The 144,179-nt window shown below is 41.1% G+C and overlaps 2 protein-coding genes and 1 long non-coding RNA gene across 7 annotated transcripts; all 3 read left to right on the top strand.

The window, feature by feature from the left end:
* The first annotated feature begins 51,231 nt into the window (after positions 1 to 51,231).
* Positions 51,232 to 65,174, top strand: TSEN54 (tRNA splicing endonuclease subunit 54). Of its 3 annotated transcripts, none has more exons than XM_063293108.1 (11): positions 51,232 to 51,344; positions 52,542 to 52,706; positions 54,420 to 54,483; positions 55,245 to 55,328; positions 56,879 to 56,977; positions 58,818 to 58,870; positions 59,157 to 59,255; positions 60,560 to 61,182; positions 61,359 to 61,419; positions 63,570 to 63,686; positions 64,090 to 65,174. In XM_063293108.1, the coding sequence occupies exons 1-11, from the start codon at positions 51,301 to 51,303 to the stop codon at positions 64,238 to 64,240; spliced, it is 1,560 nt and encodes a 519-aa protein (XP_063149178.1). In that variant the 5' UTR covers positions 51,232 to 51,300; the 3' UTR covers positions 64,241 to 65,174. The 3 variants fall into 3 exon arrangements, with proteins under 3 accessions (XP_063149178.1, XP_063149179.1, XP_063149180.1); XM_063293109.1 differs by lacking the exon at positions 51,232 to 51,344 and adding an exon at positions 51,415 to 51,681; XM_063293110.1 differs by lacking the exon at positions 51,232 to 51,344 and adding an exon at positions 51,563 to 51,703.
* Positions 65,175 to 70,077: 4,903 nt separating this feature from the next.
* LLGL2 (LLGL scribble cell polarity complex component 2) lies at positions 70,078 to 133,207 on the top strand. 3 transcript variants are annotated; one of them, XM_063293105.1, is made up of 26 exons: positions 70,078 to 70,143; positions 84,586 to 84,689; positions 91,611 to 91,708; positions 93,105 to 93,186; positions 96,617 to 96,735; positions 97,479 to 97,637; positions 99,565 to 99,727; positions 101,328 to 101,460; positions 102,271 to 102,325; positions 103,797 to 103,951; positions 111,259 to 111,476; positions 112,829 to 112,896; positions 114,527 to 114,680; positions 114,808 to 114,912; positions 116,955 to 117,247; positions 118,487 to 118,625; positions 119,112 to 119,256; positions 120,986 to 121,102; positions 123,992 to 124,158; positions 125,115 to 125,376; positions 126,003 to 126,156; positions 127,690 to 127,736; positions 130,099 to 130,146; positions 130,702 to 130,744; positions 131,399 to 131,460; positions 132,524 to 133,207. In XM_063293105.1, exons 2-26 carry the CDS (start codon positions 84,615 to 84,617, stop codon positions 132,526 to 132,528), a joined length of 3,066 nt encoding a protein of 1,021 aa, XP_063149175.1. In that variant the 5' UTR covers positions 70,078 to 70,143; positions 84,586 to 84,614; the 3' UTR covers positions 132,529 to 133,207. The 3 variants fall into 3 exon arrangements, with proteins under 3 accessions (XP_063149175.1, XP_063149174.1, XP_063149176.1); XM_063293104.1 differs by lacking the exon at positions 70,078 to 70,143 and adding an exon at positions 70,303 to 70,356; XM_063293106.1 differs by lacking the exon at positions 70,078 to 70,143 and adding an exon at positions 76,501 to 76,520.
* On the top strand, positions 123,514 to 123,888 carry LOC134490208 (uncharacterized). Its single transcript, XR_010067190.1, has 2 exons — positions 123,514 to 123,729; positions 123,767 to 123,888. It is a non-coding gene; the product is annotated as an uncharacterized LOC134490208 (long non-coding RNA).
* Positions 133,208 to 144,179: the final 10,972 nt, after the last annotated feature.

The following is a 144,179-nucleotide window of genomic DNA, read 5'->3' as shown; positions in this document are numbered from 1 at the left end:
TGTAACTTTTACTGATGACTTTGCCTGGCGAAACGATCGTCTGTATATCCCTGAGGCTTTACGAAAGGCGATCCTCCAGCGCTGCCATGACGATAAGTTGGCCGGACATTTTGGGTACCTTAAAACCCTTCACATTATCAAACGTCAATTCTGGTGGCCAACTCTGCTAAAAGACCTTAAAGCTTATGTGACTGCTTGCCCTGTGTACGCAACCACCAAGCGCAAAACTGGCAAGCCTCAAGGCTTTCTGCAACCTGTGGCAACCCCGTCCTACCCATGGCAGGACATATCCATGGATTTTATTGTTGACCTCCCGCCCAGTCAACGTAAAACAGTCATTTGGGTGGTAAAAGACTTTTTCTCAAAACAAGCGCATTTTATCCCGTGCGCTTCCATCCCCACCGCACAACAGCTGGCACGCCTCTTCCTTGTACACGTGTACCGCCTTCACGGAATCCCCGCCCGTTTGGTGAGTGACAGGGGCTCACAATTTACGTCACAATTTTGGAGGGCATTTTTAAAACTGATTGGCACCAAACAAGCCCTCTCCACCGCGTGGCATCCGGAGACGGATGGATCTACTGAGGCTGTTAATTCCACACTCGAACAATACTTGCGGGCATTCGTCAATTATCAACAGGACAACTGGGTAGACCTACTCCCATTTGCTGAAGTTGCCTATAACAACGCCGTCCATCAAAGCACTGGACAAGTTCCCTTTAAGGCTGTCTTTGGCCGTGAGTTCGTCCCGATACCCGAACTACTGCATCCGCAATCACTGCCAGCCTCTCTCACGGACTGGGCTGAAACTCTAAAAGACTCATGGCAAAACATTCAACGAGCCCTTTGCCATGCCCAAACCACCTATAAAAGACATGCCGATGCCAAACGCTCCCCCCAACCTACGTTTGCTGTGGGGGATAAAGTCTATCTATCCACAAAATTCATCAAATCACCACAACCCTCCAAAAAACTTGGTCCTAAGTTTGTTGGTCCTTTCCCTATTGTTGCACAAATTAACCCTGTTACTTTTAAACTTGATCTCCCCCATAATCTTAAATGTTTGCATCCTGTTTTCCATTGCAGCTTACTCAAACCATACCTGCAGTCGGACCGCTGGCATCCCCAACTGACCCCACCACCTCCCATCATGATCGATAATCAACAACACTTCGAAGTTAAGGAAATCCTTGACTCACGCCGCCAGCGCTCCACTTTGCAGTATCTCATCCGTTGGAAACATTTTCCTCATCCTGAATGGGTTTCTGCTCACAATGTTCGCTCTCCCGACCTTGTTGCTCGTTTTCACTCTGCTTATCCGGACAAGCCGGCTTAGCATTTTTTTTTAGGGGGGGCGATATGTCATGTTTGTCATGTTCATCGTTCCAATGGTTTGAATACATCGTAACGTTTCACATGTCACTCTCCTGTTCCGTGTCTGTCATTTGCGGGGAGGGGAATTTCAGCCGTGCCAGGCTGTAATCTCCTTGCTGTTCTGCAGGAATGTATGTTTGGGTTATGACATGTCTTCAAGGTTACTTTCCCAGGCCGATGTGTGACGGTTGCCAACACCTGGGAGGGGGTGGTTGCTATGGTGGGGCGAGGGGCGGGATTGGGTTTGAAGCGAGGGTATTTAGTTTGTATTTGGCGCGCTTTTGCTCATTCTCAGCTTTCTCTGTATTTGCATACTATTCCTTTAATAAATCAGTTATCTTTAAGCCCGAGCTTGTGAGACTGAGTATTTGGGATTAGGCAACCATTACATGTTCACCATTTCAATGTTCTGTTAACATCGTAACGTTTCACATGTCAAACCGTTAATCCGTGTCTTACATGCTTGAACGTTTGCTGGTATTTTCCATTATTGCTGTGTTCTTTATTTGGCTACTTTGGAATGTATGTTTGGGTTTGCAACTCTGTTCAAGGTTACTTTCCCAGGCAGATGTAACGGTTGCTAGCACCTGGGAGGGGGTGGTTGCTAACGAGCGCTCGGGGCGGGACTGGGTTGGAAGCAAGGCTTTTAAGTTTGTATTTGGCGCGCTTTTGCTCATTCTCAGCTTTCTCTGTATTTGCATACTATTCCTTTAATAAATCAGTTATCTTTAAGTCCGAGCTTGTGAGACTGAGTATTTGGGATTAGGCAACCATTACAGGTATTAAGTAGCAAGCTGTCCTCTTTCACTCTCCATCAGACGAACTGGCAGCTGGCCTTGGTCTAGCTGGTGATCTGTTGATCTTCTTTTCTTCTGTCATCTTCAGCTCCACCAAGAGACCTCTGTGATGAATAGGTAAGGTCCTGCGCTGGTCTTCTTTCTCTTCAGCACGCTTTCCCCAGATCATGTCCGGATCAATGCTTCATTTTGGACCCATGAACTAACAAACCTTCAGCAGTGCAAACTCTACCAAATCCATAGGACTGAAATGTAGCTACTGTAGATTGAAACCAAGAGTCCATCTTCAACAGCCCCCATAACCATTTTAGCTACTGGCCATCATCTCTGCTTGCAAACTTCCCAAGTTCTTCTGGGTGTTCCTAAGACCTGCCTTTTTGCCACTCCATATCTGTTACCGTTCCCTCTCTTATGAGAACTGTTTTCCACTGGAGCATCAACAACACTGGCTGTCCGCTCAAACTATTGTGTTTGTTTGTACAGATAAGTGAAGAGTCTGTGGCTGAGAGCAAGATCATCACCAATTGACAGATAACACCTTTTAAAAGTGCTTATTTGCTGGAATGAATATTCCCTGCTATTCTCCAGTTGGAAGGCATTGTTCCCAAGAAAGGATATTACTCATCTTTTGGTGGGCTGGTTAATGAGAAGCAACGTGTAGCTACCGTTACTTACTTCTCCTCCTTGCTGTTTTCAGATGGCAGGTGAACATCCTGCTGTGGTCTCCATCAAAGGTTGCATCTTAATGCTCCAATCAAGATAATCAGGCTGGTGCCCTCACATTCTGCAAAGTTTTGCCTAACAAACCCAACTTAGCCTGCATTCTGTCATTTTAGCTTAGCTAATAAGATGCTATTTCCTTGACCAAAGGCGAAGCAAAGATCTGGATTATACAAACATTCACTGAGCCAGACTAAATGTTAGCAATAATAAACACTGAATGGAAACAAAATATGTTCCCTAATTTAATCAAGTAAATGGATCTACCAAGAGAGATGGCACATGGCAGAAAGGTGTGCTGCACAGAATGTCATGTGCGAACTGATCACACACTCATGCACATCTATGCTAATGTGTGCCTATAGCATATACATGAGCCCTGCCAATTTTAGAATATCTTGTTCGGGGGGATTTGGGGAATTTTTTAAAAAGAATTTCATTAAATTTCAGAAAAAGATAAAAGATACAGAAAAACAAAAAATACTACAAAAAAGAAAAGAACTCAAAAAGTGTGAAAACACAAGAGAATTTTTTAAAGAATAGATTACAAAAAGAAGTGACTTCTGACTTTAAACCTCAAGAATATAGAGCAATTTTCCATAATCAATCCCTTACTCTATATTAAACCAAACTCACATTATTTCTATAAGTCAACCCCTTAGCACATTATAAAGATCATTAAATATCATTTCTCCCTCCCCTTATATTAAATGAAAAAAAAGTATAAATCACCTAATCAACTTCGTCCCCCCAAAATAACTATTACTTAATTATTCCCTTCATACTACTATTCTATACATTCCTGTCTACTGTAGTAAAGATCCAAAATAAAAAAGCATGTAAATTGTCTGCCATTATAATTAATAATACAAGAAACATGAATTAATATTTTTTTAAAAAACCTTAATAATCTTAACCCCAATCACTAACGATAAGTAAAATCATCCAAAGCCAAAAGACCATCCAGATAAATATTTTTAGCTATTTATTTATTTATCTAATTTGTCACAGCCCATCTCCTCCCACCAGAGGGACTCTGGGCCGTTAACCCACTTCAAAATAGACCAAAGCATTTACATATCCCCGTAATAAACACAGAGCTATTTTCTTAAAGAAATCAAACAGCCCAACTGCTCCCTCACAAACACAGACTTCTCTTCAAAAAACCTCCCATACATAATAACCCCTTCTTTTCCATACCTTCCATCAGAAAGTCAAATTAACTCATGTCTTGCAACTCAATTTCTCCCTTAACTTCTTCAATTCAGCATTGTCAATTTCATCCAGCATTTTAACAGAAGCCCCAATCTCATTCTTAGAAGTGACATTTCCATCCTTGTTAAATTCTTCAGTTTCATCCACAATATCCCCAACCAGTTAGCACATATTTTCCACAATATCCTGAACGTCTTGCATAATAACTTGGCAGGAATCAGAATATATCTGCTTAATATCAGTTTTAATATCTCGATGGAAGTCAGAGAGAGCCTGGTTAAAATCCTCCATGTCTCATGCAGTAAATTATGGCGCCCCCTGGATACTTAACCAGCAAAAGTAAGAGGTAATGGAAAATTTCCGAACTGAGTTAAGATAACAGACAGTTCTTAGAGAAAGTAGCCGCAGGAAAGTAAAAGTTCAGAACAGCAGATTCAACATGTAGGAAAAATGTGAAAATCTTCAAAATTAGGACAAAAATAATAACAAGGAGATGATAATATACTCTCAACCCTCCTTAGTATTGGGTGGAAAGAAAAATCCAAAGCTTAAAAAGAATTTTTTAAAAATCACAAAAATAACAATGAACACCAAGAGAGATTGTTTCTCTTTAATGTAGAAAGCCTCTCTTAGGGTACAAATACTTAAAAAAAAAACTCAGTGCTTTAGAAATGGGGTGGCTGGACTTAATGTCCCTTTAAGGGTGCAGCGCAGCTTGGAAATGGTGATGTCCCAGCCTCCCAGCAAACTCTTACCCGTCAATCGCGAATGCTGTTTACAATCTCCTGGCTGCAATTCACCGCCTGGAGGACAAATGGGTTGATGCCGAGCATTTTTCTTGATCTGGAAAAATGCCCATGGGCTTCAGGAGAAACTAACCTGAGCCCAAAAAACCTGCCACAATGGCAGTTCTGTCCGCGGCGCTCGCGGACACAGCTGTTCAGTCCACCATGTCCCCACCAAAAGTCTAGAGTTAGCATTGTTAACAGTGGCCATTTTTAAAAAAGGATACAATAGATGGAAAGGTATAAGACAAATTAAGCAAAATGATCTGAAGGCTGAGGCCACTGTATGAGGAAAGGCTACAATGGCTGGTGCTTTTTAATTCAGGAAAACGGGGGCTGAGGGAAGCAATACACTTTCAATAGGTGCTGTGGAAAGATTCCTAGAAGAGGAGGAAAAGGTCTCCTTATTGTAGTAGTGAAAAGCGTCACCACCACCTGCCCTGTTCCACAGGAGCAGCCTTGCTGGTGGGAGAAGGGCAAGGGTCATATGGAGAGCCACGAAGGTGACCTTGGTGAAACTATGCAGAGATGGTTTCAAAAACATGCTTGAAGCCCAGGAAACAAAGAGAACATTAGGAAGAAGCCCAGAGGTGCAGCTCCGTGGCTCTCCACAGGTCAGTCCTGAAGATGGATGAAGAGGCTTGGCATGACAGAAACCAAAGTTCTTCCATTTGTCCAAACACTTCCCAGCCAAGAAGCATAAACACCCCAGCCCTGGGGAACTGGCATATTAATTTTCCTTTCATTTCTCCCTCACCCTCCCACCATAGTCAGTGTGGAGTCTGGGAAATGTGGTTTCCTCCATTATGTTTCCTTCCTACTTTCCTCTCCTTATCGTTCTCTGTAAAAAGGACATGGTAGCTTTTATGGTGGAACTCACCATATTGCGGAAAAATGGAGAGACACTTTTCTTCCTCTGTTCAATACCAGAACTTGCTCATTGGTCTAATGCAGGTCCAGAAATAATTTTCCATGTCAGCTTCTTTTTTTTCTCCTATCCCATTTACTTTTTAGTTTGTACAACATATATTTCCAAATCCACTGAGGATGTTTCTGTGCTCTCACACAATAGCATACCAGCCTTCTCACCCACTATTTAGTCCCACCTATAATCAACCGTCTCTGCAATTTTTATTCAGATTGAATGCCTATGAACTTCATGCATAAGACCAAAAAAAAAAAAATCAGATCTCCTCGTGCAATTATTTCCGGGGAACCAGTCTGGAAGCTTTCAGCCGAGCTGACATCCCTCTTACTCCCCCACCTACATGTGCAACTCACATGATAATGAAAAACTCCCTTGGAGTTAACAATCTCTTAAAGGAAAACACAGCACCTATATTTCTATCGCTCTGTTTACAAAATTGTGAATATACTGCAAATAACTGAGTCACATAATTTGCTGTGTATACTTGCTGTCTTCATCTGACATTAGAATGAATCTGAGATATGTCTGTTAAACTGTTGACTTAGAATAATAATAATTACTAACACTACTATACTGGATTGTGTTGTAGGCAGTTTGGAAAGGAATATATAACCTATTTACAGATTATAATCTATAGCCATAACCAATTTACAGGTTCTGATCATGATTGTGATAGAGTGATTCTCAATGATCCTGTAACCTATAATCTCTTTGTGGGCTGCAGGCTGTTCATCTTTGAATCCCTATTCAAGGTGCTTCTTTATGTGAGGATGGTAAGGTATCTGTAGACAGGGATCAAGTGTAGTCTTGTAGTTCCTACCAACCTAATGTATTGGTCCTGTTGTAACAAACTGGGGGCTCTGTCAGGACAATATAGGTTATTAAATTGACTTATGTGTTCAGGGAGCTGCAAAATGAAAATTTTATTAATGATCAATCAATGTAGTTGTTGATTCATTTAGTTTCTTCTGACCCTTCATGATCCAGTGGACATCATTTTCGCAGTACTGTCTGTCAGTAACTGCTTCTCTGGGTTTTGTAAGCTCGTTTATTAAATAATATTGGCTGCTAATGGCATACAAGCCAATCAAATAATAGCTTGGTATTCAACAGTTATAATTAAAAGTTTTCAGGCTACTGTTGAAATCTTCAGCAGCTACAGTCTAATAACTAGCACAGATTTTCAGCAGTTAACAATCTGTGGGGAATTTAACTCATTGATTTGAAAGATGAAGAGTGAGTTTAAAATGGGCAAGGGGAATTTAGCATCAAGGCTTCTTGCCATAGCAAAGAAGGAAGATGTAGTATTCACACATGCTAAAGGGGAAGGAGCACAGAGCACAGCTTAACTTGAGTATTGAGAATAAATAGAACTTGCACTTTGAAGAAAGCAGAAAAAAGATTTCTAGACTGAAGAAGGAGAGCAAGCTGAGAAAGAGAGAGAGAGAATCAGGCAGTGCTGGACTACGTTGTCCTGAACTGCTGGCTAAAGAGTTAAATAGGAATTATTCTCCTCTCTTGGTGTACTGGGAGCTGCTTAGCTTCCTTTGGAGTAAAAAGAAAAAGGGTAAAAAAAAAGAAATGGAGAAAAGTAGCTCAGTTGAACAGAAATCCCTGTTTGTCTTTCAATAAAAAACAAAAGCAGGAGAGAAAAGAGTTGTTGGTTGCTCTTTTCTCCTCTTACTAGATGGTTTGGGCCCTGGTCTAGTCTAACTCCTTTCACTCAGATTGGCTTTCTCTTGACCAGAAGGGGTGTAAGAGGGCTGTCTATCTAGTTTAGCCCTGCTTGAGCAAGTTTTAGTGTAAGTCTGAACCTTTGACTGGCTCTTCAATTTTGTCTTCTAATTTTCTTTCAGTTCTGACTTCTTCTTTGATTCTGGCTTTGTCACTTGGCTTTGACCTCTGTTCTAAGATTATTTCAAACCATTGGCTGTGGTTCAGCTGATATGGTAACTAAATGAGTAAGTCGGTTGGAGATATGCTAGGTTTCCTGATTCCAAAGGGACTTGGCTGGAACAATGTCTGGTTGGTTTAGATCCTCAGGGGCTCTCTGAAAACGTGCACACTCCTTTCTAAACATATTGCACTCTGCAATGTGTTTACCTTTGATGTGGCGGTTTTGTCTATTTCTTATTTTGGGAGCTTATCCTGAGAAGTGCAATGAGGCCACCTGAGTAGTAAACCTGAGAGAGCAGCTTGGAGTTTTGAATGTGACTTGCAAGGAAGTCAGACAGCTGGGCCAGCAGCAGAATCAAAGAGAAAGAGCATCATAACAAACCTAGTTGGCCATCTCACTGGGTCACGAACATCTCTCTGGATGCTCAAAAGGCACAGGCATTCCAGAGGTGTAGTGTTCAGGACTTGAGAGTGTGAATAGCTTTTCTTCTTATTAATTCTTTTAAACAAAGTCAGCTGGCTCAACCTAGATTAATTGCTGTAGTTGATCTGCTTGAGCAGAAGCTTGGGTTTCAGGTTGCCAAGTTTTTATATAAATGAAGGTTTGAAAGCACATGTTTGGAGTCAATGCCAGAAGGATCAGGTTGAAGGTAAAGTCTCACATATGGAATTCTGAGATCAATAAAAATAATTGTGTTCCTGGGGACAGACTACTGGTTTCTCTGAAGAACTGAAAAGCTCTATTTCTGATATCAATACTGTAGTTAGAAAATAAGTTACAGGCTAAGTCCACCTTGAATCTTAAAAATGAAAGACCAGAACTGTCTAGTTGAATCAGCGTGATTAAGAATTTACCTCCAAATATTTACTGAGGAAAAAAATCATGGGACATGCACTAACCTAAGTTTCTCAACAATGAGGCAACATTATTTAAAGGTACAAAGTCACTGTTGAGCTTCATCAGAATTTAGGGGTTGCCACGATTTCTCATTTCGAGTCTAAATATGGCAAGACCCTAGCAACAAACAGCAAAATTGTGGAAGCTCAAGGACAAGAACTGCAAATAAATGGATGACATAGTTAAACCAACAAATGTTTGAGTCTTAAATAAATGTTACCTCTGCAAGCTACTCGGGGTTTTCTTTTTCATGTAATGCTTGTGACATATCCTCAGGTGTAAGCTGGACAGTACAGTCTTAGGTGAAATGTGAGTTAAATGTCACTTAGGATTATCACTATCCCTACCTCATAAGCTCATCAGGGTGCTGAAGCTCAGAAAGATTAGGCAATTTAAGTGTATACCTGTTTAAAAATTAAAATGGGGCTATGGCTGAAAGCAGAACCAGTCTAAACTTTTTGATTACTCAGATCAAAACTAACTATTATCTCTATTCACTCACCAAACCTTTATAACTAATGAAGTCCAGACTGTTACTTGAAGAAGCCAACCTGCCTTATGATTAGGTCATCTCTGAGGAGCTTCTAGCTTAGTGTTTCTCAACCTTGGCAACTTTAAGATGTGTGGACTTCAGCTCCCAGAATTCCTCCTGCTGGCTGAGGAATTCTGGGAGTTGAAGTCCACACATCTTAAAGTTGCCAAGGTTGAGAAACACTGAGCTAGAAACTCCTCATATCAATATTTCCTTCAAATATCACACAGATATGTGCTTGATTGGGACAGGATGTTTAGGGTGATCCTAAATAATTTTGGCTAGGATCACAATATCACACTGAGCCATAATATGGTTTGCTTAGCATGATATGGGCACCCAGCCATTGTGGTTTTTAAACCATAGTTTTAGGGTTATGTTACATAAACCCGGCTAATATGTATTGAATGAACCACAGTTAAGCAAACCACAGTTTAGTACAGTGTGCAAGCCTAACTTTTTTTCTTAAAATACTAAAGAGTATTTACAAGAAGCCAAGCCATAAATACATTTTAATGTACACATCTCCCCTGTTTGTAGCTGCAACAGGTATGAAGCAACAGATCAGAAGTTGAGAGAAGCCAAGCAAGCAACAGTTAGGGCGTTTGGAGAAGGAAAGAAGCTTCCAAGAAAGCAGATGCTTCTCTGTAGCCCGGCCATGTCAAAATTCTTTGGGCAGGAGTCAGATGAGAAGTGGTCATCAATAGTCGAAAGGTTTGAGGCGCATGGTTCTGCAGCCACGGAAAGTGGCTCATGGTGCATTAGGCAAGGTCTCCAGTTGAAGGTAACAATGGATGTGGACGGCAAGCTTGCCTTGGTCTCCCAAGGTGAGCACTTAATTACTCGTCTGGGGCAGTCCTGCTCCTGCCAGCTCTTAGCCTCACAGCTTCTCAGTTCTTGCTACTGAAGTCTCCACTGTTTAGGACCTGGAAGTATGGAATGGATGTGGGCATTAACAGCTCCTTCTCTACCTGCAGGGAGTTTCCGTGGCTGAGGGTGGGCTAGAACTTCGGTTTCTTGGATCCTTGCCCAACACTTTAACAATTATACCACACTAGCTCTCACATTTATTCATATCCCATCTGTCTAAAACATAAACCAGTTTAAATCTGGTGCCCTAAATGCTTCATGTATCAATTTGTAATCAGGTACAATATATCTCACAGCCACTGAACGTATTTCAGCTATTAGGAAGATGCACTAAAACTTATTAATACATAACACCTACATATATCTCATCAATCTGCTGAATTTTAGTAGGGCTAATTTATGCCCTCCCTGGAAAAGCTGGGGCAAAATAATCTACTGCCATTATTTTATTATCTACAGTTGCAAATATGTTTCCCTACTTAGATTTCTGCTATCCAGGTGAAATTTGGGAAAGAAATTTTAGTTCATAACTATCCTTTCTTGAGCTATTGACATATACTTTCTTCTTCTTTGTAGCACTGATCTTATATTATTCTGCATTAGTATTGATTTTAAAGCCCTGCATTTGTTGAAAAAAAATGGAGTGGAGTGGATAGGATCAGACAGAGTACTGTGTATTTTACACAAGGTTCTGGTTGATGAGCAATAAACAATTCCATTTTAGTAACAAATGAAATTAATTCCTAAAGCTTAAAGTCTGCCCAGCTCTGATATAATCTGACAGTAAACTGGAAAGACTGGGAAGATCCAGGCTCAAATCTTTGCTCCTAGATGCTTGGGCAAGCAAACCTATTTCACCGACTATTAGGAGGATGTTGAAGGACTCTGTCCACTGCCCTGAGTTCCTTGGATCTAATAAGAGGAAATCTTCTGGAAGGGAACAGTTATGAACAACTACAGTACCAGAAAAACAGCATTGTTGGATTTTGCTTTTTTGCTAGATGTCCTTAACTCTGTTCTATTGAAATCTTACACCTACCACCTTATCTTTCCTTGCCCTTCACTCCTGGCAAATAAAATAGGTTGCTCTTTAAGAAGAAGATAAGAGTATAACTAGGCATGCCGCTGAATAGTTTCTATGGTGTTGTGTGCAACAAATAGGAGACAGGATATGAATGTTTCTTTACAGAAATCCGTCTTCAATCAAAAGATCCATGTTTAACAAACTGCTTGCAACCACCTGAATGTGCCTTTTGAGATTCTTGTGGTTCAGTCTTCCAATGTAATGCAATGACATGAGTCCCAGCTCTACTGTCATTTCTATTGTTTCTTTATTAAATTAAGCTGTTTCCTCAGCTCTGAGCTGGATAATACCTTGGGAACATTTTATCTGATTCTGGATCTTCAGAGTGATCCTTTCAGGCACAACAAATCAGTTTCTCTTCCCTTTATGACTTCCCATCCCAGCTATCCCCCTGGTAGAGTTGGTTCAGAAGTTAATGCCTTAGCAGAAGTTGTCATGTATAATTTAGAATTTTGGTACAGATAATGAAGCATCCCTGCAACAGTGAAAGGAAACAGAGCACAAAAACCTCAGGCAGCCAAGAAAAAGGAGTTTGGGAAGACACCAAAAATAAATATGTATCACCTTACAAACATTTTTTAGCATGTATCCCCAAAGGAACAGGAGGCAGACTGAGGGAAGGATGAAAAATTAAGAAAATCTGTAATTTGAAAAAACAGAAGAATTAGTCAATGGATTAGAATTGGTGAATGTTCAAAGACCAGATCATTAAGTAGGAAGGTGAGTTGTACAAAGCACCTGCCTGGAAAATATAAGAACTAATTAGAAAACTTGCTTCTTCTTGTTTTTTTTTTACAATGATTAAATTGTCATCTTCTCGCTCTAATTCTTACAACTCATAAGCTTAGTTCTAGCTCATATGAAAACATCTGTGGAGAGGAGGGCTGCATTACTTGGGAAGAACAGGTGGGCCAGATCTGAAAACTGCTAAGTTTGCTCACTCCATCTTTTTTTTTAAAATAAGTTGGAATCACTCTGTTTCCACATTTCTTCCTTCCAGCCTTTCACACTCCCACCCCCACAGAAACTCCAGAGCAGACCAAGCAGACTGTTCTTGCCACAGGTCTGCATTGCTTGCTTGCAGGGTGCTTTGGAAATTAGCCTGAAGGCTGCATGACAGTTGTGCTGAAAGTAGCAGTGCTAAAAATTGCTATCTTTGAAAACATTGGGACCTGAATACAACCAAGGTCTTACCTGTTGCAGTACATTTTTCTCTTCCCCTTCATCTTTTTGTTTTCTTCTTTACACAGATTCAATCAGCTGCTTCACACATCTCCCCCACCCCCCAGGACAAATAAAATATCAGTGCTAAGGCAAAGCTTTTCAAGTAACCTTTGAAGTGCTTAGCTAAAACTTAATGTATTGATTTGCAATTTGACCATTTTCAGTCAGGTTGTGGAAAGTTCAGTGGTACAATCTGAGAATGAAGGTGGATGAGGGAGAAGACTCTGTGGGTATGTTCACATAATACACTAAACTCTAATGAGCAAAATTCATGTATTCATGTAAGATGCTATGCCCAAACAAATGAGCCATCTTATAGCTAATGTGATGACAGCCAAGTTGACACAATGAGCTTAAGCGCATCATGCTAAGCTGCAGATTCCCTGATCCCATTTTATCCTAGTCATATGATATTCTGAGCTTAGATTCGCATACTTCGGGCACATCGTCAGGAAAGACTGATCGTTTGAAAAGGACATCATGTTTGGTAAAGTCGAGGGCCAGTGGAAAAGAGGAAGACCTTCCATGTGATGGATTGATACAGTTACAGCAACAATGGATGCAAACATTGAAACAGTCAGGCATATGGCGCAAGACCGAACAGCATTTCGTTCTCTTATACATAGAGTCACCATGAGTCGTAAACGACTCGACAGCAACTAACAACAACAACATATGATATTCATGTCATATGAGCATAGTCCTTGCTTAACTACCACAATTGGGACCAGAATTTCAGTTGCTAAGTGAAGTGGTCATTAAACGAATTCGATCTGATTTTACGACCTTTTTTGTGGTGGTCATTAAGTGAATTGTTGTGGTCATTAAGTGAACCACATGGTCATTAAGAAAATCACACAGTTCCCCATTGATTTTGCTTGCTGGAAGCTGACTGTGAAGGTTGAAAATGGGGATTATGTGACCGTAGGACACTGCAATGGTCGTAAATGCAAATAGGTTGCCAAGCACCCAAATTGTGATCATGTGACTGTGGGAACACTGTGACAGTCATAAGTGCAAGGACTGGTCGCAAGTCAGTTTTTTACCACCATTGTAAGTCTGAACTCTTACTAAACAAATGGTCATTAAGAGAGGACTGCCTGTATCTGAGTGTGTGCCAGCCCAGAATACTACGTATCATTCTTCCCAGCAAAAAGATTGCTCATCCTTGCTTAAATCAAGAGAACTGCTCTGTTCACTAAAAACAACAAAAAATACTTTGTAGAAATTGCAGAACAATGTTATCCCTGGAATATATTATATGCCTTCTGCTATATGTGTGGTGTATAGCACATATGAGTTAGTTGCACTACAGAGGATTGTAAAATAAATCAGTGGGGTTAGGATCTTAGTGCTAGGATTTATTGACTTGTGGGTTTTTTGTATTCTGACACACTGTGAAAAGACCCCTGTTGGTTTATAATATCAAAGACAAAATATCCCACAATAAATACCTAAGACTGATAATAGCTAATAAAAACATCAATCCACCCTGGGGTTTGCAACAGTTAGAAAAGCTCTGTGGAACAGCTCCATCTTAACCACCTTCCTAAACACCAGCAGACTGGGAGCCATCTCAGTCTACAGGGGAAAGCTGGTTCCTGGATGGACCAATGACTTAAAAGTATCATCTCCTTGCCCCCTCTGAACCTCACATCTTGGGGAGGGGGCAAGGAGATGATGTTTTTAAGTCATTAACCTCAATATCCCTACTGAGATGAGCAGACCAGACAGATTGGTCCTGTATGAATGGGACAGTTCTGGTCCTGGAAATACTTGGCAATCAAATCATAAAGGTCTTTATAGGTTTAAACCAGCACTTTGAATTGTATTTGGAAAGTGATTGGGACCCAGCGTAGCACCTCGATGTTTGGTGTTACTTGGCTGTCAGGTCTCTCACCTGCTAGCAGGTGAGCAGCTGCATTTTACGCTTAGTGGACTTTCTGGAAAGTCTTCAAAGGCAGCCTCCTGGAGAGTAGAAGACAATCTTTATAGAGGTCAATGAGCAGCCCATCATGGCCAGTATATCATCTATCCTTGAGGTGAAGATTGTGTGAATTCTGATTTTATAACTGATAATTATTTTTACTCAGATGTATAAGTATTTTCTGAGCAAATCATGCTTGATAACTCACTCATACCCACCCAAGCACAAGTTGACAATTACAAACTGAATATAGCACTCCTGTCATTTCTCAGTCCTGATCTGAATGTTCTGATGACCTTTTGAAAATCAACCATGCTTTCAGTGCATTCAGTTTACAAACCATTTTTACACAGGATCAGTCTAGGGAACTGATAATCTGGTGTTGTTTTGGTTTTCAGTTCTCATCAGAACGGTCATAGACAAGGAATTACAGGAGTTGTTGCCTCAAACATCTGGAGGGAACTAGGTTTCCTTGCCCTGCTTAACATTTCTCTCTCTCATTCTCTCTTGCACAGACACACACACACAGACACACACACACAGACACACACACAGAGAGAACCAATTGGCAATTTGGAGCAGCACACAGAACTCGCTAAAATTATGGATAAAATTCATTCAGCTCAATTTGGAATTGGTTCAGTGTTTACAAACATCCTTGCTAAACAATCAGAAAAAGCTCATCCACCTTCCAAAAGTACTTTGGGAACTGGGATAACACTGGCACCTCAGAAAACATATGACCATACTGGTTCCTGGGCACTGTGTTTTGGTTTTAGCTGCCCTGAATCCCAACTAGATACTAGAGAGCTGCCAGAATTTGTTAAGGCTCCATTATAAAGCCATTCCAGAATAAGTTTTTTTTAATTTTGGCAGAAAGAAACACATAATATGTTTGCATAAAGCAGTCAACATAATCGGGCCAGTTTTTAAAAAAAATCAAAATATTGTTTTATCAGCAGGACTGGTTCAACAATTCACGGTAATCAGAACAGTGCTTCTCAAACTTGGCAATTTTAAGAGGTGTGGACTTCAACTCCCAGAATTCTCCAGCCAGCATGGCTGGCTGAAGAATTTTGGGAATTGGTCCACACATCTTAAAGTTGCCAAGTTTGAGAAGCACTGAGTTAGAGGATCACTGGGTAAGGGCATATGAGGACCCTGGGTGAGTTTTAAAGTAGTTTTGGACATCTGTGGTTTCATGATGGCCATGCTTAAGAGATGAACTGATCTATTGCTGACTCAGCTATGGTGTATTTGGAACCACAGTAAAACAGCACTTTTTGTCCAAGTGCTGTTTGGAGCTTATGGATGGTCCAGTTCCCCATTTGTGGGTACTTTTGATTCACCATAACTCAACTCTGGGGCTTCAATTGCTCTAGCAGGTCTTTCAAAGGAAAGGTGATCTGATGCTTTGCAGCTTTCCTACATAGGAGCTGCTGTTGATTTATTTGGCATACAAGACAAGCGGGTACAACATAAAGGACTGGATGGGGATGGGAGATGCAAGCCATTTGTTTTTCATTTTCATGGCATAGGGGAGAAAGGAATTTTTTCTTCTTGGACCTGCAGCAGTAGTGATTAAATTATGCATTCTGAAGTTGACAGAAAGATGATATGGAGCATCACATCTCAGAGATGGGGAACCACTGGTTATGACCAAATGGGGTCAAAAATGTCTTTGGATCAGGCCTGCATTCTTTCTTCCTTGGCCTTGCTGACTCTCGAGCAGCAATTACGCATCAGAAAGAAAACTTCAATTAAAAAAATCTAATTACCACATCTGGGAATTGTGTGGTTGACAGCCAAAGTGCAATTTCCCCAGGGAAATAAGGCAAACTTTGAAAAACATATGAATATTGAAAGCTGGGCAATTGTGCTTGTACAATCAGATAATTAAGGATTTAGGGATGAATTTAGCTAAAAGCCGAATAGGCAGGCAGATTTTCTACAGAAATCTCCTGCTTGATAAAGCGAGAGAGAAAAAAGAACAGAATTCCACTGGTGGTTTTTTTTAATTTGCTTGTGATAAATATGAGGAATGCTGCAGAACCAAGCTATTTATTTTGTGAAGGTCATAAGTGTTCAGAATCATAGCAATATGCACAAGAAGATAACTAAATAAGCCACTTTCTTCTTCAGCAAAAGCAAAAAAATCAGAATAGTAGATGGCATTAATGCATACCTTAGCCAGAGAATAATTATTGTATTTCTCTCTGCAGGTGGAAATTCAACGATGGATACTCACAACAGTAGCCTTGCAGTTTAGGTGTTCGTCTTTCTTCTCAGTTATTAGGTAAGATGTTGAGTAAATTACATAGAAAGTGGGAAGACTGCAGCTTCCAATCACACTTTACATCAAGGACTGGCATAATGTAACAATTACGCTCTGGCAAATTCTCACATGAGAGGAAGTGTTTGAAGTATGTGAAGGAGAAATGTAGAACTGCTCGACACGTTAGGTAGATTATTTGCCAGCTTTTCCAATCCTTGGAATGAACTCCAGTACCTATCACTCATTACTGAATAATGTGGATGAAGGATGATGGAAAATGTGGGCCAAAACCATCTGGAGTGACCCAGATTAGAGAAGGTTGGGCTAGTCCAGCATTGTACCGCATCTAAACTCATTCCATTTCACTCAATGAATCTATTTGCTCATGAAATGAATCAGCTGATGATGCAGTGGCTGTGTAGCCAAGCAAGCCCCCTTCAGTCATTGCAACAATGAGTTCTTTCCTTTTCTTGCAATCCGGCGTCCATGTTTCCTTCCAAGACCAGCAGCTGTAGAAGATAAATGGAACTGAGACTCTTATTTAACCTTCAGATGAATAACCTTTGGTAGACCATCTCCTCGGGGAATTTGCCTGGCCCCCGTTGCAAGCCATCAGCCTGGTGGCCCTTGAAATGCCTGGGTTGCCTCAGTATAACTGCAGTTGCTGCTGTCACATAACTCAGAGCAAAGCTAACAACAAGTTGTATGGAGTCAGTCATTTTTGCTCCTACATTGGGCCATATGGATTATCTCTTTAAAAGGCCCTTACAGATTTATTTAAAGAATGAATAGGATCTGCACTTTTGCTGAAGTGGAAAGGAGCACCTTTCCTTGAACTGGCACAGACTGAAGTAGCCTATGCAAATCATGTGTATGCTAATCAAAGCTTTCAGCTGCCCTAATTGAAGATGTGAAATGGAAATTGTGCCCACGCACAAAGAATGCATTGTGCTACGGTAGTACAGCTGTGAAAAATAAATATGATTGGATAACTGGAGCTATTATATTCATATCCTCCACTTTCTTAGGATACATAGTCTTGCACTGACCTTTAAAACAATAGAAATGAAGCCAATAATCAACACCTTGACTTAAACTTTTCAACCATTTGCCAGGCTTCAATTGAGATAATCACCCTGGTTTTAGAACGTCTCCTCAGCAGCTCCTGTGCAAACAACAGGGGGACAATCTAACCAATATTCAGCCTTTTCTCAGTGAGGAAGCTGAGCAAATGCTCAGATTCCATCTGGTGAAATACTATAGAGCAGTGTTTCTCAACCTTGGAAACTTTAAGGTGTGTGGACTTGAAGTCCACATACCTTAAATTTGCCAAGGTTGAGAAACGCTGCTATAAAGAGTTCTTTAAAGATACTTAATGTCAGCTGGATAACTGTCAGAGGGTGGGTCAGGATAGGAGCTGATACAGACATGGACAGAGCCAGTAATTGCACAAATGAGGGATTTTATTCTAGTCACTATGATACTTACGCTAATGAAGTAGGGTGACCTAATACTATATACATATGAAAGTATTATTTACAAAACCAGTCTGTGACTCTTTGTATGTACAGAATAGTCTAAGAAATATAAAAAATCAAGTTTAACCTGCTTCATTTTCCTCCCTCTGAAGTCCCTTTCCCTCAGTTTCCCCTTGTAACTTATAACAACGGCATCATCTCCCCCTCCTTTTCTCAATTACTGATACTGGAATGTCTGTGAGTTTTCTCCTGACTGTCTTGCTGCCCAACAACGCTTTTAACTCACAAAGTTCCACTGTCCGGTATCTGAATCTTGGTAGACACCACCCGCTCCATCCTCCTGGTCTTTCCACACCCTCACAAATCGCTCCAGCTTTTCCTCCTGATCTTCTTCCACAGCCCAGGGCTGGAATCTCTGGACGTGGCAGGTTGGGTCATTCCTCCACTCCATCCTAACCAGGTGACACCCTCTCCAGGAGCATGTCCTGCAGATCTGAAATACAGCCCCTCCCCCACTTTCCTTTCTCTTTTTATATTCTATTTCTGAGCCGTCTGCGTGCCACTTCACTGGCACATTCTAGCATTTCCCCCTTTTCTGCCTACATGCTCTCGGTCTTATGTTGAGTCATCGGCAACCTTAAAAAAATCCATGGCCTTGGCACAGATCCAGCCACTTTCCTCCAGCCAGGCACTGCACTTTGCCACAATAATAGCCAATATTCTTTCACTGGGAGTTCACTAAACCAAGTTTAGACTTGGTTTAGGCATGTGCTAAAACATAATGGTGTTTGTCTGGTTATGGCCCAGCACAGGGGTTCCTAAACTTTTTGCCATCATACCTCCCAATGTGTAATCTTAATGTACACACCTCCCAACACAAATGAACAATGCAAACAATACACTTAAACTTTGGGAAAGGTAGATTTATTGCAACTATGTATGAAAATGTTCTTCACACCTCCCCTGGATTCAGTTTGCACCTCTCCAAGGGAGGTACACTTCACAGATTGGGAAACCCTGGCTTAAAGTGTTGTATGAACTCAGCCAGTTGTTAAAAAAAAAATCTTCCCTAGGAAGAATTCTGAGTGACCCTTCTGAGATCACCATGCAAGCTTCATGGCTGAGGGGAGATTTGGACCAGCCTCTTTTATTCAACCCAATAATAAACTTGATCCAGGATATTTCCCCACAGGGGTAACTGCTGGGGGCAGATCAAAAAGTCAAGATAGTGGGCACAACTGTGCAAGTAAAGCCCTTACTCTTTTAACATGTGTCCCATGCATGAAGAACGGGGGCAGGACTTCAATCACATGGTCACAACCACCATCTTGATTTTTTTTACCTTGTGCACACTCCTATTTCCCAACAAGGAGACTTTCCAAAAGTCTGGACTTCAGTTCCCTGAAGCATGATCTCATTTCTTGTTGGTTTCTGCCTGGGCAACTGACATCCTAGGCAATAAACACTGAAATCTCACTTTCTTTATAGAGTGAACCACTGATCTGTGAAATCAACATTCAGAGCTGGAAAAGGAAGAGATCAAGGAATTCATCATCTCCTATTCATAATGAAAAGTTCTTATTCAGTCTTGTGGAATTACTTCATTTTCCTCACTCTCTTCCTCTCTGTTAAATCAGAATGCCCATTTGCAATTTGCTCAAACCAATCCTTTGCTTTGTAGTTTTGCTTTAGAAGTTAAAATTATGTTGAGGAATGGCACAAATGTTCTTCCTTATATATGAAAAATTAGGACTGTGAAAATATATACAGCAGTGGGGGAAGGAAACCTGAGAGTACTGGAATCAATAATCCAGTTGAGAGGGGAGCCAGAAGCAACAGTCTAGGATAAAAGCTACACATTGAGTTATGCTGCATTCCCTCAACAGAAGAAAGTTTTGACAGCAAGAAGAGAATGTAATTTATTTATTTATTTAATTTTTATCCTGCCTTTATTTTTATAAATAAGGCAGTGAACATAGCTAATACTCCTTCCTCCTCCTTCTACAACAACCCTGTGAGGTGAGTTGGGCTGAGAGAGAGGGACTGGCCCAAGGTCACCCAGCTGGCTTTTCATGCCTAAAGCGGGACTAGAACTCACAGTCTCCTGGTTTCTAGCCCAGGACCTTAACCAATAGACCAAACTGGTCTAGTAAAACTAAACTGTAATTTGTAATTTGCAAACCAAACTGTAATTGTTCTTACAGTAATATTACTCCAGCATTACTTTATGGCTTGTGAATTGATCATTACTCTTTCTTAAGAATAGCATGCTTGCTTAGCATCAGTCTACTCTCCCAGCACTCATTAATTTATCAACAATTTCATGATTCTTGGTAGCTTTCAAGATGTCAGACTCTAGATGTCTGCTGTTGGCAGTCTTTGACCAATGGGCATTTGTGTCAGCTTAATATGATCATCTAAGAGAGCCGGTGTGGTGTAGTGGTGAAGGCACCAGGCTAGAAACCAGGAGAGAGTTCTAGTCCTGCCTTAGGCACAAAGCCAGCTGGGTAACATTGGACCAGTCCAATTGTCTCAGCCCTAGGAAGGAGGCCAGGGCAAACCACTTCCAAAAAACCTGCCAAGAAAACTGCAGGGACTGGTCCAGGTAGTCCCTGAGAATCAGACATGATTGAATGGAGTAAAAAAAAAATCTGAATCTTGGTAGACACTAACGGCTTCCACCTCCTCAGAACTGTGTGTATTGAAATGCATTGTCCAACAAATTGCAACTGAAAACAGAATCAGGAACATAGGAAGAACCCTCTGTATCTGCTGCACATAGAGAGAATGCAACAACCGAAGGCTCTCTACTGAACTCTGACTCCAAAGAACCCCAGCATTCTTTTGCTGCTAAACTTTCTTGTCATGGCAGTCACACTGCACAATCCCTGGCATGAGAGCCAGCTGGGTGACCTTGGGCCAGTCCCTCTCTCTCAGCCCTACCCACCTCTCAGGGTTGCTGTTGTGGGGAGAATAGGAGGAGGAAGGAGTATTCGGCATGTTCGCTGCTTGAGTTATTTATAAAAAATAATTAAGGCAGGATAGAAAATAAATAAATATGTTAGGACTTCCCACCAACACAGGATCTCTTTGCTCGACTCTTTCTGGACTTCCAAACAAGCCTGGGGAAAAGCTGCTGCTGCTGCTGCTTTAAGGAGTCTCCTCCTTGAGGTAAACATGATACTTAAAGTTTCAGCATCCTTTCCAAGCTCTCAGAGAATTCTGAACAAAACCATGGTGGCTTTAAACAATAGCACAGAGATGCTGCCCTCACCTGAGGACTTAAGCCCTTTTTCCGGCCATTAGGCATGTCACAGGTTCTTTTTTAAACCATGTCCAATTAGATCGACCCAGGCTCAAGATAGACACAAAAGCACTGGATGGGTGGTTTCTTTATACCTCTGTATAAGGGTTGGGGAGATGTTTTATTCTGTAAAAGCAAACATATAAAAGTTATAAGTGAGTGCTTCCTATATCCTTGTCTATTGCTCCCTCTATACCATTGCTACGATAATTATGACAATTGTTATTACTAAGACAACTACTATATTCTACTATTACTATTCAATATACTATACTCTGTTACTATTGCCTAAGGTAGCCCCTCACTTAATGACCATTCATTTAGCAATGGTTTGGACTTACAATGGTGCTGAAACAAACAATTTTCAACCTGTCCTCACACTTACGACCATTGCAGCATCCATGTGATCACGATTTGGGCACTTGGCAACTGGTTCACTTTTATGACTGTCACAGCATCATGTGGTCATGTGCTCACCATGTTCAACCTTCCTGGCCAGCTTCTGGCAAGCAAAAGCAATGGGGAACCACATGATTCGCTTAATGACCACATGGTTCGCTTAACACCCATGATGATTCACTTAACAACTGCCACGAAAAAGGTTGTAAAATCTGGTCAGATTCACTTAATGACCGCTTTGCTTAATAACCAAAATTCTGGTCCCAATTGTGGTAGTTAAGCAAGGACTACCTGTATTACTCTACAGTATTACAATTACCTATATACTATGCTCTATTCTATTACTAGTATGCATCAACGTTTCTTTCTTTAGCCTGTTCTCTCTTAAGTCCCCTCTCTCTGAGATTTCTTCTTTTTCTGTTAATGGCCAGCACGTAGAGCTCTTGCACCTTTTTTTACGTTGTGCTTTGTCTTGCTGAGCCTCTATCCTTCTTCTCCTCTCTTTTGGACCAACCACTCCTTCTGAAGGAAAAACACCTTCTTTTGTTTGGCTGCTGAACTCAGTTTGCTGGTGGGTGCAGAGCTCCAAAACACGGGTCTCCTGTGTCAAGGCTGCTGCTTTATTGGCAACTCTGCCATGCTGGCGCTGGGGGAAAGGCTCAGATGGGAAGGGAGGAAGGCAGCACAGGTGCCTGCAATTTTTCCAGGCAGCCTGCTCTTCCACAATGCACACCAATATGTACACAGACATGCACACATATACATACCTTGGGCTCCTACGAGAATCTCCACCCCGCAGAGTTCGACCACCAGTGTCCCCACCCCGAGGAGGGAGAACTACTGTAACCTGGGGCCCAACCATTCAAGCAGCTGCTGATTCAGCTCCAACAGGAGTGGGGGTGAGAGACTTTTCTGTCAAGTTTGATGGGGATCCAACTAAGTTGTCTTTCTTTCTCGCTAGTGCTAAAAGTTACATGACGCAGTTTGGACCATACTTCCCTTCCGAAAAGGCTAAAATAACTGCCATTGCCACCAAGTTGAAGGGACGAGCAGCTGACTGGTATGTTCAGTTAAGTGAGGTTGACTCCCCTGAGCTTGAGTATTTTGAGGACTTCATGTGGGCGTTAAAGCTGCATTTTGAGGATCCTCTGGCCAAGGCAAGAGCTAAAAAGGCACTGAAGGATCTTACCCAGGGCCAACTGTCTGTAGCTGATTATGCCCTGGAGTTTAAGGCTTTAGCTGGGAAAATCCCCAACTGGTCTCAGTCAACCTTAATAGAACAGTTTAAAGAGGGACTCAACCGGGACGTCCTGTAGTGGGCGTTGTGTAGAGACGACCCAGAGACATTGTACGAATGGATCTGGCTGGCTGGCACAGCTGAGCTCACCCAGCATACCTTCATGCAAACCAAACGACCTGAAAAACAACCAGCCATCATGAGGGGACCCCGAAGTGCTGCAACTGCTGCCCGGCCAGGCTATAGAGCCTGGGAAGAGGAGAGAGATCAGCGCTATGTGAGGGGTCAGTGTCTACGATGAGGAAAGAAAGGGCATCGAGCAGCTGATTGCCCAAAAGCCAAGGCTGGAGATCGAGCGGGCAAGCTGCCGGCCAAACCGCCACCCCCCTCGTGGCGGATTACAGCAGCCAAGGGGGCAGCCAATGCTGAGGAAGTGTTCTACTTCTCGGGAGAGGCTGAAGATGACTCTAAGGAGCCGGCGGGAAATGCCAGCCACCTGCCATGAAGAGCGCCTGCGGGCAGGTGGGGGAGGATGGGTGCAAGGATGCTATGGTGAGTGCTGACTGTCCCACTTTAGCAGTAAAAGTGAAATTGAGCTCCCGCACAAAGACTACAGAGGTCTGGGCTTTAGTTGACTCTGGGTGTTCCAGGTGTCTGATTCACCCTGATCTGGTTGCTGCTTTGGACCTGCCTAGCTTTCCCCTCCAGCAGCCTTTGATCTTCACACAGTTGGATGGTTCAACGGGGGGGGGGGGCAACCCATTTCACTGGAACTGTCGCAATGCAAATGGGCAGCGACTGTGAGACTTTAAAATTTGTAGTGGCACCTGTTGGCAACCCCAACAGGTTGGTAATTCTGGGGATTCCCTGGTTGACCTATCGAAGCCCACATATAAATTGGGAACACAGAACTCTGACTTTTAAGGATGGGTTTTACCAAGCCCCTACCGCAGAGAGAGCTTCAAGTGCGGGGGTTGGAAGGGCTGCAATTGCCATGCCGTGCCCTAGTTTGGCACATTTAGAAGGCTTGCCCGATCAATACCAAGACTTTGCAGACGTCTTTGGGGAAATGGAAGCAGATCAGCTACCCCCCCCCTGCCCCCGCTCAGAAAACTGACTGTGCAATAGAGTTGTTTCCCAACACTCAATTGCCCAAGCCGAAAATTTATCCAATGACTCAGAAGGAGCTTGAGGCATTACAGGACTTTATTGACAAAAATCTGTCAAGGGGGTTTATTGAATCTGCAAATTCCCCAGTTGGGGCCCCTGTGCTCTTCCGGGAAAAGAAAGATGGCACGCTTTGACTCTGTATGGACTATAGGGGGTTAAATTCCATCTCAATTTCCAACAAGTACCCTCTGCCACTCATGTTAGCTCACTTGTCTAAGGGCAAGATTTTCTCCAAGCTCGATCTTCGTGAAGCCTATTTCCGCATCCGCATACGAGCCGGAGATGAGTGGAAAACCACTTTTAATTGTCCACTGGGGTCATTTCAGTACAAAGTCCTCCCTTTTGGGTTGGCAGGGGCACCCAGAGTCTTCATGCAGTTGATTAATGAAGTATTACATGATCATTTGTTTAAAGGAGTCCTGGTTTATTTAGATGATGTTCTCATTTACACTGAAACCGAGGAGGAACATGAACGCCTCCTCAAACAGGTGTTAAGCAAGCTTAGAGATGCCCAGCCTTATGCCAAGCTTTCCAAATGTGAGTTTCACAAGACCCAACTTGTCTATCTAGGCTATAGGGTGTCTGATAAGGGCATTGAAATGGACCCTGTAAAAATTCAGGCGATTTTAAGTTGGGAACGTCCCCGCACCCGGAGGCAATTGCAAAGTTTCCTCGGGTTCAGTAATTACTATCGCCAATTTCTCCAGGGGTTTGCTGAGATTGCTTTGCCCCTCACTGATTTACTCCGTACCAAGGGCTTGGGGGAGACATGCAAAGTAAAAAATCCTGGGGCAGTGCTGAATTGGACGCCTGAATGCCAGGCAGCATTTGAGAAGTTAAAAACCCTCTTTACTGCTGAGCCTATTCTGCAGCACCCGGATCCTGAACGCCCCTTTGTGGTCCAAGTTGATGCTTCTGATTCCTCACTTGGGGCTATATTGTTACGAAGAGATTCTGAAAATCACTTAAAACTCTGCACTTATTTGTCCAGAAAATTTTCTGAAACTGAACGCTGGTGGCATGTTTGGGAAAAGGAGGCTTTTGCTGTAAAAGCCACTTTGGAAACCTGGCGTCACCTCCTGGAAAGCGCTAAATGCCCTTTCGAGGTTTGGACCAATCACAGGAATTTGGAAGCCCTCCACACCCCCTGGTGTCTCAGTCCTAAATAAATTCGCTGGGCTCAATTTTTCAGTCACTTTAACTTCCAGTTAAAATTTATTCCGAGAAAGAAAAACTTTCTGGCCGATGCTTTGTCACGTTTACCTCAGGACCTTGACCAAGTAGCAGATGTGGTTGGGACTGTTCTCACTGAACCACAACTGGGCTTAGTTGCTGTCACCCAGAGCCAGACCCGTGCGCAGGCAACCCCGCCTCCAGCTCCGTCTGGGAAGCGGAAAATGCAAGTTACTTGTCAGTTACAAAAGGACTTTCTCCAGGCACTGAAATCTGACACTTGGTTGCTAGCTAATAGAGACAATGTTTCTTTTGAAAACGGTCTGGTGTGGGTGGAACACCGCCTTTATGTGCCTGAAACTTTAAGAGCTGATGTTTTGTGGCGTTCCCATGATGATAAACTTGCTGGACACTTTGGTTTTGTCAAAACCTTGCATTTGGTTCGCCGTCAATTTTGGTGGCCAACCTTAAGGCGTGATGTAAAAGACTATGTTGCTTCCTGTCCTGTTTGTGCCATGTCAAAGCAAAAAGGAGGAAAACCACAGGGGCTTCTACAGCCAGTGGCCAGCCCATCCCATCCCTGGGATGAGATTTCTATGGATTTTATTGTGGACCTACCTCCCAATCAGAAGAAAACTGTCATTTGGGTTGTAAAAGATTTTTTCTCCAAACAAGCCCATTTCATTCCATGTGCGTCCATCCCATCAGCCCCGCAATTGGCCCGCCTATTTCTCATCCACATCTACCATCTCCATGGTAGCCCCTCCCGTTTGGTCAGCGACCGCGGGACACAGTTTACTTCCCAATTTTGGAAATCATTTTTAAAATTGATTGGCACCAAACAGGCGCTGTCCACGTTGTCCCATTCTGAGACTGACGGATCTACTGAGATTTTGAAATCCACCCTTGAACAATTCCTTAGAGCATACATTAACTACCATCAGGACAATTGGGTGGACTTGCTGCCTTTTGCTGAAGTGGCTTACAACAATGCTCTCCATCAGAGTACCGGGCAAACCCCTTTTCGTGTAGTTTCTGGTCATGACTTTGTTCCCATCCCTGAGCTGCCACAACCCCCTCCCCAATCCTGTTCTGCCTCTGACTGGGCTGTTAAGCTTGCTGATTCCTGGCCGGTGATTCAACAGGCTTTGGCTGATGCCCAGGCTGCTTACAAGTTTCAAGCCGATAAACGTCGTTCTTTGCAACATGATTTCAAAATTGGGGATCAAGTATTTTTATCTACCAAATTCATCAAGTCCCCACAACCCTCTAAAAAACTTGCTCCCAAGTTCATTGGTCCTTTCCCTATTGTTGGTCTTATCAATCCAGTTACTGTTAAGTTGGACCTGCCTCACAATTTGAAATGCTTGCACCCTGTTTTCCATTGCAGCCTGCTCAAGCCTGTCCACGACTCTTCCTGCTGGCATCCCCAACCTCCTCCTCCTGCTCCGATCATGATTGACGGCCAACAGCACTTTGAAGTCAAGGAGGTCCTTGATTCTCGCAAGCTTTGAGGCACTCTCCAGTATCTGATCCGCTGGAAACACTTTCCTCATCCTGAATGGGTGCCTGCTCGCCATGTTAATGCTCCTGATTTAGTTAACCGTTTCCACTTAGCTTACCCTTTAAAGCCTGCCACTTGGTGTTTTCTTTCTTTTGGGGGGCAGTATGTCACGTTCACTGTTTCGATGTGCACTGTACATCGTAATGTTTCACATGCCATGGTGCTGACGCACGTTTCTGTTTGGGAGGGAGCTGCTGTGAAACCTTGTGCCAAGCTCTGTATCTATGTTCATTTCAATGGAATGTGTTTAGGTTATGTGCTCTGCTCGAGGACTTTTCCCGCGGACCATCAGAAGCCGTTAGGAGCACCTGGGATTGTGAGCTTGGGAAGATTCTACGGGGGGAGGGATCTCATTCGTACTGAGGGTATTTAGTTTGCATTTGATGCGCTTTTTTCATTCTCAGCTTTCTTTGTGATCCTGCATACTATTCTTTAATAAGTCAGATACCTTTGTGATCCTGCTCATGAGTCTGATGGTGTTTTAGAATAGGCAATCTTTACAACATCTTGCTGGCTTGCTGGCTGGCAGGATAACTTTTGCAAGGGAAATCACGGCTGGATGCTGGATTTCAGCTGGTGTAATCTCTCCGGAACAAAGGAGAGATCATTGAGATCATCCATGTGACTCTGGACAGCCACTACTCATGAGTAGACTGCAGTAACTGCTGCTTTACAGTCGGCTTATGAGTGGAGTGGCTGGGAGTCGGGATTACATCAAGCTCACACTCACAAAGCAGCCTTAGGGACGTTAAGCTTGACTGAGCCTTATATCTTAATCACTTTTTTGGATTAATTTTTTTATCTCTTGTATATTGGAGAGATTAAGACCCTTCAGACCAGCAAGGTTTTATTGTATTCATTGGGTGAGTGTCTGCCTCCTTAAAATATGACAGTGAAATTTGATTATAAACATTTTGAAAATATATTTTTTTTTTTGGACTATGCAGCAAAGTGCTTAGCATATGGATTTTGGAAAGTTAACAGATTAAGAGGCCAGAGGGATTTGGAATTAAAGTTTTGAATTAATTGGAAGATATCTTCTCACTGGAAAATGGTGATTGCTTTGGTTTTTTTTATGAAAAGAGACCTTGAAGGTTGGACATTACAGGGAGTCAGAGGATAAAGAAAATGGAGCAGAAATCCTTAGTGCAAACTTTTGAATACCTCTCAGCTAAGTTACTGGAGAGAATGGATCACTTGAGAAACTGGTCAGAGCATGCTCTAATGAAGTTGTAAAACAAGAATAAGTTGCAGTGGATGGCTCTGAAATTAATTTGAAGGGGATTTAAATGTAATACAAATGAATCTGATGGATGACTTATTCCCTAAAGGAGATGAACAGGTACTAAACCAGGAAACTGATGAGGATAATTTTTTTCTTCTGGATATACAAAAGAGCTCTGCTATGGTTTGGAAAGACTTTTTTAGAAGTGACAAAAGAATAAACTACCTAATGAACATACCAAAGAATTATGTTTAAGTTCTGAAGGATTTTTTCCTGGATACACAGATGACAAGCAAACTACCTCTGGGACTTTTTTTGAAGGGGTTAAAGAATAATTACAAGATTTCTGCTGACAAAAAATGATTGACACATTTGGAATTTGTTTTTTTATCTAAGAGATGAGTTATGGGGAATAGAGAGATTATGTTTTATTTAGAGATGGTGATAAGCTACTAAAACTGTTTTTACCTCCTGGGATGAAGGGGGAAGTTACTTCTTTTTCTCTTTCTCTTTCTCTTTCTCTTTTTCTCTTTCTCTTTCTCTTTCTCTTTCTCTTTTTCTTTCTTTTTTTCTTTTCTACACTCCCTCTCCCCCCCCTTTTTTTGTTTGTTTGTTTGTATGTTTTGTACTTTGAATTGACTTTTATTCTTTTCATTTATAATTCTTTTTTTATAGTAAATTTTATTAGGTTTCAAGAGAAGAATAAAAACTACAAAGAAAGAAAAAAAAACTAAAGAAGTGCAGAAACACAAGAGAAAATTTTTTCAAATTTACAAAAAGATGTGGCTTCTGACTTTTAACAGCAAGGATATACAAAAATTTCCATAATCAATCTCTTACTCTATATTAAACCAAAACACAATATTATTTCTATAAGTCATTCCACTTTAACACATAATAAAAATCACTAAGTACACTTACTCCTCCCCCTTATATTAAAATAAAGAAAAAAAAAAAGTTCGTATAAACCTCCTAAACATCTTTCTCCCCTCCAAAAGATAAAACATATTTAATTATCCCCTTCCTACCACTATTCTATACATTTCTGTCTATTGTAATAAGAATCAAATTGAAAAGCACGTAAGTTGTCTGCTGTTATACTTCCAGTAATAGTACAAAAATTTTAATAATCCCAATCTTAATAAACCGAAAAAACAAAGACAATTCAAAACAGTAATTCCATATCTTTAAAAGGGAATAACATCAATCAAATCCTTAAAACAAACCAGACATTCTTTAACCCTAATACAACAGTTTTAATAATTTTAATTTGATGAACCAAAAAAACAAAGCCAATTTAAAACAGTAAATCCAAATCTTTAAAGGCAAATAGCATCAATCAAATCCTTAAAGCAAACCAGATGAACATTCTTCAACCCTTATCCCACTTCAGAATAAACCAAAGCAGTTACATATCCCCACAATGTGCACAGAGCTTTCCTCTTGGAAGAATCAAACAGCCCAACTGCCACCCTCAAAGATTCCAGGTTCTTTTCATGGCATTCCACCAGGGGATTGATTTTACTTATGGCTTACAGATCACTCTCTTCCTTAGATTTCTCCAACTCCATTACCCAATCTTCATCCAGCATCTCGATAAAAATCCCAATCTCAGTCTTAAAAAGACCCTTTCTATTGCTCTTAAATTCCTCAGCTTCATCCACCACATTGTTGGAATTATCAGGGGTCAACTCAGCATTGTCTCATAAGCATAAGGGGGACTCTCTAGCAAACACATCTCTGTTGTGCTTGTGAGATGTCACATGGGTCACCTGATGTCCACTTCCTCCTTCTTCTTGGGCTTGGGGATTAACAATCTCCATTACCCTTCTGGCAGACACGAAAGTAGCCCTCCCCCCGCCATCTCGCCTGCATGCAGACTTTCTATTCCACATAGAAAGTGTCCAGAAAGAACCAGTGATGATTAAGTGCTTTCTACTATGTATCTATCTGTATCTAGATCTACTGAATGAAAATAAGCTATCTCTATTTTTCTTCATCTAACTACAGTATGAAGACTGAATTTATTTCTGAACATAATTAAGCTTAATGTGCAAGTTCCTTTTTTGGTTCAGGCTCCTACTCTGCAAGAGTGCTGTTTGCTGCTTGGAGTTATTTTATTAACCTTTAAAAACTCCATCACACATCCCCACCCTGATGGCACATTTTAGATCTCATATTTTCCACAATGTCCTGGAGATCTTGCATAAGAGCTTGATAGAAGTCAGAAGAAATCTTTTTAAAATCCTGGTGAAAGTCTGAAATTGAGTGGATTGGGAAAGTTAATCTCCTTGTGGGTGTTTGGGGATAAAATTAGCCAGCTCTAATCTTGCAGATGATTGGATTGTGACGTTATGGTTAAACTACCCATGAGCTTTTTAGAGTGTTATGTGATTGATTGACACTGTGTCAATCACAGTGTCAACTCTTACTGACCACATAGATGGATTTTTCTCCATGATGATCTCTCCCTAACAGTACTCCCATCACTGCTGTAACTGAGTCCATCCACCTTGCTGCTGGTCATCTTCAAAGGCTTCAATACTCTTCCTAACCTGCTTCTTCAAAGTACAACTTTTGCTTCCATAGACTGTCACGGGGAATAACATGGCTTGCACAATTCTGATCTTTGTATTTATAGACACATCACAGCATCTAAATATCTTTTCGGAGCCCTTCATGGCTGCTCTGCTAAGTGCTAATCTGTGGTGTATTTCTTGATTGCTTGTTCCTTTACTGTTCATGCTTGATGTACAAACCGCCCCCTCCCAATCAAGAATAAGTGGCCTGCTTTAATGTTTTATCCCATTCTAAATGTCCTGCTGTTTGATCCCTGTCTGTTTGCCTCCAGAGCAGATGCACTGTGCTGGAAAAAATGGATGCAGATAACAAATCCATGAACAAAACGTCACATTTGCTCTTTTTAAAAAATACAAAATACCTTCCCTGTCACATGAAAGTCTATTATGTACTGTAAGAGCCCTGTAAACATTTGGTCACACATGGTAATCTTCCTCTATCTAGCCTGGGAGAAGGTATACAGCAAATATTTTTATCCCATTTCAGTTAGAAATGGAAGCAGAATCTTTCCTTGCCATTGATTTCTTTGCTGTAAACCACTCAGTAAAGTGGTTTGATACGTGATTACACATAAAACAGCAGAGTACTGAGTGAATCATTCATAGTGAAGAGACACAGCAGTAGGAAAGAACATTTTTCATATTTTGATTTGATCCTTCTGCGGTGCTTGTTTTTGTTCCATTATCTTCATATTTATGCAGCCACATGACTTACAAATGCCTTCTAACACAAACAGAAAGGCTGCAGGTCTCAACACACTTCTTTGGAAGTAAATCCTGTTGTTTTCCACAGGACTAATTTTTAAAGTAAAGACACATAGGATCAGCCTGCATGGGTAAAATACAACAACTTCAGTTCCTGTCACCTTAATTTTATGTATGTGTACTTGGAATTACCGCATGCCCATGGAATATAATAGAATGTTCTTTCAAGTACGCATGCTTAAGACATAATTCAGTAAGACTGTATTTTTTTGTTGGATTTCTAAAAGCTGCAAACTGTTCCCCTGCTTACCTCTGTTGGCCTCATTAGCATGTGAATTAGCATGTAAATTGAGTTGTTCCACAATGCAACTCTGAGGAAGCTATTTGTTGCCACTCCCATTTCTTCTCTACTCTCTTCCTTCTTCTTCCACCGATCAAGCAGGCAGCATGGATGCTGCTGTCTTCATCAGGGCGATGTGCTTGGGCCTTGATGAAGAATTCTGCCCCTTTCTTCCATGCAGCCCTTGGCAGCAAAATAGGGCTGAGGGTTTAGGGCAAACTAAGTATTTAGAAAGAAAAGAAGAACAAAGGAACTTCATCTTTTCCACCAAGATGGATGTAACAGAACAACAAAGAATAAAGTCAGTAAGAATTGTTTTACTTATCTTAACCTAATCTGAGCATTGCTAATAACAAGGCAGCAGGAGACGACGGCATCCCAGCTGAACTGTTCAAAATCTTGCAAGATGATGCTGTCAAGGTAAAGCATGCTATATGCCAGCAAATTTGGAAAACACAAGAATGGCCATCAGGCTGGAAAAAATCAACTTATATCCCCATACCAAAAAAGGGAAACACTAAAGAATGTTCAAACTATCAAACAGTGGCACTCATTTCACATGCCAGTAAGGTAATGCTCAAGATCCTGCAAGGTAGACTTCAGGAGTTCATGGAGCGAGAATTGCCAGATGTACAAGGTGGGTTTAGAAAAGGCAGAGGAACTAGGGACCAAATTACCAATATCCGCTGGATAATGGAAAAAGCCAGGGAGTTTCAGAAAAACATCTACTTCTGTTTTCTTGACTATTCTAAAGCCTTTGTGTGGACCATAACAAATTGTGGCAAGTTCTTAGCGGTATGGGGATACCAAGTCATCTTGTCTGCCTCCTGAAGAATCTGTATAACGACCAAGTAGCAACAGTAAGAACAGACCACGGAACAACGGACTGGTTTAAGATTGGGAAAGGAGTACGGCAAGGCTGTATACTCTCACCCTACCTATTCAACTTGTACGCAGAACACATCATGCGACATGCTGGGCTTGAGGAATCCAAGGCTGGAGTTAAAATTGCTGGAAGAAACATTAACAATCTCAGATATGCAGATGATACCACTTTGATGGCTGAAAGCGAAGAGGAACTGAGGAGCCTTATGATGAAGGTGAAAGAAGAAAGTGCAAAAGCTGGCTTGCAGCTAAACTGAAAAAAACCAAGATTATGGCAACCAGCTTGATTGATAACTGGCAAATAGAGGGAGAAAATGTAGAAGCAGTGAAAGACTTTGTATTTCTGGGTGCGAAGATTACTGCAGATGCTGACTGCAGTCAGGAAATCAGAAGACGCTTAATCCTTGGGAGAAGAGCAATGACAAATCTCGATAAAATAGTTAAGAGCAGAGACATCACACTGACAACAAAGGTCCGCATAGTTAAAGCAATGGTGTTCCCCGTAGTAACATATGGCTGCGAGAGCTGGACCATAAGGAAGGCTGAGAGAAGGAAGATCGATGCTTTGGAACTGTGGTGTTGGAGGAAAATTCTGAGAGTGCCTTGGACTGCAAGAAGATCAAACCAGTCCATCCTCCAGGAAATCAAGCCAGACTGCTCACTTGAGGGAATGATATTAAAGGCAAAACTGAAATACTGTGGCCACATAATGAGAAGACAGGACACCCTGGAGAAGATGCTGATGCTAGGGAGAGTGGAAAGCAAAAGGAAGAGGGGCCGACCAAGGGCAAGGTGGATGGATGATATTCTAGAGGTGACGGACTCGTCCCTGGGGGAGCTGGAGGTGTTGACAGGAAGTTCTGGCGTGGGCTGTTCCATGAAGTCACGAAGAGTCGGAAGCGACTAAACGAATAAACAACAAAAGCCTAATCTGTCTAAGCGTGTGATTCTTTATGCTTGGGAGGGCTGAATGTATAAGATCAATGACCTGTGTTTCTCTGGTATGCTTATTGAAGCTATCTAAGATAATTTTCTTTTTCTGTGCCAGCTTCTCAGCTGTGTTATAAGCTCTGCTCCATTTCAGTGGTTCTAGCAGGCCACTAAATTGGCTTCAACCTCAACCAGTAATACTCAAATGGAAGGGAATAGGAGGAGGCAGAATGCTCTGCTGTCTGGCATGTACACGCCATTATTCTGTTTAACTTGTAGTATTCAGTAACACCACTGGAAACATTCAACTCTTCAAGAACATGAGGCATTACAATGGTTGTGTTCACACACACTTATCCATGATTAACATAACTGTGGTTAACTCCATTAACCCAATATGCTGGGTTCAAACATTACACTGAAATATGAACTAACTGCTTGAGATGGATTTATATGACACAGTAATCTCAAATATGGTTAGCTAGTTTGTGATTCACTGTGTTGTGTGAACTCTGCCAAACCATTTCATTTTCATCAACTCCAAATTTACCTGGAAGAAAATTCCTCAGTGTTCAATATAGAGTATTCCCAGGAAAATGTGCACAGGAACACAACTTTGGTGTGTGAGGTGACAATCCAATTGTTTTACCCCATAATAAAAACAACTCTAATGTACATTTAGAAAAGGTATATCACCTTTTAATTGTGGCCCAAAGCTGCTCAATCAGGCAACTGCCTCTTAAAATCTCTTAATGGAACTAATCCTTCTTCATCTTGTTATGTCTCATAACTTGATTCCTTTGTTTTTCTTGGTATTCTTTATTATAATTTAAAATGCCACTATGGGCATAGAAGAAAGAGCCAAAAACAGTACTTTTCTGCCCCAGTTCCCTCCCTCAAGGTGGGATTTGAGGCAGAAAGTCCAAGGCAAGAACATTAAATCAAGACTGTAAGGTGCAACTAGCTCAGGAGACAAATGTCAGGTTGATGTGTATTACAGCCCGTCATCATAAAGCTAGCCCATCGTAATCCTTTATTTGTTTTTAATAGCAGTTTCTTTGCTGTTCCAGATATTCTTCACTGTTGAACTAATTGGTGCATAATTACTGTAATAATTTGACAAGATGAACTAGTAATAAGGTAGTTTGATGTGGAATTAATTGGATGCACTATTATGTGTAGACAAGGTGATTGGCCTCAGAAAGATGAACAGTGAAACTAAAGGAGCCCTTGTCCAGAAACAGAGGATCATAGAAGCCCGAAAAGAACAAGATGAAAGCTAAGAAGAGATCAAAGCATCCTGTTCCTCCTGAGAAGTGGAGTAGAAGCTCCCCTCATAGTTAAACAGAGGGCAGCATTTTCTTCAGAATGTTCTTTGTACTGAAGCCCACATGTAAATTTGAGAGATTAGTGGATTTGCAGGTGTCCCAGCCCTGAAACAGCAACCTGCATGTGTGCAGTTAAAAGAAACTCATCCATCATTGACGCCTCTGCAGGATGCTTGTGTGGTAAAACAGCAGAGACATTATTTTGACCTAAACGTGGGCCTTTATGTTCATTTTCAAACAAGTTCCTTTTGTTGGTTTTAGCCAATCTTGACTCTTCCTTCTGTAGGATTTGCTACTCCTGCTAGAAGGTGAGAAGAATATGGACTCATCCATTGGTGAACAAGCCCATGGGACACTCCTCCTGGAACCATAATGCTGAGGCCTTAAATTCTCCCTCTGTACTTCTTTTATAGATAGAAATAGTTTTTTTTTAAATGATCTCTGATTCTCTCTCCTCATTCTTGTCCCCAAGACAGCTCCTAGATCAGTGTTTCTCAACCTCAGCAACTTTAAGATGTATGGACTTCAGTTCCCAGAGTTCTCTAGTCCCATGCTAGGAAGTTGAAGTCCACACATCTTAAAGTTGCTGAGATTGAGAAACACTGATCTAGGAGCTCTCTTGGGGACAAGACTGGGGAGAGAGAGAATGGGACTAGAGAACTCTGGGAATTGAAACATATCTTATTGAGGTTGAAAAACACTGTCCTAGATCACAAGCAATCTTCGTCATTTGGAGTAGAACTATATTTATGACCATGTAATAACAGTTTAATTGAAGGTAGAGGAGAAAGAGATTGGCTAAACAGAAGAGATTTGAATTTAGGGGCTCACTTGCACCAACAAACAAAGTGCCACTGTGCTACAAGTCTCTGCAATAAATGTTCTGTAAAGGATAAACAGGAAAATAATAATTTGTCATTAGTCACTGTGAAACCACCCAGATTTATAGCTCCCCTTATTATGTCAGTTGAGAATGAGCTAAACAAAGATTACTCAGAAACAGAAGAGAGTTGAATTTATAACACTCAGTTGAACTGGCAGTCAAAGAGTTTGGTGTTCAGGATACCTCTCTGCCTTCCCATCCATCCAAAGCAACATGGAAGCAGTTTCCATGTGCCATCCCAAATGGTTGTGGTATCCAAAAGAAGACATTAAAATAGCCAAAAAAGGTACCATTCAAGTTCAAGGTGGAAAGAACTCGTACGTTTAAGGGATCTACAAGATTTGCAGAAGAAGAAGAGAACATGTAGGGAATAAAAACCTAAGTGATGATGGAGACAAAGTCCCAAACAAGTGCTCATGGAAATTCACTGATCATTGGAAGAGGAAACAAGACCTAGGTTGGAGATGGCAAAATGTAGTACCAGTATTCTAAAAAAGGGCACAATCACTCAGTTACAAGATGCTCTATTGCAGACCAGTTGGATGGGTCTTTTCTACCAGCTAGCTGCCAAAACAATAAACCATTGTCAAGGTCAGTCTCTCTTTGCAATAAGACACAGACTCACTTAATGGGTATTAAGGATTTCTGGTTTATTGGAATGGTGGCTGACAGAACGAAAAACAGGAACGGGGTGTGTGGTGTGGAGGTGCCCATTTTATACCCTCTTTTAGGGCCCCAGGCTCCTCCACCCTCTATTGTCCCAATCTCTCTTGATGGGATCCTTGATGGCTGCATGGGCGTTTTCCCAGTGTCTCCTCTTGTCCTCTCGATTCTGGTGTGTCCTCCAGGGCACCAGGTGCGGCTTATCTCTGCTCATCCGATGTCCTTCTTTTCAGCTGTATATGGGTCCATGGGTGTGGGTGCTTTGGGTGCTTGTTTTAATCCCTGGTTTAATTATCTTCTTCCTCTGTTCCTTGATGATCATGATCTACGTTGTGAGGCTCTTTGTGCCTTGCAATGAGGTCATGACAACCATATTGTAACGATAGAAAGAATATCGGAAAGTATGGCCTGTCTGAAATATGAACCTATTTTAAATATTGATATCTGAGGAACCTGTTAATCGTTTCCCTGCTCCTGCTGTTGCTACATTCCCAGAACACCACTTCTCAGGCTGTATTATTTTTCCCTACAAATGTTTGCAGCCCCAACTATACAGCTGATGAGTGAGCCAGCTCTTGCTCCCTTGGGTACCTCTAGGATGCTTTATAAGAAATACATTATTTGCTGAAAAGTAATGGTGACCTTTTCAAGAGCTCTACTCTTGATGTTGAATTTAGGCAATTTTTATTCTGGCTGCAAAGTGGTGTAGCTCCCCAGAAGAGAAAATAGCAGGTTTTTTCTTTTTAAAAATACTCTTGAATTTCTTCTGCCCTCACTCTGGACAATTTGTTCTTTTTCCCAGAGTCATTTTGGACTCCCATTTTTCTTTACAGCACTTATTTTGCTTTATAGGGAGCTGTGCACAAGCATTAACGAGAAATGTTATGGTAGAATACCCTCTAGTCAGTTACATATATGACACTAAGACATGACATATTTAACCTATGGTTTATTGAATAACAATAGGTTTACAGTATCTGCTAGGATATAACTTGTAGTTTCCAAATTGCAACGGCTGTGTTCATAAACCTGGTTAGCCAACCCCCAGACCAAATTAACTGGGCTATGATTTAGTGTAATGTGTGGGCATTCTTGTGGGCACTGGAGAGTAACAAAGCAGGCATTTTTTTAAGGCAGGATCATTGACACATTCATTGATTTGAATGCTGGCAAAACTAGTTCTACTTCATCCAAGCATGAAGGCCAGTAGCAGTTAAGGAAGAAGGAGATTATCCCCAAGAAGGGCCATTTTCACAGAATGATCCTATATTTCTATTGAGAAATAAGTTCCACTCAGTTCAGAGAGTCCTGCTCCCGTTTTATGCCAGTGGGATGCTTGAATCTTTAAAAAATGGACCAAACTATCTTTCCATTAAAATGTGCATGGCACACTGATTGGAGCAAAAGGAGTGGCATGTCTTCCTCTGAGATTTGTTTTCTTTACTGCACTAGCTTTTGAATCCTTAAGTGGCATTTCCATCAGTGCACTATGTAAACAAGAAATGTGCATTCTCTGATTGGTTTTGCTAAGTCATAATGTAGTCTGGTTGTTTGCAAATTAGTATATTCTATGAATTCAACTGTGATTTTTTTTTTCAGTTATCCGTGGTTAAGCAAGACTGAGTTTATGCATGTTATGTGAACATAGCCAATACCTTCTACCCATTTCAACTTGTGGGTCAAAGCCTGATAGGAAAAGGTCTGAAATCATTATCTTCCTTTCTGTTGCTACAGTGAGAGCCACCTAGTGGACCAGAAATGCATTGCAGTTGCATCCCATTTATAAAATGGGATGTTACCAGGCTCCAGATTTTTTGCCACCATAGACTAACACAGCTCTCTTCCTACAATGGGGAAAATATGTAGGAAACCAACTAGGTCAAAAATTCATTGTTCATTGCTGTGTAGTGATGGCAGGAAGGACTTCAGGGTGGGTTGAGGATATGTTCTTACCAAATTGATCAGTTTTGATTCTCTTTAAAGGACAGGCTTTCATTTGCAGAAAACCCAAGCAAAAGATAATTCTGTCCATCTGGATGAAAAAGAAAATGACAGTGATCCAATTCACACGTCATGCTAAGCCCTGGTTTATCTGACTATGATCCAGTGAATAAATCACACGAGCTTGGGCCTGCACAACACACTATGCCACAGCCTAGCAAACTGTCTATGTTTTAGAACGATGTATGAGCCAAGCCATCACATCCCCCACTTGAGATCCACTCATTCACAAGCGCTTTCTTACGCCTTGTGCTCTTTGCTCTGATGAGAATTATTTTGCTAGTTAACAATGGCACTTCTCCTCCCCTTCCACCACTTTCTTCTTAGTGTGGAATGTGCTTTCCTCATCTTAAAAAAATGCTTCACCCAAAGGCAGAATGTACTTTGCAGAAAAGGTGGAAGCATCGGCATTCATCTCTCCTGTCATTCCTGTTTCCTAATTTCCTGTTGATGAAAAGCAAGAGCATTGGCTGGTCCCTTGAGGGAAAAACATTGCTATCTGCACTGTTTTTATTGCTGCTAAAAGCTATTGCTAGCCAGGTATTAAAATATTTGATTAAGGAAAAAAACCATTCATTCTTCAAGCAAAACTACATGTCAGTGAAGCAGAATGTTGTAAGACAAGCCTCTAGAAAGATGTGGGATGCTGATTTTTCAGGCATGGTACACAGAACTATCCTATATCATAAAACAGTTTAAATTAAGGAAGCTGACTCATCTTAGCTGTAATAAACATAACATGAACAATAAAAAACGGTTTCTATGAAAGGCCTGGGAGGACAAAGATAATTATCAGTTATTGTTGCTGTTGTTGTTTTTAAAGAAAGCTTCCTGGGAAGAACATGAGTCTGGTAATACCTTTTCCACCTAACAAATTTAATTAAAAGGCATAAGCTTTCGTGAGCTGTAGCTGGCTTCATCAGATTGAACTCCAGCTCACGAAAGCTTATGCCTTTTAATAACATGTATTAGTCAGAAAAAGTGTTACCAGGCTCCTGATCTTTTGCCACCATAGACTAACACAGCTCTCTTCCTACAATGGGGAAAATAGGAATGTAGGAAAAAAACTGGGTCAAAAATTCATTGTTCATTGCTGTGTAGTGAGGGCAGGAAGGACTTCAGGGCAGGGCAGGTTGAGGGTATGTTCTTACCAAAATCCTCTCCCATATGGATGGCTACTTGGGAGCAGTAGTTTGCTTTCCATTTTTATTTTTGCAAAAGGAAAACATATAGACGATATATGTGTGTGCGTGCATATGTGTATGTAAATACACACACCTGTGGGCATGCATCCACACCCACACACTTGTTTCAGATTTCAGCTGAATCATTTTCTTTCTCTCATTTTTATAGGCCAGTGAATTACTTTTACTTTTCCTGTATTTTGCAATAGCAAACCTGGCAGCTAACAATAGGAATTGAGTCAGTTTCTCACGTTGCATTGATCAATACGCATGTGATGGTTGCCTTATCCTAAATAAAACTCTCAGACTCAAAATGTCAGTTCAGGTTCTGGATTTATTTAGAAAAGAGTGCAAACAGGTAAAAAGCTGAGGATGAGAAAAGCGCGCCTAAACTCAAACTAAATAGCGTCTTTGCAAACAACACCCCACCCCCTCCCTCACATACAGTTCGCCCCACATTCCCAGGTGCTCCTAACGAGCTCTGCTGATCAACGGGCAAAAAGACCTTGACATTTCAGAGATAGCCTAAACACATTCCACCAGGCACAGATCAGTACCTCTTCTGTACAAGGTTCCCAGCAGCACCCTCCCAGCCCGGACACGTATCAGCACCTTGGCAAGCGAACCGTTACGATGTAGAGAAACACCGGAACGGTGAACATGACAACGCATTTGGGAAAATGAATCACAACAGCAGGATACAATTGATTGGTGATTTTCTCACTTCCTTTAAAATCTTTCACCCAATGATGAAATATGGTAATATATGCAAAATTATTTACAACTGCACCAACATAATCTAGAGTAATTAAAATTAATTTGCTGCAATTTTAGCAGAGTATAATACCACAGCATCTACGGGTTACCTTTATGGTCCATTCCTGGTGCTTTACTAAAAAAGATTTAAAAGGCTGACCATACGTCCCATTTTGAACGGGGTCAGTCCCGTTTTTTTAACATTTCCCAACCGTCCCATCATTTTAATATAAATGTTAATTTTGTCCTGTTTTTTAAAAACATTGGAGCTGTTATTGGGAAAAGCGGGAAAAAATTGAAATTGAAAAGGAGGCTGACTTGGCAGTAGTTCTCAATCCAGCGGGAAACCTAGAGCGGAACAGCAGGAACAGCTGATCGTCGGTGAGCCAGTGAAAGAGTCGCTGCTGCCAATCAGTGCAGTGGAAGATGGTTGGAAAAGCGAGCCCAGCAGAAAAGAAGCCGATTGGCTTTCAGGCCAAAACAGAGGGAAGAAAATAAAACGTGCGTGCCAGAGAGGAACAGGTTGTTGGGGACAACCGTTCACTAGACTCCTCTGTTCCTGTTCTTCTGCCCCAGCTTGCTGCCGCCCTCAGCCCTCCTGCGCTTCTCCAGCCTCCTGCTGCCTCGTTCCTGTCCTCCCATTCCAGCTCGCCTCAGCCCACTGCCGCCCTCAGCCCCCCTGCAACCTCTCTACCCAACGCCACCCCTGCACCAGCCTCTCCGGACCCAACCACTGCCGCACCTCCCCCTCCTGCACCTTCCCAGCTTACTGTCGATCACTTTTGTTATCGTCTTTTTTGAGAATACAGAATATTACGTAAGTTTAACCCTGTCCCGTTTTGCCATCCCAATGTCCCGTTTTTGTCTCAAGGAAATAGGGTCAGCCTATTTAAAAGGAATTTTGTGTCACAAAGAATTGCAATGAGATTAATCAAGTTCAAATCCCAGATCATCCTCCCAAATCTTTTAAAGACTGTCAAGAGAACCTATTGTGCTTAATAAAATGATGTAATACTGAGAAAAATCCCTTGTGTTAAATGAAGTAGATAACACTGTTCTTCAAATGTTCTTAATAGTCCTAGCTGAAAGGCCAGCAGTTTTCTACAATGCAGTTGCTTTTCGCTAAGTAAAGAACAGCCTGTTTACACTGTATCTGCTGAATTTTGAATATGAGCATAAGCATGGAAATAAATTTGTCCATTTTTTGGAAAGGGCAGGGGCAAATTACAGTCAAGCAATTGACTTCCCATAGCAGGAAGAAATACAAGTCAGGTTTCAGTCATTTTAGTGAGGTATGGAGAACTGGAGGACACAGCACCTGAATGAGACCAACATCATCCCAACCAAATGGAATGTGCTTTGCCAAACTGGGGCTGACAGGAGCCTGATGGCACCAGCTAGCTTGGCAGTCCAGAATGGAGGTTGAGCCTGGAAGAACATGTGGCTATCCATGAAGTTTACACCATGATCATAAATGCAAATTGTGGAAAGTTATGTGGAAGTTATGAGCCTCGTGTGGCACAGAAGCAGCAGTATTGCAGCCGAAACTCTCCCAAGACTCAAGTTCGATCCCAGCGGAAGCTGGATTCTCTCTCAGGTAGCCATCTCAGGTCGACTCGGCCTTCCATCCTTCTGGTAAAATGAGCACCCAGCTTGCTGGGGAAGGTGACGACTGGGGAAGGCAATGGCAAACCACCGTGCTCTATAGTCTGCCAAGAAAACGTTGCGAAAGCAGCATCCCCCCAAAGGGTCAGATGTGACTCGGTGCTTGCACAGGGGACCTTTCACTTTTTTTTCATGTTCTTCGTAACTGCAGCTTTGTGGTTGCAGGTTCCAGTGGCTACTGCGTTTGCTCTTTCTTTAAAAAAAAACTTTTCTGACTGAAAATTTATATAGGTTCAGGTCATGTATTTTGTTCTTACAAATTTGATGGGTATTTTTAAAGAAATCAATAATTGCCTCTCCATTAATACTTTGAAGGAAACAGAGATCAAGGGTCCTCCCTCCCTCAACTCAATTTGATCAGAAAACTGAAAGTAGTTAATTGAATTCAAAATTCAAATTCAGAATCAAATATCTTTATTATGGTCTTTGACCAGCCTTTACAATAGAAGTTAATTCAATAGATTCTTCTAATCAGCCTCACAAAGCTGAAAGAAAACTCCCTGGCTTGATTCTTTTTTTTTACTGTGCAAATCATGTGTGGCAGAACTGCGTTTATTTGATCACAAGTGGCATACTTCTACATTTATTTTAGAGACAAATAAATGTAATTTCAAATCTCACTCCAAAATGATAAACTTTAGAGTTCTTATACAGATGTTGTCTCCTTTTTTATTAACTCTTTTCTGGGTAACAAAATACCTTAGGTGTTTGGGTGGAATATCATATTCTGTCTCTTATTTATAACTGGTGGCACTGCGGGTTAAACCACTGAGCTGCTGAGCTTGCCAATCGGAAGGTCGGCAGTTCGAATCCGTGTGACGGGGTGAGCTCCCGTTGCTAGTCCCAGCTCCTGCCAACCTAGCAGTTCGAAAACATGCAAACGTGAGTAGATTAATAGGTACCGCTTTGGCGGGCAGGTAACGGCGTTCCGTTTGGTCATGCCGGCCACATGACCGTGGAAGTGTCTACGGACAAACGCCGGCTCTTCGGCTTTGAAACGGAGATGAGCACCACCCCCTAGAGTCGGACACGACTGGACTTAATGTCAAGGGAAACCTTTACCTTTACTATTAAAAATATAACTTTAATAATACCACTATATGAATGTCCATATATGAATATATGTGTATTATATGAATAAATGTCAGTAACAACATTATATGAAGAATTAGGGTAAGATACAGGCTGTTTCTCTATCTTATTTACAGTTGACATTTCACAAGGGCCACTCTTCTATATGTCTAATGCTATGTGGGAATGACCTTGGGAGACAGGAGGGAGAGCTGCAGACTGGACAACCGTAAGAGGTAAGAGGTGTCCACAGAAAGGGGGATGGCATGGGTAACGTTTCAGAAGGGACCCTCCCTAGTTTTCCAGAGAGTAAATGGAAAGGAGGGGAGAAATACTATCAGTCTTGCAAGGTTTGGTTAATGTAGCCTAACAATAAAGATAGAGCTGGTACTGCTGGTGGTGCTTCTTGTCTGGACTACCTCGCAGGGCTAACCATATGCTAGTAATTCCTTTCCTTTCCCTCTTTTTACTCCAACCATTAACTGCCTTCCTTTCCCCCTGCGTTTCTCTCCAAGTTTCTTTGCTTTCTGCCTGCCTTTTGGAGAAGGAAGTGTCCAATTAGGCCTTAAGTAAAGAACCCTTCAATAGAGTGATCTCCCATTTGATCATAATGTGCTCTTACCCTACCAAATAAAATGGAGAGAATTGCAACTTTAAAAAGCAGGGGGTGGGGGGGAGGGGGCATCGCTCGAGAAGACCTCAATAAAGAGCAGACACTGGGAGGGATGGGAACAGGCACCACTGTCCTGTGACCAGGGCCACAACTAGGGGGGGCAAGTGGGGCATGTGCCCCAGGTGCCACACTGGGGGGCACCAAAATGGCAAGATAGTATTTGTATACTGAATGGGGGGGGGGGCGTGGAATCCATGTTTGCCCCGGGTGACACGGACCGTAGTTGTGGGCCTGCCTGTGACTGAGCCAGGCTTCCTCAGAGACCCTCTCAGAGCATGAGAATGAAACAAGTGAGGAATAACACATTCCAGCTGAGTAGAACTTGCTCGACAAAATCATTTAGCTTGAATTTTAAGATTAATAACTAGAGCACTGATCCTAATATTTCTGAGAAAATAAGGGATCTGTCTGTCTTTGTTTTTAAAGACATCCTGTTACTGACTGTAGAAGCCCCATTTAGCTATCAGCTAAATAGCCAGCCTTCAGTCACTCTAGGCACAGGGTCTGCTATTGCAGTATATGTATGTGAAGGGGGAGGTCAGTAACAAAGGGGATCATACAAGGGCAGCCATTATGTTGGACGTCATGAATGCAAACAGGTTTCCATGACACCCAGCATATTGGGAAAGGGAAAATGCGCTATTGCTCCTGGCAGGCTGCCAATCAGCCAACCAGTGGGTTGCCAGAAAGCAGCAAACCTGCTGCGGGACCCCCAGGAAGGGGTTGCCCACTTAGGCTGTAAGCCCATCTATTCCCTGTCAGGATGTCATGGGAAGGGAAAGGCACCTGGTTCGTGGGCAGTTCTGCCTTTGTACACTTTGTGCCTTAGCGCAAAAGCGAAGGAATCAATCGCAGTTTGGGTGAAGGAGTCACACTCTGTTCTGGTGTGCCGTGGGCCTTTAGGAGGGCTGAGTGTGTTTTTCAGCCACCCTGAATCCCAGCCCCTCCCACTTGAAACAGATGGCCTCCTGGTAATCATAAGACGCTGACTTGGATGACTCTGGGATCCGCCTGAGACGAGGCAGACGAACTATGCTCAGTGCAGGATCTCTGCCTAGGCATGTGGCTCAGGAGCATCTGGGGGTGGGTGGTTAAAAAAGGCAAGGTGGTGGTGCAACAGTGCAAATGAAACCTGGCTCCATTTTATATGCATTATGATATGCATCAAAAGAAGTGGGGCTTCAGTCACATATTGCGACTTAGCCACAAGGCTAACAGGTATTCTTTTTTAACAACAGCCCTCCCCTGCAGATGCCCCTGATGTCTCTCCCTGCATTATGCTTCACACTAAGGCTGCTACGCATCTCAGTACAGAGGGTTTTCATAACTGAAGTTATGAAGCCTAAAGCAACGTAATAATCAAACAGAATAGACAATTTTTTTTAAGTGCAAGTAAAAGCTTTTATTTTGTATCAGTTCCTCTTACACTGTAAAAGCTCCCTGAGATTTTCTTCCCCAATTAAAGCTAGGCCTGACTCTGATCTCTCTGAGCAAATTTTGTTTATAAAGGAGTTACCTTAAAAACTCATCTTTGAAATTAATACAGTATATTACCCCTACAGTATCTGAGACTGTACAAAATGTTTTGCAACACCCATCTTCCCCTCCTAAAATTTAGAGGGCTGTTCTGCTGATTTAAGCACCCTCCCAAGTTGCACAGCGAATACACAGATATAATCTTTTGATCTCTTTCAGCTGACACATTATTAAAAAACTGGATTAGCATAAAAAAGCATATGTTAATTTATGTAAAAGTAATTTAATACAAGATGGGCAGTAAAGAAATATGACAAATAAATAAATCGTTTTCAATAGCTCTGTGTATATTTCTTATCGCCAAGGTGACTCATCTGCCAGCCCATTGCTCTTTCCAGATTAAAGGTTAGATTCCTGGATGCTTTTCTGATGTCTTCTGATCTTGAAATTAGACGTAGGCAGAAAGAGCTTGAAACTAAGGACTGTCTTCTATAATATAGAACAGATGCCATCTTTCGATATCTTGGTGTGCATTCTTAACCATGACAATGTCAAAATGACAAAACCTGCATTGGGACATTATTAAAAGCTCCACCCTTTTGTACTTGTGTCATAGTGTATCACCCAAGGATATAAGTGGCAGAGTATGCATTGTGACATTGTGATACACGCTTTTGTTACTTCTTGGTCCCCATACTGCAGATATGTAATCTTGGATACAGGTAGGGATGCTAAATGCACAAAAACTGAGACCATAGGGTCTCCCTTCCATCTATTCCTTATCTCCAGATATCAATTATGAATCCGATCATAGGTTATAATAAAGGGGTTTCACTATATATTACAATCCCTGTCTCCCAATTCCATATTTAGTTGATATGTGCTATGTACAAATAGATATGCATATAGGCTTCTGCAATACAAGCAACTGACCAGGTTTCTTCCTCACATGGAGGATACAATCCCTTTGCATAGCCATCCCATGCATAACCAGCAGAAGTGTGACCCATGCTCATATTACAGGTGGGATAGAGCCCTACAGTAAGCTGTCAGCCTTGCAAGGTAGTCCAGACAGGAAGCATGCCCAGATAAACTAATTCCACTTTATTGTAAGGTTATGTTAACAAAATCTTGAAACTCTGAAAGTTCAAGTCTCTGTTGCCTTTACAGCCCCAGAAACTAGGAAGGGACCCTTCTGAGACATGTGACATGCCCACATTTCTTCTGCGAGCTAAGCTGCCTCTTGTCCCTGGCTGTGGCTCTTCCCCTATCTCCCAAGGTCATTCCCACATAGCATTATATAGGGTGAGAAAGTGTAGCAGATTGTATTAATCAGCTGTTTTGCTATTCTAGGTTTCTGTGAAGAAAAAGGGCAATTGTAGTGCACAAAAGGCAACCCAAACAAGGCCTTTAGCTGACAGAGGTGAATAAAACTGTGTATAGTATGACAAGAAGGATATAATGTGATCCATTGTGTTCAGAGGATTAAAAAATTATCCATAACATGAAGAAAGTCAATAAGGAGATGGCTTTTTTCTCACACACATGACTATCAAAGCCCCCATAGTTAGGTAATAAACCTAAATATGTGAATTGAGGGCCAATTAAAAGAAGTATCTCCTAATTTACCAAGTTGCCCAGCCCCCAAGTTCTTTGAGCTCTTTGCATCATGAAGCAGCTATATTAACAGAAATGCAACGGAACCAGAATGTTTCATTTCAAGCCCTCTGATGATTTGAAATGAGAAAATGGGCAGAAAACATCAGAATCCATCTATAGCAAGATTATACTTAACGGGATGAGGCTTGTAGGGGTGTTAGGCAAACCATCAAATACCATCAGGTAAGGAAAATGCTGCTTCATCCTATTTTCTTCATTTGCCAGACTTAAAGAAAAGCATATATTTGGTTTTTAGTCTTTTTAGAATCCATAATGCATGTCTCCCTGTGTCCAGATAGTAGTAATGTACTTTTTCATACTTGTAGAGGAGTCAAAGAAAGCCAATTTGGTGTAGTGGTGAAGGCATCAGGCTAGAAACCAGGAGACTGTGAGTTCTAGTCCTGCCATAGGCACAAAGCCAGCTGGGGGACCTTGGGCCAGTCACCCTCTCTCAGCCCTAAGGAGGAGGCAAGGGCAAAGTCTTTGCCAAGAAAACTGCAGGGGCTTGTCCAGGCAGTCACCAGAGTCAAACACTGACTCAAAGGCAAAAAAGAAAAGAGAAAGGGAATCAAACAATGTTTCCCCATTTCCAAAGTGTCCTAATTTGGGCACCATAAATGTCAGGCCTCTTCTACCTTTTCACACTTATTCAGTGAGTTGAGTTTATTGCCCAAATACCCTGGATCCTGAAAGAATGCTATCAGCTTTTCAAGGCTGCAATTAATAGAAATAGTAACAAAAGGAGGGCAAAGGGGAACAAATTCATTGCTGTTCCAGCTAATCATTTCTGAGGTTATGCTTTGAAAATCAGCCAAAAGCACCTGAAAGGAAGAATGGAAGCATTCATGTAACTGCACTACTTTCTGGGCTCCCTCACTGAAAGCTTTCGCGATCCTTTTCCTGCAAGTGAACAGCTGAGTCTTACAGCAATCGCTCATGGGCGTTATTGATCATCTCAGGTTTGCCGCCCTCAAAACGCACAAAGCAAATGAATGATTTACTGTAATATACTCCCAAATGGGCTGCTCCTGCCTGCACTTTGAAGATTCACCTTTCTGCACCGCTGTCTCTCCTCTCAGTTTGCTTTCTGTTCATCAGCCATAGGCAGAGAGAGAACCCAGCAGTGCCGTCTGGACTGTGCTCTTCTTTTTATTCTAAGATGTGGCTGAACCCTCTCCCTCTCCACCCACGCTTATATCGGAGACACAGTGAATGAAAATAAACACCCACCACCTTCCCACCTAGCTTAGCTTTCAGTTTCAGCATGTCAGGCTCTGTTAGAGGCAAATTCAACTACTGACCCAAATTTGTACAAAAGGGAAGTCTTCTTGAGTAGAAGAAGCAGCACGCAGGGCTGTGTATGTATGACAGCGTCCACTTTGCAGACATTCAGGCCAAAGTGCGAATGATGGAAATCAAGGAGCCTGTGGGGAGATGAAACACGGGGCCAGAGCTTATATTCAAACAGCTGATGAACTTAATTCCTGAAGATCTCTTACTTAAAAAAGAGCTGAAATAAATAAAACCTTTTCCAACTGAGCATTATTGCAGGGTTCAGTCCTTTAATGAATCTGAGAGAATTGTTATTTATGTGGTTCATCAGTAACTGATGCCCACTAAGTTTTTCCACCCTGTTTACATTTCTTGCTGCTTAATTTTACAGGGAGAATCTTCTTCTTGACCTATTCTTCTTATGAGCTGATAGAAACAACTATCTGCCTGAGATAAATTAAGGTAAACTGATAGGATAATCTTTACCTGCTTATTTTGGGGTATGAAGATACTGTTATAGGTACAGGACTGTTATAGCTCCTGTTACAGATATAGCAAGTGGAAAACAAGGTGAAAAGCCTCCGAATGAACAGCATGTTAAATAAACCTGTATGAACTTGGGTAACTGACAAGAATATAGCTACCGTTAACAGGTATAAAAATATTTAATTTGCATAGTAGGTGACTAAACATCTGCTTTCAAATGTATTATATTCATCTTATGGGTAGGGTTAAGAGATTACTTCGAAATAATAATTTGGTTTTGAGGCAATCTCCAGCTATTCTCAAATCTTGTCTTTTTAGGCTCACAAAAGACTTGACAAGGAGTTACATTCTTCAAGCACACACAGACAGAGTTTTTATTTAGCTTGAGCCACAGGCATCCCCATGGGGGTCAAAAAAGTTGATGGCCACAACTGTGCGATCAAAGCCCTGCTCTGTTTTTGCATGTGATGCATTTTAAAAAGGGGTGTGTTCGCCATTGTGCCATCTTGACTTTATGACCTCTACCTGCAGAGAGCCCTGATTTGAACATTTATATGGGATGGATTTGACTTCTTCCATCTTCAGATAAATTTTTCCAGAGTTATTCCACAGGATAATTGGGCTAGAGTTAGACGAAAAATAGTTACTGTTGTAACTTGGTTCACACATTGAACTAAACCATGATCTTTAACTATGGCTTGTTGAATAACCACAGTTGATTGGACATAAAACACTAAGATGTAAACCATGGCTCACAATATCCACTCCCAACATGCCATCTAGGTTTACAACATTCCAACAAACCAAGTCATGGCTTAAAGCAGGAAGTCACACTATATTTAGAAATTGGCAGGCTTTCAAGGCTGTTATTATACCCTACAACAATTTCCTAATAAAGTTTATTAATCTAAGCTCAGCAAAAATTCTTTGGTTGTTCTTCTCCAGTCCTGATTGTTGTTAGGGCAATCTGACAACAGATATGTGTCAAAGATGCTTTAATCTGGATTCCTGCATGGAGTGGGAGGTAGGGTTAGACTCCTTCCAATGCTATGATTCTATATTATTAAAATTGCCTGTCAAACATGCATTTACTTATGAGCCTTGTACCAATTACAAGAAAAAGAAATCATGGCTTTAGGCATTGTGAGTGCTTCTCTTGTTTTACTTAAGGATTTAGAACCTGCCAATTGCTGGTACTGTAGTAAATTTATTAGTGTTATGTAACACAGACACATCACTGGGGTATTCTGGGACATTTGCCATTGCCCCTAATGGGCAATGCTCTTTATTGTTGCAGGGTAGAATAACAACATCTTGAAAGCTTCTCAGAGTTTCTCTCTGCCCTATCTTATACCCAACAAAATCAAGGTGGAATTATTCTGAGTTGCTTTCTTCTTTGCCAGACTCAGTAACCTTTTCTTAAAGCCTCTCCCTGCGCCCCCCCCCCCCGCCAAATGGTTTGCATATTTCTTCTGCATTCCCAAGGCCAGGTCTATATTGCTTCAAGGTACCCATCCCATACATGTCTTGGGTTTCTTTTGTTGCTTCCACTCCTGAAGCTCCTCGATATACCAAGGAGTGCCCTGGATCAGCAACAGGAAGAGGCTGCTATTCCATCCAGCAGGTTTGTCCCCTCTGCATTCCATAGGTTGATTGGAGGCTCCACCAAATTACCTTCAAAATCACCAGAAAATGCCCTCTAAAAACCCCATGGATCCATAAGGCACGTGGGGCAGGCTCTCCTAATGGGTCTTTCCTCCCTGTGATGAAAGCAATGGGGCACAAGGTATTAACTGATAAGGGTAGGATTGCTTTGGTTCAGGGGGAGGGGGGTTGAGTCCATGAACACATCCAGAATTCTGAGAGCATCATACTGTGGTCCATGCCACAAAACGGCTCCTATGGAAACAGCTAATCTGTTCATAAAATGTTCTATGCTAGGTGTGGCCAGTTCCAAAGCATTAAGTTTACCATATCTGGTCTGCAAACATCCAGATGACTTCTAGATTAAAACAAAAAGAGGAAAAACAGTCTTAGCTGCCATCTAGTGGTCACCTGGATTTTTGCAAGCCACACCTGTGAACCCTGCAAAACAGCCACTTACCTGAAAGCAACCAGGTGAGGTGACACTTCACCCTCCCCTCAGCTTTCTCCTCAGGGTTCTTTTTACCATCACAGTTCTCCCCTGTGTATGGACACACAAAATGTACTAGGCTGCAGCCATCCATCACTTTTAGTTTCTAAATATACTTAAGGTGACCTAAAAATTATGCTGGCAGTCTTTTTTCAACAGAATTAAAAACAGTACAAATTTTGAATTAAGGAAGGAAGGATAAATAAGCAAGCAAGCAAGCAAGCTGGAAAGGTTTAAAAACATGCTCCTGAAACGAGGCACGTGGGACCAACGATGCATAACTGTACTACCCGCGGGGACCAGATCGATCGAGCAGCGGCATTCAGCTCATCCCGCTGATAGTGCCCGGTCGGGATTCTTCTCCGGGGCTACGAATTACTTTCAACCGCGCAGAGCGTTCGGCCATTCTGAGCAGCGACGGGGCGGCGAGCGAAGGAGACGCGAGCTCGGAAGCCTGGTTCTACGGCACTAGGACCCAGAGGGCAAGGCGGGCAGCAGCGGAAGTTCGAAGAAGTGGAGACGGCTGGCATTTACCATGGAGGCCGAAGAAGAACCTCCGGCCGGACGTCGCTTACTCAGGTATCTGCAAGGGAGGGGGGAACGGGCGCGGGGATGGGGATGAGGGAGCTTAAAGGAGCCGCCTTCCCCGGGGAATGGGTGGTTGGTTGGAGAGAACGCCGGAAGTGGTGGAAGGTCGGGCGTTCTCTCCTCCCTCCCACGCCTTTGCCACGTGCGGTTCCGGGTGGGCAGCGGCGGGCAGCGTTCCCGGGCCGCCCTGGCATCTAGAAGGCAGGAATTTTGCTCCAGGAAGCCTGCTTGCACACGCGATGTAGGAGCAGTGTTTCCACCAGGCAGGGCAGAAATAGAGGCTGTGTTCTCACGACTCACGGACCTACAAACTCGCCGATTGCTTTCAGTGGGTCGTGTGAACCCACTCGGTTTGCTCAGTTGGTTCCGTCTTAGAAATGCCTCAAATTTTATTGAGCTCGTTCCTTTTCTTTTAGTAGAAATCACATTTTTCGAGTAATTGTAATAGTCGGGCCTTCACGGGCCTGCAGTCCCCATGGGGATTGTTGAGGAAGAGGGGAGGGTAGCAAATTGCAGGCAGAGAGAGAGGTCGAGATAGGCAGAATAACTCAGGTAACTTCAAGAGCGTTAAGAATAAAGCAGAACAAGTGTGCCTGTGTGTGGGTAAAAATAGAAATGAGGAAGCATCACAAAAATCCTGAATGTATTTCATGATCACTTCCGTCCCTCTGGCCTGTGGTGAAATGAATTAAAACTAAAACTATTTTAAAACGTAAATAACTATTAAGGATGGTAAATGCAAGAAGAGAGTTTGAGGAATTCCGAATGGATCTAAGAGCCATGAAACAGATGTAAGGTGGGCATTTGGGCAAAAAGAGTACACACAGACTGGTGGAGCAGGAGCTGACAGCGATTGTCCTCATAAGGAAAGGTTACAACTTTAAAGCTTTTAATTTAGAGAAAAGACTAGAAGTGTGTATGCTTATAGATGGTGTAAAAAGAATCTATCTTCATCATACTAGAACCTGGGATTATTTGGGGAAGCTGAATGGTAATAAATTTAGGAAGAGTAAAAGGAAGTGGTTTGCAGCAGTTGGAATTGGCTATGGTAGGAAATAGAAGTGCTGGCCAAATAGACCTATGGTCTGATCAACCACTGTTTAGCATATTTGGAGGAATCCATCATGGATAACTTGGATATTTGAGTGATTATGTTTACTTTCTCTCCCCCCCACCCCCGCCATGAAGCCCAGCAGAATTGCTGGCAGCTCGAACACGTGACCACAAGATCCCCCAGCGCTCACTTGGTCAGAAAGATTTCATTCCTGATGGATCCAAAGAACAAGAATCAAAGCTGCGTCAATGCCGGAAAGAACACTGGCAACTTTTGGAGGAGCAACGTGTAGTGCGCTTGTATGCATGAATCATACCTAAAACTAAACTATTAAACTATCGGTTAATTTAGAATATTTTGTCTAGTGTGTTTTTAGCTTTTCCAGTTTAAAAAAAGGACTCTGTAGGTAGGACTGGGAAAAACTTTTCTTGATCCAGCAAACTGGAGAGTTACAAACGATTCTCAAATACACCGTTCTTAGCTAAATAATTGAGAAGATGGTTGCTTCACAATTTCAAGCACATCAAGAGTCTGGACCCATCTGAACCAGACTAAGTTGGAATATGACACTGAGAGTGCTTTTGTTGTCCTGTTGGATGATCTACATAAAAAACTGAGAAGAGGAATGCTGGATGTCTTAGATGCTTTTGACATTGGCTGTAGTATCCTTCTTGATTGTGTTATGTAGTAAGAGAGAGACAGCTCTCTATCACAGTGCTTCTGGACTTTCCTGTCCCACCATATTTGGAATGTAGTATGGAAAACTTATTCAACATTATTGACAGGCTCGCTCTTATCCTCTGTGCTCAGTATTGCTGGGAATAGTCATTCAGAGCTTTAGAGAGAGAGATCAATGATACACTTACGACTCAACCCAGCAGCTTGATATACCTCCAAGATAGTGGTCCATAGTGATGACCATTAGACTCAGTAAAGAGATGGCTGATGGTCAACAAGCTCTATTTAAATCCAAACAAGACAGAAGTGGCCAGTAGAAAATCAGCTCAGGAACTGGGATTCATTTGTCCCCAGGGAAGTTGTGTTTCCTCTGAAAGTTGTATCCTTCAATCCTACATTGTCTCTGGATTTCTAATTGGCAGCAGTAACTCCAGATACCACATTTGTGCAATTAGATTTTCTCTGTAGGCTACAGCCATTCATGAGCAGGTAGAACTTAGCAAGAATTATCAATGTTTTGGCTGCATCACGGCTAGACTTTGGCACATGCTGTATATTAGTTTAAAAAATTAAAAGGTAGAATATAAATTTTATGAAGAGGCATACATGGCTACATCTGGGTACTTCAGTTGGTGTAAAATGTGGCAGTTGGGTTGTTGATTGGTGCATGATTGTGATTATATCTGACATATTGAGAGGTTTGCATTATTTGCCGATTTTTCTGGGTTAAATTTGAGGAGTAGGCTTTCCCTTTAAAAACCCAAGTGCTTAGGGATTGCCTGAGGAGCCACCTCTCTTGCTGTGAGCCTGCCTGGCTAGACATTTGCAAGAAGCCCCTTGTGAAAATGTCCTTGCTTAAGAAATCTGCTGATCACATATATGGTGAGGTGCTTTCTCCTCTCTCTCTCACCTGGTGCCAGATTATCTATCCTGAAGTAAACCAATGTCATATAAGGGGTTGTAGGCCACTTTTGTAAGGTTTCCTGGCATTCTGTAATTATTTCATAATGAAATAGGTTAGCTTATTTAAAATTCTAGAGGCAACAGATCATAAGTGCAGTGTGATCTAGACACCAGCAAATTATTTCTTCTAGACCTGTGTCTTTTCTATCAGCTCTTCCATGCTGATAGAAAATGGATCTTGGGGCAAAAGGTGCTTTGCATTTCTGCCTGATAGTTCAGGAGCTGCTCCTTGACCTATTTTAAAAAGATGAAAATCTTGGGCTTCCTGCTAAGATTAAAATAATTTCTTAACCCTTTTCAACCAAGGGAATAGATAACATTGGAGAATGATCAAGTAGAGACTTTCTATTATTTTTAAATTTCTTTTGTAGGGGAAGTCTGGTGAAGGCTGAGTGGAAGCCTCAGGAGGGTATTGTGGAACTGAAATCCCCCGCAGTAAGTCTTGCTATCTTTTTTATTATATCATTCCTACTCTCTTAAACAACTTACTGTTACTAGCTTCTATCTCAGAGCAGCCCACACCAGAAGCGTCTTTCAGATCGGAGCCAGACATAATAGGGTTGACTTCCATTTGTGTTCAGAGCCTTGCATATTATGACATTGCCATTGAATAATGTGTGTCCTCTTTGCATATTGCTCAGAATAAAAACTGTATTTGCAATGTTTAGTTTGCAGCTGTGGCACTGTTTATTTTGGAAAAAGCTATGATTCCTGGAAGGTGTTATGTAAATAAGGAAGGTATGGGATGAGCAAATGAAATCTGTTAACCCTTACTCTTGATTCCTTTCCTGTCCCCCATACTGGCTGAAAAAAACAGCAGTTTTGAAAGGTAAGACAACAAGGATATACTTGTTGTCCCACATCCAATAATTCAAGCTCTGATTTGGGAGAACCGGACATCAGGCTAATCCCCCTCACCGCCAACACACACACACTCCACACACACAATAGGCTGCATAGAGACACAGTACAGAATTCTGGGGTTTTATGTTCCCTAACTGTAATTCAAGCCTTTGGCACAAGGATGAAATTCTCCTCTTCAGTCCTAATCCAAATGGAGCAGCTCTGACTGAATCATAAAGTGAAAGGCAGCCTAGAACATCTCCAGCTCTCCTGGGCTTATTTTGGCCTTTTTGAAATACTTGTAAAGGTTGGGATTGATCCCATAAATTAACATTGCTTGTTGTTGCCATCAGGGGAAATTCTGGCATACGATGGGGTTTGCACAGCATGGAAAGCAGTGCCTGCTTCCAGAAGAAGCCCTATATCTCCTGGAATGCGTAAGTAAATCAGATTTGAAAGCTTTTAAAGCAATTTTGTGTAGCTAAGCATCTCCCCTCTTCTTCTGACTTGACAAACAGTTCCAAACTTTGCCACAGAATAGGAAGGAAGGAAGGAAGGAGCATAATCCGGAAAACAGGATGAGGGTGGAGCAGGGGCTTAGAGTAACTACAGCCATCATAACACCTTTTCAAGAGTTAGGGAAGAAATCTGTTCAGGGGAGTTGGCGCTCTGTCTCAATCTCATGCTAACAGGAACATCTGAAATGAGAATGCAACCATACTACTAAAAGTGGTTGCAATCTCCATAGGATTGAAAATCCTGCACAATCAGTGCTCCCAGTTACACAGAAGATCTTCTGAATACTACCACATCTTCACTTCAGGCCTTCCTTGTCAACATGCAGGTTGGGATGAGCAGAACTGGAGGAAATGTTCCCATCTCCCATTCTCTGGTATTGCACTACTAGTTCGTCCTCAAAAAGCCCATGTGTTTGAGACATATGGGTGTAGATGCATTTATAAACACCAATGTACAGTTCTTGGAATTGGACAATGTCAAAACTGCTACTCTCGTTGCAATTGTTTTTACGGTATTTGGCCTAAGTGGCCCACACATTGTATACTTCTGTGTGATAGTTTTATAAACTATACTGTAAAACCAATTCTTGGACTTGACATTACAGGTAGTCCTCAGTTAATGATTCAGTGATCATTCAAAGTTATGACAGCGCTAAACAAGTGGTACTTATGACCAGTCCTTGAAGTTGCGGCCATCGCAGCACCCCTGCGGCCATGTGATCGTAATTCAGGTGCTTGGCAACTGACTCGCACTTATGACGGTTGCAGTGTCCTGCGGTCATGTGATCGCCATTTGCAACCTTCCCTGCCGGCTTCCCACAAGCAAAGTCAGTGAGGAAGCCGGCAGGGAAGGTCACAAGTCGCTCCTGCTCCCTTTGCTTTTTTCCCGAGGAGCCCTACTATGGACTCTGGGATCTCATACTCCATAGTGCGCGCACTTGCCCACAACACCCCCCTGCCCAGCCATGCTTGCACCAGGCCACAGCACCCACCTGCACACAATGCCCACACTTGTGCCGCAGCACACACCCCGTGTACTTACTGCCTGCTGCCCTACTTGCAAGCCACCTAAGGAAAGGCTTGTCATGACCAGGAATTGCGACTTCCTGCCAGCTTCCCCATTGATTTTATTTGTTGGAAGTCGCAAGTTGTGGTCATGTGAGGTCCTCGCTTAACAACTGGTGATCCTTGCTTAACAACAGGAACAGGGACTGCCTGGATTGCAGTCACTAAGTGATGTGGTCACATGATGTTGCACTTTACAACCGCATTGCTTAGCAATAGAAATTCCACTTCCAATTACCATTGTTAAGAGAGGACTACCTGTACAGACATCCAAAATAACATGAAGCTCCCCCTTTGGCAGAATGGACAAGCTGGTGTAGGGTAGCTGTTCAGGCCCCAGGGAATATTAGAGGCAACCACAGCAAAGGTAGGTTTGCACAGAACATTAAGCTTTTTTCTTACAGGGATCCCTTCAGTTGTTCTACAGAGAGCTGCCTTTGTCAGTCCAGGAAGCCTATGAGAATCTGCTGTCTCCAAAGTCGGTCAGCCTGCTAAATTACCAGGTGCATTTCTAAATCTGGAGTTCAACAACTATGGAAGTAAAATTTGGGAATTTAAAAGAAGCATTAAATTTCAAAGCAAACAATTCTGCTGTAATTATATTACATTAATTATATTATATTATTATCACAATTAGTTGTGCAGTTAAGTTGACATGGAAGGGTAGGTGAGGATATTCCATTGAAGTTTGGGGCTTAACTGCATTATCCACTGCTTTAGTAGTGAGCCTAGACTTCAGTAACTGAGTCAGAGAAGATGAACTCTGCTGTCCAGCTTTATTTCGCAAGGACGATAGGTCTACTCTGGACTATGATATCTTGATGGCATTCCCTAAAAAGTGGAGTAGACTGAAAAGGGGAATCAATGTACTCATTAAAAACCTGTTTCTAGTGCTTGCTAACCAACCTAGTCCTACCTTTGGAACACCAATAATAGGCACTTGCCTAAATACTTCAAGTTGCAATCCAACCTAGATATTGCTGTGCTGTCCTGGCCAAATACAGTACTGGACCTAAGGTGCAGAATTCAGGCAAGGGTCCGTAGCTTTACCAGCTTGCCTGTAGACTTGATGGTTGATTGAAAAACATACTGTTGTTTTATTATTTTAGAACATAAGTTAATAATTTTTCATCTATGTAAATGCTAAATTATGCCTGTTGTAATATCTGTTTATTATATAGTCTCTTCCTTAGTTTTAAGGGGTAGTTTGTTTTAAATAGATAGATATCAGTGAAACATTTCTATGGTTCTGTTAAGCTTATTCAGCTGAGCCCTCTTCTGTGTTAGGATCTGAATCCTCAGTGATCTGGGGGTTCAAAAGCTCTTCAGTTAAATTTGTGATCTTCTCTAGATGGGTGAAAAAAGTGTGTTTGTTTTGCTCAAATGAAAAGAGTGATCACTGTTAGATTTTAAAAGTGCTGCGGCATGTTAACCACCATCCTTGTATCATATTATTGCTTTGACGCTCCAGCACTTTTGCATTATAATCCTGTATGTTTATTCAGAAGTTTAAAAAGTAAAGTTTCCCTCAAATGGAGCTCAACTCCCAGTAACTACATGGATATGCCTATGTTTACTTGGCAATTTTAAGGAAATAGTTTGACACAGCTGCCTTCTGGTGATTCAGAAGGCTGATCAGTCTGGTAGATACTGCAGCCCTAATGTCCTGTGCTTTGTGAAGGCTGCAAGTTGAATCAGTTAAAGTTTGTTTTGTGTAGTTGATTTTAACGTATTTAAAGCTTTGTTTTGAAAGGAATCTGCCTGTTGTGACAAACGCATATTTAGCAGTGTGTGTTTGATATAGATAGGTAAAGGTAAAGGTTTCCCTTGACGTAAAGTCCAGTCGTGTCCGACTCTAGGGGGCGGTGCTCATCTCCGTTTCTAAGCCTTAGAGCCGGCGTTGTCCGTAGACACTTCCGGGTCATGTGGCCAGCATGACGACACGGAACGCCATTACCTTCCCGCCGAAGCGGTACCTATTGATCTACTCACATTTGCATGTTTTCGAACTGCTAGGTGAGCAGGAGCTGGGACTAGCAACGGGAGCTCACCCCGCCGCGCGGTTTTGAACCGCCGACCTTCCAATCGGCAGCTCAGCGGTTTAACCCGCAGCGCCACCATGTCCCCTATAGATATAGATACACCTTGTTAAAAGCTGGGAGTGCCTACAAATTCTCCTATATGTATGTATGGTAGGCAATGTATGTGTGAACTACCTCCTAACATGAAGGTGGATTTCATTCACACACAATTCGAAAAAAAAGTTTGGTAATTGAATCTCTAAAGAATGTAGAGTCATGTCCTTTCTCATGTGAACTCCTTACATTTCATCCCTATTGTAAGGTATATAGCCACTTGAAGCGACTGGGTTACATCGTTTTGAGATTCCATTCCAGGTAATTGTTTGACACTACAATTCCCTCTCCCCCGGCAGTGTGTCCATCATGCATCTCTTTAACTTTGCATGTTTGCTCCTCCTCCTCCCCTATATCAATATCCCTGCTTCCCAAGATGATTGTAATTTCTCTCTCGGTCTTTTCCTTCTCTGTTTGACTTTAACTGAGCTGGTGGTTAATCAGTGAAGAGGAGGAGGAAAAGTTTGCTTTCCTGGCGTGACTTGTAGCGGTTTCTGGACCGACTGTTTTGATCTCTCACTCTTGGGGGGGGGGGGCTCCTTTACAGCACCATCCCAACGCCTTACGAGAGGCAGCTGAATCTGGATAGCCACTATCAAAGAACAGAGAGAGGCGGCCACAAGAGGCGAAGGAGCTCCAGCCCTCGGTAAAAGCATGTGGGCAGTGGGAGTGATGGCCTTGACCGGCTAGCCCAAGGTGGGCATAGAACTGAGCACTGAGAAATGCGTCCATTTTGTTCTTGTCTTCACGTTTGTCTCTTGCTATAAGGAAAAGGAAGTTTTACTTTAAAACAGACGGCGAGCCAGTGGCCGTCCAGATACTGCTACACACAACTTCTAGCGACCCCAGCCAACATGGCCAATAATGCGATATACTGGGGGTACCTGAGGATCATAGATTCCTGATCCCCGATTTTAAAAAGGAAAGATTAGCTATAGTTAGTAAGAGGAACACATTACATCACACATCTGTGTGACTTTGCCCATTTTTAAAAAAAAAATCAGGAGTGACTGCTGTGGGTGACAGATTACCATTGGAGGTGGGATCATCCTGTTGCCATTTCAAGCACGTAGGTCAGCAACCATTTTGAGGGCAGCTGTTCAGCACTTTGAAGTAAGGTTGTCATTGTGCTGGTAACACCAAGTTCTGTTCTCTGGGTCATCTTAATCAAATGAGGGTATGGAAATGCTGAATCACTATCTGGATTTGGCAGTGGGATAAATATGAGGACCAATAAGTTAAAGTAAAGTCCCGAGATGATGGAAACTTTATTGGTGAACAGGTGGCTTGCAGATTTAAAAATCTGGTGCTTGGTATGTTCTGGAGGAGATACATGCCCCCTGAAGGAGCAGGTACATAGCATTAGATACCTCTTCATCCAAAATGTCAATAAGTGGGTTCAGAACATCCCTTACCAGTTTTTTCCCACACATGGCTATGCCCTTTCCTGAACAGGGATAGCCTTGCTGTGGTGGATTTATTCTCTCGGAACGGGGCTGTCCTCAAAAATAGTTAAGATGCTTCAAGCTGTTCAGAATACAACTGACTTAGCTAGTTTAACCAACTATGAAGGCATTAAATTAATAACAATAATTTAATAATAATTTATTAAACTTGTATGCTGCCCAACTCCGGGTGGCTCACAACAATCAAACAAAAAATTACAATAAAACATTAAAAATAAAGAGAGACAGGAAGTCCACATAGTGATGCTGTCACTTTTAAACCCCCAATTTGATCCAGCGCCTAAGGAGTTACATTTTTCGTTCAAGTGCTTTAAATGTTTAGAGCTTTTTGAATTGATTGAACTGATGGTTGAAAAAAAATAAATGCAATATAATTACTATCATCCTTTTAGATGCAGGACAGTTTATAAATAATGTGTTTGAATAATTCTGCAGTGGTAAAAAATAGCCTGCGCCCATGTTTTAATCCTCTTTGTTTAATAAGGTCGCAAGACAAGAAATCCAAACTGTCTGAGAAATCCCAGGAATTGTCACCTAAAATGGCCAAGATCCATCATGCTCATTCCAGCCCTCCGGCATCAGATGGCTCACCCAAAGCAAGAATAAAGGCATCAGATCCCAAAACTGCCAATACAGAGTTGGTCCCATCTTCAAGTGTCACAAGGGAATGTAGTGAATTGTCCACTTGTGTTCAAGACTACACAGAGACATGTAGCAAGACCCCTGGGGAAAGCCATCGTGATATCTGTGCATCCAGGTGGAATTTCACCTCCGTTGATTTTCCCAACATGGGTGCTGATTACCCTCGAGTCTCCCTGCCAGAGCCTGATAAGAGGCTCCTCCCAGAGAACGTAGCGGCACGGGCGGTTGACGCAAGCCATTGGCGCAGGCGGCTCAACCAGAAACGTGAGAGGTTGACTTGCAAGGAACAGGAGCAGCTGAAGTGGGAGAGCAGATACAAGAGGAGTATCAATGAGGATGCGGAAGTCAGGCGCTGCACCACCTGGCAAGCATACAAGGCACTTCTGAAAGAGAGGAGCGGTCTGGCAGATCTCTGCATACAGGCAGTCACCCCACTAGTGAAGCCAAACCAAGGACTTTCCACAGGTATTGTGGCTTCTGAAAAAGAGAGAAGGGTCTGGCTTTTGCTCTCTTTGAAGAAGGATGCATGTGGCCTTGCTGAAGGTGGTGGGTATTTCTGAATGCCAGCATAGCTGGCTTGGCTGCAGAAGTATGTTTTGTGAAGGCCCTAATCCAAATTTCTACTCTTTCCTTTCCTCTAGCTGACATCCTTCAAAAGATCAGCGTTTTCCAACCCACACACTTATCAGAGGAAGCATTTCAGTAAGTATCAAACCAGAAAATAGGCTAAATGCTTTTAATCTCTCTCAGTAACTCTAGGTATGAGCAACAACAATATTGAGCAGGATGCAGAACCTGGAGCCATCTGTAACACCATGCTCGCTAGAGCTGCTGGCAGTTCAGGTTCACCAACTTCTGGAGGGCCACAGGTTCCTCTCCTGTAATATATACCAAGAACGTTTACTTCAAAGCATTACAAATTATTAGGACTGTTTACACTTGGAAAATGATCTGGAAGAAGTGGTTCTGCCCTTAGTGAGTGCAACATCTCTCTGCTACTCATTAAAGCAGCATCTTTCAGAGTTGCATAGGAGCCCTGGGGGGAGATGGGTGGTGGCAAAATTTGATGAATAAATAAAAATAAAATAAACCTGAAAAAAGTCCAGCTGCTTTAATGAGTAGCAGAGAGGTGCTGTGCTCGTGTGTGATCCAAAGGACTTCTTCCAAATCATTTTCCCAGCATGCACAGCTCTACAAATTGTACTGCATCTCAGAAGCATTACTTGAAAGGCCAGGCCTTAAGTCTAAGTGCTTAGGGGACTTAAGCCTAAGACACTGTGCCGTGCAAATGACCCAATCCCAAAACAAGACAGTGAATTCCTACCGGTTTCTAAGGTGTTTCATACAGTGTACCGTAATGAATGTCTCTTGTCTTCTAAGGTTTCAATTGTTAAATTTGTAATTCTGCTGTATTTCATGTATGTGTTTTTCAGTGGCTTTTGACTAAATGCAGATAAAAATAAATATCACATTCAAATATGCATACATCTGCTGGTCTTAAGTGTAGCTTTCCAAACTTTGTGTTCTCCCTTCTAGTGTTGGACTAGAATTCCCATTGTCCCCAAGCTAGAGAGGAAGGAGATGGAGTTGGGGAAGTCTGCTTTATTTTTTTCAGCGCATAGTATTCTCTGGGGAATCCTCAAGGACTTAAGCTTTAGGTGATGGAGATACCTGGAATCTTAAAATTTATCACTGAGTTTTGGTCTCTCTCTTAATGCAAATGCTTTCTAATTTAAGGAGGCAGTTTGGTCTTTACTGCAATTATGCAAATAGAATTTGGCATGCTACATGGCTGGGAAGGTGAAGTTGAGGATCATGCTACATTAATCATTCAGAGCACAACTGGCTGCCTGCCTTTTTTTTTTTTTTTTTGACACTTGAACAAGCCCATGGGATCCTCTGTATTGAAAATATTGAATGTTTGCAGAGAAGGGATATAATTTTTTCCACCATCCACTCCACTGCTTGCTCTGTAATTCCACTCTTAAGAAACCATTCTAAAGTTTAATCCTGAGTTAGAAATGTCACCCTGCTAAGTTCCTTTTCTTGCCAGTATGTTTACTTTCAGTATAGACTACAGGTAGTCCTTGCTTAATGACCACATTTGGGACCTGAATTTTGGTTGCTAAGCAAAGCAGTCATTAAGCGAATCTGACCCGATTTTATGACCTTTTGTGGTCGTTAAGCGAACCACATGTTAAGTGAATCATATGATTCCCCATTGATTTTGCTTCCAGAAGCTGGCTGGGAAGATTGAAAATAGCGATCATCTGACTATGGGACGCTGCAATGATCATAAATGTGAACTGGTTGCCAAGTACCCAAATGATGATGATGCTGGGGGACGCTGCAATGGTCACAAGTGTGAGGACTCATTGCAAGTTTTTTTCAGCACCTTCATAAGTCTGAACCATCACTAAACAAATGGTTAAGATAGGATTACCTGTATTTGCCTGACTTCAGGGATAGATAATGTTTTAGTAGATGGGGACTGCGAGTAACATTTTTGGGGAGTCTTGACAGCTGTGGCAGTTTGCTTATTGATTTTGTCAAGTTATATGCTGCCTCAGTGACTCTAGGCAGCTTACATCATAGGGTTAAAATATCTGGTAAATAACTGCTCAAAACAAATAAATTTTCATGTGCTTTCTGGCTCAAAATAGTGAGACGTCATGCCACCAATTTTCGGTATTAACTGTTTGAGACTTCAGGAGTTGCCAAAAAGGGGTGTGGAGAGTGCTAATTACAGTTCCTGCTCAGATTTGCTGTATCTGAAGATTTTTTTTTCTTTCCCCTCCTTTGGCATATCAGAATGTCCAGATTTTTCTACTAATGGTTAACCTCCTCCACAGATTACAGAATCATTCATCAGAGCTAAAGATAGATTTTGATGTGTATCATGCTGATGCAGCTTCAACTTTTAAAAAGAATGATCCTGGGAAGCCTTATGTACGGATGTGCGTTCGAAGGTACTAGGTGCTTATAATCTAATTTAAGTCTGTTACAGAATCTGCTTATGTGTTTATATGGCCTGTCCTGTTTGGGCTTGATGGAAAAGAGGGAGAGAGAGACAGGGTTTGTGGCATACCCGTTGAGTAGTTGTATGACTACCCAAACAGACTGAGGACTTTAGATCCCAACCCACCTTGAAACTAGACCCTCTGGCATTTGAAGCAGTACTGGCTGTTATTGGAGTTCTTGCTGTAACCATGGGGACCTGAAACTCTTTTAAAAAAACAAATAGACCTCTGTTTCCTTGGAATGGAAATGTTCTGTCCCTGCTTCCAGATACAGTAATACATTTTATCATGTGGCTTTTTAAAAATGCATTGTCAAATAGGAAAAAAAAAAGCATACTGTTGCTTTTTGCAGGTTTGATGAGCAGGTCCCGTCCCTGAAGATTGTGAAGCAACTATCTTACCAAAGTGGTGATGTTCCTGTGGTGTTTGCTCTCGTTGACAATGGAAACCTCACTTTCTTCTCTTTTAAGGGGTTCAAATTGCCAACTGATGTTTATTCCTGATGCCGATGCTGTCATCTGGAGAAGCTGTTTTATGAATGAATGTGTTGAAATAAAAGATTACTCAGGTCTTGATACTGTTCAGTTGGAGATTGCCTGGAATGCTGACTAACAGTACTGTGCTGCCAAAGTACTGTATAGCAAGAGCCTAAGAGGAAAAAACGGTTCCAACAAAATCTCTTCTGATTAGAAACACAGCTGTTTTATTCTTTCAATCCACAAGTTCTCTGTTTTTAGTTTGCTATTACCTAAAGCAGCATTTCTGCCAATCTGGAACAGTTTACTAATCTCGGGTCTAGGCAAAGACCCACAATATATTTTGGCACCAGCCGAATGTAGAAGCTGGAAGCTACTTTCATGATTCACCAAATAGCAAAGACAAAAAAAGGTCATTTTTTCCTAATAATCTTTCGTTCCAGACCCAAGTATAATTATGGGACATATGAGAATGGTGGCTGGGTATATAGGTCACTCGTCACTTTTTCTACCAGAAAAGAAAGGCGGCTACCAAATGCGTAGTTTATACAGAATCAATGGAATTATACCACCACTTAATTTCTACTTGCAGATCTATATAATGTATCTAATTTACTTAAGGTTTGGGTTACTGTTAGTGGAATGCCATGATCTGCTTCTGCTTTCTAGCATATCCTAGATGCAGTTTAAGATGGCTGGAAATAATCACCAAGTTTATTTTACACTCTTGGCTGCTATAAATTTTTTTTCCTCCAGATACCAACATTTTTTCTTTACTATGAAATTCCACGGCAGTTGAACCTTCCAATGTTACTAGGCACTGTAAAAGGCACTGAATATTTTCTTGTTCAGGAGTAGCTTTCATGAGAAATTTTACATAGAAATTGCAGAAAAATTGTTTTGATTTTGAGGTTATTTCAGTTTGGAAGCAAAAGCAATAAAATTATTTGTGTTAACAGAATTTTGAAGGATTTCATGCAACATGTTTTCTCTTTGGCAAAATGAGTACTGAGATGCATACATTTGTATTTACTTACGGTGCTTACAGTCTCTTCCAGTCCTAGGGGACTGTGGGTGATGTAATAACAGATATGAACAAAAGCTAAAAGAATTCCCATCTCAGACTGGTACCCATAGTAGTCAATCGGAACCAAAGGCTCATTGAAACGGAACTGCTTGGAGTTCACCATTTGTGAAAAACGGGAGCGGTACCTACTTCTGGGCAGGAGGGTATTCTGCGGAGGGGGGCCAGTCATAAGAGAAGACCCACATCCCATGGACCTCATGAAGAGGGAGGACTTTCAGCAGACCCACTCTGGATGACCAGATAGCAGAACTGGCTCGGGCAAGGCCTTGTTATGATATATTCCGGTGCTGCAGAGTATAGGTCTTTAAAGATAACCACCAGCACTTCTGAGTCTGGCAGCTGTTGCAGTGAGTTTAATATAGGAGTAATACTACACTGCCAGGGTTGTCCCTCAAGGAGTCCGGCTGCTGCGTTTTATGCCAGCCGGAGCTTCTGTGTCTTCTCCGGAGGAAGTTCCATGCAGAACACATTGCATTACAGTAGTCCAGTTGGGTGGTGATCAGAGCCTAAGTTATTGATACCAGAACATACATGCCTTGAGACTTTCTTCTTTGGTGATGGTTTATAATTGCTACTGTCAGTAATTCTAACAATCAAATTTGTATAGTTATGATAAGAAGCACTGCATATTTGTCCCAAGACAAAATGCCACCAAGTCACTCCAATGTCAGGAGCCTTCTGAATGCATTGGCATGAGTTTCAGTGACTGTAAAAGAAAGCCTCCATGCATACAGCTCTATGAGGATTGGCTTCTACATAAACAAGGATCTGCAGTTACCATCTTGTGTCCTGTGGAAGCCAATATATACATAATTGTGCAAAGGTCTGACTTCCAGAGAGATGCTCTGTGACATTCTGCAAGAGAGCCTCCTCATTTGGGTGGCGTGGGCCGGAGATGGGGCTTAGCTGGCCTTCACGTGGAGATGCTCCAGATTTGAGAATACCCGATTAGGACTAGCAAATAAGGTAGTAGAGATTTGGATACTCCTGAGGTGTAAATATAAGTTGGTAAATTTTGAAATGCAGCAACTCACTGTGATTGTGAACACGCTTATTCACCAGTAGTAGATGGCACAATACCCAAATGATTAGCCTCAGCTTTTTACTTTTATGTAGGAGTTAAGACCCTATGACAGATGGAGGCAGTAAGCCTGCCTTAGAAACCTTTTTGATTAAACTACACAGCTCCAATTAACTTATATGTGAAGAGGAATAGAAGGGAGTACTTTTTTTCTACACAGTTAAATTGTTTTCCAGCCTAATTGCTGTTGTATTTAGTCCTGAATCAGGCTTTGTGTATACCTGCCTTAGTGCAGGAACTCAAGACAAAAGCAGAGAATGGGAGTGGGTTCCTGACAAATGCTTAGTAGCCTTTCATTCCAATCCATAGATCACTGCATGCTTCTCTCTATATCCAAATGGAAACTGGCATCAAGGATATGGACTGAAAGGAAAAACAAATTTAGGAAAGATGTCAGCAAAGATCGAATCCTTACATGTGGCTGAAGGGCATCTTGGCTTTAATTTAAACTGTTCTAAGATGCTTTGATGTATGAAAGGATACATCTAGCTATAATAAGGAGCAAGAAGGTTGTGTAGCTGTAACATCAAGGGTGAGTTAATTAACATGCTAGACTAAAATGTTGGCTTGATTGTAGCTCAGGATACTGTATCGCACAAACCTAGCCAGTATAGTTAGTTGCAATAAGTCATGTGAATTTAGGCGATGAGTTAATTCAGTACAGAATCCTGAGAATATTAATTTTAGAACTGTAAAGAAAAAATAGGCAACACAAGATTTATTTGGCCTATTGTCTTCCAGATGGTTGGAGAGCACCCAGTTGGAGATACTTATTTTAACAAGGTGAGATCTTGATGTGCTAAAAAGCTCAAAGACCAAAAGGGAGAGTGGGGAGGATGATTAACATGCAGTGGAACATCTGCAGCTCTTTTTTCTGGTGGTCCCATTACATGCTGCTTGGTTCCATCCATCATTTTTTTTCCCAAAATGGAAAAACAGATCTAAAGGCATTTCCACATCTGCCAAATTGCATAAATTGTCCCAGGAATAGAACTCTGTCTCTTCAAAAGGACTCACTGTAAAAGGTGAACTTACATTTACACCTTGTTTCTCTATAAAAATTACCACTGATCTGACACACAACGGCTTCCATTATTATGATCGTTCCCCACCACAACCTCCCTTATAGCACAAATAGGAGAGGTGCACATAGACAAATGCATGAACACTTATTAGAAGAGGGGAAGGAAAAGGATAATTAAGTGTAGTTTTATACATACCTGTTTAATCACATAAGACTTGATCTCATGCGAGGACTACAAAGCTGCTGACAAAAATGCCGGTCTTAAACACTTTCACCTATGAATAGTGCCAAAAGAACCCTATTCAGCAGTTTGTTCTCTTAGTGGACAAAAGAGGAAACTTGCTTTTTGCACTTGAATATTTATAGTTTCTTACTTTTTAAAAGTAATCTCTGGAGTTGATCAGGGATTGGTTGCCTGACAACTGATTAAGAAAATGCAGAATTATCTTAAAATGTAACATATATAGTTTAATTTGTTGCAGCCGGTCCAGCAGGATTTACTCACATCCTGATGGCTTATAAATCTGAATTTCAGTCATTGTTAATTTGGTGACAGAATGACTGCTCTCAGGCAGTTTGTGCGCCTTAAGGCATGAAGACTACATTCTGAGGAAAGCAGGAAAATAATAATTTATTCCACAATGCTGAAGTTTCCAGTTGGACACTACTTAATCATATATTCCATACTGTAGTGTCACAAAAAGGTAAATGAGGTAGTCATTTGGTTCAGTTTCAGTCTTTGTTCTAACTAAATACAGTCAAGAGGCCTTTGGTTGTTTGTTGAAAAACACCAGCAAAACAAAATTAAGGTGAAACAGGCAGGAGATCCCCAGGGATTAAATTCAACTCACTCTAATATTCAGCTGATACTAAGCATTTGCTCCTTTTTCTTTTGATGCTTTCCTAGGGTCTTCATGGAGCACAGTGCAACTTCTATCTATGACATCAGGAGATAATTGAGAACAATCAGCAAATGCAGCCTGTTTACCGCAATATGTGGCAGAAGAAACATCAAATGCCAAACAGGGTGCTTTGTCTTGTAAATTCCACATAAGGAATGAGAACAATGAGTATGATTACTTACTGTAAAGGCAAAACTAGAAATAATATTAGAAAATACTGTTTATTTTAAAATCAGTAGAATATTCAAAATGTTATTGCATGACTACTAATCACATTAAAAAAACACAGTCACAACTCCTAGTATACTGATTTAAATACTGATAAATATTGATTTAAAAGTATACTTCCTATGTCTTCATTTTTCAAGACTTGGAGCCTAGCCCTAAACACAGTGATCTGGTTCCTACGTCTGACTGGAAACAGACGTTATTTTTAAAATCATGAATGTTGATGACGCCACGGTTGTCTGCATTCACTCAACACATTAAACTATAACGTGCTTTATTTGATTTGATATAGCTGATGTGTGAACTGAGTTCAGTGTATGCTACTTCCTGGTAGTTTTGTCCTATACATTTTAAGCCCTGTGTTAACTCTAGCCTTAAGATCCAGTCACAGTTTGCTCTTATTGTTACTTCTCAGCTAGATGTTAAAATATCCAGCACTCTCAGCACCCACAAGCAGCAACAAATTAGAAATATCACAGTTGAAAGGGTACTGTGACCCTGTAAAAAATTATGGAATGTACAATGGCATGAAAGAGCCAGTTTAGTGTAGTGAAGGGACTGGCCTAGAAACCAGGATACTTCTAGTCCTGCCTTAGGCATGGACTTACATTATCTAATAATACTAATAACCCACTGTTTTGCTGTATAGCTGAATGGAAGATAATCATGGCTTGTGCATAGAAATAGGCATATTAATTCAAGAAAACTTTAAGGACCATTAATTCTATCATGATATTCTTACCATGAATGGTCAGGAAGAGCCTCTTAAATTAGTACTTATTACCTTTATTACACAGGTGGGGAAGAGACAGAAATTAGCCAAAACTCAAGATGAGTGGGCTTAGCTAAATTGAGAATGCGAATGAAAATGTCCGTTTCAGGACATGATGGCTGACTATCGTTTTGTTACCGTGCACTTACAGGGCGAGAGACAATGCACTTTTATCCTCCGGAATTTGCGAATGACTACTTATAAATCAGGAGGGTATACGTCCCGACCTCACCTGCTCTAGAAGGCCGCAGCCGAATAGTTGGATGGAAAGAAATGCAATTTGACCAAATTCAGATCTGCTTTTAGCAGTTCATTCAGCTCGCAATGAATGAAAACAGCAATACAAACGTATCTTCGCATTCTAGAACCAGTCGTAAGTGATCTCACTTACTAAGAACCTCCAGGCTTGGTCTCAATGCCCCTTTGTACCCGGCTGCTACGCCGTCCCCCCTACCGGAAAAAGGTACGCCCAGAATGCGGCGGATATCGGGCGTGGCCAACGCTCATTACAAAAAGCCATTCAGAAACCAGATCGAATTTAGCCTACAGTACTCTGAGCGTGATTCCCACCCCTCTGTAATCGACCCTGATTTTTTTCTATTGGTTGCAAGCAAAGCGAGAAAAAGGTTCACTGCTTCCCGATTGGCCAGGATAGTGTAGAGGTGAGCAAATTTAATTATTCACAAGCCGTGTTGGAGTTGAAAGAAAGGCGCCGGCGAACCACGCCCCCTTTAATTTACATATCAGCGGACACGCCCCTCCCGGAGGTATCCAGGAAGGAGAGGCGGCCGCGGCGACGCGAGGAGGAGTTGTGGTGTGTTGGGGGACGTTGCGGGGTTGGTGGCTTAGTGCCAGTCCTCGGGTGGGTGCGCGCGCGGCCTGGGAGGAAAGGGGGGCTGGGTGGGCGTGCGAATTCGGGGAACGGGCTGGTGAGGAGGAGAGGGGGAGGCAGGTGAGGAGGCTCGGAAGGATGGGGGTGGGGGGAAAAGAAAGGAAGCGAAGGACGGATGTGGGGGAGTGGCGTTGAAGGGTTGACTTCATGCTGAAAGGTGAGCTGGGCTTTGCTGAGGTGGGAGGAAAGAGGTGACACAACTTCCAAGTCGGTCTCTGCTGCGCTTTGCATGGGCTTTGGAAATAGGCGCGGTAGTGGGAAAACGGGGTGGAGGCTGGAGTAGGGAAGGGTAGGGATAAGGCAGGATGTTTCAGTGCGGGAGGAAGCTGCCAGATATTTAATGGATGAATTGGGAGCCTTAGGGTTGAAGGGCTTGGCTTGGGGAAGGTATGGGGGTGGCCCTGAATCTGCGACAAGTACAGTATGGTGTCTGGGAGAGGTGCGGAAACTCGCTAGATTAGGCTAGCTAAGACTGACCATGCTAAAGAGAGAGAAAGAAATAAAGAGAGCCAGTTTGGTCTAGTGGTTAAGGCACTGGGCTAGAAACCAGGAGACTGTGAGTTCTAGACCCGCCTTAGGCATGAAAGCCAGCTGGGTGATCTTGGGCCAGTCACTCTCAGCCCAACTCACCTCACAGGGTTGTTGTAGTTGTGCAGAAAAGAGGAGGAGGAGGAAGGGGTGTTAGCTATGTTGGCTGCCTTGAGTTATTTATAAAAATAATAAAGGTGGGATAGTAAACAAATAAAGACCCTGGTCCTGGGGATGCTTGCCTCCCTTGAAGGTTGAAACTAGTGCTGACCTGCAGTGTGGAATATGGTGGATGGTATTTCAGGAATGCTTTACCTGGAAAGCTAGGTTGTCTTAGGGGTGGAAACACTAGGCTAAAAAGCAGATAATGAGCTCCTTGCTATTGGAAGGGGGGGCAGTTGCCTTTCCCCTATTACTACTTGTTTTCAGGTGGTTCTTATAAGTTCTGCCCCAATCATTCTTGCCTTCTATTTCCCTTTCTTTGAAAGTTAAGAGGCTGCTCTTGGTGTAGAGGTCTATATTTTGTAGAGCAAACATGCCAAAGGAAAACAAGGAAACCAAAAGGAAAAATGCCGGATTGGTGTAGAGATTGAGGTTTTAATTCCAGCCAACTGGGTTGATACAGAGTATTGTATAAATTGAGTAAATAAATAGTGTGTGTCTTGGGGCCAGTACAGTACCCTTTAAATTAGCCTAGTGCATGTATAATGTTACCTTAAGTTGAACATTATATATGCCACCTTCGGTTGTACAAAAATAAAGGTGGGATATAAATCTAGTAATAATATAAAGCTGCCCCATCGTTGCCAGGGTCTGTACACTGCCTGTGGTTTATGGCTTAGCATATTGAGTGAGCCCAGCCAAGTATAACTACTCTAACGAACCATATCATAGTCATATGGACTTAACTGCTGAATTAAATAACTTTTGTTTAAGGGCCCAGAATTAGACCAAATTTAGATCTATACTTTGCTTTAAAAAGCTTGACACAGTGAATGCCTCTGCCAATAAAGTTTATGAGAAACTGAACCCCCTTTGCAGTCTTTGTCAATATGAACTGATAAAGTTTCCCACTTAAAGATTGGTTTGTTGAGTGTCCTCTTCTAAGCAAATGGGACAGTTAGCATCAACTCTACCTGACCCACCGCCCCTTGCCAGGAGTCCCAGCACCCTGACAATCTACATTCTTCAAAACCATAAAAGATTAGCCAATGGCACACCTGAAAAATTAACTGCATTGTAAGCTGGAAAGAGTCTTCTGATCGTTTTTTCCACTGAACTGGGCTTGATTTGGTGGAAACTAGAACCCTTTGAAATACTCCAGTTTATTGTTACATCAACCACAAAGACATTTATTTATTACTAGTCTTTTAGCAGGTTTTCATTTCCACATTCAAACAATGGTGCATTATCTTATGTATGGGTTTAATTCCCGTGTCCTGCCCTCTGCCTCTTTTGCAGTCTTTTTTTGTGATGAAACTGGTGTATTTAGAGTTATAACTTAAAACTGCCTTTGTATATTTATTATTAAGAACCTAAATAGTTGCCTATTCAACACATTTATGCATGTTCAATTCTTGCAGCTTCCTATGGGATTAAGCACTGGGAAAACAAGCTATATTTTTGTTCAGTTTTGTGTAATATATGCAGATATATGGATAATCATGTTTTTATATGCAGAGCAATGATAGCTGAATGCAAAGCTTAAAAAATTAAGCTTAAAAAAATGGTAAACTTAAATAACAATGGTGTGTTCTGTAGGCTGGACTCTAGTGTCCACACCTTTTTAATCATTATATTCAGCTGCCAGTAATGCTCAAAGTGCATAATTCATAGTTGGTCTGCTCATGGTTTTCCTTGGCAACATCAGATGCTCTCAGATTCTTCACTGGATCCCAAGAGCACACAATTAAAATAATGGGACTAATTTCTGAATAAACATACTTAGGGTATCAGTTGTGGATTGCACTTTCAGAGATTTAAATCAGAAATTGTAATTCTCCTTGACAACACACAGGATGAATGCTGCTATTTATACGTTTTCTAGTATAGAGAAGTTTCTTATAATCCTGTTACTTGATGGGCATTAATACGAGTAGTATAACACCAGTAATCTCACCAGTGTTCACCTGGAGCTCTTGTAGCTCATTCTCTTCATTAAAATTATATATACTGGTCCGGTCTGGCTGGTTGAGGGTTTCCTGGAAGTATTTGACCCACCTTCTGTTTTGCTCCTCCTAAGTGACCAGAAGCTTCCCGTTCTTATCCTTGATTGGGACACTGATGCTCCTTCTCATTCCGGTCAATTCCTTAATGACACTGTAAAGAGTCCTGGAGTCATTTTGGTTAGCTGCTCCTTGAGCTTCAGTGCCTTTCTGTTCCAGCCATTCTTTCTTATCCTTCCTGCAGCTTTTCTTCACTAGCCAGTTGAGCTCTATGTATCTTCAGCTCATTTCTTTCACTTCATCCACATCTTTGGCTTGATCCCTTTTTTGTTTTATAATTTTCCTTTCGTCAACCAGCTTCCATGATCGATCTTGGATCCACTGTTCCTTCCGTCAGCCATGATTTCTCCCAGTGGTGTCTTGGGTGCATTCTGTAATGGTGTCTCTAAGACTGTTCCAGTGACCTTTCGCAGTTCCTGAGCAAAGGAGTTGGCGGCTATAGGATTCTTCAGTTTCTCTGTTGCAAATGGCCCTTTTAGTATGGACTTCCTTAGATTTTGAAGCTTTAACTTAATTTTTGCCCTGACTAAGTAATGGTCTGATCCAATGTCTGCCCCTCTGTAAGCCCTCGCATCACACAGTGATGACCTCCATTTTTGACTGATGCAGATGAAATCGATCTTGTTAAAGGTATGCCCATCCAGTGACTGTCAGGTCGCCTTGTGGATATGTCGATGTCGAAAGTATGTATTACCGACGCATAGTCCATTGTGTTCACAAAGACACCAGTTGTTCACCATTGTTATTAAGGCAAGCTTTGGACGCATGAACTCCAATCATGTTCTCTAGTCCACATCAGTCACCGCCTATTTGAGCATTAAAGTCTCCAGTAAGGATCTCAAGGTCGTAATTTGGAATACTATCAAAGGTGTCTTGGAGTTGCTCATAGAATTAGTCTTTCGGCATATAATAGTTGCTTTTGTGTGTCTTTGGGCGAAATGAGCTGTAATTATTCGATCGCTGATCCGTTTCCACCCAGTAAGCGCCCTTGTTGCCCGTTCACTTAAAATGAAGCCAACCCCATGCTCATGTTGTTCTTTTTGGCCTGTATATAAGATGATCTTACCATTGCTGTTGATTTGGCCACTCTCTATGCACCTGCCCTCACTGATGCCCAGAATGTCTAACCTATAATCGAAAACCCGTAAGAGTTGGTTAAGTCATGCAGTCTGATGCAATGTTCGTACATTCCATGTTCCAACTCTTGTGATGTTCTTGGCTGAGAATATCATTTTGGAAGGCATCAGCAAGTATCAACAAGAGGCTTGACATCTTCAAACAGATGCCTCTGCTGAACCTTAAAGATCTGATATTTCAACCACAACGAGGAGGTGCTTCGAAGGAGTGGCTCGTCTAAACTTCATGACATCGCCGCACATAGAAGACTCCAACTGGCGTCACATCTTTCGCATGGAGAACAACTGGGTCCCTAAAGTAGCAATGAGTTGGACCACCCCCAACGCTAAACAAGGAGGACGCCCTCGAATAACATGGCGAAGATCACTGATACAAGACCTGAAGGCGTTGAATATCACATGGAAGGATGCTGAAGCACTTGCCCGAGACCGAAAGAGTTGGAGAACCCTTACTGCCCGATATGCCATGTACCGTTGATCTGGGACAAGAGAGAGAGGGAGAACACCAGTGGAAACTATTTGCCATTTCTGATTCAGTAGCACCTGTGGAACTTTTGATCACAGAACAGTCTTTCGGACAGTGGAAAAGACTTGGCCACACATAAAGATTTATCAGGAATTAATGAAATACAATTGATATATTAGAAACCTTAAACCTTTCAAGGTTGTTTTGTGCATATATATAAATATTGCAAGGTGATCTACTTGAAGACTTGTTTTAATAAATCTTGAGTGATTCTTGATCATTATAGTATGTTTTTATCCTGATTTTCAATAGGGAAATGGTGTGCTGCTCAGAGTTGGTTTTGATTGGAATGGCCACTAAGCCCTATAAATAAAATTAAACAAAAAATACTATTCGCCTTTGCTTGCCATTAGCAAAACTTTTGTATGATATTTGCTGTTTTAGCTCTTTAGTTGGGATTAGCTAATTTGCTATCTAGTATATGTAACTATATATAATTATAGTACAGAAGGAAAAATAATTTTCAATGTAAAATGAAACTGCTTTGCAGTGGATGATATATGGCATAATGTACCTAATATCAAACGATTTACTGTAGAATCTCAATATGGTATGGTTTGAATCTAAATCTTTTTAGCCATTGTTCAGTCATAGCTTCAGTTAAGAGTCTTGTACATACTATATTCCTTGTTACTTTGCTGTAAAATATTGTAGATGCAGTTACAATAGTTACTTTTTTGAGATCGTGGGCTCTTAGATCATTTGTAACCAATGATTTTTGTCAGTCTGGTAATAAAATGCTTAAAGTTTATAACTCAAGTTCTAAAAGAAAATGAAACATAACTATGGCCAGATGAATGCTTAGTCCTAAAAGGGTATTACCAAATTATATATTTTATTACTCTTTTTTTCAATGCTGGGTTGTTGTCTTGGCAATTTGAGGTCCTCAATAAATCATGCTTAGCCCTAATATGGTATGTTTGATTTTTGCTTAAGTTGTGTAAACATTATTGTTATGCTTTGTAAACCATGATTTTTGGTTAGCAAGTTGGATAAATGTGGTCACTAATTTAAATAAACTGTGGTTTTAAAAAAAAAGGTCTTAGTGATGTGTGAATGCAGACTATATACTTCTAACAATGTTCTAACTGATGTGTCAATACTTACATTAATTCAGAGTTTCATAAATGTTGACATAATGTCTTGGGCATTTTTTTCCTTTGTTAACTGCATATTAGTAATATTCATCTTGATTTTATCTATAATGGTGTTTTTCAACCTCAGCAACTTTAAGATGCATGAACTTCAACTCCCAGAATTTCCTAGCCAGCATGTTCTGAGGTTGAGAAACACTAATCCATAAGATACTGGCTATGGATCTGTACATTTGGCAAGAAAGCTAACTTTGCAAATATGGTTGATAATACTATATTTTGTGTTTCATAATGCTCTATGGGCAAGTGCACATAGCAGTTCTACATTTTTAAAGTAGTCCTAAATTAGTTCAACACTTAATATTGTAATTCTGGTGTCATACTGAAACTTGGGCTTTACAGTATGTTTTCAACCTTATTACTTTGATCATTCTGATTTTTGACTGCCAGTTGGCTTGTTCCGCTTCTTTTGTGTCTGAACTTAACTACTTGCTGTATAATTTCTGTTCAGTTACTTTAGAAATTTTAAGGGAATTAAGTCTCTATTTTAATAGGCTAAATAAATACCATGTAGAAACATCTTTTGGGGTTTGTTAGTCCTGAGAAATAACTCTGGTTCTCAAATCACAATTTTACTGTAAAGTTTCATATGTTAAATTATTATTCTGTGCATATTTGGATGACTATCTTAGTGTTTTGTGGTTATGAGGAATTTGAATTCAGGCTGGTAGTTTGTGAAACTTATGTGATTCTTTTTCTTTAAAAAAAGTGTGTGATCCAGAAAAACTGGTTTATAGCAGAGATACTTCCTGGTATGTGTTGGGGGGGCAGAACCTTTGATCTTTCAAAATCCTAATCTTGCTACTCAGAAGTAAATTTTACCAAATTTACTACTATTTATTTCCTGATTTGTCTTGATTCTCTAGAACTGTTAAGATATCGATTCACACACCATGTAGCATGCTAAATAGTAATTCTTAGTTAGCTTTGGAGCTGTAATTCCTGGTGCTGAATAGGAATACAATATGTTGATTTTTAACATGATTTTTCAGGCTACCACAAAATGGAAACACATTTTGGAAAGAATACTGAAATCTGCATAAAGACAAACTTTTCAGAAAACTATATTAGAAGTTCTAAAATATTGCCATGGTTTCAAATAAGTGTGATGTCCTGCTTTGCATTCTACTTATGATTGGCTTAAATTTAAACTGTATCTAAACAGTATGTATTAATTTTCTTAGGCTTTGGTAACTTCATAAAATCTGTTACACTAAGTCAGAGCTTTTAGTTAAAAATATGTACCTGAGAACTTCTTTTGCAAAGCTTTCAGAAGCTAAATACAATGTATTTTAGTCCTATGATTGCGGAGAAGATTGACTTTTAAAATAACATTCACATCACCATGATTTGTATCTGGGAAGGTTAAATGCAGGCAGAAGTGAGGACTGAGCAAGCTGTCTTAATTATGCAGCTTGTGTCTCTTTTTAAATGGCATCAAACATTTGTCAGCTGGAAGTTATTAAACATTGCTCCAATATAGGTTAAATCTACATGGAGAAGCTATGTGCGTGTGTGTGTTTCAATGTTTTAAAATATATTGGTTGCCTGTGTCCTGGTTTATATATAGAAAGCAATAACTATATTTATGTATTTTACAACATTTCTGTATCTCCTCAAACACAAGAGTTGGGTGGTTATAATACATTTGAATATTTGAATTAAAAAAAAGTTTGCTTGATTTTGGCTTAATGTATTATGTGAATCTTCTCATTGTGGTTTAGCATGATGTACAAACTAATTACTGTGATTTGCTTAATCAGTCATTGTTAATACTAAGTTAGAATTTTTGTGTAAGAACATAGCCAACATATGTGCCTACAGGGCCATAGTTAATTGTTTTTTGGCATTGTTTCCATAGTACAGGTAACTGAACTCCCACATGTGTTTACGTGGTCTGCTGTTTTATTGTAAAACGTTTTTGTATTTTTCTCATTAATAGAGACCTATTTATGATGAATGTTGAACTAGATACAGTGAGGAGGAGCATGGTGCTGCAAATACCTGTATCGAAACCAAAAATGTACTGAATAACTCCAAATATACAAATGGCCAAAAACTAAAGCAAGGAGATGAATTTGGGTATCTTAGTATAATGTGTACTGAAGATGGAAATACACTTGGAAAAATTTTAAGATAAGCAATTCTGGTAGAAAGGTTGTGTTGTACATGGTCTATTGCAAAGAATGAGTGTCAAAAAAAGGTTGCCTGCCTCTGCAAACTGCATTATATGGAAATGTGAGTTGATTATAGGAGTTGAATGCAATGGGAATGTGTGTGATAAAACAAGAAGAAGTAGGGTCAAGACTGAATGGATATTGAATAAACACGGGCTGAATAAAGTGAATGACCAGTACAATACACTATGCTGAATTTCTGAGAATATAGATAAATGAAGATCAAAGTGCAGAACAAATATATAAAGGAAGTATGAATGGGTTGAATTAAAGGATTACTATACAAAATAGCAATTGTTATAATTGATTAAAGTGACAACGTAAGAAACTCCAGAGAAGTAACATGTCATAAATTGTGCCCTAATTCAGAAAATAGGCCTATATTAATATAATTGCATACAATTGCATCCTGTTGTTTTTAAGCTGCTGCAAGTCTACACCTCAAGGACTATGCACTTCAACTTTTTCCCAAGTATTATGTTCTTCGTCAGAGGAGTGCCCTCCCCCTACAGTCCAGTGTTTAGCACTGAGAAATAATACCTTGGGATTATAGGTCAGTCATCTTAGCCTGTTTTCTTCTACATATAGTAGGCTATAATTCTTTCTCACATCTGGGTTTACAGGCATAGCAGTCTATAGAAAAAAATACTTCTGGAGGATAATAAAGTAATATATTACAGTATATACTGTAATATACTGGATAATTACTGTATTATATACACACACGAAGATAATACAGTAATATATACAGTAATATATTTGGAGGATATCAGGTGGGGAAACTGGTATGCTCCTGAGTACAGCTGAAACCTGAACCAAGTTTAATGCCAGGTGATTTTTTTTTAAATTAAGCTTTGTAACACTGCTTAGTTCTCCCTTTAATTTTTATATTTAGCTTTTGGTCCTGTGTTGATTTTTATGGAAGGCTTTTCTGTTTTACTCTAACAAATTAGTTGTCATGTTAGGTTTCTTCTTGCCATTAAGCTGCTTTGAAAGACTGAAGAGCAACTCTTAAACGCATTCAGTAAAAATGCTTGCCTTAGTATGCTTCTGGCTGTGAATTTGGGAGTTGGCTCAGTTATGCATAGCCCTTCTATCAGTTAGGTGTATCTCTACTTCGGAAGTATTTGTATCACTGCAAGAATTAGAATGCATACTGTTAATTGTTCTGTTATGCATCAAACCATATGCAAACTGGAGTGATAAGATAAAGGACTGTTACTCTCAGGAATAAAGAATTAGTGTAAGAATGCTTTTGAAGTGGCAGTGTTTCTCTGCCACAATATTTAAAAGGAGGAACAGTCTGGATGACCGTAACCACCTTAGTGTTGTGGGCATTTTATTGCAGAGAGAAATGTATGCCCTGTGTACAGAGTAGTGCTCTCTCTATAAATCAAGTTAAACTTAAACATAGTCTGTTTCAACTGTATAAATTTATGGGTCCTCTTTAAAGGGAAATGTGCTCAGGACTGAACCAGGACATGTTGTTACGCACTGGATTTAATAACTTTGGAACGCCTTTTTGTTACCTTTGTCCTTTGCCCTTCATTATGAATAAGTAACTTGTTCAAACAACTTTATGAACTTCTCACTGTGGCTATTTCTTCTGCTTTTTTTCCTTGTTTTTTGTGCATGGTACAGAGTTGGGCACTGCCCTTCCCACTTGTTTCTACTTATTGTAATTAAAGGGCCTTCTCCTCCCATGAAGTTACTACAACACTTTGCTGTGTTTTTTTTCTTTTTTGCTCAAGTTAGTACCTCAATTAGTTGAACTTCAGAAGATTACACAATAATGCAAATATTAATGTGTGCAGATAGTTTGCTAAAGTGTAAGACACTTCCACCTTGTACAAAGCTAGGCTAGCTTCTAAACATTAGCTAAATCCTGAGGCGGCATTGCACAAGGTATCTAATGCTCTTCTTAGGTAATCAATTTAGTTACCTGTAAAAATGCACTGATATTGCCAGGTCTCTCATTTTGCCCCTTCACTGTTGTGTAGTGGTGACAACTGTTTAGGTGAACTACTATATCAAACTATTCCTTTATGAGTTTATGACATGACAAATGATCACCTCATTTTTGATTGGAATGCAGAGAGAACGAGCCCACTTGTTTACACAACCATAAAGTAAGGACAATCTGTGGCTGCTACAGTATTTCCCACAGTCCAAGATTTTCAAACTGAGGCAATCCAGAATACATTTTCTAGTTTCTGTAAATAGCTCCATAATTAATATGGCAGTTTTGCCTGTGAGTAGTTACTAACATTAAACTAAACCCTTCTCATGGAAGTTTAGGAATATTTATATTTGAGATTGTTCTGCATGGTTTATTTGTACTAAAGATCTTATGGAAAAGTACTAATGCTGCAATGTTAATAATCTGCCTTTAACATTCCTAAAAATGTCTTAAAATCCAAACCAAAGGATATATTACAATCTTGCAGCCCTCCTCATTGTGCTTGCTGCAAAAGACCAACATAGATATTCATACGCTGTAGAAACGGAGATAGATTTGCAGAAATTCTACAGTTTTCTCTGCAATCACAGACTATGGTCTCATTTATTTCTTGGCAGAAAAGCATGTGTTCTTACATGATAGCTCTGATACAGGATTTTTTTTTAAAGATTGGCATGGAAGGGTTATAACTTGGTGCAAACACTTTATATGAAGATCTTAGTTTCATAAGTTTATCACTTAAAACCAAATCCTTTTCTTTATTTATTTAAACAGATTTATAAGGCCGCCCAACACACACACGGTGACTCCGGGCGGCTTATAGATGTACTAGTACTAGAGACTGCGACCGAAAGAGCAGGCATGCAGCTTGACATACATTGGTGACAGTCAATATTTTGGTGCTATGTTTTTTTGGTTTGGCTTCAATTCCATCTCATGCCTCTAAGAGTTGACGTCTAATGCATCTGAAAAGTATCCAGGTTGGGCAAAAAAAAAAAAGCTCTATTTGATAGGGTGAAGCGGAAGCAGTAACAGACTGCAAACTAAGGCCTAACTTTTATCTCACTGCTTGCTTTAAATAGGGTCCTTTTCTATTTTCACTGAAGAGTTGAGAATCCCAGCTGAAGCATCATGGTACAGATATTGTCAGGAATTAACGATGAGATGTTATGCAACATCTTTAATCTGAATGCCGAACTTCTCTGTGAATGGGGAAGCTGTTTCTCAGATAATACATATGTATGGCTCAAGGATTTCTTTTTGTTTTGTTCAATCCACAACATGTTTTTTTGCCTTTGCTCCTGCTACTATATTTGTTCTTTAAATGTACCTGTGCATCTTACGTTTGAACTGCTAACCTTTGGTTTCTCAGCTTTCTCCTTCTAAATTGGGCTTCCTTCATGGTCATAAACGTTCCTCGACTTTTTTGCAAATGGAGGCAACTGAACTCTGGACTCTAAATTGTACTGCCGCAGAATTATTTCTTCTATATATTTGGATAATCTTTTATTAGCTTTTGTAGAGATACTGAGCATTCTGTATGGAGGGATATAAATACCGTAAGGTGTTGCAATACTTGTATCATTTATTGCTTTGCTTTTTCTGCTTTGAGCAAAAGTGTCATTTCTGTGCTTTCATAAAAACAATTATTAACCAGCCAATATTCCAGATTTTGTTACTTTGTATTCTTAAAGGAAGGTTGGACATCGTTGGCTGACTAACTGTAAACAAAATAGAGATCCATTACATTCCACCATTATTTCCTTGTATTTAAATATTTGGAATTGTTTGGAGTTGCATGTCTTTTTATATATTGTCTTCAACATCTCATTTAAGGTAAACCTTGCTTTCTACTTATTTCTTTTCAACAGTGGCTGCAATAGTGAAACATAATTTTAGTGGAACTTAACTTAAATCCTGTTGGAGCAGAATTCCATTTTTCTAGGCCAGGTGTAGACATCTCATAAACTGTGGCTCTAGGTCCTCTTTGTCCATATAGCCTAAATTTGGCATTTCCTTGCCAAAAAAAAACATGTGTATTTTCCATGTGATAAGCAGATTAAAATGATTTAAGCCTTAGAAGTGAATTCCAATATGTAATAGTAATTTCAGTTTATTACATGTAAAGTAATACATATAAATTACTCATTTCAAATTTTTCCAAATGAGAAGATTCTACCTTCCTCCAGTCTGCATTATGATCATGCTCTGTATCATCTTTAACTCAGCCTAGGACATCCTTAGCGCAATACCCGCAATCTGGTTTCAGGCCTGTTTTCTACATTTAATTAATTTGGTTGTGCTGATAGGACTTACGCTGAGGAATTGATGGAGGAATGCATCTGTTCTGATGGACCTTTCGGAGACTTGAGTATGCTGTTAACCATGTTATCCTTTTGATTTGCCGGATTGATATAACATTAGAAATGATGGTATTGTGGGTTTAGATCTTTCCTGGAGGGCCTGCCATACAGGTAGTGTTACAGGTTCTCATACCACTAGTGGAAGAGGCCTGGGCTGTGTCTGCATTGTCCAGATGATATGCAATTCTAAAGTCAGTTGAGCTGTGTTATGCCGGTATTGCATTGGTTGCCCTCTCTGAGACTAAAACAGTCCTAATCCCCAATCAGGTTACTTGGAGGACCACCTTTCTCCACTGGAACCTGCCATTGTATTTAAATCAGCTTATAGGCCCAGCTTGAGTAGCCTTTAGGGAGACCAGTCAGTTTGATGGGTATCCAATAGGTTGGTTAGTTGTTTGAAGCACGCTGGCTTGACTGACGTATGCACCCTTTGAAGACCCGTTTGTTTTGTCCTGGTTTTGTCTTTTTTTTTTTTTGAAATAGTGGTTCCTCTTTTAAATGGTCTGTTTGGCTGGGAACAATTTTTAAAGCTATTCTCCTGGTAATTAGAACCAGGTAACCGTATTATATTGGTTATGATCTTATGGCATATTTGACATGGTACATTGCTAGGCCTTTAAAAATGGTGTGTGGGGGTGCATCAACACCCACAATTTATTTATTTCAAATGCGTATGTGCTGCTTTGACCATTCCAGCCCCAAAGAGCTTACAGTAAAACATATTTGACTATATCTTCCAAGGACATGGGGTTTTTAAGTTCCTAGAAATAGTTGCAATAAGTCAATTCTAATAAAGAAATGCTAAAGCAGGATGATATATTGTCAACCCTTTAAACTGGATTCTTGAGTGTATTTTAGATTATAGTGCTGGGTAATGATTATATTATATATAGGGACGCGGTGGCGCTGCGGGTTAAACTGCTGAGCTGGCCGATCAGAAGGTCGGCAGTTCGAATCTGTGTGACGGTGAGCTCCCGTTGCTAGTCCCAGCCCTGCCAACCTAGCAGTTCGAAAACATGCAAATGTGAGTAGATTAATAGGTACCGCTTCAGCGGGCAGGTAACGGCGTTCCGTTTAGTCATGCCGGCCACATGACCACAGAGGAAGTGTCTACGGACAAGCGCCGGCTCTTCGGCTTTGAAACGGAGATGAGCACCGCCCCCTAGAGTTGGACACGACTGGACTTAATGTCAAGGGAAACCTTTACCTTTACTAATGATTATATGAACAAGGAAGAGATGTCCTCATAATAATTAACATAGCACATAAAATGTATACTTACACATGTAACATCATTTTACTATGTTTATTTAATTAATAGCAAACTGGAGATACCTTTAGTATGCTATGGGAAGACTAAGCTCCCAATTTCCCCTTCTCTTTATTCAATAAACTTGAGTTTGCTGTGACAAGAGATACTAGTCAGTACTGATAACCATTCAGGGATACTGAAGAGCCTCGAAAGCTAGATTCACCAATCTGCAGGAGTCTCTTACCTATCCTCTGATGTGAAGTGTAATCTCTTTTGTGCTAAAGGGGCAAGATACCTATTTTCAATTCTGTGGAGTTCTTGGTGCTCTCTGAGCTTGGTTGTTTGGTCTAGTGGTTAAGGCTCCAGGCTAGAATCCAGGAGACTGAGGTTTTGTTTTGTTTTGTTTTTATTTCTATATTTTTTTATTTTCTAACCCGCCTTTATTATTTTTATAACTCAAGGTGGCGAACATACCTAATACTCCTTCCTCCTCCTATTTTCCCCACAAGAACCCTGTGAGGTGAGTTGGGCTGAGAGAGGGACTGGCCCAAAGTCACCCAGCCGGCTTTCATGTCTAAGTTTAGTCTCACCTTGGCTATGAAAACCAGCTGGGTGACCTTGGGCCAGTCACACACACACAGCCCAAATCACCTCACAGGGTGAGTTGGGCTGAGAGAGTATTAGGTATGTATTGCTGTAGTAGTATGTAGTATTGCTGGAGTATTAGGTATGTTTGCCTCCTTGAGTTATTTGTAAAAATAAAGGTGAGATTTAAAAAAAATCTGTCTTGTTTGCTTGCAGACATCTCTTTACTCAACTAGGTAACAACATCAGAGCGAGTGAATATAGGGGTTGTCTGCCTACACTCACACTGATGATATCTAATCGGGTAACAAAACATCGGCAAGCAAACCACCAAGCTCAGAGAGCACCAAGGACTTGACAGTTCAACCCTGAGCTTACAGATATTCTCTTCTATTGGAACTTTCAATTGTATTTGTATCTAGGTATATTGTATACAGCTGATATCTAGGTGTCCTTACAGGCACTTTGCTTTCTCCACAGCTTTTAGTGCCTCGTGACTGCAGAGGAAAATGAGAAGATTTTTGAGGTCTGGGCATGATACCGTAAGAGAGAGGCTCAAGCGTGACCTTTTCCAATTTAACAAGGTATGTTGTGGGGCTTGAATAAGATCTAAGAGGAAACAAGTACATAACCTTTCCACATTTCACATTCCATTGCTGATTCAGGTGAATTGAGGGATGGAAGGTATTAGGAATGCTTAACTTTCTGGCTTTGCTGAATGCAGTTTGCCCATGGTCATACTTATTTTTTGGTTTGGAACATAGTATGAAACACAAAAGTATCTGATAAAACTCCCAGAGTTGTTGGGAATTGGTGGTGTACAAATTTAATGAAACATCATCTTGGCTGGACTTACATCGCCACTGAGACAACAGATTTTGAGATGTTCATGTCTTAAATTTGCAGATTGTTTCCTGAGTTCTAGATGGCCGTTTAGAATTCATAATTTTCATTTATAATTTTTAAGACAGGAGGTCTTTTTCTCCTCTTTGGAAATACGTTCTCTCTGTGGAGGTGCATGGGCAGCTATTGTGGATTGGGTATTGTACTGTTTTTAACTAAACAAGCAAAGGGCAGCGTACAATTCACAAGCTTGTATGTACTCCTTCAGTGAGAGTGGGAGGTGTGTTAGATTTTATTTAAAAAAAATGAAAGCAGTTGGTATGCTCCTGCTAATTATTTTGTAAAAATCTGAAAAGCTAATACCGCTGTGTGTAAGTGTTAAACCACAGTAACTCTAAATAGATTTTTATTTATTTATTTATTTATTTTTCAAATTTCTGTCACTGCCCATCTCTCCCGAAAAGGGGACTATTAACTGAAGATAAGTTTCTCTACATTCCAAGAACTTTTAATTCAACATCACAAACAGTGCAGTGGACTACAGGTAGTCCTCACTTACCAACTGCCTCATTTAACAACCATTCAAAGTTACAACAGCATAAAACAAATAACTTTGCAACCAATCTTCGTGTTTATAACTGTTGCAGCATCCCATGGTCATGTGATACCATTCGGGCACTTTGCAACTAGTGCATGTTTATGACCGTTGCAGTGTCCCACGGTCACATGATCACCATTTGTGTGCTTAATAACTGGCTTGCAACAAGCAGAGTTTGAAACAGATGGCAGAAGTTGTTGTCATGTGATGTTTCATTAAGCAACCACGGTGCTTAGCAATGGAGTTGCCAGTCCTAATTATGGTTGCTAAGTGAGGGCTACCTGTATTTGGAAGAAGTAAAAACTAGAGTGTTTTTGTGATGTTCACACATTCTGCCAATTCTTAATGTTTTTGTAAATCTGTAAAAATGGCACTTTCTCTGTCTTGACAGTCACAAAAGAGAGCAGATATATAGCAAACTGAGGGAAAGGAAATAGGGCTTGATTTACTATGCTGAATCATGGCCAGCAATAGGTTAGCCCACCTTGTGCAGATGCTGGGGAGTAGTGGGATAGCTTCAGTGTTTCACCTCCAAAATTTTTTATAACTAAGCAGTGCTTTTCAAAAGTTAGTTGTAAGAAGCAAAAGTAATCCATGCTAGTCTTCCCTATCCTGCTGGCCTCTGCTTCAACTCTCCCCACCTGCCTGTCTCCCTGGGTGCAAAGCGGGATTTGCAGAGCCAAGTGCCAGTATGGCCAGTAGCAGCACCAGCTCCACTGCATGCAGGCAATGGTAGGTGCAGCCTTGGAGTGGGGAGACTCTGTGGGATTCTCAGCTACCACCATCCTAGAGGTCAGCTCAGGCGGGACACCCACCTCTCTCCCCCCTCATCTCTGCCCTTTTGCCTTCCCTGCACAGCGTAGCCGAGCTGAAGATGCTGCTATATTCCTCCAGCCCTCGCTGCCACCTCCTCCCCAGCCGCTGGGCTTCTGGAGGGCCTGCTCCATTTTTCCTTTTAGCATTAACTTAGTGAAATCTGGCTGCTTCATCCATCAATTCTCTTCTTGCTTTGCTTTAAATCTTAAAAGTGGCTGAACATCAATTCTTTTTTAAAAAGAAATCATGCTAAAATGTCACATCGTTTGCAGCTTTTACAAGTCAGTTTTTCATTTCCAGAGGCCATGCAGTATCCCAACTTTTATTTCAAACTACTTCAGTTATATATAAGTATTCTTAACTGCAAACATGCATTACCTACAGCTCAGACTTTGCTTTAAGGTTTACTTGAAGCAAACCAGCTCTTCTAGTCTTTCTCCTTAGCGTTGTGAGTACTATGCTTTTGATAAGCAAACAAAATCCCAAAGCTACTGGGAATATTCAGTGTGGGATTCCTATTTGCTTGGAAACTGCATCTATACCATAGATCCCATTTTCAGTATGTAAAAATTATATATATATATATATATATATATATATATATATATATATATATATAAATATTATTATATATTAATATATTAATATATATAAAATATTATATATTATATTAATATGTGTGTGTGTGTGTGTATTTAATCTAAATGAAAATGTTTTCCTCCCTGAATACTGAAAAGCTGCATCGTAAGCAAGGATTCTGGAGGAATGGCTTTCAAATCCTGTACATAGACACGGTTGCACTATGCAGTGGGTTGGAGAGAGAATCCACTGACTGATTCCCCAAAAGCTACAGCTATTAAGAGGCACACCCTATGGCAGCTCTTCCTAATTAGCTAGTTTCACCTAAGCTTTTAATTTAAGGATATGCAAAACATTGCACATTTGAAACAGTTTAGAGCCTGAAAAACATTGGTCTGGTGAGTCTGGAGTGTTGAGCACTTGACATCTTGCCTCTTCCGAACTCAAAAAGACCCTTTTGAAATTCACCCCAGAGCTTTTTTATTACGCCATAGTTCCAGTATGATGAGAACAGTCAGTTCGAACTTAGAACAACTGAGCTTTCAAGCTCAAACTATTACAAGTCTGGATGTTTTGCGTATCTCTGGCTTTATTAAAGCATTTGCCTCCTTGAAATAATCTAATCTACCTCCAGATGAAACAAATGTAAGAATACAGCAACAGTTCTGTTTTAATTAAGTCTTTCCAGAGTAATAGAAAACATGTATTTTTTAAAACAAGTGCTATCTTTTGAGTTTGACTGTTAGTGATTTTTTAAAAACATTCTGTCTTATAGCTTGTTTTTATTTTGAGTCTTTTTCCACAATTTGTTGCTTGATTTTCTCCTTTTCCAGTATGTCCATATTATGGTCAGGCATATCTTCAAAACAATGGAACATTAATCTGTTCGCTCAGGCATTCCCCCCAGGCGAGGCCAAAAGCAGATACACAATCGAAAGAGATTATCCTTTTAGTACGGTGTTGTCGCAGCATGTGGTCTAAGGGTGGGAGGGAGGCTATATTTCTCTGCTGTCCAGAGAGTGTCTTGTTCATGTTTAAGTACATGTATCCCAGCAACACAAGCAGCTGTCACTACCTAACAGTGGGAAACACTTGGGGATTCTAAGAACACCTGTGGATCCATCTTGCAGAAATTCTCTGTTAGACCAATGAGTCGCATAGAGTGAAATTTAATTCCCTCCTCTTAGTATGGCTTGTTGTACAACTCTGCAGGGCCAGACATGTCTCAGTTATGAAGTTAGCTGATCAGCCAAGTTTAGCTGCCAGACGGGCTGGTTTCACCTGAGTTTTACCTAACTGGAAGCATTCCACTTGGTTGATACCTGAGTGGGGCTCTTTACATATGTCTTTCAGCCTGCCTTATTAATTGTTGTAAACACAGGCTTGTGTGGTGACTAAGCAGTTGCCAGGATTTGATCTACTGCTACTTAGATTTATAAGGGCAGATTCTGAAAGCAGCTTCTTTTCCATGTGTGTAAAAGAAGATGATTGTTGCCAATTTTGGCCAAGACTTGGAAGAAACAGTTCTACCAATCCTTTCAGTTGTCTGAAAGTGGTCCCTCCCACACCAAACAACCAAATACAGAGTTCCATGTTCTGAGGATAAACTATATTTTCCCTAAATAAAAACCAACTTGATGGTTCATAATCAGTCAGCAAAACTAAGTTTGCTGTTGCTGGTCTTCTCTCTCTCTCTTTCTCTCTCTGTGTCTCCTTTCAACTGCTGTTTCATTGTTCTCTTTCCCTCCACACCCACTCCAGGTATACCTGCTTCTCTCCTCTATTGGTGGTACTTCATGTTGTAAGGTGCAGCCTTCTTGGTCTTTTTTTTTAAATCTGAATATTTTTGCTTTTATGCCCAAATAAGTCTCATTTATTAGTGGCCATGTTGGTGGTGCTACAGAGAGCTAGAGAGCCATAAAATGTAGCTAATTGTGATTAAACTGAAAGCAGAGCATTACAAGTAAACAAAATTAGCCTCTCCTGTACCACTGAATAGTTTTCCTGAGGGTTGGGTGGACTCTCAAACAACATGTGTGGTTCGAGCTAGTAAAATCAGTGGAAATAAAATCTCTTGAAAGCTTCTTTCCACTTGTGTAAGAGGCTGTGTGGACTCGGCGCATTGTTTAAAATGTTTTTTCTGAAATCTGAGGCTTAAAGCAGGTGTACTTCCAGATAGTTAATACTGAGTAATGTTCATTGAAATAATAATAACAGAGAAGTTGAAAAAATTGCTTTGTTAAAATTCATTTTTTTTATTTTCTTCATTTCAGTTATATAATCAATACTTATAAAATGAAAGTTTGACAGTTTTCAGCCAGGGATGATCTATTAAAGAGAATACAAAAAGGTAAAGAGAGGTAGAGAATAAAAAGGTCAAAAGATCACCAAACAATGTTTCCTAAAGTTCTGTAACTGTATTTGCAATATGTAATCAGGACTGAGGTGTTGCTGCTTTAAGTGTATATATAGCTTATTAATGCTCTGTCTTATAGCAAAAGCCAGGAAAAGTTACCTTTCATTTCTGCCATCTTGTACAGTTGGCCTAGCTACGTGTGAGTTCAAGCTAAGTGTCCTTTCTAGCAGGAGGTAGGTGAAAGCAGTTTTATCTCTCAGTGAAGGATGAGGACATCCTGGGTGTTAAACCATTTTTTAAAAATGCAAACCGAATGTTTTCATTTAAATCCAGACTTTCTATCAGACATGGCATAAAAGTCCCATGGTCCCCACACAAGCTCTTTTTATGTTTTTCCAGCAGGCCTGGTGCAGCGTACAGCTCTAGCCTTCTGCCATCCCGTCTCATAATCCTCTTGGGCCTTTGTTGGGGCTCGGGGGCATTCTGTTGCAATGAGGGTGGTGACGGGTGCCATGGCTGGTGCAAACAGTGTGCCTGACCACCTGCTAAAAATGAAACAGAAATTCAGTAAGATGAGAGAAAGGTATATACACATGCTCTTAAACAGAGAAAAGCAGCTATTCTGTGATCATGGCAGTTCAGAAAAAGGTAGGTACCTGGAGAGACACTTATAGTTGTGTATATATACAGAGAGGTTTTTGTCTGCCTCTTTTTAGACAGCCAGTTCTTGGGAGTAAATAACTCCTGAAGGATGCTGTCATGATATGACAACTTGGCTTGAATCCTGTTTGAAGAAAAGCCCCTGAAATGGTACCCACTGGTGCTTCAGCTTACCTGGAAACCTCTTCTGCCTGCAGATACTAATTCTGCATACATGGATGTAGGGGATTGGCTCCGTGACACGTGACAGCAGAGAGTAGTTTTATTCTGCACAGTCCTGGTTACATTCCTATTTTGGAAAAAGTAAATTTAGAGCATGCTGATCAGGCTATAGTTTTAGGTTCTTATGAAACCAGAAGTGTGACTATCTGACTTGAGGCTGAACTTTCCAAATTTTGTCAGTTGTGTCATCTCTTAATTACTGCAAGGTTTCTGGCATTTAGCATCAAAAAGACACAGTCATCTCTTTCAGCAAGATTATCTGCTGAGCCCATCTTTTTATGGTTTACAGTAATCATTGTAATAAATAAATAGTTCTGCAATCTGTAGATTTCCCAGATTATTAATGTTGATGACACTGACAACCAAACAGCATTATTGCTTACTTTCATAGTATAGAAATACTGTTCCCAAAGGTTCTCAGCACCTTGGCCTTAATGGAATTTGATTTAAACCCTTACTCTGAAAACCTTTCACAATAGCTCATGTATCTGCTCCTCAGCAGAGGGGTGCATGTGGATGGAAGAAGGGTCAGATGGTATTTTCAACACTGCAAACATCAGCACTTCTCTCTTTCCTTAACATATACATCTATACATGTAGAATAACTGATTCTTGTAAAGGTGAAAGAGAAAATAGGTTTTATATGGTTTGTGCATGTCTAGTTGTTTTTTATTCCAACCTCTGGCTGGTAAACCATGCATGATGGCTTAGGTGTTGTGTTAATACAATCCTTGTGGCTTATTTGCCAGACCATGGAAGAAACTGGATTAGAACAATGTGCAAACCAGGTTATATACTCTTTCCCTACACATTGTGCTTGCATGCTTTGCTTCTGAAATTGCTCTGCCTGTACTTCTGGAATGCTGTTGTCAAGGTTAACAATACCTATATGGACTAAAAGTCTGGCTATGTAAGACAACTATGTAAGACATGTTTTTGTGGCATGATATATTTACAGAGTAAAGGCAATGCTGTGCAGGATGCTATGTCTTCATTGTAGAAAATCATGTCTTTCTTGAACATAGAAAATAATTTGTTAAAATTAACATTATCAAGCTAAAAATGGAAGCTCTGGAAATACCTCAAAGGTTCTCAAGACTGAACTTACTCATGCCTGGTCTGGGGAGGATGAATGGGGTAGACTTTATGCTATCAATATTTTAAAAGGATTTTAAACCATGTTTCTGAAATCTTGTTCTAGAGGGAGTTCCTCATAATGGCCTTAGAGCAATTAAGGCAGACTTCTGCTTCTGTGAGATTTGTCTGAAGAAGTACTTTATTTCAATATTACATTGTTTGAGTCCAGAAACTAGTTATGATGAAATTATTTGCTCTTATGTAAGTTTACCTTATGTGCTTGACTATGAAATGCAGCTTTCTGTCTTCTGTATATAATGCATATTGTTTGTTCATCTTTTCCTTTTCCATCAGACTGTTGAACATGGTTTTCCTCATCAGCCAAGTGCCCTGGGCTACAGTGCTTTCCTCCATCTTATGGCTATTGGAACCCGGGCTGGAGCCATCAAAATGTATCCTTTCAATTGTTTATTTCTGCTTTCCAATCAGTGTTGGAGAGAAAGTAGGTCAACTACACAATTAGTAGACATAATGCTTCAGACTAGAATCCCCAAAGATGCTATGGAGCCCAAATGTAGTAGTTGTCTAAAATTCCTTAAAGCAACCACACCTTTGCCAAGGACTATATGGTAGCAGAACCCCTATGTGTCCTGAAGCACTTTTAAAAACTTTAATCTGAAGCACTGAACAGCACTAATTATTTCTGTGTGGATAGCACTTAATTCAAAACATTTTCTGTACATTATGTATATTAGACTGTAACAATAATAGCCCAGTCCAGCTATTTGCTTTTCCTAAATCGTAGAACAGATTTCCCAGTTCTGTTCACTTTCAACAGGCTAAGATAGATAGGACCAGAACTCAAAGCAAATAATATACTTGCTGGCCTTGCTCTTCCTCATCATATAAAGTATCATTGTGAACATGAATAGCACTAAGGTTGTATCTGTATTGCAAAATGGGTTGGGGGAGTAGGATTGAAAAATGCTACCTTGCTTTAAGTTGCCTGTCTTTGAAATGGTGATAAGGCTTGAACCAGGATAACCTAATCACTTTAGTTTAGGGTACTAGGAGCTCATGTTGTGCCAGGTTAAGCTGGTTTCTCTCATATCTAATGGAAAGTGGCCATTCCTGTTTGGGGATTCAGAAGTATTGGACTAAGAAAGAGTTTTAAAATTGCTTCTCTTTCATTTAGCCTCAGTACAGTAGATATAAAAAGACAATCCTGATGAAGCCAGTTAAATATGGAAGAGTGGAAAAAGTGAATGGCTGAGAATCGAAATGCTTTCCCACGTAATTGTCATTTTAATTGGCTTCCCTGTGGGAAAACTTTTGTGTTAGATCATCTGCATACCTGGGTTTATGGATTTAAACAGAAGCCTCCCTGGGAATAAACAGGTTCCAGTCATTTCATTCTGCTCAATTCTAAAAATGATGCATAAGCACATGGTCAAGCCCCTCAGAAATGTAAATCTTAAAACAAAGAACCTGTTAGCAAGTATCAGGAAAGGCTTTGAAAAGGCTTTCTTTTATTTTAGTGTATTTGTTAGGTTTATCACTCATCTTTCCTCCAGAGCTCAGGGTACTTTACTTGGGGATCTCCTCATATAAGTCAAGGAGTAAATTACTATATTTCTGCTTTATTCTCTTCAGATTAGTGGAAATAGTCCTCCACTATTTCAGGCATATAAAAATGTTATTAGAAGAAGTGTCGTCAGTCTAATTCTAGTTATAATACAAAGAAGAGTCACAATTACCGTAAAGTAGAATTAATCAGCTCATGCACCATGTCCATCAGGGTTGTAATAAATGTCTACTTCAATGCTATTGACCTCAATAGTAGTTCAGATATGGTGCTCCAGGAGTGGAGTTCATGGGATTGCATGAAGAGACCAACACTGTTATGCAGATACATTTCATTCCTGAACAGGTGAGTAAAAGTGATGTTACCAGACCTGGCTTCCTTGGCAGATAAGCTTCTGAGCCTATATGGACTTTAATGGTGAGATAGATTTTGCTGCTAGTTATAGTAAAACACAAGAAGCCTAGTAACAGTTTCATGATAAACAGATGTATAATGTCTGAATGATATTGAAAATTGCTGATAATTTTGCTAATTGAGCTGGAAAGCAGCTTCTTAAGAAAAAGAAACACATTTGAAGCCCAGAGATGGAATTGCAAAGGAGGTCAATTTTTATTTAATTACTCAATATCCAAATGGAAGTGTTTTTTAATGTAACCTGCTATAACACTGATGTAGGTGGTATCCATATGATTCCTGAAGTATTTGTGACCTGAAGATCATTTTATTCCCAGCTCCCCTTCTGAGCCTCTTTCTCCCTCCATTGTGCAGCTACAGGCTATGCCCTCTCTTATCTGACCGTTCCCTAGGCAGCATCTCTTTGCCCAGTCTTTCAAAGTCTTTCTCACATCCATTACACCCACTTCCATTGTCTGGTTCCAGCAGAACCTGTTAGAGGGAGGGTTCCAGCTTTGTGGACTTCTTCCTTAGGTGTTTTGTTGCCAGTTTTCTGACCAGACCAAACACTGTTTGATGCACTTATTGGGAGGAAGGCTTTGAGAATCATGAACTGTCCTGCCTCCTTTTAGTTCCATTTGAGCCCTCCTGAAAATAATTCAGGCTGTTGCCCCTATCCCATAATTGTCCAAGCAGAAAAGGGAAATCAAATAGAATGGAATGTGATTGCTACCTCCCAAAAACTGCCCTGTGCAATTCAGTTAGTGTCTTATGAAACCCTTTTAAGATTAATGCTTTTATGGTGGCCTAAACTTTTGTAGACTAGAGCTTGACATGTGACATCAAGCTTTAAAATTGCATCGCTTTGTGATGGAAATTTCGGTCCCAATTACCGTTGTTAACCAAGGACTACCTATATATCAGATGTATAGTTAAATGGAAAGAGCGCAGCCCTCTTTTTTTATTTACTCTACACTCTATTCTCCTCTGGATTGGGACCATGTGTTTATGGGAGAAGAGAAATGATGTAAATGTTTTCCCTAGTAACTTGCAGCCTGAAACTTCCTGTAGGATTTTTTTTTAAAAAGCAACCCATTAGTGCTAATAAGGGTTATCTCTTTTAAACCTGTGTTTGGAGAATGGCAGATTTTGGAGGGCAAGAGCTAAATATTTTAAAAGGCTAAATACTAGGACTATGCACTAATCTGGATTCAGAGGGTAAAGGGTGATTCAGAATGTGCATGGTTGCATGCACTGCAACTTTTTAAATCGAGCACTCCTTTTCATTAGATTGTGTGGTTGCAGCTTGATTAAAAAATTGCCAACAGGTACAATGAGTGTGTCTACACACACTCCAAATCCCCTTTTCCCCTTTGAATCTGTTTTGCTGCACAGTGCTGTTAAGTGTGTTCTGCCAATGGTCCTGTGCTGCATTGGAGCTTCATGTACTTACTTGGGAGTAAAAAGAGAAAGCAAAGAGAAATTGTTACAGCTATATATTTACCGTATCATGTAATTTGCCCCAGCATATTGCTTTCTTTTTTTTGAAAGTGGGTGTACCTGTTGGGTGAAGGGCCCTTTCATATTAGGAAAAAAGTCCTGTGATTTGGAGTATTTTAGTATTCCATTTGTGCTGGCAAATTTGGGACTGGTTCCAATGCTTCATCAGGAAATACCTGCAGGAGAACTGGTATGTTCTGCTGAGTGTCAATTCGGAGATCAAAATATTTGATTTTAAATCTAAATATTGGCTAGGGTTGGGTTTTAACAAATACTCTGGGCTACCACTTTTAAGAATTAACTCATACCCAAAGAATGCAAGGTGAAGAAAACATTTAAAAACACTCACTTCAAAAAAGGGTGTGTGTTTGTTTAATTCAAATATCAGCAATTCAGATTATATCACCTAGGTAAAGTTTCCCCCTGAAGCAGGTAGTTCAGATAACTTTGGATTAAGGGACCTCAAACACAATTGGTCTAAGTTGTTATTATTGTTGTTGTTGTTGTTATTATTATTATTTAACACCAATACTTAAATACTATGAAAAGTCCAGAAATAGTTTGGAGTGCTTAGACTCAATGGACAGCATCTTAAGGAAATCAAAGAAATGGAATATTACTGAAGCAGGTTTGAGAGCATCAAGCAGGGTAAAGTTTACGGTAATGCATTAATGTATTTATTAAAGTGGAGGTACGTTAAGGAAGTGCCTTCCAAGCAGGGAGAGTAATACAGAAAATACAGGTGGAGAAGGTGGAGTAGGCCCATTTTGGTGAACAAACTTATGAACAAAGAGGCACGCTCGTAATAAGAACTAACTAATAAATTCAAGTTCATTTGATTTGCGAGAGTAAGTCATTGTACATTATTCATTATTGTGGAAAGTAACTCCCTGTTTTGGCCAGTTCTCCTCCGACATGTTTGATATCAAGTACGTCCTGAATGTCTAGAATGTATTCCCTGTGTCAAAAGTAGCTAAAAATGACTTTGTGGTATCATTTACTACTTTACAATACTGTCAACTGACTGCAGACGTGTTGTAGTTTGTTTCTTCTTCTGGCTAACCAATTTAGAAACAATGCTCGAAATAGACACCAAATATCAAATCAGGTGAATGTTGATAACAGTATTTGTATTCTGAAATGTGCAAGTCGGGTTTTTTTGGTCTGCTTTGATGTAGGGATTTTTTTTAAAGGTCTTAATACTTTGATTTATTTTTGTTGTACGCCAGTGTGAGCAATTTATAATCTGTGGGCCACTTCTTCCAAAGCATCCCCCTCTTTTTTGGTGGCTGCTCTTGGTGTCTCCCAGATCAATTAGCTGGAATTTAACGGCAGAGCAGCCTAATTACTTCTTGCACTTTTAACAGAACAAACTAAGAAATAAAATTAGAGTGTTAAATGTCCTGTCAAGTTGTACTAATAGCTGTACTCTGCTCATTGGATGTATCACACACACATGCAGCCAACCCCCTCACCACCTCCTTTGCCAATTCTTCTGTTGTCCTAGCATCACGGCTGCGTCCCTTACGGCTCTTAGAGGCCAGAGTGCTTTTTTATCGGATAGATTTTGTCTTAAGGGGGTTTCCTGTTCTTGGCATACGTAGTGTATGTGCTAAGCTAAGCTGTCAACTTCTATAAAATATGTGAATGCATACCTATTGGCCCGGTTGTTGCTCTTGGCTACTCCCTTGGAATAGACTTCTAATGTGGAGATTCCCTAACAAATCTGTTTCTGCATAACTTTGTCCCATCCTGATGGGACTTTTATTTCAGCTTAGTCATGGATTGTAGCTTAAAAAAAATAGCTCAGTTCTTGAAGTGCTGCTGCAGGTAACAGTTCTCCAAAGATGGCTTTATCTCTCTTCCTTTCGATAATTTTCAGCGCCGCTTAGTGACCCTGTTGGATGATAACAGCTTGCACTTATGGACCTTGAAACAGTCCCATCACGGTACATCAGAGCTTCAGGAGGAAAGACACTTCACACTTCGTGGGCCCCCTGGGTAATTAGGATGCATCCAATCCTAGCACAACTGGGCAGCTGAGAAAGTCAACTTGATTGACATAGTTCCATTCCTCACTGCTGATATTTCAAGGAAATGTAAACTTCAAAGCTCTCTGCACTTTTAAGTAATCTGTTGTTGTTGTTGTTTTTGTGGTATGCAGAATTGCAATCTGTTTCCTCTTTTACAAACCTAGTTTTCTTCTTTGCCTTGTTTGAGCCAACTTAATTTGCTACTGCATCTGAAAGAAAGGCAAACTGTGGTTCAGTTAAAACAAGCAAGAGAATCAGTGTTGATGCAGTGTCTGAATTTAGCCTAAGTTACTACAATTAAATAAAGGTCTAATGGCAAAGGTTTAGTGCAAATCTTAGGATAGTGGTGAAGGGGGAAATATTTGGTTGCCAAACCTGACCAGCTAACAAACATCACTGTAGTATTTGCTAATAATTTGCTCGCTATTCATTAAACCCAGCATTGTCAAGCAGATGGAACTATCACTGTAAGTTCTTGCAAGTTTGTTCATAAACCACATAACATTTTCTGTTTCATACATTTTTCTCTGCCACTGAGAATTCTGGTGTTGGAATGTCAGTGACTGATGTTCAGTAATCCTTTCTGAATTCTTTGCAAATAGATTTTGGATCAAATGTTTACTTCATGTGGTGCTACATGAATGTTGATTGGAATACCAAGTTCATTCAATTGAATCTTAACACTTTTTTTTTGTTTTTCTCCACCTCTAGTTCCCCTCCAAGTGCTACCCAAATAACAGCAATCCTGACACATTCTTCTCGAGAACTTCTGTATCTTGGCACTGAAAGTGGTAATGTGTTTGTGGTAGAGCTCCCATCCTTCAGGGTGCTAGAAGACCAGACCATCAGTCCAGAAGAAGTATTGAAAAGGTGAAGTCAGATGCTGGGGTTATGTTAGCTAATGAAATTTCTGAGATTTTGCCCTATTTACAAATTCAACCATAGATGTGGGTATAAATTCTGCAAGTCTCAACCAACATACATCCTGTCTGTATCTCATACACAAAGCAGGAGAAAGCACCATTACACTCTCTAGGACTACTCTTATGCTGCTCTAGGCATGTATTACATATCTTCACCCACATAGTATGATAAGACCACATTATTGTTCTGAGCATTTGCCTGTAGCTTTGACTACCTGGCAGGTTCTTAATTCCAGTTTTATGTGGTAGGTAGTCTGGATGGTCATATCTCTTTTTTTATTTTTATGGGCCAGCCATGTATTTGATGCTAGGAAATTAGGTGTTGCATACCACAGTGATTCAGAAAAGGGGCATTTTAGATTTAAGTGGGTGTGCTGAAGAAAGCAGAAAAGTCCATATTATAGACACACTCTAACTTAAGTAACAATTCCACTCTGGGAAATGTTGCAAAACTCAACTTTTGCATAAGTTAAAATAAGATCAAACCAAGATACATGTATAGTATTTGAAGGTGACTGTTTGAGGCTAGAAGAGGAAGGAGAGGAGACTGGTATTACAGATCTTGCTTAACGACTGCCCTGTTTAGTGACCATTTGAAGTTATGACAGTGCCAGAAAAATAACTTTATGACTGGCCCTTGCAATTATGACAGTCGCAGCGTCACCGCAGTTACATGATTGAGATTTGGGCACTTCAGAACTGGCAGGCGTTTACACCGGTTGCAGCATCCCGTGGTCACATGATCACCATCTGCCTGCTTCACAGCCAGCTTCCAACAAGCAGAGTCAGTGGAGAAGCCAGCAGTAAAATTGCAAGTTGCGGTCATGTGATATCTTGCTTAACAGCTGTGGGTGACTTGCTTAATGACCATGGCAGAAGTGAGGTCATAATCTGTCACGGTCATATGATGTCTCACTTAAGGACCATGTTGCTTAGCAACAGAGTTGCCAGTCCCAATTGTCATTAAGCAAGGACTACCTGTACAGCATCAATTAGCTATCTTCTGTAATTAGTGCTCCCACCAGGTCTTGTACCTATGTGCACACACGAAGCAGAATGGGGAGAGGAGAGGGAGAAATCCCTGAAAAGGTAAGCCTGGAAAAGCCACACATTCTTAGACAAGAACCTTTGCATAGAATCATTTGCCACCTTTTGCACAACAAGTCTGCTAGCAATGCTTAAGGAAAAGTAATGGGCAAATGTAATTGTGAAGTTGCCTGACAGACTTGGTTGTGATGATGGCCATGTAGTTCTGTGGTAGCAAAGATTGTGTGATGTGGTGAATGAGTGATAGAACTACAGCAGAGGTAGCTGCGGAGGAGCTTAAGGCACCTCCTAAGAACAGGTGGCAGCAGGGACCTAGAGCCAGGGAAAGAGCAGGAAGAAACATTTGAGGCGGCCTATGAAAATACTGAGTTTACACATGTCCAGTCTTACATAACCTGGGTGATTGCCTGTCCATTTACATGTTTTGAAGGTTCAGCTTCCACAATGTAACCACTTAAAGACCTCTGTTGTGGCCACATTGTTGAGATAGGTCAAAATACCATTTTGTTTCCTTAAATACACTACATGAAAAAGAGTGAATTAGATTACCTAAGTATGTTGCACCCAGCCAGAGCATGAGCTTAGAACTAGAGGTGTTTCTGTAGAACATGAACCACTTCCAGCAATTGGCCTGGGGCCTGGTGGTGGAAAAACTTGGTCTGCTTTGAGCTGAGCCCGGTGGCGCTGGCAGGAAGCCGTGTGCTTGGCCTTATGGTGCAGAGGAAGGTGGAGCCCTGCCAAATGCACAACTGTTTCTTTGCATATTTTAGTTTCTTTGTTTTGCTTACCCAATAATGTTACATGGCTCCATTTGTGTTTCCTTACAGAGTGCCAGAAGATTATCGGAACAGGAGGTCGCTTGAATTGGTAGAAGTGTTACGGGAACATCCTCGAAATCCCAATCAGATCTTGATTGGTTACAGCAGGGGCCTCATTGTTCTCTGGGATTTGATAAATAAGAAAGCAACACACCATTTACTTGGCAATCAGGTACTAATAATTTCTGGAAGTTCTAACAAGGCTGGGAAGACCCTGTTTCCATCGCTTATGTAGCAAGTTATAGCTTACGTTCATCCAAATTGGTAGGCCAAAATGTGGTGGGTTTGATTTTGGCTTAGTATATTGCATGAGACCCTCCATTGTTTTTTGTAAGCTATTGTTTATCAGTTAGTGTGGACCTGACTGATTTTACTTTAATAAGCTAGGATTAGATGGACTGGTCATTGACTGAAATAATTTCTCAAACTGAATAAACTATAGTTTATTGTAAAGCGTGAGCAAGGTCATAGAACTCTGTGCAGAAAAAAGACCAGGGAATTCTGCTTGGGAGTTAACTGTGTGTTGTGTCTAGCAATTATGACATCCTTGCACATTTTTTAAAAAGGGCATGAGGGAGGTGAAACTTGTTACAAAGAAAATACAGGGATTTTTTCCCCTATCCTGCAGTTTATCCTTTCAGATCCTTCTTCCCAAGATAGGGAGTGGGAAATTGATGTTTTATTAACCCCGTCCAAAAGATGAAAACAAACAATTATCAGGGTTTTATTATACCAGTCTGTTAACCTATAGCTAACCCTCAGCTGTGGATCTTCAGTCCCTAGAAGAATATTCTGCGTTAGCATTTTCCAATAGCATATTAAAGAGCTCAGTTTGCTGGTTAGAATAATATGACTGAACAGTCGGGAGGGCAACTTGAAAATACAAGCCTAACAGTACAGGATTAATGGAGGAATGAGAGGCCACCGGACCTGTGGGGGAGATGGGAGAACATGCTGTGGAGGAAGCGTACAAGTTGTCTAAGACTGCCTTCTCTTTTTTGAACACTGTTGAACTTACTGAGTTGGCCTGATTTGTCGGTTACACCATAAAGGTGAAGAAGACCAACAACACTATTTCCACATTATCACACATGTGCTCTCCTATATGAGAATATTGGATTTTTTAATCAGAAGATCACACAAGTATTAAGTCACTTTGAAATAGGGTGCCCAGCCTGCATCTTTCCCCAAACCGTGGGAATGGCTCCCCTCTAAAAGTTTGTACTGGCTATGTGTAAGCAGGAGAAATATTTAAATGTATCAGCAGCAGTCATGTTAACTATTAAAATTACATTTGGTTTCGCTTTTGTCTTGGCCCTGCTTGTTTTTGGATGTGTGACCTCTGGTGTGCCACTCAGGTAAAGCCCAGATAAAGCATCCACTCCTCTGCTTTGGAGATGGATAAATGTGTTGTGGCAGAAACTTTCATGGGTCAAGAGTCCAAGCCGTCTCTTGCTCTCCACCTTTGTTCTGTGAGGAAAATGCAGAGTAGCACACTGGCAGCACCCACCATGGCCTTATCTGGCCAGTTCAGACTGATGCTATCTGAAGGGAAAGAGACAGACCAGAGTCAGCTCTCCTGTTAGCCCAGTGGCCTAATTCAAAGCATGAGCTGTAGGAAAGAGCATCCAGCTAACAACTTAATCAACTCCAGATTTCCAGTTCAGAATATTTCTGTAAGGGTTCAAGATAAAAGATGGAGACATTAGAGATTAAATACAGACAAATCAATCCTGTTGCTACTTTGAGATGTGTCTATTGTGTCGTCTTAGCAATTGGAAAATCTCTTCTGGCTGAGGGATGGCCATCATGTCATCGGTTGCCATTACGATGGGAGCTACACTCAGTGGCCAATTTCAAGTGATGATAGGCAGCCTGAGCCTCTGGAAAGCAAAGTATATTATGGTTAGTATGTGGGAAGCTGGGCAAATATGCCTTTGGTATCACCCTTGATTTTGAATTTATTGAAAGCTTGTTTTTAGAAAATGGACCTATCAAGGCAACACACTAGCTATTCTGAGGAGGCCTGTTTGACTCAAATATCATGCATGCCACCCTAAGGATATAAAAAGCAAGAGGATTGTCTAGCATCTGACCAATCACATGACAATATATTGCGTAGACCTCCTTTAGGGCTCTGACGCAATAAAATGATGCCATTTGATTTCTTGCTACAGGGATTATGTGTAGCATAATTGATTATCTGAGTGATGTTATGATCGGAGACCATAGCATGTACAAAAAGAAACACTCATATTAAAACAGTTGAAAAATAATAAATAGATTTTCCCTGCAAATCAGGGAAAACAAATTATCAGAATTGCTAGACAATTAGATGTCTAAGAGCAATAGCAATTGTAACAAATTTAGTAAACCACCTGGAGGTTTACTAAAAGAGATGGCAGTTTTTCTAGCCTTTGGAATTACAATAGCTGGTTTTCTACCAAAAATAGATTGAGGCTGTTCATATGAAACTGGATTAGCTTTTCCCTTTAGCCTTCATGTCATAATACATCTATGAGAAGGCAACCTTTGATAAGTGTCCATTGGTTTCTGGTGTCTGCATAATTAGTGTGGTGAGGCTGTCTGGCTATGCAGCTCATAGGCAGAGTAGCTCTGCACAGAGAGGTTACCATGCTGTGTCAACTTTGTGAGTTTTGCAGTACAATAATGTATTTAATAAATGGTACAATCTTTGCAAATATTCTGTTCTAGGTCCCTTTCCTTGCAAGGCCATTTCCAAGATTTACTGGCTAACAACAAAGAATGGGTGGGTATTATGTCTGATAATGTTGTGTGTTCTCTGTATAAAGTGACTTTTTAGTAACAAGAGAGGCTCTTGCTGGAAATCTGCAGCTGGCTGAGACACTGCCAGGTCTTCTTTTCTCCATATAATAAAGGCTTGTATATACTTATGAGACAAAATGTTGCTGTCTCTCTTTTAGACAATTAGAAATGATGTGTCCTTGTGTACAGGATTTATAATCTACAGGCTTTCCTACTCACCTAACTTTAATCATCCTGTAATCTATACAGCTCCATATCCATATATCCATATGTCATATCATTCAGTGAAAAGCCAGAGAACATTTATTTATTTATCGTATGGCACATTCACATCGCAGTTCAAGAGAATAAAAACACAGGAGATAAAATACAAGATACAAAATATGGAGTATAAAATTAGAGACATATGTCTAGATTACAAATATAATTTTTTGCTTCATTTGTCACAGCCAGGAAACAGTCGAAATCTCTGTTATAGGCTCTGTTTTGGCACTCTGTCACTATATGTTCAATAGTTTGTTCTTCGGCCCCACAGTCACAATTCGGTGATGTCATTTTGCCCCACTTATAAAGGACATCAGCACATCTACCAAAGAACAGTCACTTTGAGGTAAATTCCTGAGGCCTCGAAGTTAAGGCAGCCAGTTAATCCTAGTGATCTCCTGGCTATGTCACATCGTGTTAAAATATGCCAGAGAACAGTGGGAAATACAGTGAACTGAAATGTCAGCTAAAGATCAGACAGAAGAATCTTAAATACTGCTGCAAGTGAAATAATTTATTTTTATTCATACTTCAAATTTAGTCACCGCCCATCTCACTCAGAATGAAAGGGCTCCTCTAAGTACCTAAACGATAACAGTCAGGGTTCCATCAGACTGAGGGGAGAAGTTCCACAATAAGAGGCCACCACAAACAAAGGCTTCTCTTTGAAGGGGCATAAGGAAAAGCAGTGTACATTTCAGATCTGCATATAATCAGATTTGTTCGTTTGTTTGTTTGTTTGTTTACAGGACTTGTATGGCCGCCTATCTCATATGATGACTCTAGGCAGCTCACAATAATCCATTAAAAACATACCAGTTAAGAACAAAAGTACCCTTCTCCCCAGGCACCAGACCAATCATCCTCTCAGCTCAACCCCCATCCTAGCCCAGTGCTTGTGGGAGGAGCCATGTCTTCACAGCCCACTGGAAGGCCAAAAGGGTGGGGGTCCCTCGCATCTCATGTGGGAGGCTGTTCCAAAGACCACCAGTGAGACACCAGCACCAGCCTATTTAGGCCTTACAATGCCTCTCTTGTGCCGCCTGCTTTGTTTAACCCTTGCTACTGACTTCTTTCCAAGATTTAATTCTAAAGATGGAGAGATGAGGTCTTCCAATGATAAGACTGTTTTTTAACTTCTAGCCTTGCTGTTAAGGTGAAGACTCAGAATCTTATTGTTTTTCTTTAAGGCTCCCTTACCTCATATTTCAAGGAGGGATGCCTCGAGCAAGCTATGGTGACCGGCATAGCATTTCAGTTGTTCATGGCAGTCGGCAGATTGCGTTTGACTTCACATCACGGGTGATAGACTTCTTTGTCATTGCCAGTGCTGATCCATTTGCAGGTATGTAGAAAGCTGAAATAGCGGTGCAACATAGTGTCAGTTCTGGACTCTTGGAGACTGATTCAAACTTTGATTAGTGAGTAGTTTGTTCCCTTGTCACACCGTTTCTTTATATCCCTTAGAAGAACTGAACTGCTTAGGTTCAATTACGTTTATAACCTAAGCCCCTTAAGTTTTTTAAAGACTGAAGCAATGATTAACATGCCCATAACTCAAGATGTGCTTCTGATGCCTTGCTCCAAATACCTCTTTTGCAGGGGCACATTCTGCCAAGTATCACCTCCTTCTGCAAATCATTTTTGGTGGTGTGCCCAGGTTTTGGAATATTCTTTTGTGAAGGTATCCCCAGATCTCTTTTGCAAATATTTAGATGCCAAGTTAGGGCACTGTTGTTCACTCACGTATTTCCGTTTTGTTTTCTGCTTTATATCCAGCCTTTCATCTCATAGGCAGAAACCTGCTATAATTTGCCAGTGATTTTATTGTAGGTTGTTATCATTAGATTCTTTGTTGTGTTACAGTACGTTTCACATATATTATGCACTGATCTTACTCCACAAATTTGTATTAAATCTGCATTAAAGTGTGTTGAATGTATTAAATATTTAACTATGTATTTAAAAGTGTTAAATATGCATTAAAATGAAAACAATGTTCAGAAATAAGGGTGAAATATAAAATAAAACATTGAGGAAAATTGATTTTAAGTATTGGTAGTAGTTGAAATGCCACATATTTTTCCCTATTGTAATACACCGGTGTAACAATCTGAAACCTTACTCTGTTGAAAGTGGGAGGCTATTTCATAATGCTCACATCTCTTTCTGATTTGCACCAACAAATCAGAAAGATTTGTTGCCCTTAATTGCTATCTGGAACATTTAGTTGTACAAACAAATAGCTTAGAGCGAGAAGGAAATTAGACCTGCATCTTGTACTGGTGATTACTTGGAACTGATGAGAGGCAGACTTCAAGGTGAAAGGGCTAAAATGTTCTTTGGAGTGTAAGCCAACCTTTCTTAACCTGATGCCCCGCCCCAAAAGGTATGACCCCTAATTTACCAGGTAGCACAGGGGACTCATACCAGGTTGGGAAGACTGCCTTAAGTATCTGCAAACGAGTAAGCTTTCTTTTGGTGGCTTTGTGTGAAGTCCTGAGCTTTTCCTTATCTTGGGCTTGCTCCAAGCCCTGAGCTTTTCCTTATCTTGAGCTTGCTCCATCGCTGGCTTTGCTTCAGTTGCTGCTAGACAGAAGGAGCTGTTAATGCTGTGCTGCCTTGCTGTTCCTTTTGGGGGTGGGGTGGAGAGAGAGAGAAGTACAAGCACTGTGAGATCAGCTTTCTTCAGCGTTGCGGCCAAAAGGGTCAGTGCAACCTCGGTCCCCTGGAAGTTCAGGGTCCTAGTGATTGTGCTTTGCTGACAAGCTGCTGGCACAAACTGCATTAATTGCCATGTAAACCGGAACTGTTGCCTGCTTAATCCAGGAAATTGTTCAGTCATCTGAGGTTTCTGTGGCTAGCAGTGGCTGCTTTCCTAAGCCTTAGCCAATTGTACGTGCTGTTGGGTTTGCTCAGCACTTTGAGACCGTCGGTCACACTTTGTCAATGAGTAATGCTGCTATAATTGCACGCCTGGTGTTGGGAACCTGTTCTGTTTACTCAGGGTCTGGGCTCCGATCAGCTGGGATTGTTTTTGAAAAGGCGGGTTGCAACTGTGGAGAGTGTGCAAAAATGCTGGCTATTCTGGCAGATAGAAATGGTATGAGTAGAGGACATCTCTCTTTTCAAAGAGCTGCTTCTGTGGAGAAACACTCTTTTGTACTGTATGTGTTTATACCGTGTTCTCTGCCTGAAACGCACCACCAGAAATGGCCATTTCAGATGGCTTTGTACATCTGCTTAGCAACTCCTAATGAAGGAATGTTATCAGTAGTGCTTAGCCAAGTTTACACTGCCAGCAACCTAAGATTACAAAGCATTTAGTACTTGTGGTTTTCCAGATGATTTTGTGGGAGGAAGTGTGTTTTATTGGACCACTTTTAGCATAGAGTGGGATATACTTTTAACAGTGAACGTGCGGGCTATAACATTTATAGACAAATAACATAAATATAAAAATGAAAACCGCCCTTCCATCATACTCCAGTTGGTATTGCCTAGGGGTAATCATGAGGCAGAAAATGTGTTGAGTTTCATACTTGAAACAAAACAAGTTCCAGAGGTTCTGTTGATCTGGCTAGAGTCAGCCACAATTTAGCAGAAACTGTTTGCCTTTTCCACGTTTCAGCAGAAACAAAACCCAAAACAATTACAGGTGCTACAGCCAAAGGAAACAGTGGGATTCAGAATAAGACTCTTGACTGCATAAATCTGGACAGCCATTGGATGGCAGCAAAAGGATACAGAAATTTCTCTTGGTCTAGTAGCTTCCTAAGTTCTAGATCTGGTATCCTTAGCCTTATAGCCTTCTTTGGACTCAAGTGCAAAGTTGCAGTGAGAGGGTAGGTATTCCAATTGAAAGGAATATGAGAGGAGAGAGACTGGCTTTGTCTTTTTGATCAGTCCTCAGGGCAAGAGACATCCTGGCAAAAGATAAGAAATTAATTCCAGTCAGTTCACTAAGAGGTAACTTTACATGTTGGAATCACTGTCCACAGCTATGGCTGGGATTTGGCTGTCCAGAGGAACAGCTCGTAACCAGGCAGATTCATCTGCTGTATGAGCCATGTTCAAGCACCTTGGCCTGAAGAAGCACCTGCACCTTGGTCCTGTATTTTGGGAGGTGCCAGGTTTTACAGGGGCAGGAGCAACCACAACCCTGTCTGGCTTGAAGACACCCTGGTGAGGGGGTGAAGTTCTAATATTGAGTGATGTGAAGCGGGTCTGGCTGGCGAAACATCTCTCTCTTTGGTTAGGAGGCAGGACGTAGAACATTGTCCTCTTGGAGTGAGAAGGCATGAGAACAGGAATTCCAGGAGCTGGGTGGGGGTGGGGGGGTGGTTCCTTACTCCTAGGGAGGGGGTGGGGCCTAATGAGAGGCAGCCTGGGGGGGAACGGGTGAACTAAGTGATACAGTGGCTACTTTCTCTCAGTTCCTGGGGGCTGTGGGGTCTGGATGGGGAACAACAGGCTTCAGCTGAACCCTGGTAAGATGCAGTGGCTGTGGATTGGTGGCTCCTCGGTATCCGGGAAGTTGTCATCTTTAGTTCTGGATGGGGTTGCACTACCCCGTTCAGAACCGGTGTGTAACTTGGGGGTCCTCCTGGAGTCACGACTCCTGCTCGCAGAGCAGGTGGCAGTCATGGCCAGGAGGGCCTTTGCACAACTTCATGTTGTGCGCCAGTTACACCCTTTCCTGGATCAAGATGCCCTCCGGACAGTCACTCATGCCCTGATCATCTCCCATATAGACTACTGCAACGCCGTCTACATGGGGCTACCATTGAAGTATCCGGAAGCTTCAGTTGGTCCAAAATGCGGCCGCGCAAACAGTGATGAGTGCTCCAAGATCAGCACACGTAACACCTTTACTTCATGAGCTGCACTGGGTGCCAGTTTGCTTTCAGGTCCAATTCAAGGTGTTGGTTATGACCTTTAAAGCCCTACATGGCATGGGGCCAGGTTACCTGAGGGACTGTCTCTTCCCCATAACATCGACCCGCCCCACCCGATCATGCAGAGAGGACATGTTACGGACCCTGTCTGTAAAAGAATTTCATCTGGCAGGGTCCAGGAAGCGGGCCTTCTCTGCAGTGGCGCCCACCCTTTGGAACATTCTACCCCCTGAGCTGAGGCAGGCCCCTTCACTCCCAACCTTCTGGAAGGGTTTGAAGACCTGGTTCTGCTGCCTCGCCTAGGATGGGAAGGGCTGGTGATGTAGAGTTCTCCCTACCAAATGGAAATTTGCCACTTGGATTCCATATTTATATTTATTTATTATTTTAGTATTGTAGGTGCTGATTCAGTGATTTTATGATGTTGAGGTTTTAAGGAGAATTTTATTGTAAACCACCCAGACTCCCCCTTTTTGGGGGAGAATTGTGGTAATAGAAATGTGAATAATAAATAAATACACGTTAGAGAGAGGCTGGCATGGCTCCATTCTGATTGTGATTGGCAGGTGATTCAGGCATGAAACCAGCAGTTACTTACCCAGAAGAGCAGGTATGCATAGAACATTCTGCACCTCCCTATTACTGCATTTCATGAAGGTGGAAGTACATATGTATCATCAACACCCAGAAAGAAGTCATTTGATTGTTCCAGAAGGCCCCTATTTTGCTCATCTCTCTCTTTAAACATGTCATAGAAATGCTGATTGATCAGTATTCAGACTGTAATATATTAATAGTGTACACAGATGATAGGTAGTAGGAAAACACGTAATGGCAATTTATTTATTTGTTTATATTATTTATTTTATATCCTTGGGAGAAGAGCAGTGACAAATCTCAATAAAATAGTTAAGAGCAGAGACATCACACTGACAACAAAGGTCCGCATAGTTAAAGCAATGGTGTTCCCCGTAGTAACACATGGCTGCGAGAGCTGGACCATAAGGAAGGCTGAGAGAAGGAAGATCAATGCTTTTGAACTGTGGTGTTGGAGGAAAATTCTGAGAGTGCCTTGGACTGCAAGAAGATCAAACCAGTCCATCCTCCAGGAAATAAAGCCAGACTGCTCACTTGAGGGAATAATGTTAAAGGCAAAACTGAAAAATACTTTGGCCACATAATGAGAAGACAGGACACCCTGGAGAAGATGCTGATGCTAGGGAGAGTGGAGGGCAAAAGGAAGAGGGGTCGACCAAGGGCAAGGTGGATGGATGATCTTCTAGAGGTGACGGACTTGTCCCTGGGGGAGCTGGGGGTGTTGACGACCGACAGGAAGCTCTGGCGTGGGCTGTTCCATGAAGTCACGAAGAGTCAGAAGCGACTAAACGAATAAACAACAATTTATTTTATAAATTTATTCACCGCCTGTCTCTCCCCAATGGGGGGACTCTGGGCGGCTTACAGTAAAACAAGATTAAAATATAAAACCATTACGATTACAAATACAATAAAAATATAAATATAATAAAATCTACATGGTGAAGAGATCTTAATTTTACTTACAAAAGCACACCGCTTATGTTTATAAATGCTGTCATGTGTTAAAAAAAGATTACAATCCCACCCAGAAGTCCTCCTGTTTTCAGTGCAACTTACTCTTCCCAATAAGTGTCTGTAAAATTGCAGTTTTAGTTTACCATGATTTGGTCTATTTATTGATTAACCTGTTTACATCTTTGTGTCTATTATGTCACATGGATATGTTATTTAAAGAAGGAGACAGTCTTTCCTTAAGGGAAAGAAGGAAGAACTCATTAGCTTTTTTTTTTTAATACTTCGGTTGAAAAATAAACCAAATTCTGCCTAGAATTAATTATGGATGCCTTTAGTTAACTTTTTGGTTAATTTAAATATTGCTACCTGTTTATTTTTTGACATATAAATTATGTGACAATTCAAAGTTGTATGTGAAGTTGTTAAATATGAAATTTTAGAAATAGTATTTCTAAATGTATTTATAATGTACAGTATTTTGATACAAACTTTCGGAATCCGGAAGGTCGGCGGTTCGAAACCGCGTGGCGGGGTGAGCTCCCGTTGCTCGTCCCAGCTTCTGCACACCAAGCAGTTCGAAAACATGCAAATGTGAGTAGATTAATTGGTACCGCTTCGGCGGGAAGGTAACGGCGTTCCGTGAGTCATGCTGGCCACATGACCCGGAAGTGTCCTATGGACAACGCCGGCTCCAAGGCTTTGAAACGGAGATGAGCACCGCCCCCTAGAGTCGGACACGACTGGACTTTACGTCAAGGGAAACCTTTACCTTTACCTATTGGCTGAAAGTTTATGCTGAGACTTTTTTTTTGGAATTGAAATGTGTGTGTAGCGATCACAGGGAAGAATCCACTTTGCTAAATTCAGTTTTAATAGTATGTGTTTTAGCTGAGGTTTAATGCTATAGCTTATCTGCATTTTGTTTTTTTAAAAGCAAATTAACAAGTTCTCCAGTAGATGTTGTGTCAAAGTTAGGGGCCGCGGTGACTCAGTGGTTAAGACACTGAGTCAGAGGACCCACGTGACGGAGTGAACTCCCGTCAGCTTGTCCCAGCTCCTGCTAACCTAGCAGTTCGAAAGCATGAAATGCAAGTAGATAAATAGGTACCACTTTGGTGGGAAAATACCAGGGACATGTAAGGAGCCCCCTCGGGCGTCCCCTGGGCAACAGTGATGTCACCAGCAAATCCTTTCAATACAGAAGCACCTTGGTAGGTGCTTCTGACACACACAAAAAAGTGTCAAAGTTGTAATGCAGTTCTTATTCTCCAGATCAATGTTCTTGTAACTAGCCAAGTTAGTATGTTTTAAGTACCTGAATTGGCCTAAATTCGGGGCTGAGTGTACAAACTGCAGTCTTTCATAAAAATATTAATGAACTGTAGGTGAAAGAATTCCTTAGCCCTTATACCAAACAATAGAATTCCAAGTTGCCTTTATGCAAATGTCCCTGTGGTCGTCTACTCCCTTCCATCATCTGATATGCTGAGCTCTATGATTGGCTCCTGCTTGGGCCAGATTATGGATTAGATAAGGTGCTGCAGGCTAAAACTGAATCCAGACAAATGAAAGAGTTTGGTTATTGGGAGAGATCTCATCCTTTCAGAAGGGACTCTTGTTGCTCTATTTATGATTTACTGATGTCCTTTCCTGGAGAGAGACTGTTCTGACTAAGCTGCATTGGTTCCCAATAGGTTTATGACTCAGATTCAAGGTGCTTGTCATTAAAATCCCTAAATGCTTTGGAACTCCCTACCTTGAAAGAATGTTTCCTCCTTAAGTAGTTACCTGGAAACTACATTCCTCAGATAAAAGCCTTTTGAGCATGCCATCCTGGAAAGAGGGTTGCCTTTATAAAAAGTTATAAAAGAGTCTTTTTGGTGGTGGGTCCAGTGCTATGAAGTTCCCTCCCATAAGAGTGCAGTCTGACACCTCTTTGGGGTGTTTAGGGAAAATATAAACACTTTTATACCTTATTGTGTTTCTGTTTACGTGCCCCTGGATTCTACAAAAATGACTCCCTGTGGTTTATGACATAAAAATGTGAGATTCTCCTAACCCAATACTTAGTTCTCATTTCTTGCTGAATCTTTAACCTAGATAAACCTTGTTACTAGCAATATTTACACATCAATGAAGCATTTTGAGCTTGTGCACCCCTCTGTGAAATGTTGGTTATAAATGACTCTCTCTCCTGCAGAGTTTGATGACCCTTCTGCCATGGTGGTATTGGCAGAGGAAGAATTAGTAGTAATAGACCTGAAGTCTCCTGGCTGGCCATCCATTCAACCTCCGTATCTTGCATCTCTCCACTGCTCAGCCATCACATGTTCTCACCATGTCTCCAACATCCCGTTAAAATTGTGGGAAAGGATCATCAATGCTGGGAGCAAACAGAATGTTCAGTATTCTAATATGGTATGACTTGCATGTCCTGGTGAAATAGGGATGTATTTGAAGTGGATGCAAGTTGTGATTTTTTTTTCCAGATTGATGCTGGATTTTGAGTTACCTCAAATAAGACTTTGGAGGCAGAAAGTCATCCAGCTTTTAAGGAAATATAGGAGCAAAGGGGAAAAGGCAGTCTCAACACCTGTTCCATTTGATAAGTTGTACAGAATCTATTTGATTTTTCGCTGGGTGAAAAATAAAAATAATTGTGAATTATCCTGCGATGGTGCTAAAGTACTCTTTGCTAGCAGTAATATAATATGGAAGAGGAAAACATTAGTGCATCCATTTTTATAGGCTGTGCAATAATTCATGTTTGATTTGGAGAGGTGCTCTGGCATGTGCAGAAGTGTGAATGCAACACCTGCCTGCTACTCATTAAAGCAGCTGCATCATTTTCCAGGGGAGGCTTGCTGCTGCAATCCTGGAAGCAGGTACACCTGCTTTAATTGGGTCAGGGACAGGTGCTTCATTTGCCCTCCTCCATAGTTCGAAACACCCAAATCAATTCCAAAGCATTGCATAGCTCACTAATAAAAGTATTAGTGGATAATTTTGCCCTAAAATTATCCTTGAGTTTGTTGTTATGTGGAGAGCTAAGCCTGGGTTTGGCCTGAGACCTTTCCAGTCCTTTCCCCACTACCTCTAATAGTATTTTTCTATGCATTTCTTTGCATTTTTCTATGTCACTCTTTTCTATGTCATGCAGTGAAGTAACTGTATCATGTAATTATATTAAATCTTGCCCAATTGTGTTGTATAGTTATCTGCTTATTGGATTTTTAAACTTCCAGGTTCAATTTCTGTTACTTCCAAGCAGATCAAGGAAGTGTATCTTTCTGAAATTTTGGAAAGATGTTGCCCTGTCGATTGGCAGAGCTCAAAAAACTGAAATGGGGTCAGATTTCATTAGCACTTAAGAGTTAAGATTTGCTGCCAACCTGGAAGATGCATGGTGGGCTGCATGAACTAACTCTGTCCTCTCTTACTGATCTGTCATATCCATGTTCCTCAGATCCTACAGCAAACCTGTTGTATAGATATTTATATAGCATAGGAGAAGGAAGACTCTGAACATGTATTAATATATGGCGTTTCTTCACAGGAAGTGGGATCCTTTTTCAGTCCTAGTCTATCCTCACATAGAAAAATTGTACATGAATGCATGCAGTCATACATGCACAGAGCCATTTCAGATAAATAGGTGGCTGATGGTTTTTAAGTGCTTTCTGCTACCAACTCTTTTATTCTGTAAATATATCACTGTCCATATCTTTTGTGAACTCTCCTCCCACAATTTCTCTTTTCCCTCTTCCCAGCCATGGCCAATTAATGGGGGGACCAGCAAGGCTCCAGATCCTCCCCAGCGGGATTTACTACTTACTGGGTAGGTATAAGCATGCAAATCCATCCTTGGTTTTATTCCTGTAGAAACAGTAGCTCAACACTTCCTTATTCCCTCTGCTTAGTCTGTGACAAGCAGTCAATACAAAACGAGGGCCATCCCCTTTGCAGCAGTAAATGTACTGCCAATCATTTTGGGACCAATTAATATTACAAACTTTAAAGTGGCTTTCTGAATACTCAGCTTTTAAAATAACTTTTTAACAAACAAGTAAGCAAGTGGGCTAGGATGCTACAAGTGATCTAATCTTGCCTTTCTATAGCCTGCTCTGCGCATTAAGTAGCCTCATATTGCTGCTTTTTCCATCTAGAATTTCAAAAGGAAACAAAAATGTTCTTAAAAGGCTTTCAGGATTCCTATGCAAATTCCTGATAAGGTTGTACTTAAAGACGTAGACACTCTGCCAGTTTAAAAGAGATTTGCATGCTGGAGTTGGGATATGATATTCCTGAAAGCCAAATGGTACTGACGCTCTGGAGTTACTACTACTGCTGCTGCTTCTGGAATAGGGCACTTCTTCACCAGACATCACATAACCTATCAGGATACAAACCCATTTCTGATGTACTGCTGTAAGCAGCAGTAAAATGGGAACAGATAGTCCTGATCCCACTAAAAAACCATCTCTGTATGATCTCACTTGCAGGTGCATGGAGAGTGTGTGCGTGCGTATACATACGCATGTGTAATGCCAACCTTTTAAAAAGGACATCCATTTTTTGTCACAAAAGTGATGTCCCCCCGGGTCAGACATGACTCGGTGCTTGCACTGGGGACCTTTCACCTTTCAGGCATAGTATGGGAGGCTGGCCCTAGGCTAGTAGGCCAAAAGTGGACTGACAAACATATTCAAATTGTTTATGGCAATTTATTTATTTTATATTTGCTTTGCTAATATGAGCAATGAAAGGGAAGCCACGTTAGAACATTCATTACAAAGAACAAGCCCCCTTCCAGGTAGATAATTTTTAATTACTTCAGAACTAGTGGAAACAAATATGGATAGATGATAGCTGTCCTACTTTTCTGTGCCCTGGTGAATGAACTAACAAGGACAGCAGGCAAGCATCCTCAAAAGACTTGCTGCTGCTGGACTCCTGCAGTCTGATATGATCAAGAAATATTCTGGGCAGCTCTTCTTTCTGTGCTAGGCAGTGGACAGATCAGCTCAGTATAGGTATAGGCTGCATACTATATATAGTATAGGCCCAATATTTATGCACTTGGAGTCTAATGACCTCCAAGTGGTCTTGACCTGCAGTGACCAGATTTCCAGCCAGCATGCTGACTGGAGATTATGGAATTGAAGTCTAAATTGTCTGGAGACAGCAGGTAGGGAAAGGCTGCTCTACAATATTTTGTCAAAACCACTTTGGGCTTTATGTGTGAAAAAGGTATTTTGAATAATGGACATTTTATAAGCCTACAGGAATAGCAAGAGGAAATTTAGATGATTGTTTTTGGTATTAATACTTAGTAAGAATAGACTGACATGCTTCCACTAGGCTGGACTTGATTGAGTAGTAGCCAGTCATTCAGCATCTCTCTTGCCTAGAAACTGAGGAGTGATACTGGTATAACCTGCCTTTCCCCTTCTTGCTTCTTGGCTTAGGCATGAGGATGGCACAGTGCGCTTCTGGAATGCATCTGGTGTGTGTTTGAACCTCCTGTATAAACTGAGCACAGTGAAGGTGTTTCTCACTGATGCAGATCCCAATGACAATATGAACCAGCTGGGAGAGGATGAATGGCCTCCACTGCGCAAGGTAAACAGCTTTAGCCTTCTGAAACCAAGGCTTGCTCCATGTTGTGTACTTTCAAAGAAGTGTTGTTTGCAACAAAAACCCTTTTGTGCTCATGTGATCTTTGTTGCTTCTTTCCCTGCTGTATTAGGTTGGCTCCTTTGACCCTTATAGCGATGACCCCAGGCTTGGGATCCAGAAGATCTTCTTATGCAAATACAGTGGCTATTTAGCTGTAGCAGGGACAGCAGGACAGGTACTAATAGGATTAACATATCAAAAGGGTTTGGATGGGCTATTGCAGCTCAGACAGCTGTGCTTCCACACTGCACTGATACAATGCAATTAAGAAGAAGAATTGGAAAACCAGATAGCTTTGAATGTGTTTGGATGCTACATCCTCTGATGTGTTTGATCTTCTCTATAATCCTGGCAATTTCAGGCTTGTGGGAATTGGATGCAGTCCATTCATACTCAGATACTGTGTCCCCTTTGTGCTGATCCTGGCTGAAAAGTGGATTTTCAGACAATGATCAGTTTGCACAGTGGAGAAATAATTTCCATACTCCAGCAAGCCACATCTCTTTGGCAGTGCCTCTGCATGCAGTGCACAAGTTTCTCTATTTACTGAACATGTTGTGTCTCCTAATACAGCTACAACTACAGGTAGTCCTCGCTTAACAACCCTAATTGGGACCAGAATATCCATCGCTAAGCGAAGCGGTCATTAGGTGGAACATCATGTGACTGCACTTAGCAACAGCAGTTCCAATAGTCCTGGCTGCAGTTGTTAGACCAGGACCTCACGCTTCTCCTGCCCTGCTGCGCTCACCTCCTCTTCAACTCCCCCACCCGCCTGTCTGCCACCCTCCACCAGCACCAGCTGACCTTCACTGTCTTCATCCTCCCACTGCCGACAAGGTGCGCCTGGCTGAGGCAGCTGCTGGCCTGTTGCAAAGCCTCACAAGCCTCACAAAGGGTCAGCAGCTGCCTCGGCTGGGCGTGCCTCATCAGCAGTGGGAGGAAAAGACAGCGAAGGTCACCTGGGGGTGCCAGGGGTAGGCAGCAGTGGTGGAGTGAAGGTGGCCAAAGGGCAGGGATGAGGGGAGGTAGGTGGGGGGGGGAGTTGAAGTGCACACTGCTGTGGCAAATGCAGGCAGGTTGCCAGGCACCTGAATTTTGATCATGTGACCATGGGGGTGCTGCAACGCAAATGCAGAGAGATCCAGTGCATCAACCAGGCCCTATGCCATGTGGGGCTTCATAGGTTATAACCAGCACCGCGAATTGCACCCGAAAGCAAACTGGCAACCAGTGCAGCTCACAAAGTTGACTGGTCCAGTGCAGATACATGGTTAGACATACTTGGGTTTGCAAATGATGTATCACCTATAATCAAGCAGAGAAGGACAGTTATGGCAAAGAGAAATAAATCACATATTCATCCATTTCATTGTAAAGTGTGTTGCTGTAGGTACAAATCAACTTTTAATGTCTCTATTGGATTTTCATTAAAAATATATTACATAAAGTAGATTCCTGCTGAACGTAGAAACATTTTAGAAACTGATACGAGAGTCATTTAGGTATTGGCTGCAAGAAGCGTTTGTACTGATTGCCAAACGGTGTTTCCTCATGGTTAGCCACTTGTCCAGCCTCCATCAAGATGAAAGTAGCAGCCTGTCATGCCCCTGTAGTTTTATGAATGATCTTTTGTTTACTGCTTTTTAAAGGTTGTCAAAAAATCAATTCCAACAAGCAGCTGGAGTAGTACTGTATACATGTAAAAGTCTTGCCAAACATGCCTCTTTGTTGCACTGCTGGATGAAATCTTAGACATCTCACAAAGTGCTTACAAGACATAATTTTCCAAATTTGTAGCTGTACTGTTTTGGGTAATACGTTATTGTTCTTACTGGTCATAGCATTGTATTACTTCTTTAAGTGCCCTCCTAAAAGCTGCATGTGCATAAATAAGGTGTTAATAACCACTTTACTACCAGATAAGGCTTACATCTTGCTTCTGTTTGGAGTCTTTGGATGTTAAAGCAAAATCCTTTGATTGGATTATGTCCCAACATAAATGTGATAGTTGGTATTCCCTGTCCCTACATAGAAACATGAAAACAAAACAGTCTGAAAATAAATGAAATGCTGAATTGTTTTGCCATAGTAAAAGCCTAAAGGAGGAAGTGCATTTGCCTTGGATTGAATGCTTGCGCAAGTAGTGTGGGATTTGCGGTGCTGTGATTTCACAGGGCAGCTTTGAATGAAATCCACTCCCATCTCCATCCGAAGGTCCTCGTCATGGAACTGAATGATGAAGAAGCAGAACAAGGGATTGATCATGCAGAAGCAGACTTTCTCCAGGACCAGGAGGGCTATAAGTGGAAGGGCCATGAACGCCTGAGAACCAGGGATGGACCTGTCCAATTGGAGCCTGGCTTCCAGCCATTTGTCTTGGTCCAGTGTCAGCCTCCAGCAGTGGTCACATCACTGGCCCTTCACTCAGAATGGAAACTTGTAGCCTTTGGTACAAGCCATGGATTTGGGCTGTTTGATCACCAGCAGAAGCGGCTGGTTTTTGTGAAGTAAGTTACTTCATGGGAAAGATAATTTTTAAGAGAAGGCTTACGTGACGTTTTTGTTTATAGCTTCTAGAGATTTTCTGGAGCGCTGTGTTTTCAATTCTGGGTTTATTATCGTACTTTTTTGACATAATGAGCTGGAAGTTTTGCAATGAAATCTAACCCAGGGAGAGAATGGCTTATTCCCAGCTTTTTACATTCCTGGAGCTCTTTCCAGCTGCACCACCATATAGCAGCAGCATGGCTTCTTCCTGTTTTGAGGTGGGAACTAAGACTTAAAAGTTTAACATAACTATAAAAACAAAAAACCTATCCCATAAAAGCCACCAGCAATCCTGTTGCTACCCATAGGCATTATGCAGCCTTGCCAAATTCTCATGGTTGCCCTACCCACTTCAATTGTAGCTTCCCCAAACAATTATATGTGGCTCCTAACCATCAAAACATTGCTTACTCCTGATTTAGGTCAATCATTATCCCCCCTCCTCCTCCTCGTCCATTAAACTAGTTGTAATTTGTATATAGAAGTGTCAGAGTACGTCTGTACTGTTAGATGGAATTCTCTGGGCAGGCTATTGAGAAGAACCCTGTTAGTGAAGATGGCTCACTTCCCCTAAATCCTACAAAAAAAACCCCTTCAAGCTCCAGATAATTCAGATACAACATGGAGACAAAGGGTACCACATGAGTGCCAGCCCTGACCTAAGGGAAGAGGGTTAACTCCATTCTAGAACACAGAATAGGTGGAAACTATGCTGCCTCTACCTGTTTCTATGGCAAAATGAAAGCAAAGCCCTCCTGTCTTTAAAGGGATTGTTAGGTAGGGAGGCTTTTCCTCAGGAATATGATTTGTTGACAGGAGGATTCTTCATGAACCTAAGACTGGTGTTTCATTAGAAGGATAAGGATCACCGAGATAATTTATCTGAAATTACCATAAATATTAGACAATCATATAATTTTAAAATACCAGGTCAGTATGGCATAGAAGCTAAACTATCATATTGATTGCCAGAAACCTCCTTTCATAGCTAGGCTTTGGAATGCAATGAAATGCTAAATAGAATTAACTATCTGAAGGCCTTTGACAGGGCTTCCAATATTTTGCCAGCATGTTGGTTGTTAGGAATGGTCCATGAACGCAAATAGTGAAGTATATTAAGTGCACAGTTTAGTATTTTGAGCAAAAGAAAAGTCGTAATGTCCGGGTATTAGACAACATGCCTACTGGCTTCATCCTAGGTGCACCCTCCATCCTAATGATCATCTGGCCTTGGAAGGCCCACTTTCCAGGGTGAAGTCCTTAAAGAAGTCCCTCCGCCAGTCCTTCCGCCGGATACGAAGGAGCAGAGTGTCAAATCGAAAGCGGCAAACTGTCGAGGTGAGACAGTGCGTCCTTTGGCTTCACATAGTTGGTACCACTCTTTTTTCAATGACTGTCCAGTGCTGTTGGATATTGATACTGCCTCTCATGGCACTGATATTTTGCGAGAGGAAAAGAATGATTCAAGCAGAAGTTTTGCTTTTGAGTGAAAGAGCATTGGGCTCTTGGAGTAGTAGACAGGCAACATTCTTTCTTTCCCTTCTGCCATTCCAACAAATGCATGGACTGAGAAGATAGCCCGTTCAAAAGTCTTCTATTTGCCAGAGCAGATATCTTGATACTCAGCTTACTATCCAGCAGTCTGGTCTCATTGTTACAAGACTTGATTGATTCTTCTACATAAAGTCTCTATAGGTTTGTTCTCAACTAATTGTTAGATTAGTAAAAGTGGTGCAGCATCACAATGCAAACAGTTTTGCTTGTTTGAGAGCTGCAAAGGGTTTTATTCAGTGGTTACCCTTTTTTCTTCATGGGACAATACAGGAAGGAATTTCAAGGCATGGCCGTAATACATTACAAGAGATTGAATTAGCTCCAGTCCAACGAAAGATTGAGGCACGGTCAGCAGAGGACTCTTTCACGGGCTTCGTGCGCACCTTATATTTTGCTGACACCTTCCTAAGAGACAGTAAGTAAGAAAGACTTCTCCTTTGAGGACTTGCCATGTGCCCCTTTGCTCAGAGAAGAAAGAATGGCCAGCAGGGAGCACTTATCACCCCCTGGTCATCATTGGCTGAAATATACCTCTCTACCACTACCTATAAAACACAAGTGAATGCATGGGTCACTTAAGTCTTTATAACAGGTCACTACAATTGGCTGGAAACAATTACAGTTTTCTGACATTAATAACATAGAATCTCTTCTATTAAAGGTTTTAGAAAGTGACTCTTCCAAATGTCCTCAGTTGGCTTGTTTGTTTTGGATCAGGAAGTATTGGCCAAAAGGGAAAAGAACACCCCAGAGCAACATGCACACATTCACATATGCACATCTGTATACTAAATATTAAATCACTTGGAATAGATACATTTGATCAGTGATTGCCATTTATTCAAAATGCAAAATTTCTAGAATAATTGCAGAGTAATTTTTCAGAAATTACTGAAAAGTTAAGGCAAGTTGAATAAGGAAGGGAATACTGGCTTTGGGGAGGTAGGCATTTGTGACAATTAAGTTTTGAGCTTTTTAATTTAGAAGAAAAGCACTATGTTTGTATATACTTTTACAAGCAATAATCATTGTGGAGAAAGGGCTACATGATGGTTTTCCCCAGAGCAACATAGTACGCAGGTAGTCCTCGAGTTACGACCATTCACTCAGCGACTGTTCTAAGTTACAGTGGTGCTGAACAAATGGACTTATGACTGACCCTCAAAGTTCCAGCCATTGCAGTGCCCCCATGGTCACATGAACGAAATTTGAGTGCTTGGCAACCAGCTCGCATTTACGACTGGTTGCAGAGCCCCATGTTCACGTGATTGCCATTTGTGACCTTCCCTGCCAGCTTCCCACAAGCAAAGTCAATGGAGAAGCCAGCAGGGAAGGTCGCAAGTCACTCAGGTAAGTCTCCCCCACCCCCAGCCTTTCTTTGCTGGCACGCACCATGCCCTCCTTCCCCCCTGTGCTCACAAGCACCCCGCACCCTCATTTCCTGGCTTCTCTGCACTCCCCCCACACACTCTTTCCCTGGCCTTCCTGAGCTCACACTGCACTGCAACACCTCCCTCCCCCAACTCATGCCCAGCCTGCGCTGGGCCTCCCGGGGCCTCCCCCACCCCCTGCGGCACCCCTGCACTCTTTACCTGGGACTCTCTGTGCTTCCCACTTAACGACCCACGCATCTTGGGTTATGACGACAACCAGGACTGCCTGGATTGCTGTCTCTAAGGGGTGCAGTCATGTGATGTTGCGCTTTACGGCCACATCACTTAGTGATGGCAATTCCGGTCCCAATTGCAGTCGTAACTCGAAGACTACCTGTACAGAGTATATGCTATCTCTCTGATTCAGAGGCTGAAACAAGATGCTGGATTAAGCACATTTTTGTCTGGTTCAATAGGCTGTTTGGATGTACAAATCCTGGCCCAGGCTCCAAATCGGTTTCCATGTTTTTTAGCCTCTTCACATTGCCACAAATGCTAGGAATGTAAAGATTTCTTTAGAAGACATTTAATCCACATCATTCATGGTAGTGAGGATGTCTAGAACCGTGTCTGAGTTGTACTAGACTGGAGCGGAGAAGTTCTGTACTTACACAGAGGACATTCATGCTTACAGTGGAGGTTTGAGCCCAGCGTGAGCAGAAAAAGACACCCCAGTGAATTCCACTCATGAGCTCTGTTACCCCTCTTCAGGTTCTCGGCACAGCCCTTCCTTGTGGGCAGGTACCAACGGGGGCACAGTGTATGCCTTCTGCTTGCGTGTTCCTCCAGCAGAGAGAAGAATGGATGAGCCTGTGAGGGCAGAGCAGGGTGAGTGAACCAAACTGATGAAAGGCATTTAGGGTTGAGGATGTGATGATCTGATCCATTCTGTCATAAAGAGTTGACTCTTGAGATTTTCATCTGTGATAAATGTGTTAGATCTTGAAGGCAATGAGCACATACTGTAATGGAAAATCTAAGATTTCTACTTGGGTGGGTATTTTAGTAGCTCTTAGATATTTGCAGAACAGATGTGCAGTCTCTTGATGATTTGTGTAGTATTTATACATGGTGTAGTGTTCTGAGATGTAGAGACCCATGGAGGTGGCCTTGAGGGGATGTTCAGAGGCTGTTACAGAAACAAAACAGGCAGAAGCATTCCTTAAGAACTGGGAAAGGAGGTAATAGTTGGAACAGACTCAGCCTGGCTCCTCCCTGACTTACGGGGGTGAAACACAACCAGACTTGCAAGATTCTGTTGTTATAGCCTATCTCAATAAAGCTTAGTTCTAGTCGTCTTGTGGAGTCTGTTTCCTGATCTAGACAACCTTGAAGGGCTGACAGAAGAAAATGGCATAACTCAGCTTTCCCCTACCTGGTGCCCTCCAGATACTTTGGATTACCTATCATTTCGGATTCTTGGTGATACTTGTAGCCCAAAACATCCGAAAGACATCGAATTGTGAATGATTGCTATAGCTTGGTGTTTGCCAAACTGGGCAACTTCTCGTGGGTGGACTTCAACTCTCAGAATTCTCAGCAATGGTTGTGTTGGTTGGGGGAATATGGGAAGGTCATTTGCCTGTTCGTTTTTTGCATTTCTGTCCCACCGCAACCCAGAGACTTTTGGTGGCTTACAGAGAGTATAAAAACCAAGTAACACATCTATAAAAACAGTAAAACAACACCACCCAAACATGTGACTACAAACAATAAAAACAGAAAGTAATGATGGCATGACAAAATCAGGAGAAGGCTCTCTGAAATAATTCCATCTTTAGTAAAGGTAAAGGTTTCCCTTGACATTAAGTCCAGTCGTGTCCGACTCTAGGGGGCGGTGCTCATCTCCGTTTCAAAGCCGAAGAGCCGGCGTTTGTCCGTAGACACTTCCGCGGTCATGTGGCCGGCATGACTAAACGGAACGCCATTACCTGCCCGCCAAAGCGGTACCTATTGATCTACTCACATTGGCATGTTTTCGAACTGTTAGGTTGGCAGGAGCTGGGACTAGCAATGGGAGCTCACCCCGTCACGCAGATTTGAACCGCCGACCTTCTGATCGGCAAGCTCAGCAGCTCAGCGGTTTAACCCGCAGCGCCACCATATTCAAAACATTAAAAAGGAGGGCGCCAGCCTAATCTATCAGGAGGCTGTTCCACAGAGCCAGCGCTGTCATGGAAAAGCAGCACCTTCTTGCTTCAGCCCCCCAAAGCTCCAGAAAATGTGGGATTAGTAACAGTTTACACTGTAGTTCGAACCAACAGTTTAGTCTGTTCTAATTGGTCAGGCTGGTATTGGTGAAATGGGTGGTCCAACAGATATTAAGGTGACAAGCGATAAAGGGCCTTATAGATTAGATTAAAACCAACACCTTAAATTGTAAACTAACTGGCAACCAATGCAGGGTCCACAACACTGGTGTTAGACAAGTGTCAGAAAGTATGCAGATCACAGCATTTTGGACTAATTGTTGTTTTCGAGTAGTTTTTAAGGGCAGCCCCAAGTAAAGCATCCAAATATCTGAAAGTTGCCAGGGTTGAGCTAAAAGAATTCAAATGTTAACTTGGACAATGCTTTGGAACTCATTTTAACACTCTGCCTTATTGCAACCTTCTGCAACTGATCGTCTTTCAAATGAGTGAAGCTTCCAGAATTCCACAGCCAGCAAGACTATTGCTGAGCACCCTGGGTGTTGAAGTTCACATCTCAGGAGGGCACCAAGTCTGATTTACTCACAGGACCAGCTCTTCACAGGGCTTGACCAGTCATTATAAAACAAGCTAAAGTTTGGTTGGGACACCTTTGTTAATGATCAGAGACTTAGAAAATTCTACAGGATAGAATACGTGTTAAGAGCTTATCTATCCCAGTCTTTCCCAGCTTGGTGCCCTCAAGGTATGTGGAAAGTCAGCACTTAACAATCCCTTGCCAGCATCCTTTGTTTGACTGTTGTGAGCTGCCCAGAGTTGTTGAGAGGCGGGCAGCATACCAGCTTAATTTATTATTATTACTATTTTAGAGAAAAATTATCCAATAGTTCCTTTCTGAGCATTTATGTGCCATTTATCAATGCTAAACAATTTTCCAGGCTTTAAATTTTTGCTCATTCATCAATTTTTAATGCTTGCATTTTTATTACATTTATCTTGCCCTTCTAAGATGGAGCTCAGAGCAGCATATATTTGTCTGCTCCTTTCTTATTTTAGCAATTGCCTGTGAGAGAAGTATGATTGTGAGAAAGTAACTAGACAAGGAAATTAGAAATCTGAATCCAGATCGCCCCACTCTTAGCCTAAGCCACACTGGCTCGTTTTGAATTTCATCTGAGCCATGATGCAATCATTAAGGCACTAACAATGCATGCAGAACAAGGGAGCTGTGTTCTACCAGAAAATTCATCAAGTTAGCTAAAGCATTTATTTCTGGTACTTATAATATATCACCTGGTAACTACAGTTCTGATAAGCCATCAGCTAAACCTATTATAAAAAGCTAAAACTGTATAAAAACCAGCTTAGAAAGCACAGTAGAGTGCAGCAGTGCTAATAATGGCAATACAGATGCCATAAAAGCACCATAATAAAGCAGAATCAGAAGAAACACAAACCAAAAAACATGTCCCAGAGCAACGAGCATTGCAAAGCAGCTTCTTCACTGATGTCTTTGATCTATCCTTTGCCTTATGTCTGTTTGCATTTTCTCATCTTGTTTCTTTAGCCAAAGAGATCCAGCTAATGCACAGAGCTCCTGTTATTGGCATTGTTATCCTGGATGGCCAAAGCACTCCTCTTCCAGAACCACTTGAAGTAGCACATGACCTTTCCAAAAGCCCCAACATGCAAGGCTGTCATCAGCTTCTTGTGGTGTCTGAAGAACAACTTAAGGTAACAGTGTTCTCTGTTTGAATCGTTGTGTGCATGTGTAAACGCCTTAAGCTTTTTGGAATGTAGTGTTCAGAGAACTTCTGGAAATGGAGTTTCTCCCTTGCCTCTTCCTTGCTTCCTTACATTCAGTAACACACATGACTGAACAAGGCTGCCCAGAGTTGGAAGAAGCATCCTGTAAATTTGGACGGTTGGCTTGCATGTGGCAGAAATTCCCAATTTTCTCTTGTCCACTTGTCACACATTCTCAACATGTGTGAGTTCTACACAGGGGGAAGAAGAGTTGAGACACGATTATCTTCATTCTACCACCACCTGAAAGAATTTTAGAGAATGGATGGAAAATTAGAACCTTAAACTAAGCGTAGAGTCTCCATTGATATAGGAGGATCTGTGCTGTAGGTCACTGCCCCCTGCTTCTGGAAGTTGAAAAGAACACTTAATTGAAAAGGCAGGAGTGCAAGCACAGCTAATAGACTCAACCCCCCCCCCTCCCAGCTACAGAATACCTGAACCTTGTTCCAGTTCTATGTGTTAGTATCTCTTTGCTTGATGCCTTTCCCCAACTTATATTAGGTTTGGTGGTTTCCTTAAAAAGAAATCAAATCAGGCTCAAATTGAAGACACTGTTCTGGGGTCCTGCCAGCAACAAAGTGTGCTCCCTTTTCTGATTTTGTATGTAGAAAGATATTTCCAGGTGGTGAGAGATATATCCTGGCTGTGGAGAAAACTCCTTGCTTGCTGTAACTTGAGGCAGAAAATCACAGCTCTTCCTCATTTCTTTCAAAAAAAGCAGGTTTGTTTGCTGGTGAAGGAGGGAGAGGTTACACCTTTCTGCTGGAAGCCAGACAAAGTGTACTGTTCTTACCACATACCAACAGAGAACTCATTGCAGGTTGACTAGTGGTGTAACTCTTCAAAATTAAGGAAATGATAGAATTTGTTAATGTTGGCAGGTTTTCACATTACCCAAGGTCATCTCCAAACTGAAGCTTAAGCTTACAGCTCTGGAAGGCTCCCGGGTGCGGAAGGTGGCTGTTGCCAACTTTGTCAGCTATAAGACCGAGCACAGTGAGAATGACTTGGCTGTTCTGACAAATCAGGGAGACATCCAGATTATCTCTCTACCTTCACTCAAAATCCAAGTGCGTTATCCCTGTATTCGCAAGGAGGATGTGAGTGGCATTGCTTCCTGTGTGTTCACCCGATATGGACAAGGTAATATGAGGATCATCCATGAGTTACCAAAGTTTGGTGTGCTAGGCCTTTTAAACCTTTGAACCGATGCCTGCAATTGAAAGCACAGAGATTTTTGTCCTTGTATTTACAATACTAGGAAGTCTAAGGAAGAAGACAAAATTGTGGGGAGGGGGAAGAGTCATCTGCTTTTGCAGCGAAACCCAAGTCTTGCTTAGACTGGTCTACTAATGAAGTAGGTCTTCTACTTTAATATTTGCACAAAAGCACCTGTATGAGGTAACTAACCCAAGGCATCAATATGCATACGTTAGTTGCATTTTTTCACCCATGGGAATCTTACACATCCATCCAAAAAAAGTTAGATACTTCATTGGGCTCTTCAGTAATACAATCAATCTAATCAGTTCAGATGTGACATTGGAAGTTGATTGTGCAGTCTGTTCTGTATGTTTACTCTGACTTTAATTCTGCTTCGCTCAGGTGCACTTATTTCCAGATAAGTGTATATTTAGAGCTTCCATATATGTTTGTAATCTTAGTCCGCTCAGAAGGAGGAATGTGCATGTATAGGACTTTAGGAAGTAAGAGTTCTTCCATAGTATCTGTCCACACTCAACTGGCCATTTCTCCCTCATTCCCTGCAGGGTTCTATCTCATCTCCCCATCGGAGTTTGAAAGATTTTCCCTTTCCCCAAAGTGGCTGGTTGAACCCCGATGTCTTGTGAAAGCGTTGGAAAACAGAGAAAACAGCCATGGGCTCAGCACATCTGGCACAGAGAATACTTCAAGGAAATCCAAGTATGTCTGTCAGAGCTTCTATCAATCTAATCAACTAGCCATTTTATTACACTCAAAGTGTAACTTATTTGACACTACAGTTGATATTTTACTGTTCTTGAATTGTTGCTGAAGAACAAATCCCAGTATCCCTAGGAAGTCTGGCCAATAGTGAGCAATACCCTAACAATATTGCCTAGGCCTTCATATCACTGTAATTTTTGGAATGTATAATTCACAGAACTGTGGGAAGACTTGTGTCCAAAAGAGATCCATGTCGGATGTGGTACAGATTTGGATAAATGTTGTTCTGTATATATGCATAATCTGTCAGTGCATCTGCTTGTCTTCTGATGTCTTACCAACTCGTTTATAGGGATTACCAGTACAGGTAGTCCTCGAGTTACAACAGCAGTTGGGACCAGAATTCCCATCACTAAGAGATGTGGTCATAAAGTGCGACATCAGATCACCGTATCGCTTAGTGACAGCAATCCCTGCTGTCCCTGTTGCCATTGTCAAGCGAGGATCTTGGGTCGTTAAGCGAGCACCTCCTCACAACTTCCTGCCAGCTTCCAACAACCGAAGTCAGTGGGGAAGCTGGCAGGAAGTTACAAAACCTAGGTGGCTTGCAAGCAAGCTGGCAGGCAAGCAATTGGTTGCTGTCAGGTGGAAGAAGGAGCAAGGGGGTGCACGGGTGGCCGGGGAGGTGCGGCACAAGCCCAGTGGGGCTTGGGGTGGCTGCTGCTGGTGGGAAAGGGTGCAAGAGGGTGTGTGAATGGTGAGGGAGGCACAGCGCGAGTGCAGCAGGACTTGGGGTAGCTACTGCTGGGCAGGAGAGGGTGTGCTAATGGCATGAGAGGGTGCACAAGTGGCCAGGGAGGTGTGGCGAAGCTTGGGAAGGGTGCGCAAGGATGTGTGGGTGGCTGGCAAATTGTGGCACAGGCATATAGGGTCTGGGGGAGGGTGTGCAAGTGGGGGAGACTTACCCAAGCAACTTGCGACCTTCCCTGCCGGCTTCCCCATTGACTTTGCTTGTGGGAAGCCTGTAGGGAGGGTCGCAAATCATGATCACATGACCCTGGGATGCTGCAACTGTGGTAAGTACAAACCAGTTGCCAAGTGCCCAGATCACGATCACGTGACTGCGAGGGTGTTCAGACAGCTGGAACTTTGAGGACTGGTCGTAACCATCACTCATTCAGCACCGTTGTGACTTCAAACAGTTGCTGAATGAGTGGTCGTTAACCAAGGACTACCTGTTTGTCACTTTTCAATAACCTTAGCCTGCTCAGTTGTATATTTCTGGGCAAACTAAGGCTGAGATTCCTAACTCTTGTGAAGTGGATAGAATATAGATCTATCTGTGAAACCAATCTACTTACCCCTTTGTGAATGTTTCTAGGTGTTCTCTTTGTAGATGTTACAAGTTGTGACTTTAAATAAAGCATAGCTTGCCATAGTGTTAGAACTAAAGAAGTACTGCTTGATTTATCAAATCTGAGCCAGACTTATTGAACAACTTGCCTCATTGGCTCTTTTCTTTTTTTGCAGGAGTGGTAGGGAATCAAGACAAACCTCTGGTGAACCAGGTGGTGATGGTAAGCAAACTATGGTGCTTAGAACTCAGTTGCTGGCACAACACCTTTCTTAATTCTTCAGTCATATAGGATCACTTCCTCCCATATGAGCCAAGTTTTTGATCTTCACTGATCCTAGTTCTAAGTGTTGCCATCTTTTGGTGAGGTTCCAGGGAAAGGTGCCTTGTTTATGAAGTGCCTTTTCTTGTGCTGATTTATTTATGAGCCTTTAATTGCCCCCTCCCCCAAAACATTGCTCAACAAGAATTTCAAGCAGATTGATTCTGCTGTTGGTTTTGTCTAATGGTTTTGATTTGTCATGTTTATATATTGTTTGATTTTATATTTTGTTTTCTAAATATATTGTAAGATGCTTTGTGAGTTTACACTGAAAGTTAAGGTATACACGTTTCAAATAGCATATTGTTTATTCTCAAACCATATCAAACATGGAGTGAGATGGCCTGAGGCTCAGTGACTAGAATTGGTGCCAACAAATTTGACATAAATAGAGCTGATTGACTTCTTATGTGCCATCAAGTCAGTGACCATGTAGGTGACCTTCTCCAGGATGACTGGTCCCCCACCTGGACTTGAGGTCTTCCAATGGTGCCCCCATCACTGCTGTAATGGAGTCTGCCCACCTTGCTGCTGGTCATCCTCTTTTTTCTCTTTCCTTCTACCTTTCCCAGCATTAGAGCCTTCTTGAGAGAGTTCACATAATGTGTCCAAAATACAGTAATTTGAGCCTGGTCATTTATGTCTCAAGTGAGAACTCTGGATGGTTTGTTGTATGATCCTTTTTTGTTTTTTGTGCTTTGTGTTCTTGTCTATCCATGGTATTCTCAAGACTCTTCTCTAACACCAAGGTTCAAAAGCATCAATACCCTTTCTGTCCTGGCTCTTCAAAGTCCAAATTTCATTTCCATACAGTGTCACAGAAAAGACCATTGCCTACATAATTTTGATCTTTTTAAGTATAGACAGATCATGGCATCTGAAATTTTTTTCCAAGGCCTTCATGGCTACCCCACCAAGTGCTAGTCTGTGTCTTGTTTCTTGACTGATGGTTCCTTTATTTTTAATAATCAGTTCTATAAGGCAGAAGGTATCCGACCTAGTGTCATTGATGCTTCTTCCTCCAATTGTAATACCATAGTTGGTTCACTTCTATGTAGGTTATGCATGAAATGGAAAACCTTTTTCATTTTGAGCTTGGAACAAAATAGATTCACTTGAAATATTTCATGGGGTCATTCTGAATATGCCTTATTATGATGGAAATGTTTCTATTGTGCCTATCATAGGAAACAATGGGATCTTGGAAAAATTTGCTGCTTGCTTCTTTATCCCAGAGCCATAGGAATTGGTGGGATGGCAATCCACACTTATTGCTACTGGGCACTAGACTTGCAGAAAAATTGGCCAAAGAGATGGTTTTTTAAAACATTTTTGAAAACATCACACAATTTTCTATAAGAGCGAGCTGAAACAGCAAGGGAGAAAGCAGTTTATCAGAATGTTATCAGAATCTTCCTCCATCTCCAAGTGCGCAGACCACCCACCCATCCACATACATATGCCTTCTTAACTAAAAGTTACTCTTTGGTTATTTAAGTAAACTCTATGCTGGCTGGGGAATTCTGGGAGTTGAAGTCCACATATCTTAAAGGTGCCAAGTGTGAGAAACACTGCTCTAGAGGTATCTACCAACAGTTTAAATAGATCCAAAGAGCTAGCCTCCTTTTCAGTTAGCATCTCTTGGCCTAGAAATAAATGGGCCAGTAATGGATACTGTTTTACTTCTTTCCATTCTGATGGCCAATTCATCTGTAGGTTGGTAGCAGGCAGCCTTATAATTTCCACTTCACTTAGCAGGTTCAAGCAGTTGGTTTACCATATTTTTATTGCAGCTAAATGCTGCTTTGGTTAACTCTTGCAAGCATAAATGGAACCATTCTAGGAAACTGCTAATAATAACACTAATACAGTATTAACAATAATACTTAATTAACAGTAGTAACGGTTAATTAAGTCTTCCTGCACTGTCCCAAGAAAAGACATCTTTCAAAAGGGGCCAGTGGGTGCTATGGGCAAGTCTGTGCATGGTCTGAATCACCGTTCCTCCTCAAATCTGGATCACTGCTGTCATTTTACTGTAACTTTGAATTTCAAACTGGGTTTTTATATACACGAGCAGGTCATGGCCTTCATTATTCAGAGGACTATTCAGCCATTATTCAGCCATTTTTAATAACCTTTAAAACACTTATTTTCTCTTTCTCTGTTGGTTTATACATTAACTTTCAAACTCCTATTCTTGTTTTTACGCTATGGGGATTATTTGCTTTAATATTAGTATGACTTTTTTTTTTCTTTCCAGAAAGAATGACTGGCAGGCTGATGGAACATGCCCTCCTCAATGATGCGAGTAAGAAAGAAGGGTTGTGAAATGGACTTTTGGTGGGAATTGTCCTGAATGTTTTTACTGATGCAGTTTCAGCTACTTGTTTTTCTACCTGAAGGCATATAACTTCAATAGATTTCTCTTGGGGTTATATGTTTGTGCATCTAATAGATCAGAGTTAATAATATATCTGAGAGGACTAATAGGCATTATTTAGCACAGCCGGCCATTGGTGTGTGGCACTTCTCTTCAATGCTTGGATCACATCAGTTTCCAGCTGCCACTCATAATTCAACTGAAAATATGCTTAGAAACCTGATTTACTGCGTTTATGTCTTGGGCCCAATGGTCTTTGAAAAATTACTTTCTCAATATCACATCTGTAAAATGGGAATAATGACAATCTGCTTAACAAGACAGTTTGAGAGAGGTCCTCAGCTGACAAAGTGTTCTGCAGCTCAAAAGTGTTATGTTCACTTATAGATAGATTAGCTGTTTCTGTATTTCTCTCTGGCTATGATGATATACTGTAGGTACCTGCCTTTATTTCTCATGACTTATTTCTTTCCCTGCTTTCAGATGTTCTGAAGGAAATCCAAAGCACTCTGGAAGGTGGGAGAGGGTGAGTATGCTGGCCTTTAAGGAATTAATTTGGTAGGTCATGAGTTCAGATCTGGTAACGGGGGGATAGCACAGGGGAATGTTTTTTGGCACATCTTCAGGGTTTTTTTGGTCTTTTGCTTGCTTAGAGATAAAGGAAAGGGGATCTTATCTTTTGGATTCTAATTACAGAGCTTTTAGCCAGTTTGGGTGAAATGCATGTATTTCTAGTTTTGCAAACAGCTGTTAATGTGGTGAAAAGTCCTTTATTTTTAAGACCTGGTAGGCTAGGTCTTTTCTGATAGCTATATAATTGAGTTGATTCCTTTTTGAGGAGAGTATCTTTACTAAATAGTAAATAAATTCACATAGGAATAGGAAGGATGGATGTGTGTGTGTGTAATGAGAACAAAATTGAAGGTTGATTGGTGGTAATTATGTGAATTAGATTTTTAGTTTTCCAATGAATTTAGTTTGTAACATGGAGATATAGTTCTTCTTAGAAAGACAGCAGCTTCTTCTGATTCAAAGATCCATGAAATACCGCTTGCAATGTATTACTTTCATGTAGGTTTTCTTGGAAAGAAACTGCCACTATATACTGGATATGAAAATGGTATGTTCAAAAAGAATGGTACAAACTGGCTGTCTCATAATTTCCTTTTTTTTTTGGTAGGAGTTACTATAATAGAAATTCAGGAAGAATCCAAGTAGGACATACGTTAAGTAATGGAGGAGGTAAGTTGACTTTGTTTTTACTTCAAAGAAATTAGTAAGTATTGAAATATAATAAACCATGGCTTGTTACAAAAATATACTGCTTCCTGTTCTTCATTTGAGACTGCTGAACAGTCTTATAAAAAGCTTCCTATTTAACCTGAATACAGATAACTAGTTTCTCTGAACCAGAGAATGTTAGCAAACTAGAATCGTATCCTGATATCTTGATGGAAACATGAATCTTGTTTTATCCAGGAGAAGAAAAGGCTGTTCTCAAAACCTATTTGCTCTTCAAAAACAGCCTTGTCATGACAATTCTTGATATCATGGTTATTAACAAGGCCTTTCAGTATTTTTTTTCCAGGCTCTAATTCTTCTTCAAATCAATGGAGAGGATTTATTCCTTACTCTCCTCCTACGTTCTGCCTTTTTTCTCCCTTTAAGACAAACTACTGGGAACCTAGCCAGAATTTATTACAAAACCCAACATTACTAACAGCCTTCTGGCCATCTTTATTCCTTCTGGGAAGCTTAGATTGGCCCCTTTCTCAGAAAGGCGTAGCAACAGTGAAACAATTCTGACAGAAACTGCAGAAAGAGACACAGTTTGGCATTTCTTAGGCCACTTTCTTACCCATCTTAGCCCTAACTAGCAAGCTGCTGGATGAATCAAAAGTCATTGTGCAAACAGAAGGCAATGTTAACTGCTATCAGTGATACAGAATTCAGGGTGGGAAAATACCAGCAAGTATTATATACATTATTTCTGTTTTGTGAAATCACACTCTCTACAGGTATTAAATTCACTGCCTGGCCCAAGGCTGGTTAGATGTGTTGAGACCACAATATCCAGAGTTGTTCACTTGGATGGCCAGTACCTACAGTACGCTGGCTGTGAATCAAGTCTATCAGTTCAGTGTTTCAATAGTCAGCTGACCATATAAACTGGCTAGAAATCATGGAAGATCTAATCCAATGCTTCTGGTGATGGCACTAGGTTGGCAAAGACTGTTGTAAATTGAATAATGATATTGTTAGGTCTTAAGGTTATGTAGAGTAACTGCCTTTTTCTTCCCAACAGAATGATTGTGCCTTGGCATGTCACTGTGAGGTCTGGGCATTTAAAAGGAGTGCCATAACACTACTGTCCATAGGTGTACCATTGTCGGGGCTCAGAAGCATCCCCTGGCCAGGGCTTCGGATAAAATTGAAGGGCTGCATCCTTTTCCTCATTGTGCCTCACCTGAAGCTCGTCCCTGTCTTGAGTTTTCCGCCTTGTGGAGAGGCTGGAACCATTCCAGCTTCTTCCTTTATATGCCTCTGGATCTGTGTTTTGCAGTTCTTCAAGTGTTTGCACAATTTATTTCCTTTTTAAATATATATATATATATATATTTGTACTGGGATGGGTTTTAAATTATAAAAATTACTGCCTGGGAAGCAGACTTTTAAGAATAAGTACTGTTTCCACTAAGATTATTATTTTTTTGTACATTTTTAAAATCATAATGGGTGTTTAATAGAGGCATATTTTAGAAGTGTGCTTTTTTAAAAAAATGATTGAAATAATATATGTCACTTTAAATCCCTCCGGCTGCTCCAATGAAGTTTTTGTTGTATTACAGCACTGTTAAATGGTTTGGCAGACTGGGTAGATTCTTATTTTTGTAGCTGTTCAGATCTGAGTAAACTAATCAAATTTAACTTGATTTGTATGTGAACACTACATTAATTTTTCTTGAAATAAAACAGTACCTTTACTTAACTTTTTTCTTGTGGCCAAGAAGTTTTGTAATGTTGTCTTAATTTTACAGTCTCTGAAATGTTTTAGCAGCTCTATAAGTACTGAATGTTTGGTTCTCTTGTGTTTTGCTATCCTTTTAACTTTAGTCTTAAGATCATCTAAATCACTCCTTCGCAAGTAGTTTTGCAAAAAAAAATTTTATATGTGCAATTTCTCCACATGCTGTATATTTCAAAGTACATGCTTCCCGCTTTGAAGAGATGCTGTAGGCCAGAATAGACTCTAGACAAGTTTTCATTACAATCATCTAATGCACCTTTTCCTGCAATTGTGAGTATTGCTGTGTGAGTGAAAGGTCCCCTGTGCAAGCACCAAGTCGTGTCTGACCCTTTGCGGGGACGTGGCTTTTGCAACTTTTTCTTGGCAGACTATAGAGTGGAGTGGTTTGCCATTGCCTTCTCCAGTTGTCACCTTCACCAGCAAGCTGGGTACTCGTTTTACTGACCTTGGAAGGATGGAAGGCTGAGTCGACCTGAGCCGGCTAGCTGAGCTGGCTACCTGAGAATCCCGCTTCCGCTGGGATCAAACTCGGGTTGTGGGGAGAGTTTTGGTTGCAATACTGCCACCTACCACTCTGCTCCACACAAGGCTGTTAGGTGAGTACTGCTGCAATCCATTAAAAGTAAATCTAGTCCAGTTAATTCCACATAACAATCCCAACTGTACCTTTCTAAGGTAACTTTTCTCCCAAGTTCTATGCAGGTCAAGAAGATTATATAATACAGTGATTCTCTAGAGAAAGGGGTACTGGTATGTTGAACAATGACCCAAATTATTCTTGCTGAAACTGACAAAAGTAAACTATGTTCTGAGGTGCAGGACAAGGTGATTCCCCTCTCTATTGGTCCAATGAACTTTAATAAACACTGTCTCATCAAATGACTGACAATCAGGCTTGCTCAAGACTTTGTTGTTACAACCTATCTCAATGAAATATAGTTGTCTTCCTGTGACATCTTCCTGATCTACCTCAAAGCGCTGATGTCAGTCTTGCAAGCTTCATTGTACTTTACCTCACCTCCCTCTTATATCCCAGTGAATCAGGGAGGAGTTTCCCTCTTCCAAATACTGTCTTGTTTCCCAAGACTTAGGGAATGTTTCAGCTCTCTTTATATAACGGTTCTTGTCTTTCCCTCAAGATCATCTCCCTGACTCTGTACATAAGGGGAGACTTGAATCTGGGTCTGTCAAGTCCTAATTCAGCATCTCAACTTTTGCACCATACATGACTTTATGGTGTTATTATTAATAAGAACACTGAAGTACAGAATTTCAGAACTGAATCCTGTGACATCTCACCTGACATCTCCCATTTTATGAGGAACCACTGAGCACTCTTGAGTAGCTTTCAAACCAGCTGTGGTGCCATCTGATAGAGATACCACTTAGTTAATATTATCCAGTTTACTAATAAGATTGTCATGATGTGCTTTGTCAAATGCTTTGCTGAACTTGGCATCAGCCTTAGTGGCTAGATTGTGTGACTATCCCTCCAGATGATGAATTAATTTATTGTACTAAATATTCCCAGTTTTATATGATTATTTACAATATATGTTTTTAGAGTTAAATTAACTTATCTTTTTATTTTTTATTCCAAATGATAGATTTCAGGAATTGTATGCCACTCAGAGTTGGTTGACTGGATAAGCCTGTAAATAAATTATATAATTTGTTATATCCACAACATCCCACAATCTGCTAAGGAAGTTACTGAACAAATAATAAAATGTTCTTGACAAATCCGGTGTCCCGTCTGCAACTTTTTAAAGTCACTAATAGATCAGTCACTTTATGGTTTGCTGTAGGGATTAGTGTCAGTGGAAACTCCCAGCCTGTAGTTCCCCAGGTTCTCCTTTTTCCTCTTTTTGAAGGTAGGGGCAGCATTATGCTTCTCCAGTTGTCTGGCGCTTCATCCATTCTTCAGAATTTCTCTAAGATACAACATAAAAGTTTGGCCAGCCCATTAGCAAGTATCCTAGGCTGCAGTGCATCTGGCTGGAGCTATCAAGTCTATTACCTTCATACTTGGTTCCTCCTTCCCTTATATGCCAAGCTTCCTGAAGACTGCAAAACAGAATCATAGAGCTGAAGGCCATTGACTACCAGCTTCCCACTAAGTTGGGCATTTAACCTCAGCTAAATGCATCCAATGATGGGAAGCCCACCACCTCTCCAGCAATTCCTGGTATCAAAACCCTTCTCAAAAGCAGTGTTTTCTGTTTGTCCATTTTTATTCCCAACCATAGCTAATATTTTGAGTACATATAAACTACTCAGTATTAATCTCTCACCTTTTGAGAGGGAGGGAACTGGGAACCGGGAACAATCACATAACTTTGGAACAATCCTACTATTATAAAACTATGGGGAAATAAGTGAGATACTTACGAATGAATGTGTTGATTACTAAAATGAAAAGTGCATGTGCAGGATTTGCCTGCAGATCAGTTCCTCCAACTTAGATATATAGCTTTCATTTTCTGTCCATTGTTCTCAGGTATATTCTGATGAGCGTGAACTCAAGAGGTTAACTGGATCAATCCAGGACCTTCCCTTTGTGGGACAGTTGTCCTGACTCCTCCTTCCCTTCCTCCCTGTTTTCTCAGATCTTCATAATGAAATCATCTGACCAGAAATAAGCAGCTCTATCTTCTTGCTTTCCTATATTTTCTATATTGTATTTTAACTATATATTTTGAAATTGAATAAAGTTCTTATAAAACAAAAGCACAAAAAAAGAATCCTCTCCTACGAAGAAAACAGGGATGCTCCTTGGCACAAAAAGGATAGAGGAAATCTATGGTTTTGGAAAGATAGCACAACTCAGTGCAAAATACTTGTAGACTTTAATTCAGTTGTTCTTTCTGGACAGGGGAGCCTCTGTTTTGTAGAAATTTGGGAGCCTTGTCTGCCCCCCTTTAGCATAATCTACATAAAGATCCTGTGGAGAAGCCACGGGGGCCTGCTTGGGGAGGTAAGGAGAGGCATCTGCTTCTTCTGGATGGGCCCTAATTTCCAGATTTCCATTTTTCATGGCTAAAAGAAGCTTGTTTGTCACCTTTCTAGAAGTAAAAGCTACAAAGCAAAATGGCTAGCCACTCTTCTGCACACTTTCTAACGCTCGTTCCAGCTTGTTAGTGTTTCTAACCAATTACTGATTGGTCACAAGAATGGCTGATATACTGGACTGAAGAAGACTTTTTAAAAAATTATTTTTGGTGGTGGGAAGTGATAGTTGAGTCCTAAAAACACTTTAGATCAGTGCAGCTCCGATTGGATAGTAGTGTGCACATCTCAAAACAAAAGGTAATTGTACATGCAGGATTGTAATATTTCTTTGTTGGGTCATATTTTTAAATATTGGGTGTCTTCTAACTTTCTTAACATTTTCAAGTTACCCTCCCTAACTCTCCTCTGTCAATACCCTGACAAAGTTCATTCCTACACACATACAGTGCTGCAAAATGCAGAATGGGCATGAAAATATGCTGAATTTAGCCAAGCCTACAAAGCGATTCAGTACTGCTATGTCTGGGAGATGTGAGGATTTGTTTCAAGCTTGCAGAGGGCAGTCCAATGGCTACTGTCCTGGTGTGCTGAGGTTCGGTTTTGTCTGTGTGGCTGCTAGGAGTCAAAAACGACTTGATGGCACATGATCGGGAAGACTTCAGTGGTCTAGCATCCACCATGTTTCTAAAGAATGGAGGGGATTTTGAGGCAGGTTGAAAATTTTCCTTTATCTTATGGCCTGAGTGGGGCCTCTCCTCCTCCCTTAGAATCACAGAGCTAGGAGAGACATTTAGGCTTTGATGTCCATTTCTTGCCCAGTGCAGGAATCTAATATAAAGCATCCCAATCAGATGGCTGTCTAGCCACTACTTGCACATCAATGAAGAGGAGCCCCCACAGTTCTGGATATTGATTCCACTTTTGAACTACTCTTCCTGCTGGGAAATTGTTTTGGTTTTAGGCGCAGGCTTAGGTGTATAGGCAGTAGGGCCTGCAGCTACTAAAAAAATATGAATAAAATTCAAGTAATGCCAAAGCTGAATGATGTTAGCTGATGAACATTTTTTTTTTATAAAAAGCAGGACTCCAAACCCTGCGCAAGTATATTCATTTCTTCATGTATCCACCGTAAAAAATTCTTGCCACAAATTCCACCGTTCCTCTCTGCAAAAACCAAAGTTTCCCAGATGAAGCAAAGTGAAAGGCTGAAAAGCTTAGGGGTACAGCCTCTGATTTGCACTCCTAACCTCCCAGGTTTAATTCCTGGCCTTCAGACTACAGCCTGAATACGAGAGAGAGAGACTCTACAGAGCTAGACAGAAAAAGAGAGGAAAGAAGAGGGGAGTAGCTCCGCATGGGGATGGCTGGCACCTTAGTGCACTCCTCACACACATGGACTGAACTAGATCCTCCTGCCACTTGGATTTTATTCTTTTTATATATATTTATTAATGGTAATTATATTTTTATATATTGTATTTATATTTTATGCTTATTGTTTTAACTGACTACCTTTATTGTAAACCACCCAGAGTCCCTCTGGTGGGAGGAGATGGGCGGTGACAGATTTGATAAATAATTTTTTTTAAAAGGCAGGGGCTGACCTGGTATAAGGGATGTTCACATGTTCTTATTCTAGAACACGAAACCCTTTTCCTGACCAATAAGGTGACAATGTCAAACTTGGAAAAACGCAGAGTTGCAAAAAAAAAAATCAACTGCACACATACAATGGACAAGTGTGTGGTTGTGCCACATGCTATATGCACAGAGTAGTGACATCCTACATTACTATGATATCCCTCACACTCTGAAATAATTCCTGTGGGTGTTCATATAAGAATGGCACCATCCAACTTCATTGCTGATGGAGCTTCTCTGCAGGCAGAAGTGTTTTCCTCAAAGTACAGCATCTGTTTCTGTAGATGGAAAGGGGAGAAAATAAAATGTAATATCCTACTTTTAAAGCTGCTAAGGATTGATGGAAGACTCTCAGTTACATACCTAAAAAAAGTTTATTTCAAAAATACAAAAGTAACCTCTTACATTAAGCACTGTATAATAGCTAATATATACATCTGTATTTATGTATCATTAGGAAGATTTGTTAAAAAGCTTTGGTCTTAGGCACATCTAGCATGCAGCCAACTTAACCACAAGTCTCTTAGAGGCAGCCTTGGGTGTATCGTTTCTTTGGTGGCAGGTGGATATTTTGAGAGAAGTCCATAGACTCTATGTTTGCCACCATAAGATCAGGTAAGGGAAAACTTCTCTTCAGGCTCAGTTGCTGATGTTGCTTGTGCCTCATCTTGGCAATTTTTCTGACAGTCTGTTGGGAGGTAGAAGCTTCTGCGTTCCTGGCAAGCAAAAAGCCCTCTGCTCCTGGGTGGACTGGACTGTTCTTCCTATTACAACTTTGTTTTAACTTAGGACTGAATCTGCGATAGAAAGATTCCACTTCAGGGAGGTCAGCAGGATTGGCCATTGACATCTTATCTACCAGGTGACTGTATGCCAAGGGGACTGGATTTCTTGCATCCTCCTGCAATGGGTGTGATGCCTCTTTCTTCCACACTTCCATGTGCATCTTTCGGTGAGGTGGCAGCAATCTGGGCCTCTTCCGTGCTGGAGACTCCATCAGTAAATCAGAAACACAGATTTGTAGGAGTTCCTCCTCAACATTTGTCATGGATTCACTTGGCACCTTCTTGTCTGTAAGAAGGTTGCTATGCCAAGATGCCATAGGCAGCTGCTGTGGGCAGCATCCACTTGCCCACACACTCCCCGGGGTTGGATGCATTTGCTGTGGAGGAACAGGCATTACTTTCACAAAGTAAACAGCATTTTCATTGTGTTGCAATGAGGCCCTTGTATGTAAGCGTGACAGGGCCTTGTTGTTCCTTGTCCACTTTTCCCGGGCAGAAATATCAATTGCCGACTGAGATGCTAGCACTTGAGGGGACAATATGGGACCTGGCTGGAGTTTCAGCTTTTCATTCCATGCTTGAAGAAACTTCTCCCTGCAAGATTTTGGCCTTTCTATGTCATTAGGATGCATGGCCGTCTTATCTTTCGTGGCTGCTCCTTCCATGTAAGTTTCTGAGACTTAAAGGTTGAGAAAGAAGTGAAAGTCAATGAAAAAAACTTTCTAATATGTAATTTGCTAAAGGGTGGTACTTCTAGTACTTTCCCCCCACCCCCAGGTCTCTAATTGATGTAGGAATAGCTGTAGTGTTGCCAAGCAACACACATTCTAGATCTCACAGGCCTGGAGTAAGCTTCTTGGCCTAAGCCATGGCAGCTATAGCAGTTGGGACAAAGGTCCAAACTTTCCAGTGTCATAAGCATTCTGATATCAATAACCTGGAACAAATGGTCAGTTAATTTGGACCAGGATGCACTTGTTACATGGGACCTATCTCTAACCAAAGCTGCAGCCAGCAAGTCTTGAGTATCCTGTGTTTACAGTGTGATAGTGCACCCAGAAATCAGGAATATTCTCCCTCCCGATTATATGCCAGCATATTCCTCCTGTAGATGTTCACAGAAAAGAGAGTCCTAAATCTTACAGAAACCACCCCCAATCTGGTGCCCTCTTGACATGCTGGACTTCAATCAAAGGCCATGCTGGCATGGAATTCTGGGAAGTCCAAAGCAGTACGGTACCAGACAGGGGGAAATGGCATATCCACCGCCTCAGACAGAATGGAGGACCTAACTCCATCCCCAGATTCTACTGACTTCTGGACTTGATGTGGGGGGAAGGAGGCATCTGTCATCTCTTCTGCCAGACGTTAAGTACAAATCTTTTGAGGAGACCCTCCTTACGAAGACTTTTTGAATATAAGATCATTGTAATATCATAGGCAGTTGCAATGCTTAATGCATTCATACTCTGGTCTTGATTAAGCAACAAGACTGCACTGCAAAAATCCAGGTGACTACTAGATGACTTGTGCTTCTAATTTATTAGCTGCCTGAAATTAGCTAACTGGCAGAGAACCCAGCTGGCTTCCTTTTAATTTTGTTTTAAAGCAAAAACCTTAAAAACAACTTCATTCTTTGCTTTCCATGGCTGGCTGGGAAAGCATCAATCTAGGAGTTGAAGTCCACACATCTTAAAGTTGCCAAGGTTGAGAAACACTGTTCTAGGTATTATTTTTATTGCTTTGATATTGCAACCCTGTGATCTTTGTTCATGATTTTAGGCAGTTTGATATTTGTATTATAGGATGGGTTATTTGATTCTTGAACTTGATAGAAACCTTATGAATAAGAACCCTTTCGAACAAATCCCACTAACAGCTCTAAATTTGGGACTTCTAAGTTTGGTGTCGTGATTAACGATACCAGGCTGGAAACCAGGGGACCATGAGTTCTAGTCTTGCCTGAGAGACAAAGCCAGCTGAATGACCTTGGGCCAGTCCCCCTCTCGCAGCCCTGGGAAGAAGGCAAAGACAAACCACTCCTCAAAATTTTGCCAGAAAAACTGCAGGGACTAGTTCAGGCTGTTGCCAGGAGTCAACACTGACTCGAAGGCACAAAACAAACAGCTGGATCAATAATGTGCTATTCACCTGCAATGTGACTATTTTGCCTGCACCTTTCTGCCCAAATAGCATCACAGCAGAGCAGCTTAATTCTTTGACCCGTGACATTCCTGAGAACCCAGAAAGAGAACCAGCACTTCCATTACAACAGCATCTGTCCCTTGAGCCTGACTGAGCAGCCACAATTAGGCAACAAAGAGCCTGTAAAATATTTAAGGGAACAGTTTTTCCAAATATGTGTCATTTAATTGCTCTGGTTTTCTCTTCCTGGGCATGAATATTTTAGCAAATCGCCTCCAATTTCTTTTGAGGAAGAAGAGATTGGATATGAACTTTCTTTCCTTTTCAAAGCAGTAACATGATCTCCTGGAGCACAGAAGCAAATTGGGGAGAGAATTCAAAGGCTGCTAGTTCTGTGTAAGCAAAGGGGAGGTTCTGTGTGGGTGGAGACAACACTGATTCACTTGCAATTGGGTTTCAAAAACTACACCTGCTAAATTAAAGAGATGTAGTTATCAAATGTCACACCGTGGTCAATAACCGCCTTGGCTTCTAATTTATTAGCTGCCTGAAATTAGTTAACTGATCAAAATTGTGACACTATTAAACAGCTTTTCTTGGCTAATTAACATCCATATTTTGCCATAAAAAGTATAGGGACTGTGGAGTCCTTGTTGTTTTCTTGCAGATGTTTCACTGCCAGACTACACAACATCTTCAGTGCGAAAATGGGGAGTGGGGTTTGTTCTCTGCTTATATACAGTGACTTGCCCTGCCTGTTTTGGTGGGGGTTTTGTTCTCTCCTTGATTAGGCTGCTGTTTGCTGCTTGGTTGATTGACTGAGTTAATAGTTCCTTGATTAGGGTATTGGGTACTGATTGTTCATCTGGTGTTAATCCTGGTGTTAATCTTTGCATATCTGGGTGTTGATTGCTGGCAAGGAGGCATTCTGGTCTTTTAACTTTTTTGTTGTCTCTTTTGAATGGTATGTAAATGTTGTTTACCTCTATGTGCCTGTTGATGGCTGACTTGCCTGAGTGCCAAGCTTCCAGGAATTCCCTAGAGCTTTTGGATTTGGCTTGGTCTAGGATGCTCAGTTTTCCAGTTGAAAATATGGTTGAGTCTGTCCATGTATTGTGAGATTAAGGAGTTTTCATTGTGTCTTATGTCTCTTACTTAATCTCATGAGGATGCGAAATTAGAAAATGGGGTAGAGAGAGATAATTTCAATAATATGCACTTTAATTCCAGATGTCAATGACTCAAGCCAGCTCAGTAATTAATTCATGCACATTGTGTCCTGAACTGAGCAGCAATCCTGATTTTCCTGAATCTATTCTTTTCATTCCTGTTCCCATAATTTCCTTTCAACCAAGTGTTATCACAAACCTTTGAAATTCATGTTGCTGACCTCAACACTTTAAAAAAGTCTGGCAGGATCTGACTTCTAGGGAAGAAATGGTAAACTTAAAACAGCAGAGCTGACAACTGCGATGGAATGTGGAGCCAGTGAGTAGACCAGCTCTTGAATAATTCCTCTCCAGACAAGAAGAGGACTTGAGATCGCCCACAAGTGCTCCAGAGAGCTGCTCCTCTCTGGTTTTAGAGCTCTGGGAGACAAGGGAATAGCCATCTTGCTTCAACCGCAGTCAGTGCCTTTGAAAGGACACTAAGTTCACATGCTTCCTTTTCTAATCACTTTTCGAAATTGCTTGGTAACTGCTTTTCAGCTATTAGGAACCTTTGGATTGACAAATTTTACAGCACCGGATGAATTTCCTTCAATCCTTAGTGAAAGAAGTTTTAAATACAAGTTGAAGGACTTAAAATTTATTTTCTTTTGGAATAAACAGCAAAAGGGTGATAAGAACATTGATTTTGGAAAGTTACAAATAGACTAAGATGGATTTGAAGTAAGATTTTGGAATTAATTATAAGAATCCTTCCCATGGGAAAATGCTTTTGTTTTGAATTCTCTTAAAGAAAATAATAGGATGAGACTTTGAAGACTGGACACTAGAGGGAACCAGAAGAAACTAAAGATTACAATTAAAGAAGATAACTTAAATTTGACTTACTAATACAGATTGGAGCAAAATATTTTAACACTGGACATATTGAAGGATATTTTTGAACAATGCACCCAGAAGTTAATTTTAAGAGTGTCTGCCTCTATAGATAGACTGTGTTTAAAAGATGTTATGGAAGAGGAACAAGTTTTACCTGACAAGATTGAGACTGATTTGAAAGTGGGTTTAAAAATGACAGGCTACAAGAATTATATGGAAAAAGATGCTACTTTAGACATACAAAAGAAACCAGCTTGATGTCTCAGTAATTAAAAGGGATATACAAACAACAATCCAGGAGAGTGACTTCAATAATTTCCCTATATTGGATTTACAAAAGAGGTTTTACCAAAGCATTAGCTTTGAAGAATTTTTGAGAAGGGACAAAGAAAAAATGAAATCAAGTTCTACAACATTATTTGAAGGAACTAAGATTGTTAGAAGTAAAAGGAAGGAATCTGAAGTTGGTTTATTTGATCAAGGTTAAAATAGATATGTTGTTATCTCTGGTAATCCTTAATGGACTTTTGCTGACATCAGGACTGAAATGATGAAGCTTTAAGGATTTGTTTATATACAAAAGATGGGATATGGGAAGAAGAGATCATTTGTTGTATTTTAAGAGGTGATAAATTACTAAAATAGTTTATACTTGTGATGAAGGGGGAAGTCATTTCTTTATTTCTTTTCTTTTTCTTTACTATATTCTTATTTTATCTTTCTTTTCTATTTTTCTTTTCTATTTTTTTCTGCACTATTTTTTCTTTTTTTCTTTTTAGCTTACATTAGTTTTTATCTTTTTAATTGTAAATTTTAATAAAATTACTATTTGAAAAAAATCTGGCAGGATTTTAGTGGGATATGCAGATGTGCACTTGCTCTTAAGTATGGGAGTCCTATTACAAAAAGAAAATGCCCACCCAGGTTTCATGATTCTCCAAACCACAAAAAAGGTAATGCACCATTATTAGCAATACACCCACATTGTCCAGTGCACAGTGGTATTAATACTTTCTATTCTTTCTGCATGCCCATTAATGATTTTTTAGAAAGCAAGGATGCTTTCCACTTTATGAGTAAAAAATTGGAATGTAAATTGAAACAGCAAGAACAATGATGATGATGATCCTAGGCAGCAATTTCTTGGGGGGAAAAATCAAAATCAATGTCCTAAATCAACATGGGTCAGATTTAGCGTATTAAGAAAGATGCACCAACAATGATAATTCCGTGGAAATTACTAGAAGTAAATTGTCAAACTACCTGGGCTGTCACAGAAATCCCTGCAGGTTTTAATATATT

The sequence above is a fragment of the Candoia aspera genome, chromosome 2 (assembly GCF_035149785.1).
Source record: "Candoia aspera isolate rCanAsp1 chromosome 2, rCanAsp1.hap2, whole genome shotgun sequence".
Taxonomy (NCBI): domain Eukaryota; kingdom Metazoa; phylum Chordata; class Lepidosauria; order Squamata; family Boidae; genus Candoia; species Candoia aspera.
The sequence above is the reverse complement of the archived record's forward strand: the minus strand, read 5'-3'. Positions and strand labels throughout refer to the sequence as shown.

Bases quoted from the DNA above. Each gene is read 5' to 3' on its own strand.
- LLGL2 (XM_063293105.1), top strand. From the start codon at position 84,615: ATGAGAAGATTTTTGAGGTCTGGGCATGATACCGTAAGAGAGAGGCTC. The intron at 114,681-114,807 runs GTAAACAGCTTT...CTGCTGTATTAG, and splicing joins AATGGCCTCCACTGCGCAAG to GTTGGCTCCTTTGACCCTTA. The intron at 125,377-126,002 runs GTAATATGAGGA...CATTCCCTGCAG, and splicing joins GTTCACCCGATATGGACAAG to GGTTCTATCTCATCTCCCCA.
- TSEN54 (XM_063293108.1), top strand. From the start codon at position 51,301: ATGGAGGCCGAAGAAGAACCTCCGGCCGGACGTCGCTTACTCAG. The intron at 54,484-55,244 runs GTAAGTCTTGCT...TGTTGCCATCAG, and splicing joins TGGAACTGAAATCCCCCGCA to GGGAAATTCTGGCATACGAT. The intron at 55,329-56,878 runs GTAAGTAAATCA...TTTTTCTTACAG, and splicing joins CCCTATATCTCCTGGAATGC to GGATCCCTTCAGTTGTTCTA.